Below are 118,458 nucleotides of genomic sequence, written 5' to 3' on the forward strand. Positions count from 1 at the left end.
TTTATAGCCTGTCTAACTATGGGTAACAGGGCTGACATGTTATGTTACATTTATAGCCTGTCTAACTATGGGTAACAGGGCTGACATGTTATGTTACATTTATAGCCTGTCTAACTATGGGTAACAGGGCTGACATGTTATGTTACATTTATAGCCTGTCTAACTATGGGTAACAGGGCTGACATGTTATGTTACATTTATAGCCTGTCTAACTATGGGTAACAGGGCTGACATGTTGTGTTACATTTATAGCCTGTCTAACTATGGGTAACAGGGCTGACATGTTATGTTCGACCCGCTCATTTCCCCACCACAAAACACCAGAAAATGGCCAAAAAGAGTAGAACCAGCTCACCTGTTTTTACAATATGGTTTGACTATTAGATATCCAATGTTTATTTTGAAAAGATATTTGAAAAATAATAGTTTCACTACATTAAAATGAGAGTTCAGTTCACCTAACAGGGATGACTTTAAAATGAGAGTTCAGTTCACCTAACAGGATTGACTATAAAATGAGGGACAGTCATAAATGAATCTTTAATCACATTAAATTATTAAGAATTTTCAGAATTGACTTTGTCAAAGCACCAAAATAACTAGGGTTTTACAAGGATGGTGAAAACACAAGAGAAATGTGGGGATTAAGCGGGTTCCTAGAAGTCACAGAGGGTGTCAAAATACTGAATTTTGGCAATTTAGTTAGTCTTTATTCGTATTTCAAATCAGATGTATTGAATTATCTATGTGGTCTATATTAAAGGGCACATTTATTCATATAACTGGCTTTTCATATTCAATATTGCCGCACAATTTTTCCTTAAAATAGCAAAGGGATGCAAAAGGCACTCATTTCGTGGAACAACACTTATACCAAACCCTCATGGACTGTCAAGGGGGAAAGTTCACTTCACAAGTTCATCTGATTCCATGATCATGACGACATTTCTAAATATGCACCTTACAGACCAGAAATCCTTCATTCTCAGGTGGAATTTGTCATGTTTACACGACAAATATAGTCAAAGGTGTGTTGACAGCACACACACACACACACAACACAACTGTGAAGGTGACGAGGAGCCTGGTTGGTCTGTGACTCGTGGATCCGACAAGCTTCAGCAACAAACAGGCGTATACATACACAGAGCGTTTTAAGAGCAATGCAAAATTCCACCGTAAATTGTGAAATTGAGGCTAACGACGGTAGCACGATGTACTACAGTACCCATAATGCTCTCTAAGCATATCTGGTTTCATCTTACTAAAGACATTCCTGACGCTGACTCGATGGTGTCCCGTCTCCTCGTTAATACAATGAGAAAGGAAATGTTGACTTGTGTTCTCCTGCCATCTACAGGCTATTCCAATGAACCATGTCTGTCAGATTAGATAGCATTGGACTGGATTGAGTAAGAGTTCATACTGTAGGATTGCTGTGATAAAGTTATGGGTGCTTGAAATATCTGACTCGTCTCGGATATTACATGCATCATTGCACTGACACTTCACTTAGCATCATATAGGCTACTATCTGTCTACCCTCAGTCACACCCTCGCAATCTATTTACAGTGATGGTAAATGGGTTGACCCCTATGGGATTAAATAAACACCCGGTTTCCAAAAGGTGTGCAGAGTAGACTGTCATGGTCAAATGTAATGTTGTTGTAAATTACTGCTCAGTACATTTAGCCAGGAGAGGGCGCTGTTTATCCATACATCACATCAAAAAAAATAAAACAATTCAATAAATAAACACATTGGCCAACAAACACTACCTTGCGGTAATACGTAAATACAGCCTCTAATCTAGAAAACACTATACTGTATGAATCCTAAAGATTTAAAGTTACTCTTGGAAAAGCTGAATTTAAAATCTATTCAAACCAAATATACAAGCAATACAACCAGCCAGAGAACTAAACATTTACAAACCGTGTAGAAAATGATGCAAAACGAAACATTGTGTACCTGATGGGCAACAGTGAAGCAGTTGGGGTACTATCCTTTGGCTGACTGAAAAATCCTCAGCATTTCATCTATAGATATACAAACACTTGGATAAGAAATAAAGGACCTGGTATTGCTGACAGCTTTAAATGTTATCGTACATTTTCCTTAATAGCTAGCCTAAACGCACTTTGTGAGTGACAGTTGACAACCTGCCAAGCAATACTGCTTGGTCTTCATGAAAAATATCCTTTGTAGCTTTATATATATGGTCATTAAACTCATTGGGAATATCACAACATAATATTTCTCCCCATATATATATATATATATATATATATATATATAGAGAGAGAGAGAAAGAGAGAGATTTTTTCTTCCACTTGACCACATGAACTATTGTCTCATGTTGCTGGATACAGTTTGAAAATATGGTAGACCTGCTTGTAGCTAGGTACAATCGACTAACCCAGTGGTCTTTCTTACCTTCAGACTGACATTGGTACCTACAGTATGTTGCTGGACTCTGCCTATGGTTTATGAGCTAAACAGAATTAGAGGTGCATCTCACAACATATGACACAGACCAACAATTTGACACCTTCATGGGCTTTGCAATAAAAGCATTATGCAATGGACTGGAAAATAAGAGAGAACAGAAGAACAATTAGAGGAAACACAGAACACAAGTAGCAGTAGCGACCCAACAGAGAAGCAGCCTGTTTCACACAATTCGGACACTTTATAAGTTGACAAAAATAAAACATAATTCAATGACATTGTAGAGGTCCAAATGTTGCAGGGACTGCCTGTGCATTGTAGTGTGTGTGTGTGTGGACAGAAGATAAGGTGTCTGCAATGTTTCTGATAAGTGGTCAGATCTGTGTATTTGACAGTGTGTAGCGCAACGTGTATAGACCCGCAAGACTCAATGTTATGCATGTTTTTCAGGTAAGGTCCATGTCATCGGGCTGGGGAATGGGGGTGCTGGGTTTGAAGGGTAACATAACAGGGCCTTCAGATCACCTCTCGGTCTGCAGAATCTTGCCGGTTGGGGAAGATGTGTAGCTGGGGTTGTTCGATGCCATCGTTGTGGAGGTCCTCTTGTTTCTGCAGCCCGTGGAGTTTCAACACCAGCTCCTTGATGAAAACCTGACGTGAGCAGGGAAGAAGGGCAATCGGTCATCACATGAAACATGCTCAGAACAGATACAGTGAGAGGCCGTGATACACAGCGTTGGTAATGTTGAGCAATTCACAGTGAAACAACAAGGGAACATGTTTCAGAGATAGCAATTCATTCATTTTGTGTGTATGATATCAATATATGTGTGTGTGTGGGGTGGGGGGGGTCAACATGGTCTGTCAACCCATAATGGACAGGTTAAGTAATGCTGATCACAAAGGATACAGGGACAGTGTGAAAGAGGGACAAGACTAGCATTGTCGGCTACTATATGCAGAGTTATCATTAGTTACTTATTTGCCTGAAAGAAAGAGCAAGGAGGTGACAGAGAGAGAGAGAGGGAGGAAGGCGGCGTTGTAGTACTGGAGTTTAGGACTTGGACTTGGCTCAAGTCACACTTTCATGACTTCGGTGGGACTCAACCCAGACTTGATCAGTGGCGATTTTGTCCTTTTATAATGACATTGTCATAACCCTGTTCTCTTGATTGGTCCCATCACATTGACTAATCAGATAGCAGGTTATGAATTTGTAAACATTTTAAGGGACCAGTGTCACAAAGTTCCGGGAACTTTCAATAAATTCCCTGGTTTTCCCCGAAATCCCAGTTTGGAGGATTCCCGAAATCAGGAGGGAATAAGCAGGAAAAATCCAGAATCCTCCAACCGGGACTTCTGGAAAACCAGGGAATTTCTTGAAATGTTGATACCTTAATAATGACATCATCATAAACCTGTTCTCTGATTGGTCCATTACAATGACATTGTAACCCTGTTCTCTGATTGGTCTCTTCTCTCAGTCTATATACTCAGTCTCGGGAACATTCATGGCATAAAATACTACCCAAAACAATCTTAAACATATTGTTTTGATATTACTATTATTTATAGACTTCCTTACTTACCTCTGTGTTATTGCAGGTGTGAAACATTTCCTGGAAAAAAATCCCCAGACCAAATACTGATTTTAGTTCAACTGGCCAACCTGCTGCTGAAACAATATATTTTCAACAGCAACCAAATCTACAGCTATTACTGCAAGTGCCACAATCAAAAAACAGTACAACTTGTTCACACAGTTTTGAAGTTGATCAAATGATAATGTCTTCAGATGATTACGCTAGTGGGTAGTACAGTTCACCTGGAGCCTGTGAGTTCTCTCCTCGTCACTCTTCAGGTCTAACAGCTCGTCGATGTTCACCTCCTCCGGCATCTCCTCCTCCTGGGGACACAAGGTGACAGAGGGTCAGTCAAACTGTCCACCCATCCACCACTACATCCTTAGGACTCTGCCCAGGGCATCCTCTACGAAACTCTGCCCATGGCATCCTCCACGAAACTCTGCCCTGGGCATCCTCCACGAAACTCTGCCCAGGGCATCCTCCACAAAACTCTGCCCAGGGCATCCTCCACGAAACTCTGCCCAGGGGCAGTATACTAACATACAGCTATCACATACCCCATTATATGTAAGGGACAGGCTCAGATACGAGCATATAATATATAGGTCACTCACGAAAAGGACAAAAATACAAGTCTTGCCTTGAGTTCTGAGTTGCGTGGGTCTTACAGACACAGAGGAAAAGCTGCGCGTGTTTTTAGAGCGCAACACCCAGAGATAGTCACAGACCCTGAAGCACTGCAGTGTGTGTCCGTCCATGTCGGCTGTTGAGTCATCATATGCATGATGCAGAATGCTTGATGTGTGGGCTGGCAGTTAAGGGCTAAGGATGATTTGGGAAGAAAATATATATTATTTAGATGGCTGCGCCTCTGTTGGAGTCAGCCATCAAAGTGCCTCCATAAATTGTAGGATTTAGTTTCAGAAGGAACACTGGATGTGAGGATATGCCTTTGAGGAGAAGAGAGAAAGGGAGAGACAGAAGAGACAGAGAGAGCGGGGGAGGGAGAAGAGAGAGAGAGAGAGAGAGAGAGAGAGAGAGAGAGAGAGAGAGAGAGAACGAACCCCCACCCTGGCTACTACTAGTCTAGGTATGCTGTAAGGACGGAAGCCACCACCATCAAGGCCAGACATTCTCCATCACAGATAGAATCCATTACGCTTTCTCACGGCCTCCTAAATCGGTCACACTCAAACAGTGCATTCAGCTCCCCCCAAAGCCTCAGAGGAAAGCAGAGACTATTTGTATAACAGTCTATGCACTTACTTCATTTGGGACATTTTCGCAGATCATTAACTACACTGAACAAAAATATAAAAACTGCAAAATGCAACAATTTCAAAGACTTTACTAAGACTTTTATAAGGAAATCAGTAGATTGAAAATCTATTCATTAGGCCCTAATCTATGGATTTCACATGACTGGGAATACAGATATGCACCTGTTGGTAAAAGTTACCTTTAAAAATAAAAAAAGGTGGATCAGAAAACCAGTCAGTATCTGGTGTGGAAGAACTGAGACATTTTCAGCTTTCAGGAATTGTGTACAGATCCTTGCAACATGGGGCCGTGCATTATCATGCTGAAACATGAGGTGATGGCAGCGGATGAATGGCACGACAATGGGCCTCACGATCTAGTCACGGTATCTCTGTGCATTCAAATTGCCATTGATAAAATGCAGTTGTGTTCATTCTCCGTAACTTATGCCTGCCCATACTGTAACCCCACCGTCACCATGGGGCATTCTGTTCACAACGTTGACATCAGCAAACCTCTCGCCCCCACACAACGCCATACAAGCCATCTGCCCGGTACAGTTGAAACCGTGATTCCTCCGTGAAGAGCACACTTCTCCAGCGTGCCATCGAAGGTGAGCATTTGCCAACTGAAGTTGGTTACGACACGGAACTGCAGTCAGGTCAAGACCCTGGTGAGGACGAGGAGCTTGCAGATGATCTTTCCTGAGACGGTTTCTGACAGTTTCTGCTGAAATTCTTCGGTTGTGTAAACCCACAGTTACATAAGCTGTCTGGGTGGCTGGACTCAGAAGATCCTGCAGGTGAAGCTGGATGTCGAGGTCCTGGGCTAGCGTGGAAACATGTGGTCTGTGGTTGGACACACTGGATGTTGGACAAACTGACAAATTCTCTAAAACGACGTTGGAGGCGGCTTATGGTAGAGAAATGTACATTACATTCTCTGGCAACAGCTCTGGTGGACCTTCCTGCAGTCAGCATGCCAATTGTGTTGTGTGAAAAACTGCACAATTTAGAGAGGCCTTTATTGTCCCCAGCACAAGGTGCACCTTTGTAATGATCATGCTGTTTAATCAGCTTCTGGATATGCCAGATCTGTCAGGTGGATGGATTATTTTGGCCAATTAGAAATGCTCACTAACAGGGACGTAAACAAAATTGTGCACAACATTTTAGAAAAATAAGCTTGTTGTGTGTATAGAACATTTCTGGGATCTTTCATTTCAGTTCATGAAACATGGGACCAACACTTTACATGTTGTTTGTATTTTTGTTCAGTATAAAATGCTGTCGTCAACCAACACACTCCTTATCTAAACTACGTATCTCATGCTGAACAGCATTCCAAAGTGATTTCTAGCCAAACACTGACCAAGAGTCGCATGGTGAGATTCCATCTTATTTATTTTTCCCTGGGGGCAAGTCTGCTCATTGGCACAAACAGCACATTCAAAGGGCATTATTCATGATGTGCTGCTATCAACATACTGAGCCAAAAATGAACCCCGATCGGTTTTTATTGCCCTTTTTGGAAAAGGCAAAGATTCTTTGAATAACAAAATATGGAAATTGATGAAGACGACTGCAAATATCACTGTAGACTAGACGGAAGGCTCTCTTCAGAACCTAATCCAAACACCAACCGCAGTACACAACAAAGATGGCATGGGTGTGGTGTGTGACGTGTTGACTAGTGACACTCACACAACAGGCCATAGAGAGTTCAGTCTGACCTGAATGCTCAGCAGTAAGGTTAACCTGCCCCATTGGGTTCTGTCTGTGGGTGTCGTGGGGGCGGACGACTTAGAGATTCTGATGCCGGTACTGTAAAGGTCCGTCCAGGAAAGATCCAAGCAGCCCCTTCCTACCCAGGCATCCCTGACCTTTCTTTCAACTCCAAATGCCAATGAAATACTGTCTCATATTGCCCACACACACACACAGACACAGACATAGAGAAACACAGCCACGTGAGCAAGTCCACAAACAGTCTCATACACGTACCACACAGACACAACAACGTGTGTAATACATGGCATTGTAATATACATGTAGTAAAACGACACAGTGGGCATCAGCAGATCTATTCTGTAAAAACATCTTAATTCATACCTTAACATCAAAAATAATTATTGTAATGCTCAATTATACATGCTGTATATTCACCAATTAAGCAAACGCATAGCTCATTTTCCGCCCCTCTCATCTCATCCTAGCTGTCAACCGCTAGAACGAGTATTAGTAATGCTGGGGTTAATGAGCGGCTCAAAAAATCACATTCCTGGGAGTGTTGAGTAAACACAGCCTCCATGTGGGACCAACATGATGTGTCAGGCCTGTCGGGATGAGTTAGTCACTGATGCAGTGCTTTTATCGGGATTCCACTGCTTTCATTGTCCCAAGTCTGGGTTGCACATTATCCTTAGGTTGCATTCAAATTTTCCGTGAGGGGGATGTGTGATGTCAGGTGGGCTAATGTGTCCTATACTTGTATTTTCTCGAGTCCTATCTTACTTGTGCAGGAGGCTAATAGTAAAGATGAGCAGGCAGGTGTACAGATAGAGCCCTCCTATGAAAAGAATGCCCATTTTAGTCTATTTTCTTTTGTAACTTTAAATGCAACGAATTGCCCATCAAAGTAGATCATTCCTCATAAATGTGTGAATCTAGAGTCCCCTCCCTGCCCTCTCTTCCTGCATACATGAGTTTGAAATTAATACCGCCAGTAGTAGGTTCCAAGCCAAATCTAGTTAGCTTGTTTTGACAGCATAGCCTAGCTAGCTGCTATGCTTTTTGCCAGTCATGTCTAGCGAGGGTGGGTTTGGACCCATAGGCGACGTTGTTGCCACTGATGTCTGCCGAGGACCTGCCTTACAACAGGCCTACAAGCCCTCAGTCCAGCCTCTCTCAGCCTATTGCGGACAGTCTGATGGAGGGATTGTGCGTTCCTGGTGTTGCCCCCCGTACCTGTCCCGCAGGTGTGATGTTCGGATGTACCGATCCTGTGCAGGTGTTGTTACACATGGTCTGCCACTGCGAGGACGATCAGCTGTCCATCCTGTCTCCCTGTAGCGCTGTCTTAGGTGTCTCACAGTACAGACATTGCAATTTATTGCCCTGGCCACATCTGCAGTCCTCACGCCTCCTTGCAGCATGCCTAAGGCACGTTCACGCAGATGAGCAGGGACCCTGGGCATCTTTCTTTTGGTGTTTTTCAGAGTCAGTAGAAAGGTCTCTTTTAAAACTTTTTTTTTTTTAACCTTTATTTATTTAGGCAAGTCAGTTAAGAACACATTCTTATTTTTCAATATCGGTCTAGGAACAGTGCCTTGTTCAGGGGCAGAACAACAGATTTGTACCTTGTCAGCTCGGGGATTCGATCTGGCAACATTTCGGTTACTAGTCCAACGCTATAACCACTAGGCTACCCTGCAGCCCCTTTAGTGTCCTATGTTTTCATAACTGTGATGTTAATTGCCTACCGTCTGTAAGCTGCTAGTGTCTTAACGACCTTTCCACAGGTGCATGTTCATTAGTTGTTTATGGTTCATTGAACAAGCATGGAAACAGTGTTTAACCCCTTTACAATGAAGATCTGTCAAGTTATTTGGATTTTTACGAATATTCTTTGAAAGACAGGGTCCTGAAAAGGGGACGTTTCCTTTTTTGCTGAGTTTAGTTAGCTAGGCTATGCTGTCAAAACAAGCAAAGTAGCTAGCTGATTCGTGTAGCCTACATTCGTGATGATCAGATGATATAGCACACCCCAGTATCTCTAGCAATGATACTTTTAACGAACTCCCTTTCATCAGTTCTAGTTTAGCCTGCAGTTTGTTTTAACAGACACACACACAGAGAGAGAGAGAGAGAGAGACACACACACACAAAGAGAGAGAGAGAGAGAGAGAGAGAGAGAGAGAGAGAGAGAGAGAGAGAGAGAGAGAGAGAGAGAGAGAAACATTCCACCCAGTTCAGCATCAGTAGAGGGCTCCAAGGCAGCAATTTAGTCCACATCACTTCCAGGCCAGTGGGTTGAGGGTAATGTTTTTTTTGTTTGCTTGGGTACTCTGGTTGGTAATGTAGTCCACTGGTCCCTGTGTCCAGCTGTGCACCTGTGTTCATTTCTGTGTAATGTTTTCCATAGCCAACACCCTGATACAGTAAGTGGCCTGTCCCACACTGGTGCAATATAAATCTGGGTCAAAATACCATCAGGTTTATCTGAAGACTGACGGAAAGTAAACGCATTTACAAGTGAAGCGACCACACTTTAAATGTACACACATTTACAAAATTGCCATAACCCATTGAGGTGGAAGGACATAAACAATAATGTATTAACTGAAACCAATTAATACATACATGAACCATTCAGCCTCAAGACAGTACACTTCACCGATAATGAGCACGAGGGTCAGTTTGTGTACATCGTGTTATAACCCTCAGCTGTTACCCCCCCCCTTCCATTGCATATCCCGCAACAGGCAAACTTCTAAACGCAGAAACACTACAGTCTCTATCTACCCCTGATATCCTACATTAACATATACATTTCCAGAGTCACGCTCCGTCAAATCGCTCGTCTGTCCCACTCACTTCTCTCCCACTCTCTAACATTCCCATCCTCTTTACTTCCTGTATGACATGCATGCTATTACACATCTCCTCTCTCTCTCTCTCTCTCTCTCTTTTTTTATCAGGGCAGACGGCCATCCCCTGCTGTCACTTTCTAACAAGTCATTACTATTCAAAACATCGTGACTAGTTTTTACCCGATGCATTTCCACAGTTACTCGGTGCTACAGCACACAAACATCATATTAATCCGGAACAGGGGAGTGTTTTTTTATTTTCTTCCCCCTTTCAATTAAGACCTAGACAACTCGGTGGCGGGAGTTCCTTACTAATTAGTGACCTTAAATTCACCAATCAAGTACAAGGGAGGAGCGAAAACCCGGCAGGCACCCGGGCCTCTGTGGAATGAGTTTGACACGTTATCTACTATTAATTACAACATCTCGTCTGAACACTACCAAAATGTCTCATTGTCAAGAATGTAAAGGAAAAATATGGGTTTAGTGCTGTCAGTGAAATCGTGGTTATTGATTGTGTGGTTATTGACTTCATATCAAATGATTGCGATATGATCGGGCACAGCGAGATTTCCAATAGAGGTTCTCTCTACACCAGGAAATGGGGCTGGTCATCAGTTGATTGATAGCTGTTTCTCTCATCTACATATGCATGCAAATTAAACGCATTCCCATTAGGTTATTCATTCGTCAACTAAATTGTGGGCAGGTGCTTTGGTTCAAGATAAACGCAATTATGTCATGTTATTTGAGTCTTATGAAATCCATTTCCACGTCGTCGACAAATTGCATTCGTCGGGGAACCAGCTGTTATAGATCATTTGCCATAGATATTTCACATCCATTAGATTATTGATTGTTGCTACAAAAATAAACAATTGCACTCTAAAATCCTTAGTTCTCGGATGTTTTTCTCTCCCAGTTTGCAGTGGTAAATTGCATAACAACTGGCTGTCACATCTGTGTGCCTGAGTGGGCCGGGACGACTCAATAGAACGGTAATAATGACTGGGTGTAGTCGTGGGACGGGATTAAAAAGTGAAAAGACTCTGAGCCTGGGACACAATCGCGCAGATAGCAGAACACTGCGGGGGTCTTAATCTGGGCCTCCGATTGAGCGTTGATACAAGACTAATGGCCCTTGATAATGGGCCAAGCGATGCGCTGCATTCAATGCTTCAACAACAGGCTCAGTGATGGTGGGGGGGGGTGTTAGGGGGAGCTGGGGGGAGGGGGATATTCTCTTTGTGCTCTTTGGTGACATATGGGACCTTCACTTCCCCTAAACCACCATCCCCCCCATTCATAAGAATCATCCCAGGCAACAAAGATGTCATCAATCAATAACTGGGATAGTTAGCGTCCGTTCAGGCCTGGTCAGGGGGTTTTCACGTTGCAGGGCCAGCCAGGGTGGGCTTTGGTGTAGCAGGAAATGAGTATGGGGGAGATCTGATTACACCGTAATTACACATGCTTGTTCCACTATCAGTAAAGCAATTAACAATTAACATAGATATAAAGCTGTGGCCATGTGTGTGTTTATGAGAAAGCAAGACATTGAGTGTGTTTACTGTATCCATCCACGAGAAACAGAATGGTACAGAACATCAAACTGTCATGATCAAATGCAATATTTCTATATTCTCTATTCTTTAAATATGTGGAGAGACGCTATAATATAAATATATATGATGGCTCACTGAGGCAGCTTTTACTGTCATTGTGGTTGTATAATGGTCACTACAGAGACATCCCCCTGTGAGAGAATTGCTTTAACTCCTGCCATTGGGTAGCATCTGTCAGGTGGTGGCCTTTGCAGTAGACACTGAGTTTTTACTACCATGTTTTATTACTGTGTTATGAATTGGATGTAGAAAATAGATGCTGAACAACAGACTGCTAATTGCTCGGCAGAAGAAAAAAGAGACCCACCCAGAAGGCTTTAGACTCAAATAGGTCAACACAGGGCATCTAGTTTCTATAGCATTCTAGTTAAATACCTTCTGAGCAGGAGATGGTTGTGTCCGATGGAGAGATTATTGGTATGGAATAACCCTTAACATCTGCACCATAGCACCGACCCCATCCTTACATCAACCATCGTCTCCAACCCCGCCTACTCGCACAGCCACCACCATGCAGTGCCCCACCACCATCCTCTGGTGCCCCTGCCCTCGTTGATGATGCCACACACCACACCAGGTCCCCCAGGGTCCTCCTGTTTTGTCAGCCAGAAGCCCATAAACCCCCAAGGCTGTCCATGTAAAGCAGCAAAGACTAAGCGACCTGGCCAGCCTGCCACGGACCTGTTATATATCTGGGAGCACTTTCAATTGGAGCTCTGATCTTTCCCATGTCACCCCTGGCAGCGAGACAGCCTTCCCCACTCAATAGTATAATGTCCTCCAATGACCATCCATCCCCTTACATACAACCCTCACATACAACAGGAAGGGAACAACATGAAGGGAATCTACCACATCTACTTGTGTATTTTTACATTGGATGTCCGAGTCTATTTTTAGGGCTATGAAGTGTGATAATATTTCGTTCAGCTAATAAAATTCATCAGACAATACCCACATTTCCTTAATGAATGCAGAGAAGGAAATGGACATGGGCTAAAAAGGGTGTAAACTGAAAACAAAGCTGGACATGGTTAACCTTGTTGTCCTGTGCATGTGCTTCATGGCCTTGCTAATGGCTTTGTCGTTTATTCTAATCCCATCTTCTTCTGGTGGCTCAGACGAGTTTGCTTGACGTATTAGCTAAACGGACAAGTGTCCAGTTAATAGTGTCTGACAAGAAAACACATGCACAATACTATTCATCTGATTCGATGAGACCACGAATTTACCATTATGGCAGGCAGTGTTTTAACTCGACAGTCATTCCGCACTATGCCTAGAAGGCATCTATCTACACATCCTTGATTCATCGAATGTCAAGCAGACAAGGCGCAGGAAGACAAGGCAGGCAACCCCCCACGTAAAATGGATTAACGTCGTAGCCACATCCCAGACCGCAAGGGACACTAGGCAGTACAATCTCTGAAAAACCGACTCCAGACACATTTTGAGAATAGTTTTACATACATATATTGAGGAGACTAAAAATACGCAATCGCTGCGTAACCGCTGTACCCAAATACGCCAAAACCCGATATATTCATTATAGTGATTTAAGTCCAACTGAAGAGTGATGTGCAGCGCTACAGTGGATTGCGTACCCCGTGCCAAAGTCGCTTTATTTCATGCAGTGGACACTGATGCTAAACTGGATAATTGTTATTGCGTAAAACCCTTTTTGTATTCTTACAATAAGTCAAATCAATGTTTCCCATTGTCTAGGTATGTGACTGTATGCGTAGCCTATCAATAGAAATCCGTTTAATTTCAAATAGATGGGACTCACCCTGCCCACATAGAGCTCGTCCAGACTACAGTCAATCCACTTCTCCACATCCAAGCGTCTTTGGAGCTCCTTTCTGTTGTACTTTACCGTGACCCGTGCTTGCCTCTTCTGCAAGCTAAGCCCCGGGTCCCTACCTGGACCCCTACTCGGGGAATGGACCTTGTTGTTACATCTCCTCCCGACCCGGTTCGCAGCCATATCCACTTTGGATGACAGACACGTGCAGACTATGAACCAAGGGAGTTATTAAAGAAGTGCACGATCGTTGGCAATAGTAGCGCACTGGTGAAGAAATCGGCTATGGGTCCTAGCGCCACACCTTACAGACCCGGGTAACTGTTGTGCGCCGAGAGCAATGTGATGACTGTTTATTTGATTGAGATTAGCTCTAAAGCAGTTCTACACTTTCTGAATTGTGTGACAAGAATTCGCCAGAATGTGAGTGACGGAGTATTCTGGGGAAATTACAATGACTCACCACTATTTATATTTATTTAGCCTACAAATAGGAACGTGGAAAAGTTCAAGGCCTATTACCATGGGCAGCAACATTGAGGGCTTTCACCGTTGTAATGTAGTCAACTGGGTCGGACTTCCAACTTCATTGGCTGATCAGCCAATTAAAGAAAGAAGAAAATGAACTACCAGTGGAACTGGTATCATGGTCTAGATTGGATTTCGAGGGGGCCTAGTGCTACACTCTGGATTTACCTACAGGACGGTAGCGCTCCAGAAACAAGGTTGGAAAACCCTGAACTAGATGGGTGCAGATTCAACACTAATGTCCTAAAGGGAAGAAATAATATTTGGTCCAGCAACAGGAGGGTTACTGGCATCAGTCCTAAATGTCATCCCCTGCCGTTGTGCCCTTGAGCAAGGCACCTAAAACTCCAACCTTTGAGTGGTTCAGTCTTCTTTTCTGAGGCAAATGGATCAATCAAGTTGTCTTCTTCCTCTACTACATCCATCCCCCTGTGCTCAAAAGCCCTGCCTTCGTTATAAACACAGCTGCCTGTAGTAGATATGATAATTAGGACTATTTACTGATGTACTAAGCCATTTGGTTTTAGGTTATACCCAGGGCTGCACCATGCAATAAACCCTGTTTGCAGCCCACTGCCTTATTTACTCATGTCTGTTAGTTTGTCCTTGCTGTAAACCCTGGACTTTGACTCATATCTGCACACCCCTATTCACACACTCCTAAACAGCATATATATTTTTTAAACATAACTAATACGACATTGAACCTACTACTAGAGGACGCTTGCAGCTGGTATTGTCCGCTCACCTTTCCAATCACCAAACACTGGAAAGCATGAACAATGTTATTTCACAACCTTTTATAGTAGACTTCTGACAGGCTTTTATCCCAAATATAAGAATTTAAATCAACTTGCCCAGTCTGGTATTTATCGTACTTTTTTTGTTGGTCTTGTCTGCGCTCTAATGGGTTGATTTACCATGTACACTGCATATCTTTATGGCAGAAGGGTAATGGCGCCATCTTGTGGTATCAAAATAAAATGGATTCACTTTTCTGAGAAGGCAATGAAGACATCCTGTGTACTCAGGTACAGCGTCTGTATTAGTCTACGACAACAGAATAACTAAATGAGTGATTAGACTGAACGAATCCGAAGGCCTAACAAAGTAAATATCTGATACATCTGAATGTCATGAAAAAGAACACAGAAGATGAAACTTTTGAAAAAGTTGAACCTAACTTCACGCCCAAAAGGCCGGTTGGTGCGCCTCAGCCGGACGGAACGGGTTGGAACGTTCAGATATACATATGATATGTAGAACACATTGGCTCTTTTCGTGACATTTCTCTATCTGTTCGAAAACGTTTGTCAATTGAACATGGCCTCGCCTTATTCCGTGGGCGGGGTAAAGAGCACCTGTCTCTAACTACGTACCGTATATTCAAGACAACAAAAGGAGGTCGTTTCAACAGGGAAGTAGTTTCGCCAGCAGCATCTAATAATCTAATACGAATTGCTACTTCGATCGAGAAAATATTATTTGGAAGACTGTTATTTACTTTGACGAAGGCTTTCGCGGAAGAAAAACAACAACAATGAAACAGGTGTGGAGTAGTGGTGTATTGTTCGCACTGCTCGCGGTACTGGTCCGCGGTCAGTTGGGCGAAGAGAAACAAGGATGCGCTTGGGATGTAGACGCCGACCAAGGTCTTGACCCAAAATCTCTTGACGCTGGAGCCAGCTCTTGGGCTCACCTGCCGGAGATATCAGACAGCATGGGGTGTCAGGAAGCTTGCTGCGGCTACCAGGACTGCCAGATCGCTTTGGTTGGAGCTTCAGCGGATGGACCATCGGAGTGTTTTCTCGTCAACTGCATGAAAGATGGAAAGGACGTCTGCGTCTTACAGTCCGATACACAGTTCAAGGTCTACCGCAAAAAGACGCATCCAAAGACTACAAAAATCGAAGTGGACGATATTAGTGAAGCTGGTGTGCCCAGGGAAGTCAACTCGACAGGTAGGCATATTGGTCTTTAGGACAATTACAATTCAGGGGCGTCATTGGCACTAATAGGGACTGCTTTAGCTAAGTAGGCTAGGCCATATCAGCACTTTGTCAATTAATATGGACTATTTTTTTTTTTTTTCGGGGGGTCAATATGCTTTACAAATTGGGGTCATGTGACAGATTACCATTCCCCAGCTATGTCCTTGTTTTGCATTGTATTTTTATTGAGTTAAGGAGTTATCGTGCAAGTTAAGCACTCTAGACATTCGATTTGATCTGGACTTTAAACTGACTGAAAGGCCAAAGTGAGAAAATGTCATATGGACCATCACTCAAGTTTTATACAGTATTGTCTCTTTTATTTGCTTCTTCCAATACACATTATCTCAGTGGCGACCAGTGCTTATTATTCTGGATTTGATTCACGTTCTCTAGAGCGATCAATGGTGCTGTCTTTGCATCTCACATATGCCATCCACTGCTTTGCACATTGTCAGACATTCATAACCAAGTCAGGTGCGGTTTAGGAAGTGGAAAAATGAGGAAAGTGGTTTACCTGTGCCAGGGGTAAATTCTGGAGTACACAGGATGTTTCTTGTTTGTCAACATCACCCAAGTTATTCCAGTGGTGTAAAGTACTCAAGTAAAACTACTTGAAAGTACTACGCAAGTAATGTTTTGGAGTATCTTTACTTTAGCATTTATATTTGACTACTTTTACATCACTACATTCCTATAGAAAATTATGTACTTCTTAGTCCATACATTTTCCCTGACACCCAAAAGTATGCGTTACATTTTGAATGCTTAACAGGACAGGAAAATGGTCCAATTCACACACTTTTATCAAGAGGTCATCCCTATGGCCTCTGATCTGGCGGACTAAACACAAATGCTTCATTTGTAAACGATGTATGAGTGTTGGTGAGAAAATTGTGCTGTTTGGATTGCCTAATAGAAGTGATTTATACTTGATACTTAAGTATATTTTGGCAATTCCATTTACTTTTGATACTTAAGTATATTTGAAACGGAGTACTTTTGCTCAAGTATTGTGACATCAGTGATCTTCAGGTTGGAAAGTCGGAGTTCGAGAAGTTGTCTTGAACGCACTGAAGTCGGGAATCAGAGATGTCCGACTTCACATTTCCCAGTTGTTTTGAATACGACAATAGACTGGGCCAACAAGTCAGCCCAGTTTGCATGCGCAAGATAAGATTGATTGGTGTAATAGGTGTGGTGGAGAAACTCCGGTCTCTGCTCTTTTGTCATGTTTTGTTTACCCATTCCAGCTCTCATGGTTTCACTCAGTATGTAAATCATTGGGAAATAAAGGTCGGAGAGAGCTACAGTCTGACTTCTAACTCTCCTCCTAGAAAGGTGCGTTTCTTTGACAACTAGGCCCTCATCATACATTTATTTGCACTTATACTATTTTGTATTGGTGTTAATCATATTTTCATCTTGACTGATGTAGTTCCCGATTGCTACGGAGTATAAAAATGGCCCCCCTTTTTTTTTAAGCATGTAATTTACCCGACAACGGATAGGTTTCCTTGTGAATTGAGCTTATCGTGACCCGCTTCAGTGTTAACCTCTAGTCTGCCCTTTCCTCTTCCCACAGATAAGTGCCGCATGCCCATGGTAGTGGGTTCCTGCCGCGCTGCCTTCCCCAAATACTACTATGACGTCACCAACCAGACCTGCAAGCTGTTCATCTATGGCGGCTGCAATGGCAATGGCAACAACTTTCACAGTCAGGAGGAATGTGAGGGAGCTTGTAGTGGGGTGACAGGTAAACATATGGTTCTACCTAGTTGATTTTCCATTTTTGGGGTGAATACTTGTGGATCTGTGGTTTCTCTGTTGGCCCAGCCATGGCGTCACTGCCGAAGTGTTGTCAGTGGAATTCGGCTGTGTCCTTAAGTCAACACAGGCAGCCTGAGGGGGTGGGACAGAGCCAGCTGTAACAGAAGGACGTGACCTTGTGTAAACTAAGTAACAGCGGGAGGGAAGTCTCACGTTACTAACAACCTTCAGCAGGGACTGCTGGGGGGGCAATTCCATGGTGATAGAATTACGCAAATACTGTTTTTTTTTTACTTTAAAACGTATACATTTTACAAAAGCATATTGACAGGATGAACTGTGCAGATACTAAGTCTGTTAACAGAAAAAAAACAAGGGAGATTTTATTGTAATTCTTTGCATCTGCAGTTCTTCCAGTGAATATAGATATATAATCTCTCTCGGCAAAAAAACAAACGTCCCTTTTTCAGGACCCTGCATTTAAAAAAAATCATACAAATTTAAATTGCTTCAGATCTTCATTGTAAAGGGTTAAACACAGTTTCCCATGCTTGTTCAAGGAACCATAAACAATTAATGAACATGCACCTGTGGAACGGTCGTTAAAACACTAACAGCTTATAGACGGTAGGCAATTAAGATCACAGTTATGAAAGCTTAGAACACTAAAGAGGCCTTACTACTGACTCTGAAAAACACCAAAAGAAAGATGCCCAGGGTCCCTGCTCATCTGCGTGAACGTGCCTTAGGCATGCTGCAAGGAGGCATGAGGACTGCAGATGTGACCAGGGTAATACATTGCAATGTCCGTACTGTGAGACAGCGCCACAGGGAGACAGGCCTGACAGCTGATCATCCTCAGTGGCAGACCACATGTAAAAACCTCTGCACAGGATCGGTACATCCAAACATCACACCTGCTGGACAGGTACAGGATGGCAACAACTACCTGAGTTACACCAGGAACGCACAATTCCTCCATCAGTGCTCAGACTGTCCGCAATAGGCTGAGAGAGGCTGGACTGAGGGCTTGTAGGCCTGTTGTAAGACAGGTCCTCAGCAGACATCACCGGCAACAACGTCACCCATGGGCACAAACTCACTGTCGCTGGACTAGACAAAACTGTCAAAGTGCTCTTCACTAACGATTCGCGGTTTTGTCTCACCAGGGGTGATGGTCGGATTCGTGTTTATTATTTGTGTTTATTGTCGAAGGAATGAGCGTTACACCGAGGCCTGTACTCAGGAGCGGGATCGATTTGGAGGGTCCGTCTGGGGCGGTGTGTCACAGCATCATCGGACTGCGCTTGTTGTCATTGCAGGCAATCTCAATGTTGTGCGTTACAGGGAAGACCTCCTCCCTCATGTGGTACCCTTCCTGCAGGCTCATCCTGACATGACCCTCCAGCATGACAATGCCACCAGCCATACTGCTCGTTCTGTGCGTGATTTCCTGCAAGACAGGAATGTCAGTGTTCTGCCATGGCCAGCGACGAGCCCGGATCCCATTGAGCATGTCTGTGGACCTGTTGGCTCGGAGGGTGAGGGCTTGAGCCCCCCACACATCATAAATATCCTGGAACTTGCAGGTGCCGTGGTGGAAGAGTGGGTTAACATCTCACAGCATGAACTGGCACATTTGGTGCAGTCCATGAGGAGGAGATGCACTGCAGTACTTAATGCAGCTTATGGTCAAACTAGATAGTGACTGTTACTTTTGATTTTGACCCCTCCCCCCTTTGTTCAGGAACATGTTATGCCAGTACTGTTAGTCACATGTCTGTGGAACTTGTTCAGTTAGTCTCAGTTGTAGAATCTTATGTTCATACAAATATTTACACATGTGAAGTTTGCTGAAAATAGACACAGTTGGCAGTGAGGACTTTTTTTTTTTTTTTTTTTTTTTGCTGAGTTTATATACACTGTGTAAATTGCTCAAATTAGTCATGGTGCATAGTTGTATGGTTTTTATATGAATGGTTTGTTCACTTTCAAATCTCAATCGGAGTCTTCAGCGTAATTCTGTTACTGTGGAAATGCCCTGGGTTAAAAGTCTTTGTTTTCTCTAAGTAGGACTACCTATTTATTTATTTTTCTCAACGTCTCACATTTTCCCCCAGCCCCGGCTTGTGTGTTGATCATTATTTAATGTGCGTTTTATTCATCTCCCGAAGTCATAACTCCTAAACTGGATTGGGCAGTCAGCGTTTTGTCTCGACTAAAACTGACAAAACACAGAACGATTTGTGTCAACGCCTTTTCAGCAGGTTTAACTAACTCTCTTGTGTGCGTCTTGGTCCACACCCCATTGTTATTTAGGTTTTTCATAGCAATCCGTACCGGTTCTATTGTTTCTGTGCTGTAGGGATGGGCAACTGATGTGGGTGGGGGCCACAAAAACCCAAACTCATCATGGGCTAAATGAGTGACTGACACAACTACAGAAACACTGATGCACAAACTAACTTCGACATGGCGCCTTGTGTATTCTACACTGAACAGAAAATGTAAAGTGTTGGTTACATGAGCTGACATAATATCCCAGAACTGTTCCATATGCACAAGTGTTTCTCTCATTTTGTGCACTATTTTAATTTATTTTACATCTCTGTTAGTGAGCATTTATACCATGCCAAGATAATCCATCCACCTGACATGTGACATGACAAGAAGCTGATCATTACACAGGTGCACCTGGTGCTGTGGACAATAAAAAATAAAAAAATCCACTTTTAAAATGTGCAGTTGTCACACAACACAATGCCAAGTTACGGGAGCTTGCAATTGGCATGTTGACTGCAGGAATGTCCACCAGTCCTATTGCCAGAGAATTGAATGTTGATTTTTCTCCACCATAACCACCTCAGGTCTTTTTAGAGAATTTGGCAGTATGTCCAACTGGCCTCCACATCTGGCTGCTTCACCTGAGAGATCGTTTGAGACCAGCTACTCGGGCAGCTGATGAAACTGTAGGTTTGCACAAACAAAGGATTTCTGTACAAACTGTCAGAAACCGTCTCAGGGAACATTATCTGCGGGCTCGTTGTCCTCACCAGGGTCTTGTCCTGACAGCAGTTCCTGTCGTATCCACTGTAGGATTTGTTGTTCACATATAAATCCCAGTTTTTAACTGTACTGGGCAGATGGGTTGAGGCCCCGACTGAGTTCCCCGAATATTAAATATTTTGATTACTTGATCCGTAGGTGTGCCGCCAGTTGCCCATCCCTGCTGTAGAGTAATTACGCTGAGACTCTTGAGTTCTCACTTAAAATATATGCCAAACAAAAAAACATTTGATTTCAAAGTGTAGCAAACCATACAACTCTATGCAAAATGAATACATTTACAAGAGAAAGTGAAATTGTGCAGATGCAATGTTTGGTAACAGAATTGCGGTAAAATCACCCGCAGTTTTATCCTATTACAAACTGCCTGCACAGTTCTTCCTCTAAGTGTGCTTTTGTAAAATTTTCTGTGGAGATTAAGTGGTCCTTGTGCATAGCATAGCATGGTTTGTAAAATGTAGAAAATCAATGGTATGTTTGGTATTCATTTTAAACTGAAATCGAATTCTTTGTCTTTTTTATTTTTTTAAATAGTCAAAATATCTCCTTTTAGGTCACACACCTCGTCAGAGGTCATACACAGAGCTTTAAGCCTCTTGACATGGCAAGCTACTGTTTAACAAAGTGGCCCACTCTAACCACAGTAACCTCGACCACAGTGCTCCCCATGGGGAGACGGGCAAAAATGAATCTGTGGCTTGTGTTCAGGCACACACTCCCTACACTAGGATCCTGGCAGCATCCTTAAGTCTGGCACAGTCCAGCAGGCTACTAGTCCAACTACTGTCTGTTTCCTACTATGCTACAGAAAATATAATTATACCTAACAAAGTAAATTGAACTCAAACGGGTCATTTAAAGGCTGTTGGAACTATAAAAACAGAACCATGACCATTTTAATGTGAGTCTCTCCTGCTAAGCTAGTTATTTTCACATCATCCCTTTGAGGTGTAGGGTGTTTGTTATGGGTGTGTCGTGTGCATAGATAGTGTTATGATTGTTTCAGCTTACCCAATGCCAAAACGGTTAAGTGACCTCCGTACCATGAGGTTTGGCCTGAGCCGTGCACCACAGTCTAGCATCCATTCCATAATAAACTGTTCATGGTCAGGCTCTTGCAATTGGAGCAAACGTATACAGTACCAGTCAGATTTTTGAACGCCTACTCATTCTAGGGTTTTTCTTTTCTTTTGACTTATTCTACATTGTAGAATAATAGTGAAGACTACTATAAATAACGCATGTAGTAAGCAAAATAGTGTAAAACCAAAATGTATTTTTGATTCTTCAAAGTAGCCACCCTTTGCCAAGAGTGTGCAAAGCTGTCATCAAGGCATTCTCTCAACCAGCTTCACCCGGTATGCTTTTTCAACAGTATTGAAGGAGTTCACACACATGCTGTGCACTTGTTGGCTGTTTATCCTTCACTCTTCGGTCCAACTCATCCCAAACCATCTCAATTGGGTTGAGGTAGGAATTGTGGCGGACAGGTCATCTGATGCAGAACACCATCTCTCCTTGGTCAAATAGCCCTTACACAGCCTTGGGGTGTGTTTTGGGTAATTGTCCTGTTGAACAAATTGTAGTCCCACTAAGTGCAAACCTGATGAGAAAAAAAAAATATATATATATATATTTATATTTTTTTTTAATCACACACACAGTTGAAGTTTACATACGCCAAATACATTTAATCCTAGTAAAAATTCCTGGTTTTAGGTCAGTTAGGATCACCAGTTTATTTTAAGAATGTGAAATGTTAGCATAATAGTGATTTATTTCAGTTTTGATTTCTTTCGTCACATTCCCAGTGGGTCAGAAGTTTAACTTGGGTCAAATGTTTCAGGTAGCCTCCCACAAGCTTCCCACAATAAGTTGGGTGTTTTGGCCCATTCCTCCTGACAGAGCTGGTGTAACGGAGTCAGGTTTGTAGGCCTCCTTGCTCGCACATGCTTTTCCGTTCTGCCCACAAATGTTCTATAGGATTGAGGTCAGGGCTTTGTGATGGCCACTCCAATATCTCGACTTTGTTGTCCTTAAGCCACTTTGCCACAACTTTGGAAGTATGCTTGGGGTCATTGTCCATTTGGAAGACCCATTTGCGACCAAGCTTTAACTTCCTGACTGTCTTGTGATGTTACTTTTGATATATCCACACAATTTTCTTGCCTCATGATGCCATCTATTTTGTGAACTGCAGCAAAGCACCCCCACAACATGATGCTGCCTTCCCGTGCTTCACGGTTTGGATGGTGTTCTTCGGCTTGCAAGCCTCCCCCTTTTTTCCTCCAAACAGAACAATGGTCCTTATTGCCAAACGGGTCTGTTTTTGTTTCATCAGACCAGAGGACATTATTCCAAAAAGTACAATCTTTGTCCCCATGTGCAGTTGCAAACCGTAGTTTGGCTTTTTTATGGCAGTTTTGGAGCAGTGACTTCCTTGCTGAGCTGCCTTTCAGGTTATGTCGATATAGGACTCCTTTTACTGTGGATATAGATACTTTTATACCTGATTCTACCAGCATCTTCACAAGGTCCTTTGCTGCTGTTCTGGGATTGATTGGCACTTTTCGCACAAGTACGTTAATCTCTATGAGACAGAACGCGTCTCCTTCCTGAGCGATATGACGATTGCGTGGTCCCATGGTGTTTATACTTGCGCACTATTGTTTGTACAGATGACCGTGGTACCTTCAGGCGTTTGGAAATTGCTCCCAAGGATGAACCTGACTTGTGGAGGTCTACAATTTGTTTTTTTTCTGAGGTCTTGTCTGATTTCTTTTGATTTTCCCATGATGTCAAGCAAAGAAGCACTGAGTTTGAAGGTAGGCCTTGAAATAAATCCACAGGTACACCTCCAATGGACTCCAATTATGTCAATTATCCCATCAGAAGCTTCTAAAGCCATGACAACATGTTCTGGAATTTTCCAAGATGTTTAAAGGCACAGTCTACTTAATATATTTAAACTTCTAGCCCACTGGAGTTGTGATAGTGAAATAATTTGTCTGTAAACAATTGTTGGAAAAATGACTTGTGTCATGCACAAAGTAGATGTCCTAACCGTCTTGCCAAAATTATAGTTTGTTAACAATATATTTGATGAGGTTGAAAAACACGTTTTAACTTCTCTGGGATATGTGGGATGGTAGCGTCCCACCTCGCCAACAGCCAGTGAAATTGCAGGGCGCCAAATTCAAAACAACAAATCCCATAATTAACATTCCTCAAACATAAGTATTTTACATAATTTGAAAGAAACTTCTTGTATATCCAGCCACAGTGTCCGATTTCAAATAGGCTTTACGGCATAAGCACACCAAATGATTGTTAGGTCAGCACCTAGTCACAGAGAACCATACAGCCATTTTCCAGCCAAGGTGATGGCTCACAAAAATCAGAAATAGCGATTTTAAATGAATCACTAACCTTTGATCTTCATCAGGAGGCACTCACAGGACTTCATGTTACACAATGAATGTAGTGTGTTCGATAAAGTTAGTCTTTATGTCCAAAAACTTCATTTGAAATTGGTGTGTTATGATCAGAAATGCATTGTCTCAAACAAACATCCGGTGAAAGTGCAGAGAGCCACATCAAATTACAGAAATACTCATAATAAACATTGATTAAAGATACAAGTGTTATGCATGGAAATAGATCAACTTCTCCTTAATGCAACCACCACGTCAGATTTCAAAACGCTTTATGGCGAAAGCACACCTTGCGATTGTTAGGTCATCACCTAGTCACAAACATCCAGCCACCAAGTAGAGGTATGAGAAGTCAGAGATTGCTAGAAATATTACATTTGATCTTCATCATAATGCACTCCCAGGAATCCCAGTTCCACAAATGTTTGTTTTTGTTTGATAAAGTCCATCATACACTGCTCAAAAAAAATAAAAGGAACACTTAAACGACACAATGTAACTCCAAGTCAATCAGACTTCTGTGAAATCACACTGTCCACTTAGGAAGAAACACTGACAATAAATTTCACATGCTGTTGTGCAAAATGGAATAGACAAAAGGTGGAAATTATAGGCAATTAGCAAGACACCCCCAATAAAGGAGTGGTTCTGCAGGTGGGGACCACAGACAACTTCTCAGTTCCTATGCTTCCTGGCTGATGTTTTAGTGACTTTTGAATGCTGGCGGTGCTTTCACTCTAGTGGTAGCATGAGACTGAGTCTACAACCCACAAGTGGCTCAGGTAGTGCAGCTCATCCAGGATGGCACACCAATGCAAGCTGTGGCAAGAAGGTTTGCTGTGTCTGTCAGCGTAGTGTCCAGAGCATGTAGGCGCTACCAGGAGACGGGCCAGTACATCAGGAGACGTGGAGGAGGGCAACAACCCAGCAGCAGGACCACTACCTCCGCCTTTGTGCAAGGAGGAGCACTGCCAGAGCCCTGCAAAATGACCTCCAGCAGGCCACAAATTTGCATGTGTCTGCTCAAACGGTCAGAAACAGACTCCATGAGGGTGGTATGAGGGCCCAACGTCCACAGGTGGGGGTTGTGCTTACAGCCCAACACCGTGCAGGACGTTTTTCATTTGCCAGAGAACACCAAGATTGGCAAATTCGCCACTGGCACCCTGTGCTCTTCACAGATGAAAGCATGTTCACACTGAGCACGTGACAGTCTGGAGACTCTGTGGAGAACGTTCTGCTGCCTGCACCACCCTCCAGCATGACCGGTTTGGCGGTGGGTCAGTCATGGTGTGGGGTGGCATTTCCTTGGGGGGCCGCACAGCCCTCCATGTGCTCGCCAGAGGTAGCCTGACTGCCATTAGGTACCGAGATGAGAACCTAAGACCCCTTGTGAGACCATATGCTGGTGCGGTTGGCCCTGGGTTCCTCCTAATGAAAGACAATGCTAGACCTCATGTGGCTGGAGTGTGTCAGCAGTTCCTGAAAAGACTTGAAAAACTACAAACCTCAGATTTCCCACTTCCTCGTTAGATTTTTTTTTTCTCTGGTTTTTGCTTGCCATGTGAGTTCTGTTGTACTCAGACATCATTCAAACAGTTTAGAAAACACTGAAGTTTCTAATCAAAATTGACTAATTATATTCCTATTCTAGTTTTTGGGCCTGAGTAGCAGGCAGTTTACTCTGGGCACCTTTTTATCCAAGCTACTCAATACTGCCCCCCCAGTCCCATAGGAGTTAATAATATAATAATAATAATAATATATGCCATTTAGCAGACGCTTTTATCCAAAGCGACTTACAGTCATGTGTGCATACATTCTACGTATGGGTGGTCCTGGGAAATGAACCCACTACCCTGGCGTTACAAGCGCCATGCTCTACCAACTGTGCTACAGAAGGACTTCAACCTAAGTGTATGTAGACTTCATATATATACACACACACACACTTGGCTTTGATTTGACATACTCCTATAAACTTCACATGTTGGTTCTCATGGGTCCTTTTACACGAAGTGCCCAACAAGAGAGTCCACATTCTTCCATGTAGAATCAGTAAGTCTGCATTCTTGCTGGCTGCTTGTTTAGACGGGAAATGGCTGTAATTCAGGATATATTTATAAAGAATACAAATTGCACTCTATTCCACTATTGCATTTTTTCCCCTGGGTTGTAATATGTTTAATGAACAGCTGTTTGTTTCTAATATTAACAGGAAGAAGCCACAGCTGTCGAAAGGAAACCTTTCTTTTCCCATGTATTAGTCACTTATCAATCGATACACAGTTTTTACAGTAAGGCTAGACCGTGGGTCAATGTGCTTTTCAGTTAATGTCTTTCATGGACCATCACTTTCTCAACAGGTACTGTGCTGATGTCCAAGGACTCGCCCATGCAGAGAAGACTGGCTATGACTGCCAACGATCGAGGTAACACAAGTACTATTTACCATCACCACCTATTTTAAATGCTTTCTTTAGCTGTACTAAAACTGGTAATATCATACAGCATCTCCTGGATGGTGTTTGCTTTTAAAAGGCAAAATGTCACGATCCTCAACATTTTAAACACAACTTGACTGTGTACAATGTGGGCTACTCGTGAGACCGGAGGGGGTTCTAGATAAATCAGCTAACAGTTCCACATTCCTCAGTCCTTCTGTAATATGTACAGCTCTGCTTATCTGTGTTTGTCTAACACACTTCAAGTCATGGGTCATGTTAGGAATCCTCATACAGTGCCTTCGGGAAAGTATTCCGAACACTTGACTTTTTCCACATTTTGTTACATTACAGCCTTATTCTAAAATGCATAACTTTTCCTCGTCAAGCTACCCTCTACCCCATAATGACAAAGTGAACAAAAGGTTAAAACAAACATATACCTTTAATTACATACAGTGCCTTGCGAAAGTATTCAGACTTTGCGACCTTTTGCCACATTTCAAGCTTCAAACATAAAGATATAAAACTATTTTTTTTGTGAAGAATCAACAACAAGTGGGACACAATCATGAAGTGGAACAACATTTATTGGATATTTCAAATTTTTCAGTTTTTGATTTGTTAAAAAAGTTTGAAATATCCAATAAATGTCGTTCCACTTCATGATTGTCCCACTTGTTGTTGATTCTTCACAAAAAATAGTTTTATATCTTTGTTTGAAGCCTGAAATGTGGCAAAAGGTCGCAAAGTTCAAGGGGGCCGAATACTTTCGCAAGGCACTGTAAGTATTCAGACCCTTTGCTATGAGACTTGAAATTGTGCTCCGGTGCATCCTGTTTCCATTGATCATCTTGGAGATGTTTGTACAACTTGATTGGAGTCCACCTGTGCTAAATTCAATTGACTGGACATGATTTGGAAAGGCGCACACGGCTGTCTAAGGTCCCAGAGTTGGCAGTGCATGTCGGAGCAAAAACCAAGCCATGAGGTCCAAGGAATTGTCTGTGGAGGGAGGGAGGGAGGGAGGGGGCTTCTCTGTGTAGATGGTTGTCCTTCTGTATGGTTCTCCCATCTCTGCAGCACTCCACCTATCAGGACATTATGGTAGCATGGCCAGACTGAAGCCACTCCTCAGTAAAAGGCACCGGACAGCCTGCTTGGAGTTTGCAAGGCACTTGAAGGACTAAAAAAAAAATAATAATAAAAAAAAAAACAGAACATGCATAATGCATACTCACTGCTTAGAGCAGGCGTTATATAAAATTAACACCAGTCTCATAAACTCAAGCGAAAGCCCATGTGATAGTGAGTAGCCAGCTCATCTTCAGATTTAAATATTTGCTAGCTACCAAGGCTACAGTTGAATTGTTATGAACACACCCTTCTGTCTGTCTTCAACCGTTTAAACAGCATGCTAGCCTGTCCACTTTGTTCAGATGTTGAAATCAAGTGGCCTACCTTATTGTGTTAAATGCTTATTGCACATTTTATTAAACAAACTTGACACCTAGTTTAACAGTGTCTGGACCAATTTCATTGCCAACAGATTATATTTTAATCCCATGTTTTATTTTCTAATGCACACATTTAATCATTTGAATTCCTAAATTGTATTTCGTAATTTAAAACTTGGGTGAATATTGCCTTCGGTTTAAATTCAATTTCCATTTTATATATATATATATTACACACAGTCCCACCTACTGATTCCCACTCGCTCACCTCCTCCCATTGTTAACTGACACGTCTCACCTCCAACAAACCCCAACAGGCCTCCCCACACAGCAACCCCTCTCTTACATGTACTTATCTTTCCAGTGGCTGTCATCGCTAGCTCTAAAGGAAGGAAAGGATCTGATGCTGACAAACCTACAGATCACAAGAGCATTGAATATAAAGGTAACTGGATTTTCTTTTTTTCTGCAGTATGGCTTTTGGCTGCCTCCTTAAGGTTGAGGTTCTATGTAAACCATTCTCCCTGCACGGTGTAGTTAGCTGTTCTGGGATCGGTCTCAAACGTCCTTCCAGATGTGATAGCCTTTTTTCACAAGTTGAGGCCTGCAGGTTTGAGATCAGTTTTATTTTTAAGTATTTGCACTTTTAGCACACACAAATAACAAACCAATGAAGTATTGCTTAAGCAAGACATGGGACAAGAATGGAGCGACAATGACTTACAACAACTAAGCGTTCCTAGTCAGTATTCAGTCAGACTGACACCACGTCTTGAGGAATCTGCTGGATTTAGTCCTGGGGTAAAAACACATATTTTCCAAGTTAATGGTGTTAAGCATTTCTGCTAGTCATCTATGCAGCTGGGGGTGAATGTCTGTGTTGCCCAGCAACAGCCCCAGAACATCACTGCTCCAGAGGAGATCTGCATGGAGGAATGGGCCAAAATACCAGCAACAGTGTGTGATAACCTTGTGAGGACTTACAGAAAATGTTTGACCTCTGTTATTGCCAACAAAGGGTATATAACAAAGTATTGAGAAACGTTTGTTATTGACCAAATACTTATTTTCCACCATAATTTGCAAATGAATTCATAAAAAATCCTACAATGTGATTTTCTGGATTTTTTTTTCTCATTTTGTCTGTCATAGTTGAAGTGTACCTATGATTAAAATTACAGGCCTCATCTTTTTAAGTGGGAGAACTTGCACAATTGGTGGCTGACTAAATACTTTTTTGCCCCACTGTATTGTGTATCCCTAACCGAGATGGAACAAAATAATGATTTGCAGCCCAGTAGTAATGCTTAAAGATGAGTAGGCCTAAACTGCCTCTTTCCTTGTGCATTTGCAAGTTGGCTTTACAAATATGATGGGTTTTGTAACCCCAGACAAATTACAAGATTTTGTTGAGTCCGAAGGCATAAATTAATAGGTAAGAGGAATTGGAAGATTCTGGCGAATATAAAGGCACGTTAGAAGAGAAACCCTTTTTATGGCATTAATGCGCCCCATCATAGGATGAGGCAAGTATCCAGCTCTTTTGTTGTAGCTGTCCAACCAGCTCATTGTAAAAGCTTGAAGATGAGCTTTGGGATTCTATGTATTTTTAGTCTACGGTAAGTGAAGTTGTCATGCACCACTTTAAATGGTATCCTCTAGACCACTTGCTGTAATATTATCTGAGATCACCTTTTCTCCCATTTTAATGAATAGCCAGACAGTTAGCCAAATGAATTAAGTCTCGTGTGTTAGGGACAGAGGCTGTGTCATCGTCTGCATATAACGAAATGCCGTCTTTTGTTTCCTACTTTAAGACCTTGGATATTAGGATGATTCCTTATTTGTATAGCTAGGGGTTCAAGGGCGACAGCAGACCGCTAAGTGGGGAAACCCTGCTGGACAGATCTATGTAGTTCAAAGGGCCTGGATTTGTCGCTGTTGGGCAGGCAGAGCATTTGGACCCAGGCGATAAAGGAGTCGCCAAATCTAAACCTAGTGAGCGCTTCGAGCATGTGTGACCATTCTATTTGGTCGAACGCTTTTTGAGCATCTAGCGATATAATAGCCGTCTTGGCGCTTTCCCCATGATTTGCGTATAGAATGTTAAGCAGCCTGCGCACATTAGAACAATAACCTACCGGGGATAAAACCCTGTCTGATCTGGATGAATAATGGTTGCATGTTTGTGTAACCTATTACAAGTACTTTGTTGATTATTTTTTTAAACGTCTAAATTAAGCAATGCTATCGGTCTAAAATGTGCGGGATCTGTTACCTCTGCCTTTATAACAAGGCAAATATTGACTTCTTACAATGACTACGGCAAAATGTAATTTTATGTTGAATCAGTAAACATCCTGAGTAAGAGGGGAGCGAGGGCTTCACCCGCCTTAGACCTGATTTTACGGACTGCTCGATTTGCCTGTGCATCCTTTAGTCGTCTAGCGAGCTACCTTTCCGGTTTGTCCTCTAGTTCATATTGTTTTTGTTTCAGCTTCACTGACCTGAGAACCAATAATAGAACTGTGTTCATATTGTAATATCAAAATATTGTTGTAGTCTACCTGAAGTTCTAGTTGTCTCCAAAGCTGGGAGTTATTTTTCTCATGCGATTCCCTGTGTCTGTCACTCGTATGAAATAATGACCTCATAACCGTTTAACGTTTCCCATAGTGTAGAATCAGATGCCACTCCCGTGTCATTAGTCTGAGGAACTCATTCAACTTAACTGTCATGCAGTCAATGAATGCTTGGTCTGTGAGCAAGGAGTGGTTAAAACGCCAACTGTCGTTCTGTTTTGGTAAAGAGAGGGACAATGTAATTGGACTGTGGTCACTTAAGAATCTATGGCATTTTGAATTGAGCACTTTGGGTATCAAGTTGGAGTCGATTCTAGAAAAGATAGACTTCTCATTCTACTCTGTCTGTGGGATGTTGCAGTCAGTCTCTTCAGATGTCCACTAGAATCCTGGATTTGTTTAGATTTAGTATCTGGACATGGGTGACATTTCGTAGTCTGTGTAGACGGTCTGTTGCGATATGGATCAAGGTAACAATTAAAATCGCCTCCGATTAGTGGGACTAAGATCTGGGAGTAAATAAATAAAAAAAAAACAGAAATGTGGGTCGTCAATGTTTGTGCCATTTAGAAATTCAATATGATGACTGGGAAAGAGTTAATGTTGTACCTACCGTCTGGGTCTGTGGACAAGAGTTAAAAATAGCTGTTTTTACAAAAGAGAATAGCAACACCTCTTGCCTTGGAAGATAAGGGTGATTGATAAACTTGAGAAATCCAGTTGGATCTGATGCCGCAGTCTGGCAGCAGAAAACGACAAAACACAGTAACGGACGCCAGAGAAACCCACCCTCCCCACTACTTCTCCAAATGAAGCATTGTTCTCCCCATCTCACATAAAACGAGGACTGCTGTGCATGATGGCTAGAACAGACCAATACTACGCTAGCAACAGTCGGACTTAACAGCCCTCTCTGCGGTTGTTGGCCATTTTTATTTGTATACTTGTCTTGTCTTTTATGAATAAACATAAAATCCACTGTTTGCTCAGTCAACATTCCAGACATTTGTGGCCAGGGGATTTGCTGTAGTTTTGACACGTAGCTTGCAACATCTTCGAGCTTGGTGAAGGCTCCTGTCATGGCGTTGTGATTTAAATGCAGGCTTGTAATTTCACCTCTGCCTCTCATGGTCTGCATCACAGCAGGGAGTCAAGTAGCAGAATGCGTGCCGTTGCTCAATCACCTCCATGGTGTAGTTGGGGAAGATGAGAAACTTTTGACCTTTTTGTATTCCATTGCTCCCTGTTGTATAATGAGCTCCTCTTCCTGAAAGTGATTTACCCTTGTAATTATGGTGTGTGTGGCTTGGCACCTGATGAGCAGTGTTGTAAAAAAAAAAAATAGTTTAAAGTACTACTTAAGTAGTTTTTTGGGGGAATCTGTCATTTTATATTTACTCCACTACATTCCTGAAGAAAATATTGTACTTGACACCCAAAGTACTCGTTACATTTTTGAATGCTTAGCAGGAGAGGAAATGGTCTGATTCATGGATTTTAAAGAATCCCTGGTCATACCTACTGCATCTGATCTGGCGGACTCACTAAACGCATGCTTTGCTTGTAAAATATGTTTGAGTATTGTGCCCCAGGCGATCTGTAAATCAAATTTAAAGAATAGTGTCAGGATCTTGTTGCTGGGTATCTGGAGAGTTGTAGTCAGTACTCAATGGCACTAGCTTCTGCTTGCTGGGCCTTTGTCAACTTTGCGTTAGCTGGTCTGTTGGGTTTTCGCTGCCATATTTCACTGCTAGTTGTGCCTCGGGAATATACTAAACAATGTGTATTTTTTTTGAGGGTTGAACTTGTGAAACGGTAAATTAAGATTTCAAAATTTGTGTCCGAGATATGAACGCTTCTACTTCATGCACGCCAGCGCCCCACTTCTGAGATCAGTTCTGATTTGTCTTCCTGTCTTCCACAGATGCTTGCATGGTGCCCTCGGACTCGGGCCCTTGCCGCGCTGCCTTCAACCTGTTCTACTTTGACCCCAGCACTAGCTCCTGCCAGTCTTTCATCTACGGTGGCTGCCAGGGAAACGGCAACCGCTACGGCACACTGGACGAATGCATGGCCCGGTGCACTGGAGAGCATGGTAAGAATTGTTTTCCATTTTGTTGCGTTAGTGGGATTAAAATTGATTTGGTTTTGGCATTGATCAACACAATGCTCCATAGGTCAGTGACAAAATTCTGCAAATGTAAACAAAGTAGTTGCAATAATATATGTATTAAAAGGGCAAGCCTAAATTAAGGGTTTAGCAAATCACGGACTGGACTCTGTGTGAAATAATGGGGGTTGAGACTTTACATTTAATTTTTTTTTTTTTTTATGACTACCCCTTCCTCTGTCCCTCAGTCAAATATTTCAAGCACAGATTCATCTTCATAAAGAAGAGCAGTTATTGGTAGCTGGGCAACGATAACAAATCAGACTTTGAATATCTCTTTTAAGCAGGATGAAGTTTATTAGGGTGTGGATTATGTATTAAATCACCCAGACAATCATACTTAACTGAGCTGCCGGACAGGAAGGAAATGTCACCATGAGGGCATTAATGATATTAAAACCGCTACAGAGTTCAATTGCTGTGAAGTGAGAACTGAGGTGGGTCAATAACATTGTTCCACCACAATGACCTAAATGACGGCATGAAAAGAATGAATAAATATTCCAAGATAAGGCACTACATTAATACTGCAAAACAACTTTGCAAAGGAATACACTTTTTGGCCTAAATGTAAAGCCTTATGTTTGGGACAAATCCAACACAGTAACTGACGCCTTATTTTGAGGCATGACAGAGAACATCTGCTTTACACCAGACACTGGGAGAGTATTTCACATTTCAGCAGGGCAATAATCTACAACACAAGATCAAATCCAAAGGTGTTTACCAAGAAAACAGTGAATGTTCCTGAGTGGCGACATTTTTATTTTTTAATTCTGCTTTAAAAAAAATCTGACACTACTTGAATTGCTGTCTAGTCATCATCCCAAACACCTTGACAGAGCTTGAAGGATTTGGAAAAGAATCATTGCCAAGTATTGTGCAATCCAGGTGTGCAAAGCTCTTCGACTTACCCAAGAAGACTCACAGTTGTAATCGTTGTTGCCAAAGGTGTTTCTAACGTGTTGAATTGTTCATTAGATTTTTTTTTTGTGGTGGCTAGTGATTTTCTCTTTTCTGATTCCATCATTTTCACAGGTGAGCAAGTGCAACACAATGGCCATAACCATGTGACACCAGGTAAGCTAACCTTCCTTAGATTCTAGGCTAGCAGTGAGGTTTAAAGGGTTGTTTTCCAGTGGGTGTGATATGGCAAAACTTAACAGTTCTGAATACAGCTTCAGGAGAAGTTTTGATCTAAAGTTCTTTTTGGGGTGGCATATGAACTTGGCTTGTGCGAGCCAGAATGGCTTGCACAAGGAGCAGAAGCCAGAGGCAGCTTGAGGTACAAGTACACCCCCTGGACAGAAGGTTCGTTTATCAAAGGGCATTACTGCCAATCTATCTCCTTAATCCCGAGTGCCAAGCAGAGACGGATCAGGTGCCGTTTTTGGTCTTTGGTGTGACTCGTCCGGGGATCAAACTCCTAACATTAAAATCTGAGTGCACAAGCCACTGCATTGATCTCATTGATAAATGAGACGTATAGGTAACGTGACACCAAAGTCATCACGAACAACTGAAAGATGCACTGAGTGTACAAAACATTTGGAAAACAAACACTTTCCTAATTGAGTTGCTCCCCCCCTTTGCCCTCAGAACAGCCTCAATTTGCCAGGGCATGGACTCTACAAGTTGTCAAAGCGTTCCTCAGGGATGCTGGTCCATGTTTACTCCAATGGTTCCCACAGTTGTGTTAAGTTGGCTGGATGTCCTTTGGGTGGCGAACCATTCTTGATACACTCACGAGAAACTGTTGCGTGTGAAACCCAGCAAGGTTGCAATTCTTGCACAAACTGGTGCGCCTGGCACCTACAACCATACCCTGTTCAAAGGCACTTGAATATTTTCTTGCACATTCAGTCTCTGAATGGCGCGCACACATACACAATCCATGTCTCAAGGCTTAAAGATCCATATTTAACCTGTCGCCTCTCCTTTAATCTACACGGATTGTTTGAAGTGGATTTAATGTCAAGGTATCATGGCTTTTACCTGGATTCACCTGGTCAGTTTGTCCTGGAAAGAGCAGTTTGAAGCTCCAACTTTTTAATTTGGCTCTGTACTCCAGCATTTTGGATTTGAGATGCAATGTTTCAGTGACAGTACAGTCAGAATGGTTTACTGTTTAGAAATGAAAGTACTATGTATTTTTCCCCCCACTTATAGCACCTTCAAATGGGGGGGATGAGATGATAGTTATTTCTAAACAGTACAACATATTTATGAAAATACCCTCAAATACAAGTAATGTACTATTGCCTCCATATGAAACATTTTGCTCTCAAGGAGTATAGAGCCAAATTTAAGCTTAAACTTTCCTGTCCAAATAAATGCATAGGGGAGTGTACTTAAAGTAAATGCATCCATCCTTCCCCTCCAGGGGTCTTCCTGGTGGCCACGCTGGCTGTGAGTTCAGCTCTGATCCTGATGGGTCTGATCCTTATCACCATCTGGCGCTCCAAGCTGCAACGTGGCCACCGCCGCCTCGGTGACAAGGAGGACCTGCTGCCCTACGAGCAGCTGTTTGAGGAGCAGCTGCCCGAGGAAGCGCTCCCAAAAGTGGGCACGGCACCATGAGGGAGCCTGCTCGTTTGTGGCTCCATGGCGCCACAGTCGCCTTACTCCACTGTCACTTTCCATTCCACAAATATCACTGACCCGGAATGCCTGCATCTGTTGGTTGTCAAGGGATGTATTCAGATATGATGGGAAGTTGTTTAATTGTGTCTTTTTGTCCAAATAGCCACGGTACTAATGACATGGATACAGTGATACATGCATTGGTAATACAGGCACACCTAAGAGGTGTTTTAGGTTTGGGGTTTAGTGAGTGATTTTAGACCTATGCTTGACATTTTCAGATCATAGTGAATTTCTGCTGCTGTCATTTTACTTCTTGTTTATTTAATTTAAAAGGCTGAAACTTTGACGTGCCGTCTCCCGGACACAGATGAAGCCTAATCATGGAGTAAAACCAACTCAATTGAGAATCTCCATTTTTAAAATGCTTTTTAGTGCAGGGTTAGGCACATCAATGGGTCTGGGGGAAACCTCGCCTGTGAGTTTTAAAAAAAAAAGTAAACATTTTGTAAACTTGAGTTAATGAACGGCGCTGCTACACTATGTTTACTGTGATGTTATTTTGTACACCCTATATTCAGTGGTAAGATTGCTTTTTTTTTTAAGTCTATTTAATGAACAAATAACATATTTCGTTAACATTTTAATTACAATTTAAGAGGTGCACATAATTTAAATCTTTAAACATGACAACTGTTATTTTCATGACTTACACTAATACCAAACACTTATCTCCTCCATATAGAATGTAAATGTTCAGTAGCTTATTGTGGGATTTCCTGTTCTACCTGTAACTCGGCAGCAGTGAGCCGGATGATGTCAACACTGCGTCCTCTGTATTAACTACGAACTGTTTAATAAAGGACTGGTACTTTACTGATTGCTGAATATCTCTATTTTCTATAGCACATTTTGTACAGTGCAAAGTGCGTCGCATAATTTAAAGGAGAATAATGTATTTATAAATAAGAAGTAAATGGATACGTTTTAGGATGGTAAAACAGGGGATTGAAACTGAAAGCGTCCTAGGTAAAAAGCAGTGAAGTATGTTAATCTTTTTCTTAATGTCCAGTTTGTCAACTCACTCCCATCTGCATTTGTATTGCTACAGATTGGAGAGGACAAGGCTGGAAGGTTTGTTTTTCTTACCTCTAGAGGGCAGAAGTGACCATGATGCATACTAAGTATCTTCCTGGTGAAGAGACTGAGGGCACTCCTTAAACTGATCTTATTAGTACAAGTTTATGCATAGCGTAGGACTCAAATGTTTTCTTCAACACTAGTTATGGAAGTTAAGTAAGTGAAGTTTTAATCTGCATCGACACATCCTATTCAACATGATCACCGTAATGTAGGTTTTCATGCAGTCGGTTTCACTGTCAATGTATTACTTTGCACATTTCATCGCCATGCAAAAAGAATCAAGATAAAGTAAGAGTTTCTTATCTTGATGTGGTGGGTCGTTTTTATAATAAAACATAGGAATTAGCTGAACATTTTCATCCCGCACAAATTCTAAAATGACCTAGCTAATTGAGCAAACTTAATTCCCTATTAATTGGTTCCAGGTCTGGGGAAATGGTTAGTGATAAAGTAGGTAGCAAGCAGTCTACAGAGGCGGTGGTGTGGTCATGCAGGGTTCTCTGTGTGTTCTTGACTCTCAATATTTCTCGATTCCTTGCACCCTCTCACCACCAAATCCATTGGAGAGTAAGGTACAAGGGGAGTGACTTTGGACCTTCTCGAATCCGGTTGAAAAGGAGGCGAGGCGATAGGATGCGTGGAACCACAAAGACAAATTGAGAGAGAGCCCCAGTGGAACGTTCACCTTCCTCTCCCCTTTCTTTCTGCTGAAGAGACTCAATACGAAGCAGCTGGCCTCCTTGACGTTGTGTCCTTGGGTACTAAAGTGCTCTGCTTTTGCTGCGCTCTAAAATGAGGCCCTAAAGACAATGATTAGCTCATTTCCCAACCATGTAAATCCTCCCACACACACACACACACACACACATACTCATTAGTCAATGGGATTCAAACTCATTTCCATAAACAGTCAAACATAATGATCATTCTAGTGCCCTGGCTCTGACACAAAACGTTGAGGTAGCTGATGGCCAAAGAGGATGGTAGGAATGAGAGGAATGGGATGGATGGAGAAAGTACAGGGGAGGGTTCGCGATAAGGCTGTTGGGTGGACCAGAGACTTCAAGACCAGAACTCCAACAGCGCAGCATGGGGGGATAATGTTTATAGAGAGCCTGTAACCCTCACTCACTGTCTGAAAGCAGATACACTGCCCACCCCTATAACTCTCACTGACTGTCCAAGGTAAATCCATAGGACACTACAGTCGAATCCTTCTCTTCTCTCCACAGCTCCCAGGCCCAAAACTCGTAACTCTCCTCCTGCAGTTCCAGTGGTGTGCACTATGTGGGGCTTTGTTTGGCCCGATGTGTACCCTGTCCTTGGTAACCTATTTCTGTGTTGTCAGTGCCTGTGGTCATCTGTTTTCAATCCGGTGTTGGTGTAATTGTGCTTGTTTAGCATGACCCCCAACCCTCCTGTACACCACCCCTCACCAGCTGCCTGACAGATTTGAGGGATGCTCTGCATTCCTGGGGGCATGAGTGGGAGTGTGATCCCTCCCAATTCCCCTTCTCCAACAGAAGTGTGTGTCAGGAAGTTATAGATGGTGGGTTTGGATGCGTGAAGGAGGGTGTTTGTCTGCTTGCTATTATGTCAAGTTGAAGTGAGTTAGTTTGTGTGTCTGTGTGTAAGCTCGTCATGCCCAGGGACACCTCAGTCTGTCCTCACACTCCCCCTGATAGAGCCCAACGCCCCCCTCCCCAGCACAGTAGGACCTCTAACCGTGGACCAGTTTCTCTGTCCCACACTTCAGGTACTTTCCCTCACCTCCAGCCCTCTACCACCCATCACCAGGCCTTTAGCAGGCTGATAACAGAGCCCTAAAATTCCACAGAGCCAACCACAAGAACTGACCCCAAATCAGCCATGCAAGAGAGGAGGAAGAGAGGAGAGAAAAAGAGAGGGACAAAAAGGGAGGAAAGACAGAGGGAACGAGAGGAAAAGCAAGAGAAAGAAAGTAGTGAGGTGAAGGCTAGGAAAGAATACTTCTCCACTAAGTATGATGTCATGACTTTGGCTCTCTAGAGCGTGGAGGGAAGGTCCTAAAGGGGAGTTGATATCTTGGCAGTAAAGGGGACTGAAATCCGAGTGACCCCGACTAAAATTGAAAGCAGTTGCGAATCCTCTGGAGGGCCGACGTTTTTGCGATCCAGACTCTGCTCCCAGTTCCCACGACACCAACCGACCTCCACTTCTCTTTTTTTATCCACTTCCTCTATATTTTCTCTTTCTTTCTCTCATTCTTTCTTTGGTCCCCGTGCCTATAAATGGGAAGTCTGGTGATATTTTGGACCGCCGGCCATGACCAGTCACACTTAAAAAGGTAAAATGAAGAGGGGGATGGTTTCACTGGGTTGGAGTAGAAGATGCTTATAAAAAGCATCCTTGAGAATGCTTAAATGGCCATGAAATGGAAAATACTTTTGGCGGATGATTTAGGAGATGGTGAGGTGGCTAGACAACACCATGTCCTTTGACCCCTGTTTTCTTCCAAACACTTCCTGGTATGTGGCTCTATTTCACTGATGATTTGTTTTTGTGAAAGTGTGAGAGAAAAACCGAGAGCAGTATGATGACGAAGAGAATGTGTGGAGGAGGGAAAGTGTTGTCAAAGAAAAATGTCGGGCAAAGTGTTTGATGGGCTTATACATGTTTGTAAATCTCTATTCAGTCGTTCATCCCTCTGAGGCCACAATAACCTCTCAAGCATAAAACAAGATATTTAAGATATGTCATGTCAATATAATAATAACAATAGATGCCATTTAGCAGAAGCTTTTATCCAAAAGGGACTCGGTCATGCATGCATACATTTTACGAAAGGGCACCATGGGATCGAACCCACAATCCTGGCGTTGCAAGTGCCATGCTCTACCGAGTCCATGACGGTAAAGTGTTGAGAATTGCTATTCAGTGTATTTAACAGTATCCAAAGAAATATGTGGCTATGCCTTCACGAAGACGTACAGTACTTACTTGTGTGTTCTCCCAACCTCTTCACTTGGCACGCCCATTCTACGATAGAGTGCCATAACATTTTGATCTGTCTTTTAATGCAGACTTGAATGCTAAATGCCTCCAGACTCCGTGTTACATCGGGGATAAGTTTATAACCTATTGTTACCTTGAGATGAAGGCCAAATGGTCCTTGATGGCTGTGCATCTCACTTGCCAGGACAACAGACCAATCAGGGCCTTGTATCTACTTCGAGTTGAAGCCAGGTGAAATGTGTGTGGTATTCCTCGTGGTAGCCAAGTCGATGTGTGTGATAAACTTTACAGGCAATTAACTGTATTTATGAGATTAGAGGAATGGGGGAGAGGTGTTCTCTCAAGCCAGCAGCTATTCACCTCCGAGGAAGGACTCTTCAGTTTGATGTCAAACCTGAGGGAAGTTGAGCTGTTTTTAAGGTCATTTCAGTTGTGGTGAAACTGAACAACTTGGACTTTTGGCAGAAAGACCCTGTGTGTTATTGCGAGATACAATCATCAGTGTAGAGGAATGTTTTGGTGGCGATTCAAATATGTAATTAACCGTTAGGTAAACAACGTTGTGCGTAGAGCCTCAGAAAAAAGTTGAAGACATGCACATTTTTACTACAGTCAGTATTTCATTCTTATGGTTTCACCGGTAATGTGGAAACTGTGGTAATACTTTTCATGTAACGACATGAGGTGAAATTAGGCCTATGAAACTCTGGCACCCTCTACCCATAATGCTTCTCCTCCTCCTCCTCTCTTGACGTCTTCTCCCAAACACATGTCAGTTGCACCACTTCGACATAAACAAGGAAACACTGGAGCGAGGCATGAGAGGGTTAGACACTTTGTCATTTGCCAGCTATGATTACAAGCCACGTCGAGCTATTGAGCTATTTAGTTTGAGCCAATGAAAACAGAGATACCTGGGAGTTTACACGGGAGGTGTGAGAAGCAACTCTACTCTCTCATTACCATCAGAGAAATGTCCATGGGGATCCTGCCTCAGGGAACAGATGTGTAATAGATAATGGTGCAGACATAATGGATGATTCACATAATGGATGATTCGTTGCAGGCAAGACAACAAAGTTGACACGGTGGCGCGGTCATGAGGCAACATACATTGCGCAACTCGAAGATGATTTTTTTTTTGTCTGCCTCATATGAATCATCAATGTTTACTGTTCAAAGGTAGTGCCTCTGGTTTGAACGTGACTATCGCTCTGTAAGGATATGACAATGTTAGGTAACTGAAGTCGTCTAAGGGCAGGCTTTTATTTCCCTACACCTGGAGGGATGAAGCTTCGTCTGACACTTTTAATTGGCTGAATCATTTTGTGGTTTGAGCTGTCAGGGCACACTGAAACCAGATGAGTCTCCCCAGGCCAGAGGCTCGGAGTGGGTCATTCACCATGGCTGTGGAGGTAGAGAGAGGATCCAACAGCAGGGAGAAAGACGAGAGGCCTTTAAAGGTGTGCTGACAAAGATATTATGAACAGAGAGACAATGAGGACGTGTATTGTAACAAACTATTCTCTCTCTGTCTCTTTCTGTCTCCCTCTCGGTCTCCCTCTCGGTCTGTCTGTCTGTCTGTCTCTCTCTCTCTCTCTCTCGCTCTCTCAGACACTCATGAAGTACACACATTCCAGACTAATGACACAACCTAGTAGACTACAGAGATATTACAGAAATAGCTTCCCAGACACATAATCATAAGCAGTATTATAAACAGCCACTCAGACACACACACACATCCTAACCAACTCGTACCCTACGATATCCACAGAGAGAACAGGAGCTGTGCTTATGCAGCAAATGCCACTTGACACACAGACAGAGAGACAGAAACACACACACACACACACAGAGCTATAGCCGCGGGAAGTAGAGGTGCTGTAGCTTCCCCTGAAACATCGGGGGTAAAATTGTACACAATTATAAGAGAGAAACACAGACACACATAGTAGTGCCAGGACAGAGGGTGACAAACAGTTAGGGAATGTCTGCCACATAGAGGGGGGGGCTTAAATCGAGGGCCCGCCTCCCGTTAGGTTGAGCCTGCTGTATTCAATTAGTCTGTATTCACCACATCATGAAAATAAATGTCCCTTTTCCTGACCTCCTCTCGGTCTCCTAGCCCCATCTCTATCATGATGTAGTTCGTCACACATGTTGTCCTCTGTGGTAGAGCATGGCACTTGCAATGCCACGATCGTGGGTTTGATCCCCGCTGTGGGCCACCCAACCGAATAATGTTTGCATGCATGCAACTTTGGATAGAAGTGTCTGCTGCTACATGGTATATTATATAATACTTCTCCTTTAGGGGCTCTCCTATTGTCTGATGGGTTATTGCTGTCTCAGCGATTAGCAACCACAACAGCAGACCGTCTTGTTCTCCCGGACTCCAACATCTGTCACGAGTTTCTGTCTCTCTGTCGGTCTCCCTTTCTCTCTCTCTCTGTTTCTTCATCCCAATGCTCCCATATCTAGTGAGATGGAGACAGGATCCCTGCATAGTGAGAGTAGTAATCAGAGCATTGGTTTCTTATTCGTCCTCGTATGACATCAGAGGGTGATGTCATCTGCCGAATTAGACACACAGTTCGAGTTGTCTACCACAGCCCTCTCTTGTCCCCAAAGAGACCCTACAAAGTACACCGCTTAATGTTCATTTTAAGCATACAGTGTGTGTGTGCCATCGGCAGGAAGGTGTGTGTGGGCGTCAGAAGTTGCATGTACTGTATAACTAATGATGCAGTACTTCTGATGTAATTTCCTATAGAGTTTCTATACGTTGGAACTGAGAGACAAAGGACAGAGATGATGTGCAAACTAGTTTGGAGACACATTTAAGCCATCTTGATAAACTATTCTGCCTGTCGCTATCTTTCCATCTCTCCGTCTTTTGCTTATTCTCTCAATCTTTCTCCCCCCTCTCTCAAATCTGTTCACTCCTTCTCAATCACTCTCCCCCAATTCCTTCCCTTCTTCCCCCTCTCCCTTCCTCTCTACAGTCTCACGCTAGAGAGGACGTGACAGTGTGAGAGGAGTGGAGGCTGTTTATCTCTTCCCCCTAACCTTGCCCAGATTCATCCTTTCCTTTTGCTGACTGCAGCAGACCACTGCCCCCCTCCAGTGTGTCAGTGTAGTGTGTCGAGGCCCCATTGCTAATGTGTAGATTTATCCTCCATGAGGTTTGGATCCCATGCGGCATGATCCCCTATGGCTCACCTCAACTCCAACACTGTTTAAGAGTGTGAGGGTCTTGCGGTTGTGGAGAGAGTTGGGTTTAAGGACAGGGGGGATGCAAACAATGTAACCACCACCAGCTGTGGCAATAGAACATAATTGGCAAAGCATTTCCTATACCCCTGTTGTCATAGCAACGGGTGAAAGGGAGGGCAAAGGGGTGATTTTGCTGACCTTGGGGGTCCTTGGCAACACACTGCTGGACGGTAAGCGTCGTCTTCTAGGCGCAAGATGCACGGGGCAGGAAGTTTGGGGACTGTTTTCTAGGCCAAAGGCTACAACCATTTCCTGTTGTTGGTCTGGTCACTGCCTTCTCAGGCCTGGGGTCGATGGGCCCTGTGTTGGTTACCCTGCTCACTGTCAAAATACAATGTTATCACTCCAGTATGAGCCACACAAAAGCTGAAACTGTTTGGGAAAGCCCATGTGTACATTACACTCTTAGAAATAAATGTGCAAGTTGGGACCAAATACGATTCTTGAGAGCGATGCCATAGGGAACCATTTTAGGGTCTCTGAAGAACCATACATGTGATGGTTCTTTGAAGAACTGTTAAGTATACTCCCTCCCCGGCGCTCTAGGTCACTAGGCTGCTCATGATGGCGCACACCTGTCATCATCGTTACACGCACCTGCGTGTCATCAGACTCCCCTGGACTCCATCAGCTCCTTGATTACCTTCCCTATGAATGTCACTCCCTTTGGTTCCTTCCCCAGGCGTTGTTGTTTCTCTGTCAGTTTCATGTCGGTGCGCTGTTCGTGTTTCTTGTCTGGTTCATGTTTGTTTATTTATTTATTAAACGTATTCTCTCCCTGAACTAGCTTCCCAACTCTCAGCGTATATCATTACAAAAATCCAGAACGAGAAATGTTTATGCTCTTCAGGACCAGAATTGAATAGGTGGTTTTTAACCTTATTTGCATACATCCCAGGGTGCATTTCAAGTGAATTTTCGAGTTAACAGGCAACTATACATGGACAACTACCCACAAATACAGGTGGGAAAAGGGCTACCTAAGTATGGTTCTCAATCAGAGACAACGATAGACAGCTGCCTCTGATTGAGAACCACACCCGGCCAAACACACAGAAATACAAATCATAGAAAAAGGGGACATAGAATGCCCACCCAAATCACACCCTGACCAAACCAAAATAGAGACATAATAAAGCTCTCTACGGTCAGGGCGTGACAGTGACAGAGACATGGTTGTTGCATTCATTCATTTTCAGTCCTGTGGCTTTCATCAAGTGAGATCCTAAGTGAATGAGGGTGTCATCAAAATGTATTTATTAAGACAATACAATACAATACATACTTCAAAAGGCATTTTTTTGAGTGCCTGGTTTTAGCCTAACACAGTGGACTGAAACTCATAGTTTACAGGCCACACCAGGCCTGCAAGACACATTCTGTTGGCTCGCAAAGTGATGTGTAATTCCTATTCAGCCAAAGTGGGGATATCCAGCATTTTGAATGTTTATTCCACAGCAACCTGCATTCAGAATGACTGCCAGGGTCGGGAAGACTAAGATATGAGACTGCCTTAAACATCTAAATTGGAACAACCATTTCTGTAACAGGTGCAATAAGTCCAAGTAACAGATTGGAATAGTTTAGAAAAATGTAGAAGATTAATTAGTCCATCAATGTAAAAAAAAAAACATATATCTTGAAACAAACAATTGTAAAAATCAACCTGCAATAGCACATGCTGGGAAATATGATAATGATGGGCAAGGTTTTGGTTCAACTCTGGTTATTAACACCGACACTGAGCTTCTTTTACACCACTGCATTTTGAATCATCAGGATGATGTGGCAGTTGACACTTTGCTTCTTGAAAGTCCAACATCTTGAAAACTTGACTACTGGCATGCAAGACATTTTGGGACTGTATTAACAGTGAAATACGTACCAACGTGTTGTTTTTGAAAGGAGTTTTCCTTATGAAGGAACCTTATGAGCTGAGGAAGAACCATTTAAGAATGTTTCTTTTTTTCTGTGTAGGGAAACGGGATGGTAATGGTAAAAATGCTTCCAAGACCCAGAGTTCTCTCTGAATGAGATCATTACTGATTGTTCTTATCTGCTCTCGAGATTCTAATGTAAAACACGACACTAATCATTTTATGTGCTTGGAAAGCTAGTTTTTGAAGGAACGTTGTCCTAGATATTTTTTTCCCCAGAGCATTCATTGCATTAGAAGATAATCAGCTTTTCAACTTCCATCTTGAGGAAGAAGTTGCACATAGGGAAAGGAATTTGGACACCAGTGATGTTAACTTAAGTAACAAGAACAGCTACAGCTGGATTGTTGCGTCACTTGTTCTTGAAATGGCAAATGGCAGAGTACCAAATTACATAGCCACTTCTACTGACACTGTTCCCCATACTTCTGCCTAACTACAGCCTCTGTTAGAGGCCTGTAATATTCTCAGCTGAAACAGGCCTAGAACTAGTGACTAGCAGCTGTGTGTGTTCCCTAGCATGTGCTCTGACTCATCCAGTGTCTCACTGGATCACGTGACTCATCCAGGTGACCTACGCAATCCTGCTCCCTCCTCAGGGATGTTCAGCTGCCATTTTAAAATCCAAAAACCCCTCCAGCAGCTCACTCACTCACCTTATCAGTCCAGCCAATCTGTCACAGCTCGGCTGTTGCTACAAGTCTGGTGTGACGACTGGTTGCCCACGGCAGGTGTCTGACAGGGTGATTAGTCAAAGGGCCAATCCCTGGCTTCCCAGGGTGATAGGTGACCTGTACTGGGAAGCAGGTGTGTCTGTGTAAATCACTGGGTACAGTAGTCACCTGAGGGCTGTCACTCATCATAGTGGGGATGGAGCCCTGGGCAGTTAAACAGCTATGGGCCAATGCCAATGGCCAGACAAGGGTAATTAAGAGTAACATGAGCCTGCGTTCCTCGTCCATTTGCGGTCTCCTCTCCTCTGAGCCGGACAGTGCTAGCTGCTAGCAGTAACGAGGCTCATAGGTCCAGGCAGGGGCCAGAAATCACCTCAGCGTATATGTAGGTCACCGGCATGCGTGTGGCTTTGGCTGGGATCCGGCCTAATCTAAGGGCTTTTGCTCCAGTCAACCACTTTCATCTGTGGTGGAGATGGAGCGTGTGTTTGTAGCCCTCCACTCTGCGGCTGGTGGTTTAGGTTTAGCAAGGCTGGCTGGCTGCAGAGATGCTGGCTGTAGTCCTGTGATATTTCAACCAAGTGGAATGAATGATATTCTAACTCCGGGGGCCAGAGATTCCTCTCTTTAATCACCATTGCTGCTGTTCCTTTAGATCTCGCTCTGTACTGTGAGGTGCATATTAAAAAGTTATATCTAAGACCATATGGACCTGTTAGAGTAGTATTGTTGCATGGTGAAATATGTAGCCTTTCCTCTCCTTCAACGCCTGTCCTGTACAATTCTCCTACCCTCTTTCCTCCTTGATAAACGATTCAGCAGCTTCAGAGCGAGCAGGCCAGTCGTTGAAACAATGAAAAACCATCTTAATGACTTCTGTTTGGCTTCCCTCCCCTGGCCTAGAATGGGACGCAGGATTCTCTGGAAAGTTTGACTGTTGGGTTTGAAAGGCTCTGCATGGCTAAGACGCCAGTCGCCCATCAAGGCATCTGCAGACCCCCTCTGGCTCAGCTTCCTGCTATCTTTCTGTTTCGGCCCAAGATGCACTGTAGTGGAGCATCATGGGATGGCATTTTGTTCAGCTGTATCTGAACTCCAGAATGTTCTGTAGAATCACTTAGAGTTTTTAGCTGTCTGCTGCAAATTCCGTCTGGTCGTCAGAGTCAGACTGGGTTGGATGCGTCAATGTGACCTGCTGGGCCTTCAACAGTAATGATATGGGAAACGGTTCCACATGGCTGAAGTGTGTGATTATTATCAATGGAAAAAGTAGATGACTCTTGATATTGCAATAGTAAATCAAAGACGGGATTTGATAACATAACAGATCAAGGAGCATAGAATATGGCCATCATGTGGAGCTAAAGTAGTCAGCATCATTTATTGACAAAGCACGGTGACCCTTTGACATTCCATGACCCCCCCCCAGCATGGGTATCCACTCCACTGTGTTTGCTGGCTCCTGGTTTGAAGAGAAAATGTGACTCAAGAATTTCTCACTGTGGCACCAAAGACTCACGTGAACGGCGCAAACACGACATTTCTGTTTATCTTCCCAGAACAAACCTTGTGCCCACGCAGACAGGAAAACACCTGGTCAGTCTGCTCCTTTTGAAAGCAGGGATGTGGTGTTTGTTTGTGTCAGGGTCAGATGTGTCTTTGGAATGTCTCATGCTTCCCCTCTTCTGCCTTTTCTCCCCAACACTCTCGTTATGCGCTTAGAGGGTCTCTGGGCATTGCATGTGTTTGTGTTCAGTTGGGAGCGACTGAATGTGCATGTTGGGCTTCAGCGTCTAAGCACATACAGTGTTCACTACGACAAGAGTGTGCACTTTTGTTTGACAACAGCCTACTAAAGTGCAAATATGGGACCTAAACAATGTGGGTCTTTAGTATCATAGTGTTTCAATGAGCGTGGAGTTCTGTGCATGTGCAGACACAAGAACAGTGGCTTGGCTCTGGATAGCAAACAACTTATGTCTCAGAATGTGTGGTTTCTGTTACCCTTGAGCAAGATCCTTCATCCGCACTGCTAGAGCAGACCCCAGGTGTGGGAATGAATATTTGTAATACAATAATACAAATGTGGGTTGTGCTGCTAAACTGCATGATATTGATTGGAATAAATCATGGCAATTTGGGAATATGAGGCAATTTAGTCTATGGGGCAATTTCAGATGTGTTCAAACTCTCATGTAGAATGAAAAGCTCATATGATAAACAATTCATTTTTATCAGAATTTGTTTGTTTTTTACACGGCTGTTTTTTGGTCACTACCTTATTATATAGGAGTAAAGACAAGTACATTAAAATGACAGAGTACTGTAAGTCAATACAAAACAGTGACTGCTGTTAGTACTGTGCAAGTACGGGTAGGCTAAAAGAACAACTTAATGTTTAGTGTTCCTATAATGACAGTAGTCAAATGAATTCAAAGGAATAAATTATACTGTTTTTATAGGCCAAGCCAACACTATACTTTTTTATTGTATCCATATCATGTTTACTAGGTGAAGCCCCACATGGTTTCCTGACGTGTCCATGACAACCTTCTGTGTTGTTGGTAATTAAATACCTGTGCAGATGCCGGAGTACATGAGTTGACTGTGGGAGCCCCAGGCTATGAGTGAGGACTCACATCATTTCACCTAGTTTATGTTGCTATGTCTGAACCGTGACTGACTCACATCATATTAGGAGGATTTCGCAACTATAGGCTTTTTGTGTTTCAGGGGAAGATTAATATTTTATATATATTTTGTGATTTTTTTTATTTTACATACTGTATATTAAGTAGACACTTAAATGATCTGAAGCATAATCTTTCATCTTAAAATGTAGATTTAGTGTTTATTATGTAAAGCATATGGATTTCACTCTTTTAAAATGTTTTTGCCTTGTCTCACAACTAGACTTTTAATATTCTGTTAAATATTACATTTAGCAAAATTCTGATCATTTGAAAATATGTAATGCACCTGTTTACAAAAATACCATATAGATATTTGATGTGCATAAGCCGTTTGTTACTTTCTTTAAAAACAATACTGTCGTCTCACAGTATTGTGTCATGACCATCACTCTGAACAAAATGATTCATTCACACACAAACTGGTAAGTGACTGAGGAGAACAAGGACAAGGAGAGTGTATGATATTATATTTCCACGTATCAAATGACAGCGGATCATATTAACCAAGTAAACCTTACTACCTGGCAGTCAAATCCCAAAAGGGTGCAAATTGTCATTACAAACACTCATTACTAAAACAGAATGTGTCTGTAATGACGATTTCCAGGTTATTGCCATCAGAAAGTAGCAACTTTTTGTATAACTTTTGTATAAAATGGGTATACCCCTGCTCAATACTGCGTATCAAATGATACAGTATTTTACTGTCTTTATAGCAATCAGTGATATTGTAGATATCCTTTTTCACCCACTAATGCAATTTAACATTACCCTGTTATTACTGCCACACAGTCATTACCACCCATGGCTGCCAGGGGGCCCCCAACCCCAAAAATGTAATAAAATACACTGCACTTTAATAACAAATGGGCCTCACAATGGGCCTCCGGATATCGTCATGGTATTTCTGTGCTTTCAAATTGCCATCGATAAAATGTAAAAGTGTTCGTTGTCCGTAGCTTATGCCTGCCCATACAGTAACCCCACCGCCACCATGGGGCAGTCTGTTCACAACGTTGACATCAGCAAACCACTCGCCCATACGATGACGTATACATGGTCTGTGGTTGTGAGGCCGGGTTGGACGTACTACCAAATTCTCTAAAACTGCTTACTGTAGAGAAATTAACATTAAATTATCTGGTAACACCTCTGGTGGACATTCCTGCAGTCAGCATGCCAATTGCACACTCCCTCAAACCTTGAGACATCTGTGACATCTGTGGCACTGCACATTTTAGAGTGGTATTTTATTGTCCCAAACACAAGGTGCACCTGTGTAATGATCATGCTGTTTTATCAACTTCTTGATATGCCACACCTGTCCGGTGGATGGATTATCTTGGCAAAGCAGAAATCATCACTAAAAGGGATGTAAACAAATTTGAGCACAAAATTTGAGAGAAAAGCCTTTTGTGCTTATGGAACATTTCTGGGATCTTTTATTTCAGATCATGAAACATGGGACCAACACTTTACATGTTTAATTTTTATTGTTTTGTATCTGTGACCAACACATGCATGTCTGTATTTCCAGTCATGTGAAATCTATAGATTAGGGCCTAATTTATTTATTTCAATTGACTGATTTCCTCATATGAACTGTAACTCAGTAATATATATATATATACAGTTTATAAAAAGAAATTGTGGGGGTCTCAACTTACTATTGAGAGTAGAAATAGTACAATAAACCATGTGCAATTTCAAAAGTTGGTTGTGCATCAGCAGTTTTTCTCTGGTTATGTCAGAAGTGTTGGTGCAAATGCTAGCTTGCCACAGGCCGGCGGCCCTGCTGATTTCTGCGACGTGAATAGACAGAAATCGCCAGTGTTGGGGAGTAGTGAACTACATGTAGTTCAGCTAGTAATTTAACTACATTTTGCAGTACCTTGGTGGTAGTTGAACTCATTTCAAATCTAGGTAGTGTTTTCAGTAGTTAAGTTCTTTTTTTTTGCTATGTAGCAGTGGTAGTTAACTACTGGAACTTATTCAAGCCCATTCCCGCCACCCCGATCATTTTTAAATGTCAATACTATCACAACATTTTGGACACTATCTCTGAATTTTTAGACACTAAGTCAAAATTTAGAGATACTAACTTGACATTTTGAGATACAAACTTGAAATTTCCCAGGTAATTTTGAGATAGTAGAATGTACAGGATATGTTTCTTCATTTGTTGTAGCATTATGTGTCGATTTTCATCTAGCCACGTTGCAGAGATACGCACAGCAGGTAAACGTGTGGCAAACTGCCATTTGCCTCAATACTTTTGATCAGATGGCAGTTGATCACACTGAAGCACAGATTAATTGTGCACACGTTGCAAATCAGCCTAAACAACAGTACTTTGTCCCTATTTTCAATGATTTTGCATCAATATTTTGTACTAAACCTAATTTAAAAAAAGTGTTGGGGCATATGCCAGCTCGCCAGCCCCCACATAATGCCACTAATGAAGAAACATATCCTATAAATATATATCTCCACATTTCAAGTTTGTATCTAAAAATGTTGAGTCAGTATCGCACCTATGAAACCAGCACACAATGTTACAAATTAAGAAACATGTGTGATCTACTGTCAAACATTTTACATAATATCTCAAAATGCTGACGAAGTACCTACACAATTAGACTTATGTATCTCATAATTTTGACTTAGTATATCAAAATGTTGTCTTGCGTATCTCTTAAAACTTTTTTAAAAATGTTTTGATGCTGAGTATTTTTCTAATTTAGTGGAGATTTTGTTTTTGTTTAAAACATTTTTTGGGGGTATTCTGATGTATCAGGGGGTGCTGCAGCACCCTCAGCACCCCTAATCCCCGCGGCTATGCACACAGGCCTACGATTCGACACTTCACTTACTATAATACTATTAGTGTATCTGTAATGTAGTACTGGCAATTAGAGACGTTCGCGACGCCTTTTCAAGGAGGAACGAACGGAAAACCATATATGTGCTTGAGTTTTCAGAGGCGGTGGGAAATCGGACTTTTCCTCGGCTCGGTGTACTTTGATTATACCCCTTCACTTTCACTAGTGCTGGGTGATATATGTTGAAGAGACCTTGAGCTACATTGATGTGCCACATTTTCCCGGGATTGTCATACAATTGCGAACGCGGATGTGAAACCGTTACTTTATGGGGATGATCCATCAGGTGAAGAAGCAGTGATTCAAGCCAAAGGGGATGGTTCTTGGCATCAAGCACCAAGCGAGGCTTGTGCCAAGAAGGGGGAAGACCAAGAATTGAAAGCGGAGTTTAATTTCTCGTTTTTTGGAGCTCTTGTGTGCGGAAGACACCGGAATAAAACTGTTTTCCTTTTAGGGAAACGCGTTATCCACCCCAAAGCGTCCGGACTGTGTGATAAATCAACAACATAGCAGAGTGACAAAGAACAGGTTGAGTCAAAGGAGTTTATCGGGCTGCGGTTGGAAGAGGAACACTGATCAAGACAGCAGTACAGCGGCACAGGTTTTCATGTCTCCTCTCCACACACCTGTAAAGGTAAGTTTATGCTCTCTATAATTACGCATTATTAGATGATAATGCCAAGTGATTTATTTAGTTTCACCACAGGATGACAACATCGCATGTTTAACACCGGCGGACAAACCTATGATAAAAATGATGTTTATGTTTTTAGTTTTTCTGTTTTCTGTACATGTTATTAATAGCTATCCCCTCAATCGACGTACATTAGGCTTAATGTTTCATGTTATTAATGGCACGTGTTTGTCTGCCACAAAGTGAATGAGGATAGCCTTTGTATAGCAGATAAGACACAGACAGTACAGTATAGGGTGTTACTGATCATATACATGATTTACTGGTGTAATAATAACAAACTGTCTGAGCATGTCAAACAAAACGAATTCATGTGACTGAATACCGGGCAGCCACATTGATTCATTGGTAGCATATTCTAATTAGTGCGCAGAGACAGTTTAATAAAAAATAGTTTTTTTGGCGACAGTAACATTTCTGTAGCTGTTCACCATAATCTTCACCACAATTTCAAGTGTTTAAATGAGTCTTTCTTTGCCGGTTTTGATTGCCTGCACCCCGCCCTTTTGCCAAAACCGCACTTTAGCCTAGAGTACTGCAAGCAGGAAAATGTCCAAGATCTCACTCAGAGATGCTGAAACAATGTACTCATTGCGGACTTTTGGGTCTGGTTTCCTGGACAGAGATTAAGCCTATAGTCCTGGACTAAAAATAACTTTAAATGGAAATGATCCTTAAAGTCGCTCAGGAGGTGCCCTCTTGCTCGACAAAACATGAAGTTCTCCAGCAAATCAACTGGAAAGTCATCTATCCAGAGTGGACAAATAAAACATCTCATGATCCCTTACGATTTTAATTAAAGCCATGAAGACTCTATTAAATGACTAGAGGGGCTATGTCATAATCCATCACAATGCCATAATGGGGCAAAAATGGCAGCCATCTAATTGCAAATGAATGGCAGTAGAGACATAGGGGATGCATTTCCTGCTTTTACTTATGCAGAAAAATAAAAGTAAGGCATGTGATGTATCAGTATTGGTGTAATAGAATTATAGTCAATCTAGAATATTGTCATTTACAGTTGAAGTCGGAAGTTACACTTAGGTTGGAGTCATTAAGATTTGTTTTTCAACCACTCCACAAATGTATTGTTAAACACACTATAGTTTTGGCAAGTCGGTTAGGACATCTACTTTGTGCATGACACAAGTCATTTTTCCAACAATTGTTTACAGACAGATTATTTCACTTATAATTCACTGTAATCACAATTCCAGTGGGTCAGAAGTTTACATTCACTAAGTTGACTGTGTCTTTAAACAGCTTGAGAAACTACAGAAACTTTTTTAACAGCTTGAGAATCTCCAGAAAATGATGTCATGGCTTTAGAAGCTTCTAAAAGGCAAATTGACATAATTTGAGTCAATTGGAGGTGTCCCTGTGGATGTATTTCAAGGCCTACCTTCAAACTCAGTGCCACTGCTTGACATCATGGGAAAATCAAAAGAAATCAACCAAGACCTCAGAAAAAAATGGTAGACCTCCACAAGTCTGGTTCATCATTGGGAGCAATTTCCAATGAAACGTTCATCTGTACAAACAATAGCATGCAAGTATAACCACCATGGGACCACACAACCGTCATATTGCTCAGGAAGGAGACGCGTTCTGTCTCCTAGAGATGAACATACTTTGGTGCGAAAAGTGCAAATCAATCCCAGAACAACAGCAAAGGACCTTGTGAAGATGCTGTAGGAAACAGGTACAAAAGTATCTATATCCACAATAAAACACTTTCTATATCGACATAACCTGAAAGGCCGCTCAGCAAGGAAAAAGCCACTGCTCAATAACTGCCATAAAAAAGCCAGACTACGGTTTGCAACTGCACATGGGGACAAAGATTGTACTTTTTGGAGAAATGTCCTCTGGTCTGATGAAACAAAAGTAGAACTGTTTGGCCATAATGACCATGGTTATGTTTGGAGGAAAAAGGGGGAGGCTTGCAAGCTGAAAAACACCATCCCAACCATGTAGCACGGTGGTGGCAGCATCATGTTGTGGGGGTGCTTTGCTGCAGGAGGGACTGGTGCACTTCACAAAATAGATGGCTTCATGAGGAGGGAAATGATGTGGATATATTGAAGCAACATCTCAAGACATCAGTCATGAAGTTGAAGCTTGGTCGCAAATGGGTCTTCCGAATAGACAATGACCTGAAGCATACTTCCAAAGTTGTGGCAAAATGGCTTATGGACAACAAAGTCAAGATATTGGAGTGGCCATCACAAAGCCCTGACTTCAATCCCATAGAAAATTTGTGGGCAGAACTGAAAAAGTGTGCGCGAGCAAGGAGGCCTACAAACCTGACTCAGTTACACTAGCTCTGTTAGGAGGAATGGGACAAAATTCACCCAACTTATTGTGGGAAGCTTGTGGAAGGTTACCCGAAAAGTTTGACCCAAGTTAAACAATTTAAAAGCAATGCTACCAAATACTAATTGAATGTATGTAAACTTCTGACCCACTGGGAATGTGATGAAATAAATTAAAGCTGAAAGAAATCCTTCTCTCTACTATAATTCAACATTTCACATTTTTAAAATAAAGCGGTGATCCTAACTGACCTAAGACAGGGAATTTTTACTAGGATTAAATGTCAGGAAATGTGAAAAACTGAGTTTAAATGTATTTGGCTAAGGTGTATGTAAAACTTCCCACTTCAACTGTAATTATAAATAAAATGTATACCGTTTTTAATTAAAAAAATTAAAAACACATTTACAGTATACATAGCCTCTACAATATATTTATAGTATGGCATTGTGGGTACTTGTTTCTGATTGAATTCAATGGCTATAGTTCATTCCTATTGTACATGTTCTATGTTTCAGCTGCTTTTAAAAACATTATTGGCATTGTTGCATTCGATTTTCATAATAGTGAGCTAGGACTGATAGTTTGGTTAGCTAAACAAGCAAGTCTGTTTGTTTGGTTACCCAGGCAACTACTGTAGCTATCTAGTAAACTCGCCATCTACTTCAGTGGATGTTGAACACATTTCTACCAGCAAATAAACACATTTCTAGCGTTGACATGTGTTCAATTATGGCAGTGGTATAAAAGGGATAATCATCTTGGCGCTCTATCTGTTCTCTGGAAAAGAATGCAACTCCTTGGAAGATTAGTTCCGAATCCGCTAGCAAGTGGTTGAACACACCTTCCATGTCGTTCATTATTTTGCATAGAGTGCATGACCCCTAGTTGATTATCCCTTACGTAAACAGACCGTAAATGTCTCAGATTTTGTTTTCTCGGAAAGTTGTGAGTCCTTATTATATGATACAATATCATTACTTGTTACATTTACAACTTCTCTAAGTCCTATCGTAACTGAATCGAGCCAGTGTATGGCTGTAGAGATTGACTGCGTTGTTTGAATAGAGTGTTAGCGTATTGGCAGTTCATTTGAAAAAATGTATGGAATCATTCCTCTAAAACTGACAGGCTAGCTAGATAACACACATACAAAGCAATCATTTTTTTTCACTTTCAATGTTTTACACAATATCTTATCACAGCACTGGCAAACCAACTCCCTGACCAAGATGGCTGACCTTTGGACCATGATAAGAAGGTTCATGTCCATTCTAGTATTCTAATGCCTAATTCTGTGATTGAACACCCCTTATTAGTCATGGGAGAGATCCCTATCATGGCAGGAAAAGAGAGTGAAGTCTGAATAAGTGTAGTAATACTTTAATCTGAAACAACCACAGTCATATTTATAGTCAACCAGGATGAATTCATCTCAGCCAGGTTTTAAGCGGGGGATCAACTGGTTGGAGCTATTTTCAGGGGAACATCCTTCCTTCAATGTCACTCACTGCCAATATAAAGATTTCCCCTGCAAACATGGTGTGTGTGTATATGCACCTATTCAATAGCAAACACAGATTATTCACTGGCACTGGACTGAACTGAATTTTAATTCTTTGTCTTCTTTGACAAGCCTTCTGAAGATCTTTGTTGGAGGATTTCCAAACGTGCAATTCCTAATTATCGTTTGTGAATCCCTCCAACACAAACGTTTTTCACAACTGTGTTTTTTTCTGTCTCTGACTTACAATGCATTTGGAAAGTTTTCAGACCCCTTGACTTTTTGCACATTTTGTTACGTTACAGCCTTATTCTAAAATTGATTAAATTGTTCTTTTTTTTACTGATCAATCTACACACAATACCCCATAATGAAAAAGCAAAAACATGTTTTTAGATGTTTTTGCAAATTTATAAAAATAAATATATATATATATATAAATATATCACATTAACATAAATATTCAGACCCTTTACCCAGTACTTTGTTAAAGCACCTTTGGCAGCAATTACAGCCTCGAGTTTTCTTAGGTATGACGCTACAAGCTTGGCACACCTGTATTTGGGGAGTGTCTCCCATTCTTCTCTGCAGATCCTCTCAAGCTCTGTCAGGTTGGATGGAGAGCATAGCTGCACAGCTATTTTCGGGTCTCTCCAGAGATGTTAGATCGGGTTCAGGTCCGGGCGCTGGCTGGGCCACTCAAGGACATTCAGAGACTTGTCCCGAAAACACTCCTGCGTTGCCTTGGTTGTGTTCTTCAAATCAAATCAAATCAAATTTTATTTGTCACATACACATGGTTAGCAGATGTTAATGCGAGTGTAGCGAAATGCTTGTGCTTCTAGTTCCTTAGGGTCATTGTCCTGTTGGACGATGAACCTTCGCCCCAGTCTGAGGTCCTGAGCACTCTGGAGCAGGTTTTCATCAAGGATCTCTCTGTACTTTGCTCCGTTCATCTTTCCCTCAATCCTGACTATACCAGTTCCTGATGTTAAAAGCCATCCCCACAGCATGATGCTGCCAGCACCATGCTACACCATAGGCATGGTGCCAGGTTTCCTCCAGACTTGACACTTAACATCAAGACCAAAAATTTCAATCTTGTTTTCATCAGAGCAGAGAATCTTGTTATTCATGGTCTGGGAGTCTTTTAAGTGCCTTTTTTTTGGCAAACTCCAAGCAGGCTGTCGTGCCTTTTACTGATGAGTGGCTTCTGTCTGGCCACTCTACCATAAAGGCCTGATTGGTGCAGTGCTGCAGAGATGGTTGTCCTTCTGGAAGGTTCTCCCATCTCCACAGAGGAACTCTGGAGTTCTGTTAGAGTGACCATCGGGTTCTTGGTCAACTCCCTGACCAAGGCCCTTCTCCCCCGATTGCTCAGTTTGGCCTGGCTGCCAGCTCAAGGAAGAGTCTTGGTGGTTCCAAACTCAGTCCAATAAGAATGATGGAGGCCACTGTGTCCTTGGGGACCTTCAATGCTGCATACATTTTTGGTACCCATCCCCAGATCTGTGATTCAACACAATCCTGTCTTGGAGCTCTACAGACAATTCCTTTTGACCTCATGGCTTGGTTTGTGCTCTGACATTCACTGTCAACTGTGGGACCTTATAGAGACAGGTGTGTGCCTTTCCAAATCATGTCCAATCAATTGAATTTACCACAGGTGGACTCCAAGTTGTAGAAACATCTCAAGGATGATCAATAGAAACAGGATGCACCTGAGCTCAATTTCGAGTCTCATAGCAAAGGGGTTCTCTTTTCTATTTTTAATACATTTGCAAAATGTTTTTAAAAAATGTTTTCACTTTGTCATTATGGGGTATTGTTTGTAGATTGATGAGGACATTTAACAAATAAAATAAAAACATTTTAGAATAAGGCTGTAACGTAACAAGATGTGGATAAAGGAAAGGGGTCTGAATACTTTCCTATTGCACTGTATTTTGAACATGGCCGTGTAGCGTGACCTTATACATAACCTTAGAGCTGGACTGAAGCTGGAGTCTTGGGGGAGAAAGGGTATTGTTTGGCTTTTTGGACCATATCAAATGGAAGAATGGGAAATAGGAATTGGCCATGGAATCTGAACGGAGAAACAGGATGCGACCCAAACCCTCCCTCGCCCTCTCTGAGTGTTCAGGCCACTGCAGTCTGGAGCTTAAATGCCAATAAGTCCTGTTTGCTTTGAAAGATGGCATTCCGTTCCTTCCTCAGCCCAGTTCCATCCTTTTTGTAATAGAAACAGACCACTCTCTTTCAGCAACTTGTCCTCTCTTCGTTCCCCCTAACCCCCTAACTTCAGGAGTGTGAACCCCCTTCCTCCAAATGCTCAGAGGGAATAGGCTTAATCCCCATTTCCTCCTGAAGGAATTTGGACTGATGAGCTTCCCAGCTCTGTGCAAATGGGTCCCCCAGCAGAAGTAAAGAGAGAGCCAGCCAATACCAGTAGGGCACATTTGAATATACAGCACAGCCAGAAACCTGCACACAACAATGCAGTCTTGGCTTTGGTCTCTAGATTTTTATTAGATCAGTGATGTATGGAGACAGAAGTACAGTATGTGTCTCATTGGTCTATGTGGGTTTACCTGCCTATGATGAAAGTATGTTCTTTGAATTGCAAGATATGGTGATCTGTATATTGTGACTGTCTGACACTCCTTTGTTTTGTCCATTGGAGCTGACACACTCGGCTCTGATTTGTCGGTCACTTTTTAGGACTCTCTAAATCCTAAATGCACAATAATAGTAGAGTATTTGTTTGGGACAGAGAAATAACTACCATATTCCTCAATGCTGTTCAGAATGAGCTCGAGCGGCGACAGTGAGAGAACGGGATACTCAGAATGAGCTCTAGCGGCGACAGTGAGAGAACGGGATACTCAGAATGAGCTCTAGCGGCGACAGTGAGAGAACGGGATACTCAGAATGAGCTCTAGCGGCGACAGTGAGAGAACGGGATACTCAGAATGAGCTCTAGCGGCGACAGTGAGAGGGAGGAGAGAGAGAGTGATGTGTTCACTGTGATTTGATAAGCCGTTTAGTTTTTTCTTAGAGGCAGCTGTGTGTTATGTGATTTTATTCCCATGTAAAGGTGTGTATATTGTGGGTGTGTGTGGCTGTGAATGTGTTCCTCTGTCTGTCAGGTGACTCAGGACCAGACCGTCTCTTGGGAGTGTTTTCCATGAGTCATCAATCCCACCTCTCCCTCTCATGCACACACATACATGTGTCTCCTCCCATGGGTCCAAGGCCCCCACTATTTCCTTGCAACGCCTTCATTGTAAATACCCCGTCTCCCCATCCACAGTACTCCAACTTTCAGCCCCATCTCCCTCTCAATACCTCTTCATCTCCCTCCCAATACCTCTTCATCTCCCTCCCAATACCTCTTCATCTCACTCCAAATACCTCTTCATCTCCCTTCCAATAACTTTTCCTCTCCCTCCCAATACCTCTTCATCTCCCTCCCAATACCTCTTCATCTTACTCCAAATACCTCTTCATCTCCCTTCCAATAACTTTTCCTCTCCCTCCCAATGGCTCTTCCTCTCACTCCAAATACCTCTTCATCTCCCACCCAATACCTCTTCATCTCCTACGCAATACCTCTTCATCTCCCTCCAAATACCACTTCATCTCCCACCCAATACCTATTCATCTCCCACCCAATACCTCTTCATCTCCCATCCAATACCTCTTCATCTCCCATCCAATACCTCTTCATCTCCCACGCAATACCTCTTCATCTCCCTCCAAATACCACTTCATCTCCCACCCAATACCTATTCATCTCCCACCCAATACCTCTTCATCTCCCATCCAATACCTCTTCATCTCCCCCACAATACCTCTTCATCTCCCACCCAATACCTCTACATCTCCCCCACAATACCTCTTCATCTCCCACCCAATACCTCTTCATCTCCCTCCCAATACCATCTCTCCCTCCCTATACCTCTTCATCTCCCTCCCTATACCTCTTCATCTCCCTCCCAATACCTCTTCATCACCCTCCCAATACCTCTTCATCTCCCCCAATACCATCTCTCCCTCCCTATACCTCTTCATCTCCCTCCCTATACCTCTTCATCTCCCTCCCAATACCTCTTCATCTCCCTCCCAATACCTCTTCATCTCCCTCCCAATACCTCTTCATCTTACTCCAAATACCTCTTCATCTCCCTTCCAATAACTTTTCCTCTCCCTCCCAATACCTCTTCATCTCCCTCCCAATACCTCTTCATCTTACTCCAAATACCTCTTCATCTCCCTTCCAATAACTTTTCCTCTCCCTCCCAATGGCTCTTCATCTCCCAACCAATGCCTCTTCATCTCACTCCAAATACCTCTTCATCTCCGACCCAATACCTCTTCATCTCCCACCCAATACCTCTTCATCTCCCACCCAATACCTCTTCATCTCCCTCCCAAATCCCTCTTCATCTCCCCCACAATACCTCTCCATCTCCCTCCCAATACCTCTTCATCTCCCACCCAATACCTCTTCATCTCCCACCCAATACCTATTCATCTCCCACCCAATACCTCTTCATCGCCCACCCAATACCTCTTCATCTCCCACCCAATACCTCTTCATCTCCCACCCAATACCTCTTCATCTCCCACCCAATACCTCTTCATCTCCTACCCAATACCTCTTCATCTCCCTCCAAATACCACTTCATCTCCCACCCAATACCTATTCATCTCCCACCCAATACCTCTTTATCGCCCATCCAATACCTCTTCATCTCCCCCACAATACCTCTTCATCTCCCACCCAATACCTCTTCATCTCCCTCCCTATACCTCTTCATCTCCCTCCCAATACCTCTTCATCTCCCCCCAATACCATCTCTCCCTCCCTGACTCCATGCACAATGTATGACACCTCTCCACCTTTCCTGGCACCTCTGTGCCGACTAACCCCCCACCCTTCTGTCTATGGTAAAGTGCTAAAACAGAATACTGTGTTGTCACCTCCTACAGTACAATACAGTGACAGACAGACAGACAGACAGACAGACAGACAGACAGACAGACAGACAGACAGACAGACAGACAGAGAGAGACAATACATCTCAGCATCTATAATTAGTCCCGTGCATGCACGAAGAGAAATGGAATTTCCCTCCTGGCGTGTTGTTTGACTGCCTCTTGGATCCTAGTGCCTCTTCCCCATTGCCTTTCTTTATGGCCCCATTCTTTACTCCAGCCGATGACACATTTATAGAGGCCCAGAAACTTTGGATGTTACAGCTTTCCCGGGCCAATTTGATGGATTTACTTCCTCCCTTATGGAAGCTCTTTAGGGGATTGATGGCCTTTGTGTGCAATCATGACACATCCCAGAAAGGAACAGAACACAGGATCATTTTGGTCTCTCGTCTCTGATTGCTGACGTCACAAGGTCGATGTCAACTGCCCCACCCATGCCAGGTAGTGTCACTGTTACACCTACTTTTCCCCGGTGACATCGCCACATTGTTGACTTGGTAATTGCTCACATGTAGCATATTACTGAAGAACACAGCTGCTATTTTGTTGGAGCGGCTGCTTGACGTAGTTAACCAGAAGTGCAACTTCTCAGTTTTGGACAGAGGAGCCTCTGAGAGTTGTAAAGCGGGCCTACATAGGCCAACAGATGTTGATTCACCCAGCTCAAAATAGAAAGCCTGTCCATCACACCCCATTTCAAATCTTCTCAAATCACATTTAGTGTTCCTCATTGGCCATAGCAGCATGACTGTGTCCATCTGCTTCAAATAACTTCAGGTGACCAGTCCAGATCATAAATAAATTGTCTGCTATGAAATGGCACATATTACATCTTTATATTTAGATAACCTTTAAACCAATGAGCTTTTAACCCTTAATCCTAAGAGCCACCGGGTCTCCTGTAATCCACCATCACTCAACCAAACTCAATGTATTATCCGCTACTGGTCAGCTGCTAGACAGAGAATATTGTCTCTGACTAGAATTCTGAGGGTCATGTTGATTTAGTGGTTGAGACGACTGAGTGTTCAGCTCATTAATTGAGCGCCCGAGATAACAAAAGAACAACTGCTGCACGGCAGACCACATACCGTGTTCTCTGCATTCAGTAGCCTAAACACCCTAAACAGACCTAAACAGACCTCTTTAAACTATTGCTCTTACCTCTCTTGACCAAACACTTTCAGTTTATTGTATGTGCCTATGTGTATATTTCTGGGGGCGAATGTATGAGTCTGTGTATGTGTGTTAGTGTGTGTTCCGCGTGCCGCCCCCCTACCCAGCATTTTCCATTATGATCAGGGGCTTGTCCAGCCCTCCCTCCCCACTCCCTCCCTCACACAAAAGAAGCCCTTTGTTGTCTGAGAGAATAAGGAGGTGGCAGGAGAGAAGAGTCTGGGCTGTGGCCCACTGTATGGGCTGCTGGGCCTCTCTGACCCAGGGGGAACATGAAGGTCAGCTGGTCCTCTGACAATGGCCACTGCCCGCCCTGCCTTTGGATGGACAATGGAGCAGCCTCCCTGTCGCTGACGCACGCCCCTGTTGTTGTGTTCCCCAGCGGTCATCGTCCCTCCCTCTCTCTGTATTTATTTATGTTTTTGCAGCACCCCCCCCTTGCACCCTTCCTCCAAACCTGACCCTCTCTGTGCCCGTGTTAACTGTTGAACATCCCAAGGTTGCCCCCCCCCCACCACGCACATACTGTATGTTCAAGAGTACTGTGTGTGTGTGTGTGTGTGTGTGTGCCTGCCTGCCTGCCTGCCTGCCTGCCTGCCTGCTTGCGTGGGTGCGTGCCGTCTCTGTGTCTGTGTGTGTGCATTCAGTTGTTCAGTAGGTTGACCGCTTCTCTCTCATCATATCCTTGACACAGATTGCAGGGAAGTTTGATGAGGTCACTCTGTATGTTTTTGAGAGATGTTTGGATTGTGGCATCAATTATCTCAAGTTAGTGGAGCTCTAAGCTGTCAGCTTAGATGGTAGAGCTGACGAACCACTGGCAGTGGATGAACCGCAGACGCTTCAGAATATATATATTTAAAGTAAAAGCAGCTGATCAGTTTGAGAGATTTAAAACCGTTAAATGTTTGTTTTATTGTTTCTCCTCACTGAGCTAGTAAAATTAGCTAGCTAGCTTGCTGGATAGCCAATAACTGTTATTTAAATCTGTTTGGAATCCTATCTTGCGTCATGCCTATAATTTTGAGATAGGACCAGTCAGCCGGCCAGACGGGACCGACCGGATGGAATTGTTAATAGGAATCAGGCAATTGTTTATTATTATGCAATTGGTAATAGGAATCAACAGAGTAAAGTAATGGCTCGACTGACATCTGCATTGTTCTGTGGATTGGATCAATGAGTTCAACAGCATAACAGACACTTGATCAATGAGTTCAACAGCATAACAGACACTTGATCAATGAGTTCAACAACATAACAGACACTTGATCAATGAGTTCAACAGCATAACAGACACTTGATCAATGAGTTCAACAGCATAACAGACACTTGATCAATGAGTTCAACAACATAACAGACACTTGATCAATGAGTTCAACAGCATAACAGACACTTGATCAATGAGTTCAACAGCATAACAGACACTTGATCAATGAGTTCAACAACATAACAGACACTTGATCAATGAGTTCAACAGCATAACAGACACTTGATCAATGAGTTCAACAGCATAACAGACACTTGATCAATGAGTTCAACAGCATAACAGACACTTGATCAATGAGTTCAACAGCATAACAGACACTTGATCAATGAGTTCAACAGCATAACAGACACTTGATCAATGAGTTCAACAACATAACAGACACTTGATCAATGAGTTCAACAGCATAACAGACACTTGATCAATGAGTTCAACAGCATAACAGACACTTGATCAATGAGTTCAACAACATAACAGACACTTGATCAATGAGTTCAACAGCATAACAGACACTTGATCAATGAGTTCAACAGCATAACAGACACTTGATCAATGAGTTCAACAGCATAACAGACACTTGATCAATGAGTTCAACAGCATAACAGACACTTGATCAATGAGTTCAACAGCATAACAGACACTTGATCAATGAGTTCAACAGCATAACAGACACTTGATCAAAGAGTTCAACAGCATAACAGACACTTGATCAATGAGTTCAACAGCATAACAGCCACTTGATCAATGAGTTCAACAGCATAACAGACACTTGATCAATGAGTTCAACAGCATAACAGACACTTGATCAAAGAGATCAACAGCACAACATACACTTGCGTTAGAATAATGAAGTGCAGAGCATGATAGTTAAGCTAACTTCAGAAGATTCACTTCAGAGTAGATGTCGGGAATTAGAACACAAAGTGATTTCTGTTGGATTTTATGTCTATGATTAGACTCTTGGTGGTTTTTCCCAGTCATACAACCTTTTGTTTTAACCAGGAATATAGCTTCATAATCCCTTAATCCATTTTATTATGGCCTTAATGAGCCACATTGTGGTTTGTTTTTTAATAACTGTTTTATGGAAAAGGAACACATCCGTTGATAAAACTACATCACTATAGAAAAGTACAGGCTGAGCCTGAACTAAGTTAAAAATATACAACTCAAGCCTGTAGTCAGTGAAAAATGCACATCCAGTGCAATTTTATTTCACTCACACAAACAGGCATACACCAATACAATCATACACAGACACACAGAACAAACACACACACACACACACACACACACACACACACACACACACACACACACACACACACACACACACACACACACACACACACACACACACACACACACACACACACACACACACACACACACACACACACACACACACACACACACACACACACACACACACACACACACTCTCTGAAGCAACTGTCCAGCTGTTCTCTCCCGTATTTGGGTTCTGTCAGCGCAAAGGTTGATTTCTATCCGTTGGCCGCGTCAGATAGCATAGCTGAGCTGAAAGCGCTCTCGGATGCACCTGGAGCAGCAGCACGAGCGATCCGACCAAAATGTGCCAAATTACAGGGCCTGAAGAGGCCTCTCACAGCCTATCCTTCATGATGATAAAGTGACATGTACCAGGAACATGGTTGAGTGCTCAGAGAACAGTACAGTGTACACTGTTGTACAAGGGGGCTCGGGGGTGGCTGCTACGCTTCAGCAGAGCCTCTTTATCCTGACTGTAACCTCAGAGTTAACCAGCTGTTGGCCCGTTTCCACCCCTCTCTCTCAAACAACCCAACAATTTGTACCCCCCCCCCGCCCCAACCCACAGACAAACACTATTAGAAACTACACTTAAGAGGTTTTGTGGGGGGGGGGAGAAAAGTTCATTCTTACCACAATCCTGTTTCTGGAATTCAGGAATTTCACAGCAAACGAGCGGTGGAGCCAAGAAAGTATGTTTGGGGTAGACCGGCAGGGCCGAGCGGTGCTCTGATGTCTTCATCGTAGGAAGAGACGTGGCTTTTAATGAGGTAATGCAGTACTGGAAACAGGCTCTAGAAGTGAAATGGGGGAGTTGTGGTGAGATATGTTTTTGAGGACACGGCTTGGAATACGTCCAGGGCAATTTCTACATTTCTCATGGCTGCAAAAAGTCCAGAGCAGATCATTAAACTTGGCTAATGAAGTAACTTTTGACTTCCATCACAGACATGAAGCATTATGATAGATGGAGAGAGGCCTCTATGGCCTGCGTCATGCCAACACAAACACAAAGGCACGGTTCTTTGTTCCCAATATTGAAGATTTCAATTTGAACTCCTACACAACCCACAGAATGGTCCTCAGGACAATGACAGATTAGAGGGATGGCTTCATTCCCAGTAGATGAAGCCATTTCCTTGCTCTGTCGTGCTGTGAAATTCTTTGCAAAAGAAGCAAGTTGGAAGATTTTCAAACAGAAATGCCCAATTTCGGTGTCAAGAACATTTCCCTCCGATACTCGACTTGGAGTACCCTAATCGCTGCCACTCGGCATACTTCCTCGATGATGTTTCGGGTGTGGAGTTTTTTTTGAGGAGAGTCTTTACAATGTAGGACATCCCTGCTGTCTGCAGCTGTCTCGCGAAGAAGTGAAAGATATGGGTCAAGAGAGAGTGACGACCGGGGCAGGTGCAGAGGAAGTCAGGGCCCTATCTCCCAGCCATAAACAAACGCCTCACATCTAACACGGAGCGCTGAACATTTCCTTGTCACAGTCTGTCATCCCCACATGTTTTAGGATGACTTCCATCATTCCTGTTCCCAAGAGCGCAAAGGCTTCAAGCCACAATATGACTAATGCCATACACTCACATCTGCAGTCATGAAGTGCTTTGAAAGGCTTGCTATGGAACACATCCACTCTAGACCCACCCAATTTGCATACCGCCCCAACAGATCCATAGACGACGTAATATCAATTGCACTCCACGCTGCCCTCACCCACCTAGATACAGTAAGAGGAGTACCTATAGTATGTGAGAATGCTGTTCATAGACTACAGCTCAGCATTCAACATCATTGTCCCCTCCACGCTCATCACCAAGCTTAGGGCCTTGGGACTGAGCACCTCCCTCGACAACTGGATCCTGGTCTTCCTGATGGGCTGACCCCAGGTGGTGAGGGTAGGCAACATCACCTCCACCATGCTGACCCTCAACACGGGAGCCCCACAGGGGTGTGTGCTTAGTCCCCTCCTGTATTTTCTGTTCACGATTCCAACACCATCATCACGTTTGCTGACAATATGACTGTTGTAGGCCTGATCACCGGCAATGATGAGACAGCCTACAGGGAGGAGGTCAGTGACCTGGCAGTGTGGTGCCGGGACAAACTTCCCCTTAACATCAGTACGACCAAGGAGCTGATCGTGGACAACAGGACACTGGGAGGCGAGCACTCCCCCATCCACATCAACAGGGCTGTATTGGAGCGGGTCGAGAGCTTCAAGTTCCTAAGGGTCCAAATATCTAAGGACTTAAAATGGTCCACATGCACAACCCTCAGGAGGTTGAAAAGGTTTGGCATAGACTCTAAAATCCTCAAAAGGTTGTACAGCTGCACTATTGAGAGTGTCTTGATTCGCTGCATCGCTGCCCTCGAACGCATGGCGTTACAGAAGGTGATGTGGACAGCCCAGTACATCACTGGGGCTGAGCTCCCTGCCATCCAGGTCCTCTATACCAGGCGGTGTGAAAGGAAGGCCCGGCAAAATCGTTAAAGAATCCAGCCACCCAAGCCATAGACTGTTCTCTATGCTTCTGCACAGCAGGTCTGACACCAACAGGTTCCCGATCAGCTTCTATCCCCAAGCCATGAACCTGCTAAATAGCTAACAAAATGGCTTCATGGACTATCTGAGTTGACCCTTGTATTTGTCTCTTTGCACACTCACAGGACTCTATACACTCACTGAAAGTCCAACACGCGCGCACACACACACACACACACACACACACACACACACACACACACACACACACACACACACACACACACACACACACACACACTTCATTTACACTGCTGCTACTCTGTTTATCATATATCCTGATGCCTAGTCCCCTTAGCCCTATACATATCTACCTATGTCGATCCCGTATCCCTGAACATTGTAAATATGGTACTGGACATGATCCTTTATATAACTTCTTACTTTCTCGTGTTCTTCTTATTTCTTCTTTTTATTTGTTGTGTGTTTTTGTTCTACCTTGTGTTATTTTTAGTGCAACATTGATATTGATTTTCTGCATTATTGGGTTTAGAGCTTGCAAGAAAAATGGCATTTCACTGTACACCGTGACATTAAAACGTGGAACTTGAACATTGCTCCTAAAGACCGCCGGCACCACAGCCCTGGTCCCCTGCCTCCACAGCACATACTCAACACACTGCTATAGAACCAGAGAAGAGCACATTCTTGTCTCACAGCCAAACATGACATAAATTATGTTTGTGTGTGTATGGAGAAAGAGAAAATAATTCTTCCACGCGGCAGTGTCTGCCCTCCTCCTCCCTTCCTATTTCCCAAACAGCAACTTTCACGTTTCAGCCTTTTAATTGCTTTAGCTCCAAGTTCTGCTGTCTCCCCCCCCCTCCCCTCTCCCTTTCTACACCTTCCTCTTTGAATGAAAGGAGCGGAAGGCACTTCGGAGCTGATAAAGATCGCTTTTGGTTTCGCTCTGTCTAAACCAAAGAGTGGGCTTCACTGGACTGGAAATGTAGCCGGAGAAAAGGCCTTTCTGAATTCGAAGCTCTTGCAACTCTGGTAATTTCTCAGGTATTTGTTCCGTGTCTTTGTTTAAGAGGCCTCAGCAGTGTCACCCAACCAGTAGAGAGAATGTATCCATGGAACATCCCCTGTGTGTGCTGTACAACTGGTGGAAAACAGCCACCTGGAAGCGATGAATGGTGAAAGAACACATTCTCTGCTCGTGCACATTGCAGAGACCTTGTTATAGTCCTGTAACGGCTGTTGGAGGAAGAAGGTGAGGACCAAGACGCAGCGCGGTACGTGTTCATCCTTTTATTAATGGAACTGAACACTGATTAACAAAACAACAACGAGAACAACCGAAACAGTTCTGTCTGGTGCAGACACAAAAACATTAAGCAACTACCCACAAAACCCATGTGGGCAAGAGCTACCTAAGTATGGTTCTCAATCAGAGACAACGATAGACAGCTGTCCCTGATTGAGAACCATACCCTGCCAAAAACAAAGAAATACAAAAACATAGAAAAAGGAACATAGAATGCCCACCCTAGTCACACCCTGAACCAAAATAGAGAATAAAAGCCTCTCTATGGCCAGGGCGTGACAGTCCCATCAAAATGAAAGTAGACTGTAAATGGGGGTCCAGGTCAGATTTACTTAGGTACACACTCTCTTGTGGGCAACGGATAGAAAAACCATGCTTTCTTCGCAGTGTTGTCTTATGTTGCGCAATGACAACTGTATTTTGCTCATTTCTTTTGTGATGTTTTGGTTGATTGCCCTTTTGCAGGTTTCCACTTCCTGCGATACCATCACACCATGCCTGAGGGGGCGGGCCGAGGCAGCCAGAGAAAGCCCAGCAACCAAGGTCAGAGGTCAACACTGATACTCTCACACCTGTGACGCTATTGTTGTTTTAACGTCAGAGTATTCTATTCAACCTCAGATGTTTTAATATGCTCCATGTCAATGTGTTTACCTTGTTTGGTTATTGTTACCGTAGCAGGTTCACACTGTAGCTACAATATGGTAAAGAAATGCACTCTGGGATCTTAAGCACAATTACATGTGTAACGAATTGGATTCATAACATATCACACCAATTGCAAAATTTGTATGAAATCATACGAATTGCGAAATTCGCAGCATATTACACGAATTGGATGACATAGTGCGCCAAAAACGGGGACCCCCCCCCTTTGGGTCGTGAGCGCCACTTTCAAAACGATTGGCTGAAAATGAAACAAACGTTTGAGAGTGCATCTTTAATGATAGGGATGGAAAGAACTCATTAATGAGATAGCACCATGAAGAGCCACCAAGGCTGATTGTTGGTGTAACATTGGAGCTCTTGTTAAGGGTGTGGAATTAGACTGCGTGTTCTGTATGCTGTATGTTTCGTTGAACAATGTTTTGGGGTAAAAAGAGACAAAATCTCTCTCTGCACGTATGATTATACACGACAAATAGGCTACAGAGCACGCCCAAGATAAGGGTGTCCGGTTAGCATACAAATGACAAAATGCACTGAGCGTGACTATATTTAGGCCTTAGTTTGTCCCCCTTCCAAACCCCAGTATTTCCCAACAAAGAGAGTGCTTATATTAGCGGAGTCAATCATGACTGAAAATGTTGTGGAACTGCACAGACAAGTTGGATTGTTTAAGGGTGTTCACTTCTTATTGGAAAGTCCTCTGTAAACATAGGGAAGTTGGGAAGGCCTTCGAATGGCCTAGCTTTGGCCCGGCATTGTGAAGGGTCACAAGATAACATTTCTGGGATTTATTGTTACTGCATTGCACGGTCATTTATTCCAACATAGAAAATACTGTTTCACATAATGCAGTAACATTATATTATACTGCTTTTATAGTAAAAAAAAAAAAAAAAAGACATTTGTGTTTTCATTTTTTATTTAAACAGGAAAGCCTTTTAGTCACTAAGGGGTCCACTAGAGTTTCACTCACTTCAGGGGGTCTCCTAATATGATGTTTTCTTTCAGGTTACAGTTACATTCTCCTCACTAATTTGTCCCGTCTAAAGCATTATCCTTCACTGACTGCCTGTCCCTCAGGTGTATTTAGCTCAAGTGAGAATGTTTGTTTTGCAGAATGCCCAGTGAGTTTCATCTAGATTAGCACAAAGAAACACAGCGTGCTTGTTCGTCTTACTCGCGGAGCCCAGTGGAGGCCCACCAGGCAGCCCATGGCACTTTTGGTCAAACAACATCTCACAGAGACTGAGTCAGAGGACAAGAGAGCTACTGTGTGGCCCTGTGAGCACTAGGTCAGCGTGACTTGGCCAGTTTGTGGTTAGTCAGCGAGGCAGGGACCAGGGTGACTCCCTTCAAGTTTGTTGTTGCTGATCAATCAATCAAATTCATTTTTACATCAGCAGATGTCACAAAGTGCTATGCAGAAACCCAGGCTAAAACACCAAACAGAGAGCAATGCTGTTGGAATCTGCTAATGACCCTTGAAAGTCCAACTAACACGTCTCTCACTGAGCTCATTTGCACTTTTCCCCTGTCGCCCCTAGCAACTGCACCCGAAGTCAAGCGTGCTCTCAGCTAAAAACTGTGTGTTTTGGTTCCAACCACATCCTCTGATGGGTTGTCAGGTGCAGGCCTCGTTCAACACACACAGGCTGTTCTGTTATGTCAGCGAGCAGAGGACCATCTCTCCCCTAAACTATGTCATCTGTTTACCTTCTCTTTCTCAAAGGCCGTCTTTGACACACACACTGACTTGAAACTCCCCCAAATAATCAGTATTCCAAAACACCAAATAAGGTGAACGCAACATGAAAAGCCAGCATGTCCTTTTGGTTTTCTCTGCGGGGTCCAGAGCTTTTTTTCTGTTTCAGAAAGAGCAGAAAATAGCAACTGTGCCAAGCTTTCGCCTTCTCTCTGCCCTTGCTTCATCATTGGCTTGCACCCTGAGGTGTACTAAAACTGGGAAAAAAATACACAAAAAAATAAAAAATCTCTCTCTCTGTCTCTCTCTCTCTCTCTGTCTCTCTCTCTCCTTCTCTCTCTCTCTCTCTCTCTCTCTCTCTCTCTCTCTCTCTCTCTCTCTCTCTCTCTCTCTCTCTCTCTCTCTCTCTCTCTCTCTCTCTCTCTCTCTGTCTCTCTCTCTCTCTGTCTCTCTCTCTCTCTCTGTCTCTCTCTCTCTCTCACTCTGTCTCTCTCTCTCTCTGTCTCTCTCTGTCTCTCTCTCTCTGTCTCTCTCTCTCTCTCTCTCTCTCTCTCTCTCTCTCTCTCTCTCTCTCTCTCTCTCTCTCTCTCTCTCTCTCTCTCTCTCTGTCTCTCTGTGTCTCTCTGTGTCTCTCTGTGTCTCTCTCTGTCTCTCTCTCTCTCTCTCTCTGTCTCTCTCTGTCTCTCTCTCCTTCTCTCTCTCTCTCTCCTTCTCTCTCTCTCTCTCTCTGTCTCTCTCTCTCTCTCTCTCTCTCACACACACACACACACTCTGCATGTCTCTTGCTAACAATGACAGTTCCTGTCTCTGTGGTCTCTGTAGTCTGTACAAAGTCAGACTCACAAAGTGCTCTAAGAGAGGCCATTGCCAGATGAACGAGGTGAGATGGAGGTGTTCTGTCTGGGGGGAAAAAACTATCAATTGTAATAACTGTTAGTTGAGTTGGAGTGTGGTTGACGTAACTGAGCTTGGTTGAACGGCGGGTGGGCAGTGGATCCAGGCCAGAGGGTTCAGTGTGGGGTGTGGAGCTGGCTGGTCAGTGGTCTGAGAACTCATGTATGGGACTGTAGCAGCAGCAGTGTGGTGAATTACTCTTTGATAGGGACATGGCTGTGGTTTCAACAGGCTGACCTCATGCGTTCTGGAGGCCAAGGGAGAGGCTGAGCTCACTCTTTAGCAGGTAGGGGACTGTTGCTGTTTGCTGGAGTAGGTCTCTAATAGATTATAACCGTCAGTAGATGAAGGCAGGCCCCTGTTTGGCACTGCAGGAGACTGTTAGCACTGGTGATTGAGATAGTAGGGCTGTCCTTAGCCCTCATTGGACCATTACTGGATACATGGAAATAGTAGACTGCTCAAGGCCTCCACTGACCAGTGTGGTTATGCTTTATTTTACAGTGATATTTACCTGATTTGACTTTCTGGTTCCATGGTCAATTGTAATTACACAATTATCACCTAATAGCTCATTCTTGTTTTTGATGGAATTACAACAAGCACCGCTGCGTACCAGTTTGTAGCAGGTACTTTAACAAGACTGTGTTTAATTGTTATATACTGTACCAGAAATGACCCGTCTCTGCAAAATAATGTCTTAACAAATACTAGGGAAATGGCAGCTGAAACAAATAAACCGCTGTACATAAACTCAGCAAAAAAATACATTTGCTCTCACTGTCAACTGCGTTTATTTTCAGCAAACTTAACATGTGTAAATATTTGTATGAACATAACAAGATTCAACAACTGAGACATAAACTGAACAAGTTCCACAGACATGTGACTAACAGAAATGGAATAATGTGTCCCTGAACAAAGGGGGGAGGGGTCAAAATCAAAAGTAACAGTCAGTATCTGGTGTGGTCACCAGATGTATTAAGTACTGCAGTGCATCTCCTCCTCATGGACTGCAATAGATTTGGCAGTTCTTGCTGTGAGATGTTATCCCACTCTTCCACCAAGGCACCTGCAGGTTCCCAGACATTTCTGGGGGGTAATGGCCCTCACCCTCCGATCCAACAGGTCCCAGACATGCTCAATGGGATTGAGATCCGGGCTCTTCACTGGCCATGGCAGAACACTGACATTCCTGTCTTGCAGGAAAACACGCACAGAATGAGCAGTATGGCTGGTGGCATTGTCATGCTGGAGGGTCATGGTCAGGATGAGCCTGCAGGAAGGGTACCACATGAGGGAGGAGGATGTCTTCCCTGTAACGCACAACGTTGAGATTGCCTGCAATGACAACAAGCTCAGTCTGATGATGCTGAGACACACCGCCCCAGACCATGACGGACCCTCCACCTCCAAATCGATCCCATTCCAGAGTACAGGCCTCAGTGTAACGCTCATTCCTTCGACGATAAACGCAAATCCAACCATCACCCCTGGTGAAACGTCAGTGAAGAGCACTTTTTGCCAGTCCTGTCTGATCCAGCAACAGTGGGTTTATGCCAATAGGCAACGTTGTTGCCGGTGATGTCTGGTGAGGACCTGCCTTACAACTGGTCTATAAGCCCTCAGTCCAGCCTCTCTGAGCACTGATAGAGGGATGGTCGTTCCTGGTGTAACTCGGCAGTTGTTGTTGCCATCCTGTACCTGTCCCGCAGGTGTGATGTTCAGATGTACCGATCCTGTGCAGGTGTTGTTACACGCGTTCTGCCACTGCGAGGATGATCAGCTGTCCACCCTGTCTCCCTGTAGCGCTGTCTTAGGAGTCTCACAGTACGGACATTGCAATTTATTGCCCTGGCCACATCTGCAGTCCTCATGCCTCCTTGTAGCATGCCTAAGGCACATTCACGCAGATGAGCAGGGACTCTGGGCATCTTTATTTAGGTGTTTTTCAGAGTCAGTAGTAAGGCCTCTTTAGTGTCCTAAGCTTTCATAACTGTGACCTTAACTGCCTACTGTCTGTTAGCTGTTAGTGTCTTAATGACCGTTCCACAGGTACATGTTCATTAATTGTTTATAGTTCATTGAACAAGCATGGGACAGTGTTTAAACCCTCTACAATGAAGATCTGTGAAGCTGTTTGGATTTTTACGAATTATCTTTGAAGGACAGGGTCCTGAAAAAGGGAAGTTTCTTTCTTTGGTGAGTTTAACTACTATGACTGTTGGGTAGGTTAGTGTGCACAGGACTGGTCACCTCAGATATGGCTTTGGCCATATATCCTGCGTTAGTCCAATAATGTTAACATGTTTAACCCTGATTGTGGCAGTATTATTTAGAGTATTACTCAGAGTATCCACTCCAGACCTTTGGGCTCCCTCTCCGACCTTTTCTCTGATCTCATCTCAGCCCACGTCTGTGTTTTGGTGGGCTGTCTTAAACATTTTGACGCCAGGGAAAATACTGCGATTGTATATACCTACTGTGGAGCAGCTTTGGTGGTACGTCAGTGTAGAAAAATCTTCCTGAATGTTCCACTTGAGCCCACATGGGTCTCTTGAGTTGAATCCATTCTACTCTCATGACTCAATTGCCAGTTTTCCCCAAAAAATATTTGATTACGGTGACATTACTGTGTAAAAGAGGATTAGTTGAATCAACAAAATCCTACTCAGCCTTGATTAAAGGGTTCCAAAAGGGTCCTCCGGCTGTTCCCATAGGAGAACCCTTTTTGGTTCCAGGTATAACTCTCCCAAAAGGGTTCTGTCTGGAAGCAAAAGGGTTCTACCTGGAGTCAAAAAGGTTCTCAAAAAGGCTTCTCCTATAGGGACAGCTGAAGAACTCTTTTAGGTTCCAGATAGCATCTTTATTTCTAAGAGTGTTAGTTTTTCTGAATGGGAGTGTTGGAAAACGACAGCGGCCACCCAGGATCCAGGGAGAGGATAAAGACAATGGGTCAGGTATCCGCTTTGACGAGAGCAATATTACCACTGCGTAATGCAGTGATTTGACTTATGACCATGGAAACTCTATCCATATACACATATTGCAAGTTTATAATCTGCGTTAGCCTCAAATAAGGTAATTCCCAATTGGGCAGCCGTGAGGTTGAAAATGAAACTTTGGACACTCTCCATGGAAAACCACGAAGATTCATTGTGTAAAATGTCAGCAATTAGAAAGTATAGTAAGATTTTGGAGCAATTATACTGATTATATCATTTTTCTATATAATTATTGGTAACGATGCATCTGCCCTTTTGCAGTCAAGTGTCTTAACATAAATATCCAGTGTGTTTATAGAATACGGGCTGTTTGACCTCCTTTTAACCGATTGTAAAAACAAACCTTTTTTTTTTAAGTTAATGAATCCTTGATTATAATAAAATTGACTTTAATAGGATAGTTTATCATAATTTATCTTTTTGTTTCCTGAAGTGATACGTTTTTTTTCTTCCATGCACACGTGCACAAGGAGTCTCCCCCGGCATTTTACTAAATGGAGATTACCCCCAGTCAAGCATTCACATCTATGTTAAGCTGGAGGGCATATTCTGCTGTCTTTCTCTATTTTCTCTACTGAAGCCAAGTCATTTTCCATCCATATAAGACTGGAGTCATTCTACTGCTTTTCTTGGAATCAGCCCAACGTAGATAAACACTGCCCTTCAAGCAGCTCATGAGTTTACTTAAATCAAATTCAGACAATTCATTCTGCCGTAATGCTTTAGAATCGTATGTGAATGTCCTCGAGCAAGGAAACCACGGTGAATCCCTGCAACAGCTAATGGTTAAATGAAGCGTCTGATAGATGGAGATATACACACCTCAGTCACAGACAAACAAGGGATTCCTGATTACATGGTGGGATTCGGGTAACACGTTAAGAAGAAAACAGTGGCCCTGGATTCTGTTGTTGATGGCATACAGTAGCTAAATAAGGAGTTGTTGTTTTCGTTGTCGTCATGTAAAGGTTCGTGAGCGAGAGCGGGCATGTACCAGTCCTTTAAACTGAACCATTATGCCGCAGGAAGTGATGGATTGTTCCTCTCGGTTGGCCCTCCCTTTCTAAAGTGGGCAACCATTGTAGCACCACCAGTTATACATTTTACGCTCGACACAATGAAACTATTTCTTCGTAGCCTGGGCTTATTTCATGCTCATTTACCATGACAACCAGTCTATTTTCTCTCAAATTGTTTGATTGCAGACAGAACCTTTCCCTGTCTAGTGTTCTGTTTCCTGTGTTCAATTGGCCTTGCCTGACAACGCTGAGATGGTCCTAATAAAGGGGGTCACTGGGGCCTCACCGAATTTAGTCCACCGACCGGCAGATCAAGCTGGGGGGGAGGAAATTGGTCTCTCTGTTTCCTGTTAGCTCTGAATTGGCTTTGTGTGTTTTTGCACAAAAGTGCAGGAGGTTGCCAGAACAAGAAGATTGACAGCGAGATTGTAGCAACCAAACTGTGAAAAAAAGAGAAGGTTTTCTCGTAATTATACTTTTTTTTGACACCCCTTGTTTCCTGCATGGCAGCTTTGTGGTCGTGTTCAGAGGAACACAAAGTAAGCTGTTCAGTCAGCCTGCTCTGACTTTCATGGCAGAAACCAACCTACATATTAGTGTTGTAGCTGTACTGTAAGTATTTTGTCTAATTCTTCCCCAAAAGAAGAAGGCAAAGTGTTCTAGCACCTGTGTCAACCAATTTCCCAACTGCTGCTGGCAGCCCAACCTGGTCATTTAAACTGATTTCTTTTAATAGACTTCAGCGAAGTGTGAAAGTGATCCAAGAAAAGCCTGTCAGGTTAAAACAGTCCTGCGTGGTTGGTTGGTTGGAGTAGTTTGTTGATTTATGTTGACATGACATTGACCGCCTCCTCCTTTTCTCTCCATCTTCTCCCTTCTCCCCTCACCCAGCTGCCAAGCGCCCCTCCTCCGTGTCCTCCCTGAGCAGCATTGTGGGTAGGATGACCTCGTCGGAGCGCGCCTCCCGCGGAAGCTGCACCTCGGTCAACACGGTGTGCTCGGACAGCGACCGCACGGCCAGCCTCAGCTCCTCTGCCTCCTCCGTCTCCCTGCAGGACGGACACTCTTCCTCTTCCTCCTCGCTGCCCTACGGGGCCGTGCCTGCCTACCCTTCCTCGCCGCAGCGCAACGGCTCCGACATCAGCCTGGACCTCACTCCTCTCTCCCAACTCCCAGCGGGGGTAAACCCTGCCACCGCCGCGTCCCTGCCCAAGCTGTCTCGCTTGGAGAGGGTGGTGCTGGAGATAGTGGAGACAGAGCAGGCATACGTGAGGGACCTGAAGAGCATCGTAGAGGTAAGAAAGAAACGCTCCCCTCCAAACCACTCTCCTTTCCTCTCCTCCTGTCCTCAGTACAGTCAGTGTGTCTCCTCTCTATGCTCTGGCCTGCTGCTGCTACTGGTCTGAGGTCAGCATTACGTCTTCATTCCTGGTACTTGGTACCATATTGACATGGAAAGAATAGGGTTTAACATGATCATCATATGGTTTACATATTAGCATGTATACAGTTTACAGTATACATATTGAGTTGATTATTTCTGAATTGGAAATAGCACAATGACTAATGTCTATAGTGAAACTGGAACTCATGGATACTGTAGTTGTGTCAGCAGTTTTTCAACCCCTTTCCGACGAGGAACTCTTCGACTCTCCCACCAGCTTCCTATTAGTAAAATGTGAACAATGCTTTCATCCCCTCTTCGTTCGGTGGCCATCTTGGAGCCCTGTCTGGCCTCCCCTTGTGCCTCTGTAGCTCCATCCATCAGTAGCCCAGGTGGAACACGAGGAGGGCAAGAGGAGGGCATGGCACAGGATGAAAGCAGCAGTAAATCCAAGTCATTACTTCAAAAGAGTGTTTCACACTCTTATCCGATAGGGTCAGCTGGCCTGCGACAATGAGGAGTCTGTGACTGATCTCTCTCTCTCTCTCACACACACACACACACACACACACACACACACACACACACACACACACACACACACACACACACACACACACACACACACACACACACACACACACACACACACACACACACACACAGAGGGAGAATTAGTTTGATAAAGAACAGAGTGGGGTTTTTGAGTCAGGGGCCCTCTGAGTGGACGGCCGTTAACACTTTTATCATATTGCCCTTGGAAGCGATGGATTTAGCTGTGGCCTCTAGTAACTCCCCATCCCGGGTCCGGGAGCGTAATCATCGACTGTCACTAATTAGCATAATGCAACGGAAAATATTCCTATTCATGAAAATCATAAGTGACATATATTGAGACACAGCTTAGCCTTTTGTTAATCACCCTGTCATCTCAGATTTTCAAAATATGCTTTACAGCCAAAGCTAGACAAGCATTTGTGTAAGTTTATCAATAGCCTAGCATAGCATTTTGTCCAGCTAGCAGCAGGTAACTTGGTCACGGAAATCAGAAAAGCAATCAAATGAAATTGTTTACCTTTGATGAGCTTTGGATGTTTTCACTCACGAGACTCCCAGTTAGATAGCCAATGTTCCTTTTTTCCAAAAATATTATTTTTGTAGGCGAAATAGCTCCGTTTCTTCTTCACGTTTGGCTGAGAAATCCCCCGGAAATTGCAGTCACGAAAACGCCGAAAAATATTCCAAATTAGCTCCATAATATCGACAGAAACATGGCAAACGTTGTTTATAATCAATCCTCAAGGTGTTTTTCAAATATCTATTCGATAATATATCCCCCGGGACAATTGGTTTTTCAGTAGGACCGATTGGAATAATGTCTACCTCTGAATTTTACGCAAGAATCACTCTGGGAGCCATCAGGTGACCAGTTGCGCAATGTAGCCGCTTACGGGTATTCTTCAACATAAATGCGTAAAACTACTTCACAATCCTGTAGACACCTTGGGGAATATGGAGAAAAAGTAATCTGGTTGATAGCCCATTCACTGCTCAATAGGGACGCATTGGAAAGCAAGAGCTTTCAAAAGATGAGTCATTTCCGGATTGGATTTTTCTCAGGCTTTCGCCTGCAATATCAGTTCTGTTATATTCACAGACAATATTTGTACAATTTTGGAAACTTTAGAGTGTTTTCTATCCTAAGCTGTCAATTATATGCATATTCTAGCATCTTGTCCTGACAAAATATCCCGTTTACTACGGGAACGTTATTTTTCCAAAAATGAAAATACTGCCCCCTAGTCATAAAAGGGTATTAAGACAGGTCAGGAATCAGGAGTCTCTCTACGGGACTGAGGAGGAAAACAGAAGAAAGACAGTCTTAAAGGAAGTGACATCACTTCAATGGCTAATTTTATGGGAGGCCAGCACTCCCTTGAAAAAGTAATTAGGAACTCTTTTCCTCGTTTAAGGTTAGTTTGACGTTTACATGTAGGGTAGCAGTTAGGGTAAAAGCCAATTTATTCTTGATCCAAAAATGTGGTCAGAGGTTTGTAGGTTTGGAGGGTGTGAAGCAATTGTGGAGCTCACAAATGCATGCAGAGGCCAAATCAAGCTCTGTAAATGCATCTTCGTGCGCCTCTCAAATTTTGTAACAATGCGAAGAGCTCTGTATAGCTCCACATTGACGTGACTGATTGACAGTAGGTGAGGGCGTGAGGTCCTGTCTAAACACAAACTCACTTCCCTGACAACTTCCTTCACAACAGCTCTGCTCCGCTAAGCACAGGAAGTATGCAAGCCCTGTCTAATACACACAAATCTAAAGGGGTGAATGAGAATATGTACATATAAGTATATGGATGAGCGATAGCCGAGTAGCATAGGCAAGGTGCAATAGATGGTATAATATACAGTATAATATACAGTATGTACATGTGATATGAGTAATGTAAGATATGTAAACATGATTAAAGTGGCATTATTTAAAGTGGCATTGTTTAAAGTGACTAGTGGTCCATTTATTAAAGTGGCCAGTGATTGGGTCTCAATGTAGGCAGCATCATCTCTGAGTTAGTGAATGCTGTTTAGCAGTCTGATTGTCACGATCGTCGTATGAAGCGGACCAAAATGCAGCGTGGTATGTGTTCATGATGATTTTTTAATAAAAGAAAGCACTGAACACTGAATACAAACTATACAAAACAATAAACTAAATAACGACCGTGAAGCTATAATGAGAACTGTGCTGACACAAGCAACTAACATAGACAATCACCCACAAACAAACAGTGAAACCCAGGCTACCTAAGTATGTTCTCAATCAGAGACAACTAATGACACCAGCCTCTGATTGAGAACCGTACTAGGCCGAAACATAGAAATCCCAAAATCATAGAAAAACAAACATAGACTGCCCACCCCAACTCACGCCCTGACCATACTAAATAACGACAAAACAAAGGAAATAAAAGGTCAGAACGTGACACTGATGGGCCTTGAGATAGAAGCTGTTTTTCAGTCTCTCGGTCCCTGCTTTGATGCACCTGTACTGACCTCGCTTTCTGGATGTTAGCGGGCTGAACAGTCTGTGTTTTGGGTGGTTGTTGTCCTTGATGATCTTTTTGGCCTCCTGTGACATCGGGTGTTGTAGGTGTCCTGGAGGGCAGGTAGTTTGCCCCCGGTGATGCGTTGTGTAGACCACACCACTCTCTGGAGAGGTTTGCGGTTGAGGGCGGTGCAGTTGCCGTACCAGGCTGTGATACAGCCCGATAGGATGCTCTCGATTGTGCATCTGTAAAAGTTTGTCAGGGTTTTGGGTGACAAGCCAAATTTCTCCAGCCTCCTGAGGTTGAAGAGGTGCTGTTGCGCCTTCTTCACCACGCTGTCTGTGTGTGTGGACCATTTCAGTTTGTCGGTGATATGTGCACCGAGGAACATAAAACTTTCCACCTTCTCCACTGCTGTCCCTTCGATGTGGATAGGGGGTGCCCCCTCTGCTGTTTCCTGAAATCCATGATTATCTCCTTTGTTTTGTTGACATTGAGTGGGAGGTTGTTTTCCTGACACCACACTCCGAGTGCCCTCACCTCATCCCTGTAGGCTGTCTCATCGTTGTTGGTAATCAAGCCCACTACTGTGTCGTCTGCAAACTTTATGATTGAGTTGGAGGCGTGCATGGCCACGCAGTCGAAGGTGGACAGGGAGTACAGGAGGGGGCTGAGCACGCACCCTTGTGGGGCCCCAGTGTTGAGGGTCAGCCAAGTGGAGATGTTGTTTCTTACCTTCACCACCTGGGGGTGGCCCGTCAGGAAGTCCAGTACCCAATTTCACAGGGTGGGGTCAAGACACAGGGCCTCCAGCTTGATGATGAGCTTGTGAACCTTTTGGGGTGGGATGCAAGCAGTTATCTTTGCCTTCTTGGGTACAGGAACAATGGTACCCATCTTGAAGCATGTGGGGACAACAGACTGGGATAGGGAGCAATTGAATAAGTCCGTAAAAACAGCTGGTCTGCGCACGCTCTGAGGACGCGGCTAGGTATGCCGAATAGGCCAGCAGCCTTGCGAGGGTTAACATGTTTAATTGTTTTTCTCGCATCAGCCACGGAGAAGAAGAGAGGGGCAGTCCTTGTTAGCGGGCCACGGCGGTGGCACTGTATTATCCTCATAGTGGGCAAAGAAGGTGTTGTGATTTCATTTAGACCCTGTCACATACCTCTCGTGTCTGAGCCGTTGAATTGCGTCTCCACCTTGTCCCTGTACCGGCATTGCGTAGTTAAGGGGTTCTGCCTCTGCTTTGATGTGGAGAGAGGGGGAACGTTGCCAATGCTGCCCATTAGCAGGTGGAGATCAGCAGGTGATGCAATCAGCGTTCTGGGAGAAAGGTGCTGAGAGCGGAGGGGTAAATTCTGCTTCTGTGGCGTGAGAGAGAGAGAGAGAGAGAGAGAGAGAGAGAGAGAGAGAGAGAGAGAGAGAGAGAGAGAGAGAGAGAGAGAGAGAGAGAGAGAGAGAGAGAGAGAGAGAGAGAGAGAGAGAGAGAGAGAGAGAGAGAGAGAGAGAGAGAGAGAGAGAGAGAGAGAGAGAGAGAGAGAGAGAGAGAGAGAGAGAGAGAGAGAGAGAGAGAGAGAGAGAGAGAGAGAGAGAGAGAGAGAGAGAGAGAGAGAGAGAGAGAGAGAGAGAGAGAGAGAGAGAGAGAGAGAGAGAGAGAGAGAGAGAGAGAGAGAGAGAGAGAGAGAGAGATCTTCAGGACATATCATGGTGGGTGTGTGGGGTATGCGTTATATGCGTTAGAGGTTCGAGAATGCCTGAAATGTAACCCCCTTTTTGAAGCTCAGCCTTTTAAGAGCCAGTAAAACGAGCAGGCATTTGACAGAGCTGGTCTGTGCAGGGATGCCTTACAGAACAAATGTTCATACATTTGTTTATGCGGGACAGGGATTTGGGACAGAGCGCAGCTGTGGGCATCTGAGTTGATGGAATGGAGTTAGTTGTCGGTTGTCCCAGACTGCTGACTGTGTGACTGCTGACTGTGTGACTGCTGACACATGTGATGTCTATCGGCTCGAGCGTGCGTTAGGCACAGCCTTTACAGCTATGGAAATCTGGTTTTGATCCAGGGATGATGTCAAAGTTGCAGTGGTAATAAGAACCAAGTATGATGATTGGAGTCAGTGTGTGTGTGTGTGTGTGTGTGTGTGTGTGTGTGTGTGTGTGTGTGTGAACAGTTTATTAGCTTGCCTTCTCGTGTTTGTGCATGCGTGAGCTCCCATATGTATTTGCTCATATAGGTCTTGAATGTGCAGTATACAGTATGTTGGAAGACACAGGAGGAGAAAGGTGGAGAGAAAATTGGGAGAGCCAGGGAGAGCGAAGCCCCCTTTCGTTCTCGTTGTACTCCTGCCAAATAGGACAGGAAATTGGGGGGTGGGGGTTTAGGGGGAACGGAGTGTTTTTTTGCCTCTCCTTGGCTGTTAACCCCCCAGTTTGGGGCACATGCGGAGGGGATGGAGGGGCCCTCGCAGGCAGCACAGAGGGACAAACTCTGACCTAGTTTCTCAGACAAAGAGACCAAAACCTGCCGGCTGCTCCAGCCTCTCGATCTCTCTCTCTCTTGCTCTCATTCTAGCTGTCTCTCTTCCCTTTCACAGTGAAACATGTATCTCTTTCTCAGTCCTTTCTGTTCTTGTGCTCTCCTGCGTTTAACCCTCTTATGTCTCAATTTCCCCCTCAAGTCTCTTCCTCATTTTTCCGGTCTTCTCCTCGGTTCTTCTGTCAACTTCTCACTCATCCATCTGTCTCTTGCTCTCCTCCTCTCTTCTCGCTATGGGTCCTCCTTGCCCTCCGAAAGGAGTGTGTGTGTGCCTGCCTCCGTATGTGTGTCTGTCTCTCTGTCTGTGTGTGTGTGTGTGTAAGTGTGTGCCCGAGGGGGAATTCTTGTTCACCCGTGACTGTCTGTAAGTCGACAGTAATTACAGTGCCAGTGTTCCCTTGCCTTTAAAAGGTGATGAATGTGGCGGAGCCCCCCTTATTTTTTGTCTCACTTTGCCCCACCTCGGCCTGTTTGCTTTTCCCAGAACCCCGGTGGCTCTGGAAACAAACACAACTGGAGACAAAGAAAAAAAAAAACATTTTACCATCCAGGAATGTACCCTAGGAGCGCTCCACTCTGCTCGGGCTCTATCAGGGTTAGGGTACATTGAAGCCCCCTTCCTGGTCATAACGCCCTGCCATCCCCACCTCCCACCGCCTTCCACCCCCCTGTACTCTCACGCATGCTTTGTCCGTTTGCTTATTTAAACCCGTTTATTTTTGCAATTAAATTGGCTTCATCCTAATTTAGCCCCTCTTTGTTTTTCTGTTGTTGGCTCGTTCTCGCGGGCCAGAATGGTAACTGGGTCTCTGGGTGGACCGCGGCCGCCCTCACGGTTACTCAGATCTCTCTGTTAAACTCAGACCAACAGAATGAACAGCAACCCTGGATAGTGATCCTCTGTGGTTTCTCCATCGGGTTGGCATCTGGAGAGAGAGTGGTCTGTAGGATGTGGCTTTATCAGATGGGCTTGTTGGCCACTTAAAAAACATGCTGATTACGGGACTATTGGACCCTGGAGGCCTCTGATAAAGTGCTGACAGCTAGCCTATGTAAGGTCTTTTAGCCTAACTAATGAACACTACATTGAAGATGGTAGACTTGGAGAGTACTGTGCTCTGGGCCTGTGGATTGGCCAGACACATTTTGAAGCCCCCGTCTTTCTTAAGGCCCAGGTCGGAATGCTCTCTTCCAGGTTTCGCGGAGCAACGTGCCCTGTGGGTGGTGGTACTTGGGGATGTTAGTCTGTGTTTTTAGGGGGCGGGGGGGGGATATCATACTCATGAGACTGGAGCATGGCTTTGTTTCCCAGGTCAGAGAGAGGAGCACGAAAGGAAAATGAAAAATATTGTAACAACGAGGCCTTTACCACTGCATTAATTGCCAGGTTTGCTTTCTTGGGCTTCTCGGTGCGTTTACAGTAAGGATTGATGTAGGGCTCAAGTATCCATTTTTTCTCACGAAGAAAGCCTTCATGATTATTCAATTACAAATGACCGTAAGACAGCTATCAGAGAATCATTTGGAAGATCTAAAGCTACCACGCTGGGGAGGGACGAATGGAGGGACGAAGAAGGAACTTTTGTCCATTTGAGAAACTATGCTTAGGCATTTTGTGTTATGAAGTCAGAAACAAACGAACTTGAAGTATGAATCTCTCTCTCTCTCTCTCTTCTCTCAGGACTACCTGGGTTGCATCATTGACTGTGGGGACCTGCCGCTCAAGCCGGAGGAAGTCAGCACTCTGTTCTGCAACATTGAGGACATCTATGAGTTCAACAGGTGGGTTAGTTAGTGTGTGTTCTCTCTGTCTGCTTACACGTTAGACCTACTTCATCCTCACTGATCGCCACAGCTGTTAGACTGTATCAGCCCTGAACTGGGGTCGATGACATGTGTCCTCGTGCTTTTGTGTAGATCGTAGCTTCTGTCCATGAAAATGTTGCAGGTCTTTCGTCCCAGTGCAATGTCTAATTGGCGATCAATAATAATATATATGCCATTTAGCGGACGCTTTTATCCAAAGCGACTTACAGTCATGTGTGCATACATTCTACGCATGGGTGGTCCCGGGAATTGAACCCACTACCCTGGCGTTACAAGCGCCATGCTCTACCAACTGAGCTACAGAAGGACCATGCTCTACCAACTGAGCTACAGAAGGACCACAATACTACCACTTACCGTCAACAAAAATTGCAACTTCTTCAATTTTACTCGGCTCAATTTCACTCAGCACTGATTCATGTCAAATTCTACAACTATGGTGGTGAGAACTCTCCTGCAGCTACCCTTAAACCCTACCCTCCTTTCTCCGCTTGTCTCCGTCCTTTCCTCCTCTCTCTCTCTCTCTCTCTCTCTCTCTCTCTCTCTCTCTCTCTCTCTCTCTCTCTCTCTCTCTCTCTCTCTCTCTCTCTCTCTCTCTCTCTCTCTCTCTCTCTCTCTCTCTCTCTCTCTCTCTCTCTCTCTCTCTCTCTCTCTCTCTCTCTCTCTCTCTCTCTCTCTCTCTCTCTCTCTCTCTCTCTCTCTCTCTCTCTCTCTCTCTCTCTCTCTCTCTCTCTCTCTCTCTCTCTCTCTCTCTCTCTCTCTCTCTCGGCAGCTTGTGTACAGGCTGCAGCCTGGGTGGCAGTGATGTCCGTTTAATGTGCTGCAGACACAATGGCTGGCCCAGACCCCAGGCCTCCACCAGACAGACAATGTGCAGACACAGAGAGAGATAGAGAGAAACAGAGATAGAGAGAGAGAGGGGTGGGAGAGAGAGCGAGAGAGATGCAGGCAACAAAATAAAAGACAGCGAGAGAGACTTGGAATAAGTGATACTATCCAGCGAGCCCAGTTATGGTCACAACAGCTCTCAAGGTTAAGGTATACGTCTTAAGTCATGGCTCACCGCATTTCACATTCCACAACCAGAGAGGAGGCTTGAGATTGCTTATATGTGTGAGATGATGTTCCGTACACAGTGGCACGGCAGCGTATCTGAGATGCTCTCCAGCTAGATGTTTTCAGATTGCTGTTTACACTGAAAGTAGAGATCCATTTATGTTTCCTGGAACCCAAGCGATTGGACTTTGTTTAACTGTAGCCTGATTTTCATAATTTCCCCATTTCAGGAGTGATGCATTGGTACGGTATTTCTGTTTATTTGCCTGGAATAGCGAATGTGTCAATGAAAAGCGTCAATCATTCCCATGTCATGAGTTCAGTTCATTCAGTGATGGGAACGTTGTGTAGGGAGAAATGGCAGGGATGAGTTTGGCCCCGGCAGAGTTTGGCCCCGGCAGCTTCTTCCCTCGGAAGAGTACCGCTCATATTTTTCCTATTTCCTCAACGCTCCTCGCCCTGCCCCCCTGCTGACACTTGTTGTTTTCACACTTCAGTCTCAATGCCCGTGCCAAGTCGGCTCTTTTCATTACATACCTCCCTCTACATGAGTAAGTGCTCCTAACCTGCCCCCTTCCTTCTCCAAATCCAATATGGCTTCCTGCCCCCGGTTATCATGGGAAATGGCCTCACTGTTGTAGAAAGAAACAGAGAGAGAGAGAGAGAGAGAGAGAGTGAGGGATTTCTCCCATCTGCCCCAGGCTCTGTGCAGAGTAACTCATTGCAGTACAGTAGAGTATGTGCATCAGTGCCAGGGGTTTACCCCCATTACTCGCTGCCGTGGGGCTAGCTAGTCCATAAATTACATTTGTTTGTAATGAGCAGAATGAGAGCAGTCAGTTCCCTAACAGGCTCCCAGGGAGAAAAACATTTTTTTTTGCTAACTCTCTTTTTCTATTTTTCATCACTCAAAGTAGCACCGTTCATCTGAGAGAGAAACAAGGATAGACTTCACCTTTATCCTCTTCTTGCCCCAATAAGTAGAGAAAAAAACTCGACCCTTTTCTCCCTCGTCCTTTCTCTTGTTCTGCCTTTCGTAAATCTCATCTCCTCATCGCTGTGGTATGCAGCCCCTGTATCCTCACTGGTGTTGTTACGTCTACTTTCTTGGCCTGTTCTCCAGGCAGCATACGGATGTCGTTCGCCGTGGCCCGCCGCGGTGGACAAAGCCCGGGGTTAGAGCTCTGGACCCTGCTGTGAGCCGACCGCACCGCGGCGAGAGACAGGGCACAGCCTGGCGAACAGCACAGCCAGGACAGACAGACGTGCTCTGTACTATTCTAGTAGTTAGTGCGGTTAATCCTGTCCATCTTTATTAGATTCGCGGCTGAGTAGAAACTGTGGCTGAACGGGCCACTAGGACAGTCAGAGAAGCGCTGGAATTGTCTAGTCTGCCATGGAAAAAGGATCCGGCATCACATATAGATTTATCTCTGTGGATACGTGATAAATACGTGGAATCGTGACCCGTAACTTTTTCTAACCCAACCCATCATGAGAGACCAAGAGGCAGACACAGAGACAGAGAGATTAGTCAGGCCTGAGCTTATCAAGACGGCTTAACCGCCTCTTGCTAAGCACCTCTGTCCATCCTCTCTTTCGTCTCTCTGTTCCAAATCCCTCATATGGAAAGTTTGCCGGAGACGTTGAAATCCTCTGTAGTCTAATACAGCGCATGTGAGAAACACAGAAACAAAGAAACGGAGAGACAGAGAGCGATGGAGACTTTACTACAGCACATGAAGATGTTCAATTGCATTGTCTGAGTTCCATGATTTATCTCTTGTGTCTGTCTAAGGCCTGGTGCGAAGCCAGGCCACGAACTCGCACGCGAAGTCAATTTCAACTAGAAACATGGAACTTTTTTTTTTTTTTTGGCGTGCAGCTGCTGTACTGTATAATGATAATGAGAAGTAGAGGATCTGTAAGAAAAAGCCTAATAAGAAGCAAATGTTCTGTATAGTATCTTGGGTTTCAATGCTGGCCATGGACAGCGCACATTGATAGTGCATGACGTTACAGTATAAACAGATCAATTACCTCCAGTGACTATGGATAATGGTTTTATTACCCATTTGGTGTACCACCACTATTTCCAATACTGCCGGTATTTAAGTTGTGCCATAGAGTTGAAGTCTATTGGAATGTGGACGCGTGGCACCATAGAAATATAGAAGTAGAACAGTTTCCCTGTTCTAGTAATTATATTTCTATGTGTGTCTAATTCCTTCCATTTCTCATGGAGTAGACACGTTGCTTGTGGAACGTACATTAAGGGGCTGGGCTCCGGGGCCCATCGCTCATATCCCGGGGGCGGCCCGTGTGCGGTGACGTTTAGTCAAGCCTGGTTAGATTCCTCCACTACGTGTGATTTAGACCTCACTGTGACCCCTGCATGCTTGCCTGGGGTCACGGCTCCCATGAAGTCCCACACGAAAGACATAACCCCTCAGCTTCTCGCACCTGACCAGACTGAGACAGTCTGAGTGCTCAGGCCACCCACCCCTTCACAGTCATCCTTGTGACCCGGAGAAGTCTGCCTGGCTGGGATCCCCCTAAACAGCCCTGGATCCATGCTGTCTGCTTTTATCTGCCGTGGCTCGTGTGGGAGTGGGTGGTGTTGCTGAGGATGTGGTGTCACATGAAAGAAGTTCTCACTTTTGAGAGAGGCGGTGAAGTCAGCGTGTGACGATACTCAGGGATGGGATTGGGAACACAAGGCCAGCAAGGTTCAAGTGCATATAAACATTCTCTGATGAAGGGATCTAGATAGGTCTCTGTTGCTTTTGTTGCTGGCACTTACTGTGTAGTTACTAAAGAGGAAAACAGACCTGCAAGTGCTTAAAATCTAATGCAGAGATCGCACTCCACGAGAGAGGGATGATTATTAAAGGAGAAGAAGGAGGGAAGTGAGGAGTACCGGAGGGAAAGAGAAGGGGGAACAGGCCGTATGGAAGGTATTACCTTATAAACACAATGAAAAGAGGGGTTCAGAAGTACGGACGTGGAAAGAACGGAACAGAGAGAAGTGAGGGAGCGTGTGAGTTCATTGACAGTGCGCCTCTCAGGTGACTCCCCTGTTTGACTGTAAGTCCTCGTGAAATATATACGACTGTAAAGGGATCATCTGAAGGAAACTCCTCTTTCCCCTCACAGTTCACCCTCGATCTTAGAGGATCAAATGCGCGTACTTCAAATACCAGATTGTCGTGTGTCATATTTCACAGGGAAGACCAATGCGTACGGCGAGGAGATCAAATCAGTAGGCGTGACTTAAAACTGGACTTTTTCCCCCAGAACTCAAATATGGAGCATCTCTGTTCAAAGTCTATGGATGGAGTGTTTTCAAAATGAAAAGCTGGGAAAGTAATTAGTAGGGTTGGTTACAAGCATAACTCAAGTCCAAGGTCCTGACAGCCAAATACATTCCAGGGCTTTTGTCTTAAAGTACCAGGCCCTTCTAGTAAGTGCCAAGCCTTAATGAAATCCAACGTGAGGATACAAGTTTGCAAACATGCTGCAGCACTGCAGATGTAGTCTTGTTGAAAGCCCTCTTGCAGATGGAGGGGAATGTCTCCGTGGTGGCATGTTCTTTGTTCCCTCTTTCTCTTTGTCTTTGTCTGTCAACAACAGGATTCCCACATCAGTCAGGGCCAGTGGCACTCAGAGACACCCTGCTCTGTGGCCATTTGGTGAAAAACCACCCATAACTCCCCTCTGCTTCCCCTGAAACCCTAATGACGCCCTCTCACCGCGGAGGGCAGCCGCGAAACAAGCCTCGTCTCCGAGGGAGGAGAGAGCGACGCGAAAGAATGAAGGGCTGCGGTCTCACTCCGAACCCCCCGGCCGTATGAAGGCGAAACCCCCCCCTGGCCGGATGAAGGCGAACTCCGGGTGTTTACAGAGCGCCTCTCTGTTTTCCTTCGGAAGAGGGGGGATCCCGAGAGACTGGCCAGTCCGGCGGCCCAGGGCCTCTCAGAGATGCAGGGAAGTTGGGCTTTGCTAATGAACTGAGTGTGGCTGGGCTGCTCATCACGTCGTGTAACCTCAGATACGGGCTGATGGGACCGCGGCGAACGACACCCTCAGTTTCAGCATGCTGTCCAGGAATGTGAGGCTAGTTGTCCCTTTTGACATGTCCCAGTAACCACTAGGGACGGCCATTACATTAGCTACGTCAACCTCCATCCTCTCCTAATCGGAGTCAGAATTCAAACCGTCATCACTATCCCCACTCCCTCAAATCTCCCCTCCTCACTACTATTCCTTACCTTTTCCACACTCTCCGGCCAAGAAAATCGTTCACCGATCATTTTGATTCATTCAGATACTGAAAAGAGACTCTCCGCTCTCTCCCTCCGCTGACATACACGAAGTAAGATGTTAATCAAAAGTTACCGGGTCCTGGAGAGAGGTTGCGTATGTGTTTCATAAGATGTCTTTCCATGGTGATGCGGAGGCTAGGGTGAGCTCGCGGCACAGGACCAAAGGTGAAACGGGTGCACGTGGTTATTTGACCCTTGAAAGCAAACACCCACCCACTCTCCCCTGTTAAAGGCAGTCTGATTCAGGTCTGTGTTTGTAAGGTGCGGGTGTTGCGGAGGGGTGGGGAGGGGGGCGGATAGTGGGACAGCTGGAAGGGGGTTCTGGTTGGGGTTGGCTGATGTGAAGCCAAGGCTAGATGTGTTCCATCTGCATGCATTTAGGAGATTGTTTGGAAGGATCGGAAGGGGAGACATAAATGAATCCTTTGTGGAAATGGAGTTGGGATTTGGGATCCATCCCTGCCAGGATCGTCTTCAACACCAGCTCCAAGAGCCTCGGTGGAGACGGAATAACAGTCTCCAAACAAATGGGGGTGCTCAGTTCTCATGAACTGTCCTAGGCCTTGACAAACTCACATGCACTCATAAGCACTGCACAGTGTCTACCAAGCAATGTCTGTGCTGGCCATTTTACATAGCAGTTTATGTGCTCATCGTTATGTGTTATGAGTAGTTGTTACATGGATGTTACAGTATTTGACAGTGATATGTTTAATCATGACTGAGAGCTGTTGTAAGTTCCATGACCTCTGTGTGTTTCATTGATAAGTTTACATTACTGCACTGGTGTTCTCATGGCCCATAACTGACCTACCTCTCTCTCTCTCTCTCTCTCTCTCTCTCTCTCTCTCTCTCTGTCTGTCTGTCTGTCTGTCTGTCTGTCTGTCTGTCTGTCTGTCTCTGTCTCACAGTGAGCTTCTGGAGGACCTGGAGAGGAGTCCTCATGCAGCAGCCATCGCTGAGTGCTTCGTTGAGAGGGTGAGTCACCACATTGCTATGATAAAGCACAAACAATCCATAAATTCACATTGCACATTTTTGGTGGGTATTCCAATGACCTAAACCAGTGTTTCCCAAATGGTTGGTCACAGCCAGCCCCTGTTGGGTCATGGCTTAAGACTGGCTCGCTGTGTAGGCTAATATGGTGCTTGTATTCAGTAGCTCTTTTGTTCTCTAGATGCAAAGCGCTGTTAAAATATCAAGCAAGCAGATCGTGTGAAACAAACTTTTGTTTTCGGCCAAATAGAGAACCACAGCTGTTTGAAGTGGGCCGCTGACATTGGGCAGTGTGTCAGAGGAAATGTTTGTACTTGGGCTATGTGAGTGTGTGCAGGCCCGTGACCGGGGAGATGTCGTGATTGGTTCTGGTTCTGAAGCGGTGGTGGCGGTGATCCTTCAACTCGTGTGCTCACTACAGTTGAGTGGGTCTGCACACCCGCATGGTGCCGCACTCTAGTCGTCTGGGTAATGACACAGAACCACCGCTGACTAAACAGGAACAGTTGAAGGGTCCAACCAACCAGGGGAAACAGGCTCTCCTTTGTGTCGGCTGGGAGAATGGCCAGCGTCTATGTCCCTGACTCCCAGGGTACGCCTCCATATGTGGGGCTCCAGACTGACACGCCTGGCCCTGCCAAAGCCGGACCAAGACACAACAACCAGAATCCCATTTGCGGTCCAGGATCCAAGGGTGCCTACTGTTAGTCCCATCTCCAGCCTGTACTTTTCTCTTTGGCGCCCAAACCCTCTTATCCAACAGGTCGCTATAGTTCTCTGCTATTGATTGGGCTACTTTTGTGGCCAATTATAGATGGCTGCGGAAATGTGATTAAGCCATTACCGGCAAGGTTATTCTGGGTTTTGCGATGCTTCTCTGAGCTAGGCTAACCTCTCTAAACAGTGTGAGGACAACGCCCCCCTGCTACCGTGGAGTGGAATGTGGGAAACGCAGTTCAAATGTGACCGTTTCTGCTTGGAATGAGGCCATTACGTGCTCTTTGTTTAGGTGCAGTAAGACACTGGGTCTGCATGGAGTCAGCTGTATGTAGCCTGTAACTATTCACCATCTGCTAAGCTACGAATCTCAAACCCTATACCTGCTGGCTATATGTAAGACTGAGTGGTAAAGACAAGTATACATGTATACACAGCTGTTTTGGAAGGTAACATTCAGTTGACCTCACGGAACCGTTATCTAAACCTACTGAAATATAAAATGCAATTATTTTCTCATTCCTTTGCTTTCTGAGATGAGATGTTTAGATGAGATGTTTCTTGCATGAGAATACATGTTTACATAAGTCAGGGAATGGGGTTTTGCTACGAGATAGAAACAAAGTATTTCTTTCTGAGTGAGGCCTGGAGAATGACCCTGGTGTGAGGAGAGGTGTCACATGATCACGGGGGGTCTCTCAGATGACAGTGATTTGTAGCAGAGGGAACATGGAGACCGACGCTCGGTGTCGCTGGTCTTTCTCACCTGTCTCTCTTCTCCCCACTAATGTAATCGTTTTTTGGGGGGGTTTCTCTTTCTCTTGTTTAGAGCGAAGCCTTCGACATATATACCCTGTACTGTATGAACTACCCCAAGTAAGTCACACACACACACACCTCTATACTGATGTGCCCTTGGTGCTGTCATTCGACCTGGATCATTGCATGATAGCTATAGTGAAGTGACCTGGGATGAGAATGGAATTCATTCAATACAGTGGACAAGTAAAGTTCAATATACACATTGTCATTTGTTATTTCAATAAGAATACAATTGTATATGATGGTGGGGGGGTCTGGGGGGGAGAGTACAGTTGTAATCACCATCCTTTGTGGAGAGACATTAGTGAAAGGGAAATGACTTTTATGGACATTGAGCACATTTACATGCACCAGTAATAATTCCATATTAAACTGATTGTGGCAGTAGGTCAAGTATGGCATTAGTGGTGTAAACACCTCACTCTGCTGATCTCGGTCAAAACCGAAGCATGAGCCGACTAAAACGGCTGATTTTCTGAGCCATCTTTCAAATGATTAGGACATGAAAACACCTTAATCAGCGTCCCAGCTGTGTATTTAATCTGTCCATGTGCCAGCCCCGGGTAGCGCGGGCCTCCCTCTTAGGCGAAGTGAGTCCTGAAAAACTGAACCTATGCATCTTATGTCCGAACTCAGAATCAAAAGGTCTTCGCAAAAAATAACATGGCCACTGTGGTAGAACGTTTATTTTGGTTAGCGATTTTGTGCACTAGCCTGATTTCAGATGTGTCATGTAAACAGGATTATTAGGGAAATCATTCTTCTTGAAATGCACGTCAACGTTTTGAACAAACGATTATGTTAACCCGACTATCCACAATAATCACATTATCGTGTGCATGTAACCGTGCTCAGGGTCTTGATTAGCTTGAACTACTCAGTGGTCGGACAGACAAGTGAAACTAGGTGAATCCAACGAAAGACGACAGTGACTGACTTAATGATCGCGGCAAAGATTCGGTCACTGCCCAATCAGGCTAATTTACAGTATATTGTGCGTGTAAAAATACAAACGCATCGCGAGCCTTTTGGAAGCAGCATCTTTCGCGCCACATCAATTCTAATCTCACGGGCCACTACTATTTGACTGGCAGATGTTTGAATAGCACTGGATCGCTGCCCGTCACCATGAAGATGTGGTGTTCTACATGTATAAACAGCCTTTCATGTGTCTGTCACAGAGAACCGAATTAGATTTGTTATGAGATGTCGACGGTGCCGTGACCCTGTACCTGAGCTGTGTGCATTCATCCACTGATGTCTTAAAAAGACCGCGTTCGTAGCTCAACCCCGAAAAGATGCTGCTCACAGATATCTGAGCTGTTGCCTAAGAAAGACATCACAGTCGGACAGCAAGGGGAATGAAGCAGAATGTTCTAGTGTGCGTAAAATAGTTGCGTTCAGACAAAAAAAAGAGGCCCCTCTGAAGGGGGGACCGGAGGCATACGCTGAACACATTACTGTACACTTCACCATGAGATTAAGTGCTGTCTGGCATAGCGATGAGCCAATTGATGAGTCTTACTGTGGACCCCCCTTACACCCCCAACATCCACCCCCTCTCCTCCTGGATCTCTTTCCCCAGCTCGGTGGCTGTTCTGAGGGACTGCATGAAGAACAAGAGCCTGGTGGGCTTCTTCCAGGAGAGGCAGACCACCCTGTGCCACTCCCTGCCCCTGGAGACCTACCTGCTGAAGCCAGTGCAGAGGATCCTCAAGTACCACCTCCTGTTGCAGGTCAGTATGGGTCATGGACTGGGTCAGAGAGACAATATGATGATACTGATCCAACACTATCAATGTCAAACTTATTCAGAGAATATGTACAACTCCTCTATATTGTACACCGAGGAAAGGTACAGGCCCCATTGTAGACTGTTTCCCTTCAATCCATATCATCAGAAATCATCCTGTTTCTTACTCTGCACTCCTTGCCTTTATTGGTGTGTGATACTCAGCAGACCAAGGGTACAGCTAGCGAGTAAACGCACACTCACAACTCATGGCATTTAACTAGCTGTGTTTGGACACCGATCAACGACCTCGGGTTCTCTCTCCAAGCCCACCTCTGTGGCGGTTATTCTCAAGTATGGGTAGCTGCAGCACAATATGGTGTGGGTGTGTCGAAAGGAGTATGGAAAGAGAATCAGCTCATTTCAACGTTGATAAGATAAACCAGTGCGAATGAGGGAGTTATATTAACCTGAGCAACGGTGCGCTGGTCTATGGCCCCATTGGCCAGTGACGTGAACGGGCAAAATCGAACAATAATCTGTGCCGTTCTATCATGTTGTCAACAAGGCAGCATGGTGCATCGTCCAGAAACATACAACATCTCTTTCCCATCAAATATATGTTTGAATTTTCAAACTAGTTTTCATTGGGAAGGTAGAGGAAGCGTTTTTTAAAAATCAAAAGCAATCACGTTTGCATGTGAAAACACACAATCCTACTCATTATCTACATGCTTCATCTAACCTAAACTAGCCACTTTTGTTTTGAGGAAACTTTTCCGTGGGCTTTGAACGGAGCATCTTAATCACACCCGGGCCAGATAATCGAATCCCTTCATTGACTGGTGCACCGGTGTTGTGCGGAGCTGCTTGCGGACATGAGGTGCTTCCCACTGAGCAGCTGTACCAGTGTTGCAGGCGGTAGCTAACGTGGCCATTTTTAAAAACATTTTGTTTTTACCTCCTATGATTTTATTTCAAGTAGGATAGCAGCCTACACAAGAAATAATTCCTATTGAAAACCATTTAGATGTCACCTTGATACATACATACAGTCGGCAAAAACACAGAGGCACAATGCCCTTCGCTCTCGCTTGCCAAGCACTACTGTCCCGCAACGGTGTGGGAAGGAGATGCCTAGTAGCCAACGTTAGGGTGACAGTCACAGTAAGAACACACACATGATCAGTACTTTTAATAACAAAAATAAACAATCGTCAGTTTTATAACCGAACATTTTAAATTACTGGTGTAAAACTAACAGTGAAATACAACCCAGACTCATTCTCTGGCTTCAAAACAGAAGTTCTAACTCTTGCGGTACAGTAGTCGCCTTGTTACTCCTTTCCTTTCGACACACCCACACGTCCACACTCCGGTCGCCATATTGAGCTGCAGCTACCCCCTTCTCGTTATACAGACACTAACGCTTCGAACACACCAACAGCATTATCTGGATGTGTATGTAACAAACGCTTAACATTCCCCTTCTGCTACCATTTCTGTCAAGCCGTCTACACATACAGTTTGGCGTATTCCAACATATGCATCACACCGAACGCACTGCAACTGCCTCTGCAAGGCAAACGCAGCGTTTCATTTGAAAAGAATGTAATTCTGGTGTGCCAAAATGCAATGACACTGACGGTGTGATCGAAGCCTAACCTCACTATCGCCCCCGTGTGGCAGGAGCTGGCCAAACACTTTGATAAAAGTGACCCTGGCTACGAGGTAGTGGAGGATGCCATCATCACCATGACAGCCGTGGCCTGGTACATCAACGATATGAAGAGGAAGCAGGACCACGCCGTCAGGCTGCAGGTATGGACCACCAGTCACTCACTACAGCTGTTGTAAATTGAAAATATAACAAAGAAGTTAGCTTTTGTTGCTGATCATAATCTATGACCCTGAACTGGCTGTAGAGGTCAGAGGTTAAAAGTCAAAAGAGGTTAGAGGTTGCAGAGGTCTTTGGACACCTCAGTCTCCACTACATCTGGAGGTCTTTGGACACCTCAGTCTCGACTACTGTTTTTGAAGATCAGAGGTCAAGCTGAGGTTAACACAAACACTGTTTTTCTTTTGACTCTGGCAGGAGGTTGAGAGCTTGTTGACCAACTGGACAGGTCCAGACCTGAGTGGCTTTGGGGAGCTGGTGTTGGAGGGCGCCTTCAGGGTTCAACGGGTCAAGAAGGAGAGGGCATTCTTCCTCTTCGACAAGATGCTGCTTATCGCTAAAAAGAGGCTGGAGCATTTCATCTACAGCACCCACATATTTGTGAGTGACTCGCGGACACCGGAATGAATTGATCAGATTATTGTGTTTCTTTAAATGCTAGAAGCATGTATCAATAGAGATGACGCCTACACCAATCAAAAAAGTATCATGTTTTTGTTGCTTGATTCTCTATCATATACTGACACCCATATTTCCCCTCCACTGTCGTTCCTCTCGTCTTTCACTCTCCCCTTTCCCTCATCTCTCTACCCTCCTCTCCAATCAGTGCTGTAACCTTCTTCTCGTAGAAACCATGAAGGACCCCCTGTGTTTTAAGGTGTCCGATCAGACCATCCCCAAACAGCAGCACATTGTACAGGTACGAGTAAACCACTATCAAATTACAAGTCAACCACTATCAAAGGACAGGACATTGTATTGTGTCAGGCCAGTGTACTTGAACTACCCTCCTACCCATGTTACAGACCAAAAACCAGGAGGAGAAACGCCTTTGGCTGCACTACCTCAAGAGGCTGATAGTGGAGAACCATCTTGCCTCTCTACCCCAGAAGGTAAGGCTTATTGTACATTACTGTAAATGTTGCCGATATGAATGGCAATACTTTTCAGCCAATATAACACTGAAGGCTGTGGCTAAACTGAAACAGAGAATATTGTAATCACTCTGTTAGGATGTGCAGCCACCTTGTGGCTGTTTATAGTTACCGCAAACACTGTCACAGGTTGAGCAATCGTTGAAATACCCGGATGTATTTTTCAGGCAAGGCAGGTACTCGGTGACAACTTCTGTCAATGTGAGTTTCATGTCATTTCAAACCATCATACGTTCATACACCTACACTTTGCACTTTCAATTTACACTGTATTTGACACCAATTGTGCACAGTTTACAATCATGCACAACTCAGTAACTCGCTATTTATTTTTCACAGCTCCTCAGTTTGATCAGGATCATTTAAAAAAATCATCTCCAAGATGCGATGAATATCATCGAGGGAGACGCCAATCAGGTCAGGACAAGCCATTCTTACCTGTAATGCACCTAGTGTCTACTTTGTGTGTCAACGACTTTACTGGTTTTAAGCACAGTTTTTTACCCCAAAGTTGGATGAGGGTGATGGCTTCTTCTTTGTCATAAATCTAACAAATAACAAAGCCATTTTACCATGTGCATGTCTGGTCTGTGTTTGCTGAGTTAAATTAATGATCTCTGTGTGTGTGTGTGTGTGTGTGTGTGTGTGACCAGAGCCCCCAGAGTTCATCTACACCCCAGAGAAGGCCAAGAAGAGCCTTCCCCTGCTGCTGGAGGGGAACCTGTCCTATCGCCGTGGCAGGAGGCAGTCTGGTGAGACTTCATGTCTATAGACCAAGACCTATCCACAAAGCGTCTCAGAGTAGGAGTGCTGATCTAGGATCAGTTTAGCCTTTTAAATCCGAATGAATAAGATTATATGGACAGATCCTAGATCAGCATTCCTACTCTGAGACACTTTGTGGAAATAGGCCCAGGGCCCACATACATCAAGAGCCTCAAAGCAGAAATGCTTATCAAGGATCAGTTTTGCCTTTTAGATCATATTTGAATCAGATGATATGGACAAGGAGGACCTGATCCTAGATCAGCACTCCTACTCTAAGACGCTTTATGAACAAGGGCCCAGAGAGGAATCACTCACTGCACAGGACTTGGACTAAACATACAGAGCTTGAAAATATGAATTCATAAATGTAATAATTGGAAATGACTCATTCTTAAATGCTTATGGCTGTTTCTTTCCAGCTCCAACTAAAGACTTGGAAACAGCATATCATGGTGAGAATTTTCTTAAAGGATTCTTGTTTATCTTGTTTCCTTGTAGTGCTTCAGTCTGTCAGGGCTGAAAGATTTGGTACGTTTTTAATGGAAAGTAAACACACCCTTGTTTGTTTCCCCCAACCATTCCTATCTTCTCATGAAATCCAGTCTCTTCAAAGGTAAGCTTGATTCAGACTGGTTTTGCCCCTATCCACCCACAACTGTCATACACATCAGATGATATCTCATTTGCAAGAATAGTACATGAGTAGTACACCTTCCCTTCCTGACATTCTTCATCTCAGTGTTGATGTTCATGTCCATCTCCACAGGCTGGCAGCGAGGGGGAGCTGTGTCCTGGGGCAGATAGCCTGGGATTCTCAGGCAGCACAAACACCCTGGCCTCCTCTGTGATGGAGGTGGAGGCTGAGGCAGAGCGTCCAGACCCCTGCCTGGGCCTAGAAGAAGAGGACCTACCCCCCCTGAGCGCCCCACCCACCCTCTCCATCACCGAGGAGATCATGCAGTTCATTAACCAGAGCCGCGTGCGAGAGGGCATGGCCGAACTCAAGCCTGACATAGTATGGGTGGGCTATACTCTCTTTCACAATTCACACACTATTAAACCGCTTCCATGGATTTGAAGCAACCTGTGTCACTTGTCTAGTCACTAGACGTCAGTGTCTAGTTTTATGAGCTATCAATTTAGTGCTGCATTACTTCACCATGTACGTATAGTAGGAGATGCGGGGATGACTTGACTTTTTTTTGTGTCTGTTTCTGTCTCTCCACAGGATTCACCCCTGGATGAGTCTCTGGAGGACCCAGCAACTGAGCCACATCCATGTCCACTTGCTCAGCAAGGAAATTACCTGCTGCTTGCTTCCCCTACGGAGGAGACTTACGAGTCACAAGACCCCGATCCCAATAGTCCAGAGGAAATAACAGTGCAACTGGAGGGGAGCAGAACCAAAATGGAAGACCAAACTCTTCCACCATGTCTGTCCAGGGAATCCTCAGAGGAGGGTGGTTGTGAAGAGGGAGAGTCAACACCTTTGCCAGCTGATGTTATAGAGGAGAGGCCTCAGGAGGAGAGCACATCAGCCAAAGAAACCGGGACAGTTGGGGAAAGAAATGCATCAGAGGTGGAGGACGAGCAAACGTTCGAAACCTCGACGCCACTCTCTCCTGTAAACCTCCCAGACGAAAGAGAGAGGGAGAAGGAACTCTGCTCTGACCTCCCCAACGAGGACAAGCCCCCAGAAGCTCCTCTCTCTGTCCCAGAGCACACTGTACAGAGCCCTCTGGCGCACAAGAAAGAGACCCAGCTCACCAAGTCAGACAGGCAGATCATCGAGAAGATCCGCAGCTACTACGAGGCGGCTGAGGCCGAGGCAGGAGAAGCAGGTGAAAGTGACAGCAGCCCCACCCCCAGGAGAAACAGCTTCTCCCTCATCATCCCCACCGGCCTGGTCAAAGACTCCGTGTCCCACTTTGCTGTCTTTGGCCACCAGGACAGCCTGTGTGACTCGGAGAGCGGGCGCTCCGATGGGGGGGCAGAACCAGAGCCTGAGCCAGAGCTCCCCTCTCCTCTTCCGTCAGTTCCTGACCAGGGAGAGGGAGCCCTCAGCACAGATTGTTCATCCACTTCTGCTGCTGGTTCCCAGGAAGACCACAGCCAGGCACCAGGTCAGGGTGAGCCTGCTCTGGAAAAATGTAGCAGGTTTGAGCCAGGGAGTAAGCTGCCCTGCACAGAGCTGATGAAGGATTGGAAAGAGAAGGAGAAAGTAGGAGCCCCTGTTAGCACAGAGAGGGAAATCATACCAAACCTGTCAACAGACATCACCAAAGAGCCCTCATTCAGCGATGAAGCAGCCAAAGTGATCACAAAAGACCAGCAGGTAATCAACGGCCATGGACCAAGTCCAAGTGATCTGGACTCAGAACCTAAAGAGGCCCAGAAAGACTCCACTGTCCCTCCACCTACAGGTCTTCATGACAGTAAGACCGCCCCAATGTCCCAGGCTGGGTGGGGTAGAATCAGAGACAGGAGCTCCCTCACTGGGAACCTAGAGGGCCTACCCAGCCAGATCAAGGTGGGCCGCTGGTCCCGCCACTGTAAGATGGTGTCCTCCAGCCGGACCCTGTACGAGGGGGCAGCGGTCGCAGACGTGGCGGGGATAGGCCTGTTCGAGGCCAGCCCCGGTGATCCATGTCTGGTGGAGAACTCAGAGAGAATCCTCAGTAAAGTTCAAATGCTGGCTCGAATGTACAGCGCCAAGGCCAGCATCATGAAGGTGCCACTTCACCACAAGAGGGTGTGTGTGGGTCATGCACCGTGGACCGTCACCACCAGGCACAGCGTCCCTCCTCTGGCCCAGCCGCTACAGCAGCATCAGGAGGAGAAGATTACAGTAAAACGAGCTCAGAGCCATTCCACTGGTCAGTACCTTTAACATCCTGTATAAATGGCTATGATTTGATTAGATAGTGTAGTGGTGAGGATATGTAAAGACTTGTTGGTGTCTTATTGTTGAATTTGAGTTGTTTTAGTAAGCACTGCTAAATAATGGAAGAACACATATAAACTGTGGTTTACCATGTTTGATAGTGAAAGTAAAGCCTTCATATGGTTGGTCAGGAAGCACAACAAATGAAACATTACATGCAAAGCCTCCATATTGTTTATCAGTGAATGACAGTGTTTAGGCTGATTTTTTAATTTTTTATTTACAGGCTGCCAGGAGATGACTTCAGTTTCCTCAGAACCCCAGCTCTTTGGCCACATCCTTGTCAGTGAACAGCTGTCCCCCACCTACCGCCAGCAGGAGAACAGCTGCGCCCTGACCGGACCCAGGGACAGTGTTTCCAACCTGGAATCCACATCCATTGCCTCTCCCCCCTCCTCCCCTCTGACCTCCCCACCAAAAACCTCTCAGGTTAGGCCTGAAGAGGTAGTGACTACTGCTCTGGAGGGGAAGCTTATGGAGAACCAGTCTGAGGAAGTAATCTCAGGAGCTGAGATGCGGAGGCTTCACACCAAGAGGGCTTCCCCAGTCCAGGAAGGCCCCATCCAAGGGGTAGGGATGGAGTTTCCAGCTGATGGTTATCCAAGGACCCCAGAGAGGTCTGTGAATCTCAGCAGGACTTGGGCAGAGCAGAAAGGACATAATCTGTACTCCATTAGGGAAGATCCTGCTCTGGGGGTAGCAGCAGCCTCTTTAGCAGGCCCATGTGGGAACAAAGACAGGTCTCCAGGGGTTGGAGCTGCAGAGGAGCTGCTGAAGACCATTCAACAGCAGGCTCCAACTGAACCAGAGACAAGCCAGGTGGTGAAGCCAGACGAAGCCAGTTTAAACACCAAGATAATGCCGCCTTATGTGGCCGGTGGGGCTGAGAGGGGGAGCTCACCCCAGATGGCCCCTGGTCATCAAAGCGAAGCTGAATCCACCAAAGCCAAGTCACAAGATAGCACTCTAGATGATCGGGATGTTTCACCTGCGGCACCAAAGATTTCCTCTCACATCTCCGACACATCTCCCACACAACAGAGGTCCATCTCTGGGCTAACTGAGGGGTCAAACTCCTTAGTGTGGAGTCCCACTCAGTCGCCTATGACTGAACCCATGCAAGCCACACATACATCTGGTCAGAGAGTCAAGGAGTGTCAAGTCCCAGAGGATTCCAAAGGAAAAGAGGGGGACATGGTACCCCGTCCGTGGTCATCGCTCCAAAGCCTGATGCCTACACCTCCGCCAGGGGTGCAGTCCTCTGACTGTCTGCCTAAGTTCACCAGCCAAAGACCACCCAACCTGCACCTGCCCACTACCAAGGGTAGAAGGAGCCTCCCTATGAGTTGGAACGGATCAAACAACGCCACACTCCCCAGCCAAAGGTACAGTATTTAATAGGGCTTAATACAGTAGTAACACAATTTCACCGGTCCATAGCTTCATTCTTCCACTAAGAGTTCTTGTAGAATAATAGGCAGAATCTACTACATACCCTAAACTGATTTGTGATGGTAATGGTAGGTAAAATGTAAAACTGGAGAAAGATTAAAGGAATGTGCCTCTGACCGGAAGTGTGCAAATACTGTTTCCTGTTTCTCCACTAAGAGTTCTGACAGAAATTCTATGAATCAGATAAAACAGTGTTATTCACAGAGTAGATGGAGTAGATGGAAAGAAAGCATTTTACAGTGCCTTCGTAAAGTATTCATACCTCTTAACTTATTCCACATTTAGTTGTGTTACAGCCCAAATTCAAAATGGATTCAAGTATTTTCTACACACAGTACCCCATAATCACAAAGTGAATACGTTTTTAGAAAGTTTAGCAAATTTATAAAAAATGAAATACAGAAATATCCAATTTACGTAAGTATTCATACCTCTGAGTCAATAGATGTTAGAATCACCTTTGGCAGCAATTACAGCTGTGAGTCTTTCTGGGTAAGTCTCTAACACCTTTGCACAACTGGATTATAGAATACTTGCTAATTATTCTTTTTAAAATTCTTCAAGCTCTGTCAAGTTGGTTGTTGATCATTGCTAGACAGCCATTTTCAAATATTGCCATTGATTTTCAAGCTGATTTAAGTCAGAACTGTAACTAGGCCACTCAGGAACATTCAATGTTGTCTTGGTAAGCAACACCAGTGTTTTAGGTTATTGTCCTGCTGAAAGGTGAATTTGTCTCAGTGTCTTTGGAAATCAGACTGAATTAGGTTTTCCTCCAGGGTTTTGCTTGTGCTTAGCTCTATTCCGTTTCCTTTTTTTATTTTTTATTACTCCCTAGTGCTTTCCAATGACAAGTCTACCCATGACATGATGCAGCCACCATGCTTGAAAATATGAAGACTGGTACTCAGTGATGTGTTGTGTTGGATTTTCCCCAAACATAACGCTTTTTATTCAGGACATAAAGTTCATTTCTTACCCACATTTTTTGCAGTATGACTTTAGTGCCTTATTGCAAACAGGATGCATGTTTTGAAATACTTTTTATTCTGTACAGGCTGTTCTGTTCTTTTCACTCTGTCATTTAGGTTAGTATTGTGGAGTAACTACAATATTCTCTTATCACAGCCCTTAAATCACCAAATCCCTGAGTGGTTTCTTTCCTCTCCGGCAACTGAGTTAGGAAGGACGCCTGTATCTTTGTAGTGACTGGGTGTATTGATACACCATTGAAAGTGTAATTAATAACTTCACCATGCTCAAAGGGATAGTCGATGCCTGCTTTTTATTTATTTTTATCCATCTACCAATAGGTGCTCTTTGCGAAGCATTGGAAAACCTCCCTAGGCTTTGTGGTTGAATCTGTGTTGGAAATTCACAGCTCGATTTAGGGACTTTACAGATCATTGAAATCATGTTAAACACTATTATTGCACACTATTAGTCCATGCCACTTATTATGTTTTCGTGCCCGAGATGGCATAGCAGTTCAGACGTCTTTTGTCCTCGTCTTGTCGTGTCCTGTATATATATATATATTTACAACTTTTTTTCACATACATTTTATTTTTATTTTCCATCAACTCATCTTCAAAACACTCTCCTGCAATCCGCCTCACCAATTTATATTTATAAATAAGTATTATTTACCTCAAATCTGCAATCCTCCAAGAAGCTAGCCAGAAACTAGCCAGAAACTCCAAGAAGCTAGCCAGAAACTAACCAGAAGCTAGCCAGGAGCTAGCTAGAAGCTAATTAGAAGCTAGTTCAGAAGCTAGTTAGCTTCTTTACTGGTAAATCGTTAGTATTCAGCTAACCACGGTTTGTGGTCATCAGCTATCCTTTAGCTCGAAAATCTATCGCCAGTTTTGTACGGCGCAGCGCGGAACATACCGGACCAATTTTTCTCTCCATGTCCTTGGATTTCAACTGCTCTCTGGACATTCATACCTGGATCTCACAGCTAGCTAGCTGCTATCCGAGTGTCTATCTTCTCTCGTCGATTCCGGAGCAAACATCAATTGCTCCGGAGCTAGCCAGCTCCGTCAATCACTCCTGAGCTCCGTCAAGTCAATCACTCCTGGGCTGCAGTCACCTATTCGGACCCGTTTTACTGCCTACGCGGACCCCCACCGGGCCTTCACAACTGGACTGCCGACGTTATCTACCCGAAGGAGATCTGGCTGGCTCCTCCGTCGCGACGTTACCTGAACGCCCATCTGCGGCCTGCTAACCGTTAGCTGTCTTACCGGCTGCTCTCAGAATAGACAATCGGACAATTTATTTATTTTTATTATTATTATGTTTCTTCTTGGGCCTCTATAACTATATCTATTGTTTTTATTTTATTTTTGTTGTTGTGTGATTTGGACTAATCCCCTCTACCACACGGAACCCCACTAATCTACTGACGGAACGCAAGAGGTGGCTAACAACAGACCTCCATCCTATGCTAGCTTGCTACCGATGTCCTGGCAAGCTGTCTAAGTCGCCGTGACCCCCAAACCAACCACTCCACTCACTGGACTCTTTTGATCACTCGACTAAGGATGCCTCTCCTTAATGTCAATATGTCTTGTCCATTGCTGTTCTGGTTAGTGTTTATTGGCTTATTTCACTGTAGCGCCTCTAGTCCTGCTCACTATACCTTATCCAATTTATTAGTTCCACCACCCACACATGCAATGACATCTCCTGGTTTCAATGATGTTTCTAGAGACAATATCTCTCTCTTCATCACTCAATACCAAGGTTTACCTCCACTGTATTCACATCCTACCATACCTTTGTCTGTACATTATACCTTGATGCTATTTTATCGCCCCCAGAAACCTCCTTTTACTCTCTGTTCCAGACGTTCTAGACGACCAATTCTTATTGCTTTTAGCCGTACCCTTATTCTTCTCCTCCTATGTTCCTCTGGCGATGTAGAGGTGAATCCAGGCCCTGCAGTGCCTAGCTCCACTCCTATTCCCCAGGCGCTCTCTTTTGATGACTTCTGTAACCGTAATAGCCTTGGTTTCATGCATGTTAACATTAGAAGCCTCCTCCCTAAGTTTGTTCTATTCACTGCTTTAGCACACTCTGCCAACCCGGATGTTCTAGCTGTGTCTGAATCCTGGTTTAGGAAGACCACCAAAAATTCTGACATTTTAATTCCAAATTACAACATTTTCAGACAAGATAGAACTGCCAAAGGGGCGGTGTTGCAATCTACTGCAAAGATAGCCTGCAGAGTTCTGTCCTACTATCCAGGTCTGTACCCAAACAATTTGAACTTCTACTTTTAAAATCCACCTCTCTAAAAACAAGTCTCTCACCGTTGCCGCCTGCTATAGACCACCCTCTGCCCCCAGCTGTGCTCTGGACACCATATGTGAACTGATTGCCCCCATCTATCTTCAGAGCTCGTGCTGCTAGGCGACCTAAACTGGAACATGCTTAACACCCCAGCCATCCTACAATCTAAACTTGATGCCCTCAATCTCACTCAAATTATCAATGAACCTACCAGGTAGCCCCCCAAAGCCTTAAACACGGGCACCCTCATAGATATCATCCTAACCAACTTCCCCTCTAAATACACCTCTGCTGTCTTCAACCAAGATCTCAGCGATCACTGCCTCATTGCCTGCATCCGTAATGGGTCAGCGGTTAAATGACCTCCACTCATCACTGTAAAACGCTCCCTGAAACACTTCAGCGAGCAGGCCTTTCTAATCGACCTGGCCGGGGTATCCTGGAAGGATATTGATCTCATCCCGTCAGTAGAGGATGCCTGGATATTTTTAAAAAATGCCTTCCTAACCATCTTAAATAAACATGCCCCATTCAAGAAATTTAGAACCAGGAACAGATATAGCCCTTGGTTCTCCCCAGACCTGACTGCCCTTAACCAACACAAAAACATCCTATGGCGTTCTGCATTAGCATCAAACAGTGATATGCAGCTGTTCAGGGAAGCTAGAAACCGTTATACACAGGCAGTTAGAAAAGCCAAGGCTAGCTTTTTCAAGCAGAAATTTGCTTCCTGCAACACAAACTCAAAAAAGTTCTGGGACACTGTAAAGTCCATGGAGAATAAGAACACCTCCTCCCAGCTGCCCACTGCACTGAAGATAGGAAACACTGTCACCACTGATAAATCCACCATAATTGAGAATTTCAATAAGCATTTTTCTACGGCTGGCCATGCTTTCCACCTGGCTACTCCTACCCCGGTCAACAGCACTGCACCCCCAACAGCAACTCGCCCAAGCCTTCCCCATTTCTCCTTCTCCCAAATCCATTCAGCTGATGTTCTGAAAGAGCTGAAAAATCTGGACCCCTACAAATCAGTCGGGCTAGACAATCTGGACCCTTTCTTTCTAAAATTATCTGGCGAAATTGTTGCCACCCCTATTACTAGCCTGTTCAACCTCTCTTTCGTGTCGTCTGACATTCCCAAAGATTGGAAAGCAGCTGCGGTCATCCCCCTCTTCAAAGGGGGGGGACACTCTTGACCCAAACTGCTACAGACCTATATCTATCCTACCATGCCTTTCTAAGGTCTTCGAAAGCCAAGTCAACAAACGGATTACCGACCATTTCGAATCTCACCATACCTTCTCTGCTATGCAATCTGGTTTCAGAGCTGGTCATGGGTGCACCTTAGCCACGCTCAAGGTCCTAAACGATATCTTAACCGCCATCGATAAGAAACATTACTGTGCAGCCGTATTCATTGATCTGGCCAAGGCTTTCGACTCTGTCAACCACCACATCCTCATAGGCAGACTCTACAGCCTTGGTTTCTCAAATGATTGCCTCGCCTGGTTCACCAACTACTTCTCTGATAGAGTTCAGTGTGTCAAATCGGGGGGTCTGCTGTCCGGACCTCTGGCAGTCTCTATGGGGGTGCCACAGGGTTCAATTCTTGGACCGACTCTCTTCTCTGTATACATCAATGAGGTCGCTCTTGCTGCTGGTGAGTCCCTGATCCACCTCTACGCAGACGACACCATTCTGTATACTTCCGGCCCTTCTTTGGACACTGTGTTAACAACCCTCCAGGCAAGCTACAATGCCATACAACTCTCCTTCCGTGGCCTCCAATTGCTCTTAAATACAAGTAAAACTAAATGCATGCTCTTCAACCGATCGCTACCTGCACCTACCCGCCTGTCCAACATCACTACTCTGGACGGCTCTGACTTAGAATACGTGGACAACTACAAATACTTAGGTGTCTGGTTAGGCTGTAAACTCTCCTTCCAGACCCATATCAAACATCTCCAATCCAAAGTAAAATCTAGAATTGGCTTCCTATTTCGCAACAAAGCATCCTTCACTCATGCTGCCAAACATACCCTTGTAAAACTGACCATCCTACCAATCCTCGACTTTGGCGATGTCATTTACAGAATAGCCTCCAATACCCTACTCAACAAATTGGATGCAGTCTATCACAGTGCAATCCGTTTTGTCACCAAAGCCCACCATTGCGACCTGTACGCTCTCGTTGGCTGGCCCTCACTTCATACTCGTCGCCAAACCCACTGGCTCCATGTCATCTACAAGACCCTGCTAGGTAAAGTCCCCCCTTATCTCAGCTCGCTGGTCACCATAGCATCTCCCACCTGTAGCACACACTCCAGCAGGTATATCTCTCTAGTCACCCCCAAAGCCAATTCTTTCTTTGGCCGCCTCTCCTTCCAGTTCTCTGCTGCCAATGACTGGAACAAACTACAAAAATCTCTGAAACTGGAAACACTTATCTCCCTCACTAGCTTTAAGCACCAACTGTCAGAGCATCTTACAGATTACTGCACCTGTACATAGCCCACCTATAATTTAGCCCAAACAACTACCTCTTTCCCAACTGTATTTAATTAATTAATTTATTTTGCTCCTTTGCACCCCATTATTTGTATTTCTACTTTGCACATTCTTCCATTGCAAAACTACCATTCCAGTGTTTTACTTGCTATATTGTATTTACTTTGCCGCCATGGCCTTTTTTGCCTTTACCTCCCTTCTCACCTAATTTGCTCACATTGTATATAGACTTATTTATACTGTATTATTGACTGTATGTTTGTTTTACTCCATGTGTAACTCTGTGTCGTTGTATCTGTCGAACTGCTTTGCTTTATCTTGGCCAGGTCGCAATTGTAAATGAGAACTTGTTCTCAACTTGCCTACCTGGTTAAATAAAGGTGAAATAAAATAAAATGTGACTTGTAAGGCAGATTTTTACCCCTGAACTTATTTAAGGGTTTGAATACTTATTAGCTCAAGACATTTCAACTTTTCATTTTGTATTAATTTGTAAACATTTCTAAACGCATAATTCCACTTGTATATTATGGGGTATTGTGTGTAGGCCAGTTACACAACATCTACATTTGATCAATTTTAAATTCAGGCTGGAACACAACAAAATGTGAAAAAGTCAAGGGGTGTGAATAGTTTCTGAAGGCACTGTAGATGCAAAGTATGTGAGAAGGCCCCTGACATGGAAATAACTGTGTTTTGTCATGAATGTCCAGGTCGTATCGAGTGGGAAAATGTTCAACAGTTCCTATTTGACTGTATATTAAAAAATAAATGGTTTTATTTTATTTTGTGTACATTGCAGCTAAGAGCTCAAATTGCATATACAAATGTACAAACGTACTATCAATGTAGCTTATTTTCACAAGACTGAGTAATCGCTGCCTGCACTCCCTCTCCTCTCCTCTCAATTTTACTTCTCCTCAAGCCAAGTTTTGAGGCAGTGGCATTAATCAGTCCCTCCAGGGTTTCACAGGGATTTTTAGTGATAATATGCATGGCAATATGCGATGATTTAGTTGAATTTGTAGCGAAAATGCACTGACGAGGAAAACAGTTTGTTAACATGTGGCTTGATTGAAACATATTATGTGGTGAATGTGCAATGATTGGTTGAAATTCCGAGCACTCTTTTTGTACTGCGTTGATGGGTCACTTCTATACGATAACATTGTGATGATTTGGTTTTTCTATGCTGAAATAGTGCGGTGATTGGTAAAAATTTGCAACCCCTCACATATTGTGTGTGAAATTGTTGATTTTGCATAACAAATTGCCATCACAGAATCCTGGAGGGACTGATTAATGAAGTCTATTCATTTCCTCTTCTCTATACTTTCCTTTGGTTATAGACTACCACCTTCTCCACTGAGGTCCAGAGAGCCAGGTCAGGATCCATCACTCCCATCCATCCATGCCTCTGGGTTGTCCCCCGTCAGACGGCCTTCCTCCCAGCCCTCACTGGAGAGATCAGCCACCATGCTTCCAGGCATTGGCCAACCCATGGATGCCAAGCCCCCCTCTGCCTTCAGCCCCAGTCTCTACCAGCACTCTCCCTCCCCCATCAGGGGACTACCCTGCTCCTCTCCTACCCCTTTTGCCTTGACCAAGTCCCTGGCTGCCTCCTGCATCAGCCAGTCCATCAGCCAGAGTCTTGCCAAGAAGAACACTCGCCTCCAGGACCATGCCACCCTTCACCCAGACAGTCCAGCCCCTCTGGCTCCCGCTCCCACTGCATCCCCACTCAGGATGAGGTCTCCCTCCCCCAAACTCACCTCTGGCCCTAGCGCCCCCCTCTGAGTCCTGGCTATGCCCATGCTTCCTACACCAGAGATGGGAACCAGCCACCTAAGTGTCCCCCTTCCCCTCTCCGGTCTACTTCAGTCCGCTCCAGCCCATGCGCATCCCCAGCCCCAGCCCTGTCCCCCCCACCGTACCGCAGCCAGCACTCAGTCTCCCCAGCCCCCCCAGTCAGCCTGCATCACACCGCCTTTTCCTCTGCCTCTCCACGGCCCAGGCCTGCTGTCCTACACCAGCCACGCCATATTGGTTTGAATGGAAACAGTAACAACAATAATAACAATAACACCACTAACGGAGGATGGGTCGCGAATCACCGGAAGCCACCGTTAGCGAGTGCCAATAGTATACCCCATCCCCATGATCCTCTTTGGAGTGGTTCTACTCACACTCTCAACAGGGTGGCAAGGCCCTTCTCTGTCTCGGAGCCCAGCTCACGAGTGCAGTCCCCGTCCCCTTCTCCCTCCCCATCTCCATTCAGCAGGATCTGCTCCCCTCCCCCAGTCCAGAATCATACAGGCCCCCTGATGAACAAGCCCCCCAACCCTAGAAGCACCCGGGCAGGAGGGGCTTGCCCCTTCAATCACCTGGGCCTCTCCCTGGAGCTCCCCAGGGCCTCCTCAGCCTGCTCTTCAGGCATAACCTCCCCTCTGCCCATTGGGGTTCCTGCCAATGTCTGGGGAGTCGCTGCTCCTCAGCCGCGGAATGCCAAATTGGCATTTCCTTTCTCCTCCATTGCCTCACCCACATGGATAGATGTTTATCCCCCCTCCATTCAGAGAAGCTCCAGCACCACCTCCCCTCCCCCATCTGGTTTCTCCCCATGCTCTCCAACCCATTCTCAGAACCTGCGGAGGACCAAGGGAAGCAGCCTGCCCTTCCTTAGCCTGGCTGACCGACCACCCAGTCCAGTCAGTAATGGGAGGGTGTCTTGGGGAGAGAGCGAAGGGCGCAGGTCTGTGGGTGCGGAGCAGGAGTCTGGGTTGATAAGCCCCCGAGGGGGATCCTGCTCCTACAGTGGCTCCCCATCCTGCATCAGCCCCGGGGCCTTGTCCCCTGTCAGACTGGCCCCTGGGAAGAGCACCCACGGCGAGCAACACTTCACCAGCATTGCCTGGCCCGACGTGCGAGAACTCCTGACCAAGTATGACAGTGGGGACAGCCCTGACCAGAGTGCTCCGACCTCTCCTGTCTGGCCTCAGGATGAATGGGGTGACCCAGACCTTGGGGAGGACAGTTGCCGGAGCCACCTGATCTGTGCCTATGTGCCTCGGGCCTCCCCATCCCCAGACACGGGTGCGCCCATCCAGTACCCTCACAGGAGTGAGCCAAAGCCAGAGGACACCACCTCAATGCAGGCAGCCAGAAGGACTCTAAAGACTAGCTATGCTACCACTGTGAACCTGCAGATTGCTGGCAGTGGACGTATCACTTCCTTCAGCAACACCCAGGTGAGCCTGAACCAGACCTTATCCCCCGTGGTAGACAGCCAGGGCAGACGGAGGGTCAGCATCAATGCCTGCAACTTTACCCTTCCCGTTCCCCAGAACTGCAAGAGGCTGTGAGGGGCTACGACTGGGCGACCTCCTCCAAGGTGCCTTATGCCTCAGTGAAAGTCTAAATAGGCACTTTACCCTGAAACAGTGGTGTTCATAGGGATCCTATGAGATATAACTCCAGGTAATATGGTAAAGAATTACATTAGACTTAATTGGACAGTAGATTGAATCACCTGTTCTTTCAGATGACAATCTGACAATGTCAGGAATTGTGCAACCAACCCCACATATCACCGCCCGGCCACCTAGATCACTGTCCAACAGGACACCGACTGAACCCACAGACAAATTAGTTTGCCAGTGTCGTTTTTCTTCGTCTTTTTGTTATTTGTTGTTTCAAAATCAATTCGGTTTATTCTGTTCAACAAAAAAAAACGATGTCTTGTTTATCAAACTCCTGCGTTTGTGCTTGTGGCTGGCATGGTAAAAATGGTCCATTCTTTTTTATTTTTTTATTTATGAACTAGTCTTATTTTGTCTGCATTTCTGGCACTTAATTGTATGTCTTTATTTTGCACAATGTCCTCAGCTGTGTGCGTAGTTAAGACGTGTCTGTGAAGGTAGCTTTTATTTCAGACCAAATCACGATGTTGATGTTTTTATGTGTTCTAACCTATGTAGTTTTACCAGTGGTTCATGTTGAAAAAAATACATGATTTATTTGGTTACACAAGAGCAGAAAATAAGGGAAAATAAGAGCAACAAATTTCAGGGAAAACAAAGTGCAAGAACATGAATGGTGACTCGACCAACATGCATTTTTATTGCTACACAACACAGTGTCTTCAGGCTACATTGGCCTGTTTTGATAGCATAGGCCTAACTACTTTTTTAAGTACAGTATTTAAATATCAGATTTGAAATTGTGAACTCCTGTGGTCAAAAGACTCAAAGAACAACCACTGTGTCTATTACTGATGTGCATTTCAGTTATTTGTACTCCTATAATAATAAAAAAATATTAAAGACCCTTTGATGTTGTCTGTCTCCTTTATGATATTGATTAGTCAACATCCTGGAAAACATAGCTATTGTTGTGGAAATTCACCACTAAGGACTCAAATTCAAAGTAAATTAAGCAATCTGTATTATCACGGCCCGGAGAAGTTCACAAATGCAATATAAGCCCAATGAAAACTTCCCTTTCAGTCCTTATATACTGCTACACATACAAGTTATATAACCATGATTTACATGATTCATTATTCATCATTAACGTTGATTCCTGCATGTGACTGACGAGGCTTCTTCTCTTAAAGCTGAGACCTTGTATTTAGTCCCAGATATGATTGATTTTATTTCACCTTTATTTAACCAGGTAGGCCAGTTGAGAACAAGTTCTTATTTACAACTGCGACCTGGCCATGATAAAGCTGTCACGGCTCACGACGTAATGAGGATCGGACCAAAACGCAGCACGGTATGTGTTCATGATTCTTCATTAACCAAAACACTTTAACAAAATAACAAAGTGAAAAAAACGAAACAGTTCTGTAAGGTGATTAAACTATACAGAAAACAACTACCCACAAAACACAGGTGGGAAAAGGGCTGCTTAAGTATGATTCCCAATCAGAGACAATGATAGACAGCTGTCCCTGATTGAGAACCATACCTGGCCAAATTATAGAAATAAAGAAACTAGAATGCCCACCCAGGTCACACCCTGGCTTAACCAAAATAGAGAATAAAACAAAAGCAAAGCAGTGAGACAAAAACAACACAGAGTTACACATGGGATAAACAATTGTACAATCAATAACACAATAGAAAAATCTGTATACAGCGTGGGCAAATGAAGTAAGGGGGTAAGGCAATAAATAGGCCAATAGTGGCGAAGTAATTACAATTTAGCAATTTACACTGGAATGATATGTGCAGATGAGGATGTGCAGGTAGAAATACTGGTGTGCACAAGAGCAGAAAAACAAAAACAAATATGGGGACTTGGTTTGGATGGGCTATTTACAGATGGGCTGTGTACAGCTGCAGCAATCGGTAACCTGCTCTGACAGCTGACGCTTAAAGTTAGTGAGGGAGATATAACTCTCCAACTTCAGTGATTTTTGCAATTCGTTACAATCATTGACAGCAGATATCTGGAAGGAAAGGCGGCCAAAGGAGGTGTTGGTTTTGGTGATGACCAGTGAAATATACCTGCTGGAGCGCGTGCTACAGGTGGGTGTTGCTATGGTGACCAGTGAACTGAGATAAGGCGGAGCTTTACCTAGCAAAGACGTATAGATGACCTGGAGCCAGTGTGTTTGGTGACGAATATGTAGCAAAGACCAGCCAACGAGAGCATACAGGTCGCAGTGGTGGATAGTATATGGGGCTTCGGTGACAAAATGAATGGCACTGTGATCCAATTTGTTGAGTAGACTGTTGGAGGCTATTTTGTAAATTACATCGCCAAAGTCAAGGATCGGTAGGATGGTCAGTTTTACGAGGGTATGTTTGGCAGCATGAGTGAAGGAGGCTTTGTTGTGGAATAGGAAGCTGATTCTAGATTTAACTTTGGATTGGAGATGCTTAATTGTGAGTCTGAAAGGAGAGCTTACAGTCTAGCCAGACACCAAGGTATTTATAGTTGTCCACATATTCTAAATAAAAACCGTCCAGAGTTGTGATGCTAGTCAGGCGGGTGGGTGGGGGCAGCGATCGGTTGAAGAGTATGCATTTAGTTTTACTAGCATTTAAGAGCAGTTGGAAGCCACGGAAGGAGTGTTGTATGGTGTTGAAGCTCGTTTGGAGGTTTGTTAAAACAGTGTCCAAAGAAGGTCCAAAAGTATACAGAATGGTGTCGTCTGCAAAGAGGTGGATCATTGAATCACCCACCCCCAGCAAGAGCGACATCATTGATATATACAGAGAAAAGAGTCGGCCCAAGAATTGAACCCTGTGGCACCCCCATAGAGACTGCCAGAGGTCCTGACAACAGGCCCTCCGATTTGACACACTGATCTCTATCTGAGAAGTAGTTAGTGAACCAGGCGAGGCAGTCATTAGAGAAACCAAGGCTCTTGAGTCTGCCGATAAGAATATGGTGATTGACAGAGTCTAAATACTTGGCCTGGTCGATGAAGACGGCTGCACAGGTCTTTTATCGATGACGGTTATGATATTGTTTAGGAGCGTGGCTGAGGACCAACAGTGACCAGCTCGGAAACCAGATTGCATAGCGGAGAAGGTATGGTGGGATTCGAATTGGTCGGTGATCTGTTTGTTCACTTGGCTTTCGAAGACTTTGGAGAGGCAGGGCAGGATGGATGTAGGTCATATATAATCAAGATGGCGCCGATAGATAGAGCAGTCGTGCTTCTAGCTCCTAAGCATCTTTGCAGTTTTTTGTTTTTATGTGTTATTGGATAATAAAGTTGATGAGCTCAGGGTGAGTATCTCCTTCCAGAGACACATCAGGGATTGTAACATACTCTGTTTCACGGAAACATGGCTCTCTCGGGATATACTGTCTGAGTACATACAGCCAGTTGGGTTCTCAGTTCATAGCACAGAATTGAATAAAGATTTCTCTGGGAAGAAGAAGGGCGGGGGTGTATGTTTCATGATTAACTACTCAGTGTGATTGTGATAACATACAGAAACTCATGTCCTTTTGTAAACCCAACCTAGAATACCTCATAATCAAATGCTGACCGTATTACCTCCCAAGATAATTCTCTTCCGTTATAGTCACAACCGTGTATATTCCCCCTCAAGCCGATACTACGACAGCCCTCAAATAACTACACTGGACTCTATCCAAACTGAAAACCACATATCCTGAAGCAGCATTTATTGTTGCCGAGGATTTTAACTAGCTAAGCTAATCTGAGAAAAACACTACCGAAGTTCTACCAACAAATTGATTGTAGCAAATCTGATCGTGACTCCATTTTCTCCTCCCTTCCTATACGCAGAAACTCAAACAGGAAGTACCCGTGCTATGGACTATTCAATGCTGGTCTGACCAATCGGAATCCATGCTTCAAGATTGTTTTGATCACGTGGACTGGGATATGTTCCAAGTAGCCTCTGAGAATAATATAGGTGAACACATAGATACGGTGACTGAGTTTATCAGGAAATGTATAGGAGATGTTGTACCCACTGTGACTATTAAAACCTACCCAAACCAGAAACCATGGCTAGATAGCAACAAACGCGCAAAACTGAAAGCGTGAACCACCACATTTAACCATGGCAAGGTAACTGGGAATATGGCAGAATATAGACAATGTAGCTATTCCCTCAAAGGTAATCAAAAAGGGAAAACCTTAGTACAGAGACAAAGTGGAGTCGCAATTCAATGGCTCAGACACGAGACATATGTGGCAGGGTCTACAGACAATCACGGACTACAAAGGGAAAACCAGCCACCGCAGACCTCTTTCTTTCGGATAAGCTAAACACCTTTTTCGCCCTCTTTGTTGATAACACAGTGCCACCAACATAGCCAGCTACCACAGACTGTGGGCTCTCCTTCTCCGTGGTCGATGTGAGTAAGACATTTAAGCGTGTTAACCCTCGCAAGGCTGCTGGCCCAGATGACATCCCTAGCCATGTCCTCAAGGTATGCACATACCAGCTGGCTGGAGTGTTTAGAGACATATTCAATCTATCTCAGTCTGCGCTCCCCACATGCTTCAAGATGTCCACCATTGTTCCTGTCTCCAAGAAAGCATAGGTAACTGAACTAAATGACTATCGCCCCGTAGCACTCACTTCTGTCATCATAAAGTGCTTTGAGAGACCAGTCAAGAATCATATGACCTCTACCTTACCTGACACCATAGACCCACTTCAATTTGCTTACTGACCCAATAGATCCACAAATGATGCTATCGCCATCGCACTGCACAATGCCGTATTCCATCTTGACAAGAGGAATACCTATGTAAGAATGCTGTTCATTAACTATAGCACAGCATTCAACACCATAGTACCCTCCAAGCTCATCATTAAGCTTGGGGCCCTGGGTCTGAACCCTGCCCTGTGCAACTGGGTCCTGGACTTCCTGACGGGCCGCCCCCAGGTGGTGAAGGTAGGAAACAACACCTCCACTTCGCTGATCTTCAATGTGCATGCTCAGCCTCCTGGTCTACTCCCCGTTCACCCATGACTACGTGACCACGCACGCCTCCAATTCAATCATCAAGTTTTCTGACAACACAACAGTAGTAGGCCAACAATGATGAGACAGCCTACAGGGAGGAGGAGAGGGCCCTGGGAGTGTGGTGCTTCAGAAAACTGCAGAGAGAGCACCCCCCCTATCCACAATCGACGGGACCGCAGTGGAGAAGGTGGAAAGTTCCATGTTCCTCGGAGCACACATCACTGACAAACTGAAATGGTCCACCCACACAGAGAGTGTGGTGAAGAAGGTGCAACAGCGCCTCTTCAACCTCAGGAGGCTGAATAAATTTGGCTTGGCACCTAAAACCCTCACAAAAGTTTTAAAGATGCACAATTGGGAGCATCCTGTCGGGCTGTATCACTTCCTGGTACGGCAACTGCACCACCAGTAACCACAGGGGTCTCCAGAGGGTAGTGCGGTCTGCCCAACCCATCACCGGGGGTAAACTACCTACACTCCAGGAAACCTACAGTGCCCGATGTCACAGGAAGGCCAAAAATAGATCATCAAGGACAACAACCACCCCAGCCACTACCTGTTCACCCCGCTATCATCCAGGAAGCGAGGTCAGTACAGGTGCATCAAAGCATGGAACCAGACAGAAAAACAGCTTCTATCTGTAGTCCATCAGACTGTTAAATAGCACCTTAGAGGCTCCTGCCCTCTATATATATATATATATAGACTTGAAATCACCGGCCACTTTAAAAATGGAACACTTGTCACTTTAATCATGTTTACATATTTTGCATTACTCACCTCATATGTATATACTGTATTCTATTCTACTGTATTTAGTCTATGCCGCTCCGACATTGTTCGTCCAAATATTTATATATTCTTAATTCCATTATTTTACTTTAGATATGTGTGTATTGTGTGTATTTGTCACGCCCTGACCTTAGAGATCCTTTTTATGTCTCTATTTTGGTTTGGTCAGGGCGTGAGTTGGGGTGGCCATTCTATGTTTTGTGTTTCTATGATTTTCTATTTCTATGTTTTGGCCGGGTATGGTTCTCAATCAGGGACAGCTGTCTATCGTTGTCTCTGATTGGGAACCATACTTAGGTAGCTTTTTTTCCCACCATTCTTTGTGGGAAGTTGACTTTGTTTAGGGCACATAGCCTTTAGCTTCACTGTTTGTTTTGTAGTGTTTATTGTTTTGTTCTGTGTCTTTTTTTTAAAATAAAGGAATATGTAGCCTCACCACACTGTACCTTGGTCCTCCTCCTTCAACAGCCGTGACAGAACTTCCCACTACCAACGTACCAAGCAGCGCGGTAAGGAGGAGCAGCGTGTAATGGACTCCTGGACATGGGAAGAAATCCTGGACGGAAAAGGACCCTGGAGGCAGGTTGGAGAGTATCGCCGAAACGGGGAGTGTGGCAGAGTCAGGTTGGAGACAGACCTGAGCCAACTCCACGTGCTTACCATGGCGGGCGCCATACTGGTCAGGCACCGTGTTATGCGGTGGAGCGCACGGTGTCTCCAGCATGCGTTATTAGCCCGGTGCGCTACATCCCAGCTCCCCGCCTCTGCCGGGCTAGGGTCACCATCCAGCCAGGATGGGTTGTGCAGGCTCTTAGCTCGAGACCTCCAGTGCGCCTCTACGGCCCAGTGTATCCTGTGCCTCGGCCAAGGCCTCCTGCATGTCTCCCCATCCTGGTGAGTCCTGTGCCTGTGCTAAGAACTAATCTTCCTGTATGTCTCCCCAGCCTGGTGAGTCCTGTGCCTGCTCCCAGAGCCGGGCCTCCTGTGTGTCTCTCCACTCCAGTGATGATCCATGGCACGAAGCCTCCAGTGATGATCCATGGCACGAAGCCTCCAGTGATGATCCATGGCACGAAGCCTCCAGTGATGATCCATGGCAAGAAGGCTCCAGTGATGGTCCATGGCACGAAGCCACCAGTGATGGTCCATGGCAAGAAGCCACCAGTGATGGTCCATGGCAAGAAGGCTCCAGTGATGATCCATGGCAAGAAGGCTCCAGTGATGATCCATGGCACGAAGCCTCCAGTGATGATCCATGGCAAGAAGGCTCCAGTGATGATCCATGGCAAGAAGGCTCCAGTGATGATCCATGGCAAGAAGGCTCCAGTGATGGTCCATGGCACGAAGCCTCCAGTGATGGTCCATGGCACGAAGCCTCCAGTGATGATCCATGGCACGAAGCCTCCAGTGATGGTCCATGGCACGAAGCCTCCAGTGATGATCCATGGCAAGAAGCCTCCAGTGATGGTACATGGCACGAAGCCTCCATTGATGGTCCATGGCATGAAGACTCCAGTGATGGTCCATGGCACGAAGCCTCCAATGATGATCCATGGCAGGAAGCCTCCAGTGAGGAGTCATGTCACGAAGCCTCCAATGACGGCCTCCAGTCCGGAGCCTC

The 118,458-nt window shown here is 44.5% G+C and overlaps 3 protein-coding genes and 1 long non-coding RNA gene across 7 annotated transcripts; 2 read left to right on the forward strand and 2 right to left on the reverse strand.

Annotated features, from left to right (window-relative positions):
• Positions 1 to 1,694: 1,694 nt before the first annotated feature.
• On the reverse strand, positions 1,695 to 15,037 carry LOC118385105 (protein phosphatase 1 regulatory subunit 14A-like). Its single transcript, XM_035771967.2, has 4 exons — positions 13,304 to 15,037; positions 4,278 to 4,358; positions 4,042 to 4,071; positions 1,695 to 3,103 (listed from the first exon to the last, which is right to left on the reverse strand). The coding sequence occupies exons 1-4, from the start codon at positions 13,499 to 13,501 to the stop codon at positions 2,969 to 2,971; spliced, it is 444 nt and encodes a 147-aa protein (XP_035627860.1). The 5' UTR covers positions 13,502 to 15,037; the 3' UTR covers positions 1,695 to 2,968.
• A 175-nt stretch (positions 15,038 to 15,212) lies between these two features.
• On the forward strand, positions 15,213 to 36,219 carry spint2 (serine peptidase inhibitor, Kunitz type, 2). Its single transcript, XM_035771956.2, has 7 exons — positions 15,213 to 15,807; positions 17,423 to 17,593; positions 26,474 to 26,539; positions 28,373 to 28,453; positions 32,515 to 32,685; positions 33,799 to 33,840; positions 35,144 to 36,219. Exons 1-7 carry the CDS (start codon positions 15,387 to 15,389, stop codon positions 35,338 to 35,340), a joined length of 1,149 nt encoding a protein of 382 aa, XP_035627849.1. The 5' UTR covers positions 15,213 to 15,386; the 3' UTR covers positions 35,341 to 36,219.
• Positions 27,947 to 32,508, reverse strand: LOC118385115 (uncharacterized). The gene is made up of 3 exons (XR_004825953.2): positions 31,204 to 32,508; positions 28,733 to 28,804; positions 27,947 to 28,612 (listed from the first exon to the last, which is right to left on the reverse strand). It is a non-coding gene; the product is annotated as an uncharacterized LOC118385115 (long non-coding RNA).
• Positions 36,220 to 51,038: 14,819 nt separating the features above from the next.
• Positions 51,039 to 111,899, forward strand: plekhg2 (pleckstrin homology domain containing, family G (with RhoGef domain) member 2). Of its 4 annotated transcripts, XM_052524916.1 has the most exons (16): positions 51,039 to 51,579; positions 68,486 to 68,563; positions 76,201 to 76,604; positions 83,967 to 84,067; positions 90,405 to 90,471; positions 92,036 to 92,082; positions 93,614 to 93,764; positions 95,450 to 95,581; positions 95,856 to 96,038; positions 96,265 to 96,357; positions 96,464 to 96,550; positions 96,760 to 96,793; positions 96,932 to 97,009; positions 97,246 to 97,344; positions 97,859 to 97,973; positions 98,127 to 98,356. In XM_052524916.1, exons 2-16 carry the CDS (start codon positions 68,515 to 68,517, stop codon positions 98,206 to 98,208), a joined length of 1,722 nt encoding a protein of 573 aa, XP_052380876.1. In that variant the 5' UTR covers positions 51,039 to 51,579; positions 68,486 to 68,514; the 3' UTR covers positions 98,209 to 98,356. The 4 variants fall into 4 exon arrangements, with proteins under 4 accessions (XP_052380876.1, XP_052380880.1, XP_035627908.2 ...); XM_052524920.1 differs by lacking the exon at positions 98,127 to 98,356 and having other exon boundaries at positions 97,780 to 97,914; XM_035772015.2 differs by lacking the exons at positions 51,039 to 51,579; positions 68,486 to 68,563; positions 76,201 to 76,604; ... (9 more) ...; positions 96,932 to 97,009; positions 97,246 to 97,344 and adding exons at positions 98,589 to 100,236; positions 100,531 to 101,689; positions 108,923 to 111,899 and having other exon boundaries at positions 97,887 to 97,973; positions 98,127 to 98,381.
• Positions 111,900 to 118,458: the final 6,559 nt, after the last annotated feature.

This window comes from Oncorhynchus keta, chromosome 1, assembly GCF_023373465.1.
Source record: "Oncorhynchus keta strain PuntledgeMale-10-30-2019 chromosome 1, Oket_V2, whole genome shotgun sequence".
NCBI lineage: Eukaryota > Metazoa > Chordata > Actinopteri > Salmoniformes > Salmonidae > Oncorhynchus > Oncorhynchus keta.

What these genes read in the sequence shown, in the direction of transcription:
- LOC118385105 (XM_035771967.2), bottom strand. Translation starts at nt 13,501, where the DNA reads ATGGCTGCGAACCGGGTCGGGAGGAGATGTAACAACAAGGTCCATTCC. An exon ending in ACGAGCTCTATGTGGGCAGG is followed by an intron (nt 4,359 to 13,303) that starts GTGAGTCCCATC and finishes TTGTGTCCCCAG; the next exon opens with GAGGAGGAGATGCCGGAGGA. An exon ending in ACACCTGCAATAACACAGAG is followed by an intron (nt 3,104 to 4,041) that starts GTAAGTAAGGAA and finishes TGCTCACGTCAG; the next exon opens with GTTTTCATCAAGGAGCTGGT.
- spint2 (XM_035771956.2), top strand. Translation starts at nt 15,387, where the DNA reads ATGAAACAGGTGTGGAGTAGTGGTGTATTGTTCGCACTGCTCGCGGTA. An exon ending in AGCTTGTAGTGGGGTGACAG is followed by an intron (nt 17,594 to 26,473) that starts GTAAACATATGG and finishes CTTTCTCAACAG; the next exon opens with GTACTGTGCTGATGTCCAAG. An exon ending in CCATAACCATGTGACACCAG is followed by an intron (nt 33,841 to 35,143) that starts GTAAGCTAACCT and finishes CTTCCCCTCCAG; the next exon opens with GGGTCTTCCTGGTGGCCACG.
- plekhg2 (XM_035772015.2), top strand. Translation starts at nt 98,208, where the DNA reads ATGGAGGTGGAGGCTGAGGCAGAGCGTCCAGACCCCTGCCTGGGCCTA. An exon ending in TCAAGCCTGACATAGTATGG is followed by an intron (nt 98,382 to 98,588) that starts GTGGGCTATACT and finishes GTCTCTCCACAG; the next exon opens with GATTCACCCCTGGATGAGTC. An exon ending in AGCTCAGAGCCATTCCACTG is followed by an intron (nt 100,237 to 100,530) that starts GTCAGTACCTTT and finishes TTTTATTTACAG; the next exon opens with GCTGCCAGGAGATGACTTCA.